Source organism: Natator depressus, chromosome 3, assembly GCF_965152275.1.
Source record: "Natator depressus isolate rNatDep1 chromosome 3, rNatDep2.hap1, whole genome shotgun sequence".
Classification (NCBI taxonomy): Eukaryota; Metazoa; Chordata; order Testudines; family Cheloniidae; genus Natator; species Natator depressus.
In genome coordinates, this window is record NC_134236.1 from 163485372 (window position 1) to 163590734 (window position 105363).

At 41.7% G+C, this 105363-nt stretch overlaps 1 long non-coding RNA gene across 1 annotated transcript; it reads right to left on the reverse strand.

Moving 5' to 3' along the window:
- Positions 1 to 19131: 19131 nt before the first annotated feature.
- Positions 19132 to 92155, reverse strand: LOC141984177 (uncharacterized). The gene is made up of 3 exons (XR_012638675.1): positions 92091 to 92155; positions 54642 to 54727; positions 19132 to 19252 (listed from the first exon to the last, which is right to left on the reverse strand). It is a non-coding gene; the product is annotated as an uncharacterized LOC141984177 (long non-coding RNA).
- Positions 92156 to 105363: the final 13208 nt, after the last annotated feature.

The window sequence follows — 105363 nt, forward strand, 5'->3', positions numbered from 1 at the left end:
CTCGGCAACCTCACACTGTTCCTTATTCATCGTGCAGTAGTCCCTGCAGTCAGTACTAGGCAATACTGCAGTAACCACAGCGATTGAGCTTAGGCAAAATTGGCCATGTTTTTAAAAGTCACCCCTATTCAATTTTTTTAATGTATTGGAGAGAATGGATTTAAATACTTTTTTTTGTTTGTAGTGTCTTTGTTAAGGCAGTGTGCTTTGGAGGACTGAGTGCAGGGCTGGACATCCGCAGGGCAACAGTTCTAATCCAGATTCCTCCGCTGACTCACTGTGTGGGGGTGATTATTGTTTCCATTTCCCCCTCTGCAAAATCGGAACAACAATATGGGGTGTTGCAAAGAAGAATGGATTAATCCCCAATTCAGCAAGGTACTTCAGCTTGTAGCTTACTTGAACTTCTGATGTCAGGGGGGCTATTCCCATGAGTGGGTGTCTTGCTGATTCGGGGCCTTGACATCTGACCAGTGCTTTGAACGTATCAAGCACTAAAAAAATGCTAGGTAGTGTTACTGCAACCTACAGCACTGCCAGCTATCACTGACAACAGCAAGCATGAGCAGCAGGCCACCTTTGGGAACTAGCTCTATTTCACACACACACACACACACACGTCCTATTAAGCAAAGCTGCCATCCTGAGTCCACCTCAGCATTCTTGCACTGTTATTTATGAGTTTGTTGTCGCTTTTTGATCATATAAAAAAGAAATTTAAAAAACTAGAAAAATTTAAAACATCTTATTTAAACTTGAGATGTGTGGTTCAGATAAGCCTGGCATGTAGCCATTACATTTCAAGGTTCTCAAATGGCATAATCTAATTAATTTTTTTTAAAGAACACAGAGGTCATAAACATACAGTAATTTGAAACACTTAGTGCTCTGCCAGCTGGCACGATCGCCTTTCCACTTCTCTGCCCTGTAATTTCACTTCCATTTGTGCAGCGCCTGAAATCTCCCCACTCTACCACTATGCCATATTATGTTACACTGTATTCAGCTGAGGTATTTTTTAATGAACTAATTACATGTTAGTTAATAATAGAACATTGCTTTAAGTAGTCAACTGCTGAATATAATTTTGTAGGATCTACTGTAGTCTGGGATCTTACAGGAATGGTTGGGAACAGGTTTCAGCTGAGAAAGCCTTATGATTAGCCTTTAATATGCTCTAAATAAATACAAAAGGGCTCAGCGAAACACCCTGACATTTTATCTTTTCACGGCTGGATCATGCGCTGGAAATTGATGTCTTCCCATCCTTGTTAAGCCCCTTATTTTTGAAAACCATTCAAAGAATAATAGAGAGTGTTTATTGAGACGTGCCACTTGAAAGGCATATTGGGTGCTCCATTTCACTGATGGCCAAGCTATTCGTGCCTCAGTGTTGCAGATCCAGACTGTGTGCTCATTTCCTGAGCAGTATTCTTGTGCCCAGTATACCCAGCTGCCCCAAGGATCAGGCCCTCTACACGGTTCTCCTGAACCAGGCTACATGATGTCATGCAAATGTTTCAAAATGCTTTCCTCCTTGCTACCCACCCAGGAACCATCTGGTTTGATGTGGTAGCCAACAACACAGATAGCTCAGCACATTTCCAGTTGTTGAGAGGCAATGCAGAAGAATCTTACAGCTTTAGAACTAAGCTTTGCCATTAAAAAATAGTATAATTTCCAAGGACACATTCCCTTAACAGTTAATGTAGATCTTATTTTAACCACTTAGCTTAGCTTTGAGTTAATGGGGAACAAGTGAGATAAATATAAATTTTCTTACGATATATTGATATTTTATTATGAGATTATATACCAACGGTCCACTCCTCAGCTGATGTAAATCAGCATAAGTCCATGGAGGACAAAGGTGATACGCTGATTAATACCAGTGGGGGATCTGGCCCTTTGTCTTTATAGCAGGATGTGTGTATATACACACTTGCCCCAGTATTCTCCCTTCCGTATACATGCTTAACGATCATTAACACTAATGAAAGGCACACATTAAGAGGTTTTGCTCTTGCATGTGCATTAGTGTATAAAGCTCGCCATCAAAGATTTTCTATGCTTGAAGACCGGGATACAGTTACAAAGCAATTCTCTGTCTGGTACTGCCAGCAGCACTGTAAATCACACATATACACCCCATGTCTAACATACTCAGATCCAGAGGATGTAAACAGCCATGCCAAGCAGTAAGAAGGAAGGGGAAAAGCCTGGCCAGAAGACAGACAACAGAGATGGAAAACAGAAAGCCAGAAGGAACCCCTTACAAACCAGGCACTGTTCTCCAAAGAAACCCAGAGCCTTAACCCTTAGTATACCAGAATCTGGATAATAAAAAACCCTAGCAATTTGTAATGAAAATATGCAAATGCCTCTTTTGAGCAAGGAGCATATTTTAATGCTGACACCCCCTTTTCAAAATGTTGCACACAAGAGAGAAATATATAGGGCATGATTCTGATCTCACATTGGTGTTAATCAGGAAGGACTTCAAAAGCAATTGAGTAATGCCAGTGTAAAAGTGATGCATAGTTAGTGGAATCAGGGCTAGGCCACAGTTTTTCTAGTCCTTAAGCCTGTAGAATTTATCTGAACTAAGTTTATCTAACTCCTTTGTAGTTGAAATTCTACTAGTTATAGAACTGCAACATACAGGTGACTGATAATGTGATGTAATGTCTAGGTGACATCTTCAAATTCAGCGTAGCGTGATAGTGATTAAATGTTGTGACCATCTGATGGCTGTTTCGTGGTTTAAGTGAAGTGAGTTAGTGAAATGAGCCAATTCCTTTTCTAGTGTGTCAATATTGAGAATGTTTAGTGGTTTCAGTCCAGTTCCTTATGGACTGATCTCCACATCAAAGCCCACCATCACACTTGGCACTTACTGATACCTTTAAAAAGCTGGGACTTTATCTAGGCGTTACTCTACTCAAAAAGGTGGAGAGCCCTCTCCACAGGGTCTCCATGAAAGAAATCACAAAGAAGTATTACTGAGTCTAACCAAGCAAGCAGAGTGTGGTTCCCATGTTTATGCAAATAAGCATATGAGAACACTCTGATCAAACCACTGTCCTCTAACTAATCTATCTCTTCAGAAAACTTATTTCTAATGTACCCATCAGTGTGGTATCTGATGGCTTGGTCCTGTTCCCATTGAAGTAAACAGCAAAAATCCCATTGACTTCAGTTGTGCAGGATCAAAACCTGAGAGCCCAATGCACAGCTCCCCACAAAAAGCACTACTCATTCAGTAGCAAACTTTTTTCAAATTTAAAGGGTTTTTTTTGTCCAAATGGCCATTTTTAAACTGAAATTTGTCATGAAAACTTGTCAGCATAACCCATAGTTTTTAGTTTTTTGCAAAAAAAATTATTATTTTTAATCAAAATGGTTGTTGAAATGGTTACCAGATTTTTTTATTTACTGAAAACTCAGTTGTTACAAAACAAACATTTTCAAAATAATCATCAAAATGGTTATAAAAATTGTTGGTTTTCCAAAAGCCCATCTTTAGGTAAATCAGAAATCCTTTTGATGATTGATTTAAACAATTATAAAAGTATCACCTCAAATAAATGCCAACAAATCCCCAGCATGGGTCCATTTTAAACCCTGCAACTTAGAAAGAAATTTTGAAATGATTCCAAACACGTATGGGGGGGTTTGCCCAGCTTTTGGAAACAGACTACAAAAGGTTACATTTTTGGGGTGTGTTCGCAGCCAGAATACCAGCAAATATTAACACTTATTTTTCCACCATACACAGCTGAGGATCATTAGACCTTTTTTCAGGGCTGAGAACAAATCTGGATCTATATAGTTTAATAGCACTGAACCTTTTAGGTAATCAAGCCCAGCACCTTACAAAAACACTGCTTTCTTTTCTTTTGTGCAGGTCTTCCTGCATGGAAAAATGAACATAAAAGCTCAGTGACCCTATGCCACTAACTGAGGGTGAAGGCGTGAGCAAGTTGTATGTTTTATCTCAAGACAAAAGATGCGCTCCTGTAAAAAACATTTCCATTTCAGAAACTAAAAGATATAATTAATGAACATTCTGATTTTCCAAATGCAAAAACACTTCCCCTCACTTACTTGGTCCTTTCTAGAGAAAGGCACTGTAGACAATAACATTTCTGCCTAGCTCGTAATAAGGACTGTGATTCTTATCCTGCCGGGCAACATTATACCACCAAGTGCTGGACACCGTGATGTTATTGGCTCTAATCTTTTCTTTTTTTTCCAGTTCTCCAGATTCCTTTGCCCTGTTCTCTGGTTCCCAGAGGTAGGCATTTCTGTAATTTCAATTCACTTCCAAATAGCTTTACAAAATGCAAAGGACTCTTGGCTTGGATTTCATACGCAATCTCATGCCCTAAACCTATTTGCATTTTTTTTCCTTTTATATCCTAATTCTAAACTTAGTTTTCCTTTTACATTCTACAGCACCAGGCAATCCTGGGGTGGGGGAAGGGGGAGAACAGCTATTCAGTGCAGATTTAACCCTGTGTGAAATTCATTGTGTGAACATTATAGCTGCCCACCATGTCTTTGCTGAACAAAATGGCTCTGTGGTGGGGGTCCCCCCCCCCGACATTATTAAAACAAAATTTATCTTTCTTACTTTTTTAAAAATGTCATACTCACATTGCCTAGCCTCTCTTACAGCCCCTAAGCCAGTCAGTAATCCCAGTGCATTTGAAATACCAAACATGCATATGGAATTTACATTTGATATATATTAGACCTATAAACACAGTTATTATTACCAGTTCAATTGTTAGGACATGCCTTCCACCTGTTGCTGCTTACAGCGTGCTCAAGTGTCATCAAGTGCAAAAGTTATGGTGCTATTTATATAGAGCCTTCTTAGAGATGCACAAGGTGCAAGATAAATTAACAAGGACCTTCTTTCATCTCTTTTGTTAGGCACTAGAGAGGTCTCGTCTCCTCTCTAGATGCACATGCAACTACAATTGATATTACTGGAAATAACACGGTCCTGGTTAAGAGGGACTAGATTCCAGAGAGAACAGTTCAGGAAGCCTTTTGACCCTTCAGTTTGAGGAAGGGAAAAGCAGAAACACTCTTATCAGCAACTTTGCTAGTTTTAACCTTTGCATTGAAGAGGCCTGCTGAATGCCAATGGGGAATGGACAAAGGGAATTATTCTAAAGTACCACATGAAATTATGTTAAGGGCATAACTGGAAGCCCGCTGCTGAAGTTAATGGAATAACTCTCATTGCCTTCAGTGAGCTGTGGATCAGACCCTTAACACAAGAAGTGTTTTCCAAGTATAAAATACATTTTAGGCAGGAATGAGCCCAAGGCATAATGGGTGAAATCCTGACCCCACTGAAACCATTGATGCTAGGATTTCACCCAAAGTTTATGAAGTCTGAGGATATTCAGATCCAGAGCTTTAGTTCAGGCCATAACTAAGACCACCTTAACAAGGCTAGATACAAGTACATTCTCTAAAGGACCATACAACCAGTTTTATAAATGAAAATGGCAATTTTTAAAATTGATCATTTGTCTCACAGTTATAAGACAAAGGAAATACAGTCTGTGGAAAAAGTTTGTCACTTAAATAAACATTTACAGAAAGCATTTTTAGGAACTGGCTTTTGTTAAATTAAATATTGCAAATTAAATATTGCATCCCTTTAGCTCAACAATGTAAATCAAGGTGTTTGTGGGTTGGTTTGTTTTTCTTTTCTTTTCCTTTTTGTTGTAGTTTTTAATAAAAGCATCTAGTGTTATTAATGTTTAAAGATAGTTAAAAGATCCATATTACTGATGTAGTGCTAAGTATGGAAATGGATACACTGCAGGTTATAATAGGACTCCGGAGCGTCTTTGGTTCATTGCTCATTCTGGAACCATAGGAGTGATTAAAAAAAATCATCGAAAAACATTACAACTTATTTGTAACCATCCTGTAGAGCATGTCAAATTTCAGCCCAAAGCAAACCTCTATGAGCATCTCACACCCCGCTGCTCCCATAAAATAGGAGCTATTATGAAGATGTGAACAGAATATTAACTATGCTGGAAAGGGTTGCTGTAACTCTCCACTGTAATAACTCATGGAGTACAAGTCTTGTCAATATGATCCTGAGTACCAATTTCCATGAAGCAGCAACAGGCCAGCTAGACCTGTTGGGCCAGAGCCTCAGTTGTCAGATTAAAATATCTATATATGCACCAAAAAAGGTGGGAGATTACATGTTTTAAGCCCTCTGTAGGCACCAATGCCTAATTGTTTTTCGGTAGTGATATATCATACCATTTAGTAGATAGATAAAATATTAAACATCAGTGCTCGGTTATGCCTGCAAACCAATACATAACTGCAGGTACTAATGGGTGCTTGGATATATAAGCATTAGATTAGGAGCTACTATAAGGTGAGTGCATAACTGGCTGGAAAACTTCCCACAGAGTAGTTATCAGTGGTTCACAGTTAAACTGGAAGGGCATAACAAGTGGGGTCCCGCAGGGATCAATTCTGGGTCCAGTTCTGTTCAATATCTTCATCAATGATTTACATAATGGTATAGAAAATACACTTATAAAGTTTGTCGATGATACCAAGCTGGGAGGGGTTGCAAGTGCTTTGGAGGATAGGATTAAAATTCAAAATGATCTAGACAAACTGGAGAAATGGTCTGAAGTAAATAGAATGAAATTAAATAAGGACAAATGCAAAGTACTTCACTTAGGAAGGAACAATCAGTTAAACACACAAAATGGGAAATGGCTGCTTAGGAAGGAGTACTGCAGAAAGGGATCTGGCTGGGGGTCATAGTGGATCAAAAGCTAAATATGAGTCAGCAGTGTAACATTGTTTTAAAAAAAAGCAAAGATTATTCTGGGATGTATTAGCAGGAGTGTTGTAAGCAAGACACAAGATGTAATTCTTCTGCTCTACTCCACACTAATTAGGCCTCAGCTGGAGTATTGTGTCCAGTTCTGGGTGCCACATTTCAGGAAAGATGTGGATAAATTGGAGAAAGTCCAAAGAAGAGCAACAAAAATGAGTAAAGGTCAAGAAAACATGGCCTATGAGTGAAGATTGAAAAAAATGGGTTTGTTCAGTGTGGAGAAGAGAAGACTGGGGGGGACATGATAATAGTTTTCAAGTACATAAAATGTTGTTACAAGGAGCAAGGAGAAAAATTGTTCTTCTTAACTTCTCAGGATAGAACAACAAACAATGAGCTGAAACTGCAGCAAGAGTGGTTGAGGCTGGACTTTAGGAAAAACTTCCTAACTGTCAGGGTGATTAAGCAGTGGAATAAATTGACTAGGGAGGTTGTAGAATCTTTGTAATTAGAGACTTTTAAGAGCAGGTTAGATATACACCTGTCAGGGATGGTCTAGATCAGTGGTTCCCAAACTTGTTCCACCGCTTGTGCAGGGAAAGCCCCTGGCGGGCCAGGCCAGTTTGGCCGAACCTGCGGACGCGGCAGGTAAACAATCGCGGCTCCCAGTGGGCGCGGTTCACTGCTCGGTCCACGCCACTTCCAGCAGCTCCCATTGGCCTGGAGCAGGGAACCGCGGCCACTGGGAGCCGCAATCGGCCGAACCTGTGGACGCGGCTGGTAAACAAACCGGCCCAGCCCGCCAGGGGCTTTCCATGCACAAGCGGCGGAACAAGTTTGGGAACCACTGGTCTAGATAATACTTAGTCCTGCCATGAGTGCAGGGGATTGGACTAGAAGACCTCTTGAGGTCCCTTCCAGTCCTATGATTCTATGGTTCTATGATTAGAGATACACATACAATTTTTGCACACATACAATTGCATGTTTGTGCATATTTTGTAGCTGTAACATAGGAACTAACTTTTAAAGATTCAATCTAGTCAAATTCAAATTTAATCTAGTCAGAATGGTGTGGGGTCGACTTGTGTTCATGGAGGGACGGACGAGGACAAGCTGGACAAAGGAATCTAGTCAAATAGTCATACTTGAATTTTCCGGGTTTTACCTTAATTTTCAAATGGACAGAATGAGACACGAGAACCATGCCTTACCCAATCCCAGGAACTTTCACTTCTTAACGTTGCTGCCTAAACCACACCTTTCATTATGCTTATCAAAGTTATGGCATCTGTCTGCTTATCTTTGTATATAGTCTGTGGTTATCATAGAGCCCTTGATCTAGCAGGGCACTTATGAACAAGCTTACCTTTAAGCAAGTGAATAGTCCCATTTGCTGGTTCAGTGCCATAATACCAATCATTATAGACGTAAGTACATACAATCTTCCAGGTGGGGCTGGTCAAAAATGTTCTATCTAACCTAGTTTTGGATGGAAAATTAGGTTTTCTGCTAAACAAAGTTTTCCACACAAGTGTCTGCATTCCATGAAAATATTCAAACTTTTTTTTGAAAAACCAAAAAGGTTTTAATAAAATTTTCTTCAGGGAAAAAAATCTGACCAGCACTATTTCCGTGGCAGAATAAACTCAGCTTGACAAGTTCTTTTTCATGCAGGGACATGTTTTTGGAGTCACAAGGAATTATAGACAGATGGGAGACACAGGTTGCTGCATGAAGATTGTTCAACTTGCTGAATAAAATCAGCACCACAAACTTATTTTTTTAAATGGCCCTGCTCTTTGAAGTGTGATGGGGGGAGCCTGTGTTATTTGCTGTCTTGTTTTCGTATTGAATTTTTAAAAACTGCAGGTCTACATGGGTGTTGACTCCATTTCCCCCCACAGTTTGTGACAGTAGTTATATTTAATTTGAAACACACTCACTGATCTTGCATTCCTCAGTGTAAACATGTCAGCGATGCAGGAACATACTGAAGACAAAGAACTTTGCAGCCGTGAAATGGAGGAAGGTGGCACCTGAGCACTAGTAAAGACATCTATGGATGATGGACCCACAACTTCCCTTTCACAGCTAAGGGTCACCTTATGACGATGGCCTCAATTGTCCTTTGAAGCACAGGTCCTTAACAGCCAGAAGCACATGTTAGGGTGAGGAAGAGGAGTAGCTTTATTCCACTCAGAAACACACAAAGGCTGAGCTCCATCAGACAGGGAAGTGAAATTATAGGGCTCCTCATCAGCAACTAACCTCCCTTCATCAATACACAGGGTAGGCTGCTGGCCTGGCTCCCCAGCCCAGGAAAGACCTAGTGCCAGGCCCACGTCTGTTTCAGCCCCTTTTCTTAATGCTTCAGCTTTATTAGTGGTACCACCAAGCCCCCAGATAAACAGTTCAACATGAATCCAAGAGCTAAACCACATCCTTTCCTCTGACCCAGAGGCTTCCCACCAGAGCCACCCTGCTCCAGGCCCTACCGCAGCTGCCAACATGCTTCCTACAGGTCCTCTCCCTATCTAAGCTCTTCCAGCCCTTATAGGAATCAGGAGCTCATCAGGCAATCATCTGACCTCTTGCAAACTATCGGGCCCCAACCTGTTCATAACAGGGCTCCACCTTAGAACAGCACTGTCTGGCCACAGTCCCTCTGGCTCTTAAAGGGGCAGATCAGCCTGTTACACTTGGCCTCCCTTAATACACTCTAGCTGGCAACCATGTCTGTAACAGCAGGTTCATTTTCTTCCTCGGTCATTTAAATCGTCTCCCCAGCCTACAGCACTAGCAGGGAGGTGCTTCATTGACTAAAGAAATACAACCACCCAGAAACACCAAAATATTTTTAGTATCTTCTGCTCACGTAAGAAATTATAAATTGTGAGTGCCCCGTCTCTGGTTTACCTCACCCTGGCTGCAGTTTGAAGGAATGCCATGCACGGAAACCACAAGAGGCTTACAGAGTGGAGTAATTGCTGCATCCACATTCTCGGAAATGTCTGATAAGAGAAGAGAGCGTTCCTACGGCTCGATGGCTGGCCGGAGTATGCTGTGAGAGCATGCAGTTTAAATGTGAGTCATGGGCCAGCATAGCATCCGCAGTGCTTGCACACTGACATCAAGGCCTAAGAACTCCAGGCCTCCCCTGAATGAGCTCAACTGCATTTAAGGAGATTCTGGCAATCAGGCTAAAAAAAGCACATTAGACATGTACAAGGAAGCAGCATACACAATTCCTCTGTTATCTCTGGCATCACCAAAACTATGGAGACGAGATGTACGTTCCCAGGGTGCCAATAAATGAAAGAAGTGGCCTATGAGATTTGTTAGATGCCCTTTGGTGAAATTAAAAGATTTTCTGGGTAAAGTCCATTTCTCCTATGTTATTTCAAAAGAGAATGTCTGACATTACAGTTAGACCTTGAATTAATGCCTATGAAAGGGTCACATTTTGGATTTGCTGGATAATACAATGACGTGACTTTGGAAAGGTTCGATTGAATTGCGATGATTTGTGGCTGTTGAGATTTTTCCTGGTACTGGACTTTTCACATGCCTGGAAGTGCACCCCAACACTCTGGAAGCCACTCATTTTGTCCCCAAAATATTTTCCAGACACTCCAGCCCACCAATGCCAAGTACCCGCCATCTCCATCCCATTCACTTACCTCTGATGGAAGTGAAGTCAACCTTCCCCAGAGACAAAACACGTCCATTTAAGTCTCAGCACAGCGGGCCTCCATCAGCAGGGTATTGAACTGAGTCACTCTCCAGACCCCACAGTGCATTCATTGTCACTCCTGGGCCAGCCATTTTAAAGCCCATGTGAACTAGTTTTTGATATCCAGTGCGAATGTTCCATATCCTCTTCAAACTCCTCTGATTTTCTTTTCCCCTCCCATTATTGTTAACCCAACAGCGTTACCATTTTGAATGCAGTTTGACGCATAAACAGTTTTGCTATATGATAACAATCTCACTACTTCATACTAATGCCTGGGAGATCTATGGCGAATTACTGAAATGTCTTGTAGTTAAGATGCTGGACTGGAACTCTGGTGATCTGCATTCAATTCTTGCCACAGAATCCCTCTGTAACCTTGGGCAAGCCTCTTAGACTCTCTGTGCCTCAGTTCCTCATAGGTAAAATACTTCTGTCCTCCCACTCTCTGTCTGGCGTGTCTGTTTACAAGGTAAATCATTTGGGAGCAGATACTGTTTCTTATTATGTGCTTGGATATAGTACCTAGAACAGTGGAGCCCTAATCATGGTTGGGGTCACTTATCACTAGTATAATAAATAATACTAAATAACTATCATTTGTGAACCAGCCAATGAACAAACAACAAAAAAGCAAAGATACTGTATCAGAACAATGTAGTCTGATAACATATTTAACAATTCTAGATTGGTTTTAATTGGTCATGACAACTCAGAATGTGCTCATAAATTACCATGGTATGGTATATATTCTAAGAACAATTACATCTCAGTGAGAAAAGACTTCCCTGAAGCATCCGCTAATAAACTTTTGCTGAAAAATGAGGAGAGATTAATTTGCAGATACACACATTTAAACATTGTGAAAATGACCATGGTTCTTAAAGGAACAGATTAAATGGATCCTTTATGTAACTGATGTGGGGGTAAAGAGGAGACACAATACTAAAAGAACCAGACTCCATAAGTTTTACTGAACAGCTGGTTAGGAGCACTCAGGAGCATTGCAGACTTAGGAACAGATGGGGGAATGTGAGGTTGAAAAAAATGGAAATTCCTTGTAAACATTTTGGACGATATTAGAATTATTATTTGTTGAGTGATGAAATACATTGTTTTAGTGCTAGATTTATGGTTTTCACCTGCTGTAGCATATTGGAAGCAACATGAAATACAACATTAGTACCATGATATTGTTCATATCAACAGCACAATGATCCAAGAATATATAAGCTTACGTTCCCTTTTTTATTCCCTTGCAATATAGGGGCTATTCCCCCCTTAATGTTTAAGCTGAGCACATGTAACTATTTTTAAAAAATATATTAGAACTGATTCAGATTAAAGAGGGAAAATCAAGTTTCTCCTCAATGGTGCAATTCCTAGAACAACAGATGCTATGCACTGATGCCATCTTTCTTCAGCAATTCTTTGGCCTGCAACTTCTGATTATTTGTAGGTTATCAAATGTCTCATTGTAACAGTACTATCACACTTCTCATCTATATATGAATATTTGTATGTTCCTAGCTAGTGACTTGTGAATCTCCCTCTTAGTGCTTGTCTACATGGCAAGTTGCTGTGTGGCAAGCCGGAGTGTGAATCTACAGCACCTCAGCTTGCTGTGCAAGGTCATCCCATGAGGGCACTGCTACAATACACTGAAAGTCCCAGAGTGAGTCTTGGCTTACTTTGCTTACAGTGTAAGACGATAACTGAAATAAACCTATATGAACAGTCAATTCTAGATTCAATATCTATCTAGGATGTAGCTGTTACTTTAGTACCTAAGCAAAATAAGCACAATTGAGTAAGCCACATTTCATATATGAACTCAATTTATCAAAATTTAGGGTGAGGGCTATAAAATTATTTTAATTTTTTTACTTTATTTCACCTGCATTATATTTCATATATAACATTTGGCAAGTTTATTCTTATTAGACTTCTTTTGTTTTGTTTTGCCTTCATCTGAGGAGCCCAATGTGCTTTATATCCATTGATGAATTAAACCTCGCAACAGTAAGTAATTATTATCGTCTCAATTTTACAAATAGTAAAAATGAAGCATTTAGAAGTTAAGGCCCTAAATCAGCAACGTGAAACGTGTGTAACTGTAAGCAGGTGAAGGAGTACTTGTGGCACCTTAGAGACTAACCAATTTATTTGAGCATAAGCTTTCGTGAGCTACAGCTCACTTCATTGGATGCTGTAGCTCACGAAAGCTTATGCTCAAATAAATTGGTTAGTCTCTAAGGTGCCACAAGTACTCCTTTTCTTTTTGCGAATACAAACTAACACGGCTGTTACTCTGAAACCTGTCTTTAAGCAGGTGAGTAATCCCAGTGAAGTCCATGGGAATACTCATGTAATTAAAGTATGCATATGCTCAAGTATCTTGCTGAATCTGGGCCTAAGTAACTTCCCACGGTCAGACAGAAAGCCTATGGTAGATCTGGGAAAAGATCTTTTGACACCCAGTCTTGTGCTGTTTCTACAAGACCATCCTATCTCTCCTTTATAGGTCGTTGCTTTATGTTAAATACTTATATCATAGCACTGTGTCGTTAAAATGGAATTCTGATACCCAATATGCAAGAGTTCCTTGAAAACGTTATATCCTGTACAATATTAAATGTCTGTATTTTGTTTGGTTCAGTTTCTCACACAAGTGTGAAAAGGAATTTGAAGTTATAAATCACTATCGGTCAGTCTTTACCGAAAGTGCTAACCACATTGCTGAATCAACAATATATTTTCCTTCCTTTCCACAGATGGGCTGACCCTGTAGACTTGCATTATTACACCTAGAATTTGCAGCCGTGTTCCCTGATTGCATCACTAACTGCTATTGACTGCGGAGCCTCAGAACAACTTCTCAGTTGACTTGCAGTCACACAGCTGGGAGGTTTTTACTCTTCTAATAGAGCCTGCTTTTAAGAAAAAAAATCCTGTTAATATAATCACAACAGTTAAGGTAAACTACTAAAACACTTTCTAATTATTTCCTTCCCGTTTCCTATGGCTTTGCTCTTAATAACATGGATTTTTATTATTGTTGCTTGGTTTCAGACTAATTTATTTTTGGTAATAGGTCTGCTCTATTTTCTTGAACTGTGATTATGGGTGACTTGCATGTTGTGAGTCGGTTGTTGACTTGTGACGATATGGACAGAAATAATACAGGCAAACAAATCTTTAAAATATCCCCTGTTCTTCTTTAATGATGCCACATATCCACATTAGTTCTGAAGGTGAATGTTTCTGCCATACGGATAATCAGTCTCCAGAGAAATGCCATTTAAAAAATTTGTAAATGAGTGCCTCAGAGGAATCAGGGCCAAATACTGACTCATCAGACTACTTCCTGCAGGTCCCAGGGGTTCCATATAAGTCTCCCAGACAAGCACTGGCTCTCCTGACCCCTAGATACAAGTATTGGGCTGTTTTGCATGTCAGATTTAATGGGATGATAGCAAAATGTGGTAAAGTAGTAGGAATTTCTCAGGGGAAAAGCTGTTTCATGGGAATGATGATGGTTCAGGAGCAGACTGGGGAATCTTAGGAGGAGAGCTCCTGCTTCCAGGTAGTGTGGCATAGACCATTAACATCTTACAGCTGGAGGATTCCTATAGTTAGGAATGTAGTGGGCCACCAGCAGCCTCCTCCCTGAGATTTCTGCTGCTATAATGGGGATTGGTCAATAATTGCCTTCCTCTGAGGTTCTCTGTCCCCAGAGTGCAGAGGTAGCAGGATGGATTACTAGTAGTAGCCATATCATATCCCTGCTACAACACCTCCTGTTATTACATCACTTCATATGTAGCCGGTTAATGCTTTTTCCTTCATGGTTTATTCTGTTGGACAGATCCACAGCTGGTGTAAATCTGTGTAGTTCCATTGACTTCAATAACCAATTAAATCCATCTCAAGATCTGGCTCTGTATGCCTGTTATTGTTTACCTGTTATAGTTCTGCCTGAATTCACTATTTACTCCTTGTTTCCTAATTTTAAGATGGTACCCATAGTTCTGGAATACTTTACCAGACAGGACTATGTATTTCTATTCTTTCTGTCTCTCCCTTTCTTAATATGGATCACTTTCAGTGAGTCTTCTCAAAGCTTCCTTTCCATTGAGAATGTGTCCTCCGTCCTTAACCGTTCCTTACATTCTATAGACCTGGTCTCATCTTTCCTCCCCTTTCCAAGGCAATAATATCCTTCCCGTAGCACAATGACCAGTGCGCTAGTTAGGGTGCAACAAACAGCTAATACAGAAATAGTATTGCCTTTGCCTTCTTTCCCTTAACTAATGCAACCTGGCATTTTGTTTGCCTTTCTTGTTTTGTTTTACTACAGCTGTGCTGCTGGATTCAATTATTTTCCCACAATAACTCCCAGGTCTTTTTCCAGAGCATTGTGCTGGATGACTATTTAATTTAGCACGTACAATATTCACTGCATCAGTTTCTTGCTTGCAGACAAATTACTTTTTATGTGCTCAGATTGAACTGTATTTACCACCTGCTGCCTCGGATCATCTGAAATGATCCAAATCCTCTTTGAGTTCAGTTGCATTGTTCCTCATATTTTGATTTGCTTCTACTGTTAGCATTATATTCAGCTCTAAAGATCTTGTTTTAAATACCCATCTGCCAATTTATTTATACATGTTAATCACCTTAAAAATCACCTCTTTTCCAATAGCCTTTCCCCACTGGACAAACTGAGGGCTTCCATATAGAGCACTGAAATGAACTCTACCATCACAAGACAAATTTTAAAATGAGGAGCCAGTCACCCACAGCCTCCTCCCCCTTTGAAAAATTAAAACAGAATGGGACAGATTTTCAAAAGTCATCAGCACCTGTAATTAGGGCTGGATTTTCAAATGCTCTCAGCTCCCATGAGGTCATTTAAATGCAGGGAGAACAATTAAGAACAATGGCAGCTGCTGGCTTATTGAGGTGCCTGTTAGGGAGCTTTGGGTGCTGAACTCTTTTGAAAACCTGGCCCAATGTTCCTGACACCCTTGACCTATAGTCCCTGAAGAGAATTGTTGTGTATGTTCACTATCATGTACAAAATGTATTTTAGACTAACAATGTAATAGTAATATAGTACCTATCCTCGTGAAGGAACCCAAAGTGCTTTGCCAACTATGTAGCTGGACAAATATTTCCATCCACCACTGACATACAGTTACCTGGGAGTCTGCAACTATTTAACACTGCACCTCGCCTGCCCACAACATTTCACAACTAAATGGTACCCTATCCGACTGAAGTTGTAGGGAGAATTTTCGGGGGTCAAAATGTTTCTTAAATGGAATTAGTCCAGGACGCAAGAATCAAGACTTCCAGTCCCCTTAGAACCTAAGGTGAGCAGGGTTCAACCCAAGCACAAGATGTTGGTTTTACCTCAAACCCAAAAGACAAATTCTATGGTATAAGACAACTAAAGCTTCTGAAGCAGGAGTGATAAGCATTTGAATTACAAATAGAACGTCTACATTACTTACATGGGAGAATTTTTTCATAATTAACTTAAAATCAAGTGGCCAATAAAATAATGGAACCATGGGCAAAGCTGAAGAAGAGTAATGAAGAAACAGAAAGCTGTGACTTTTAATATCCCAGTCCATGTTAGACCTTTTCTGACAATGCTGAAGAAAATGTTTTCTAAATATTTTCAGCCTTATTATGGAAAGGCAGACAGTGCTTGATCACATGGGTGAGTTTTCAACCAAATAAGAGTCAGAAATGTAAAAGAAAAATACCCTGGGAAAGTTTGCTCATATGTATGAGAGAATATAATGCATTCCCCTGTCCAGCCTATAATTAAGATGAAAGGCATATTTCCATATAATTTGCCATTTAGTGGCATGGTTTGCATTCCATGTAGACTGCATCATCTCAATTCTTCTATTGAAACAAAAAAAATCCATCTTAATAGTTTAATAGGATGAGTTATTTCAGTTTAGACTGTTTTAAACTCACATGAAACAAAACGTTTTTAATTACAGCTCCTTTGTAGGAATTAAAATATACAGGGCCAGGTTCTGCAAAGCAGTGTGGCCACTTCATTTCATATCCGCAGTGATATTTGGCCCTGGTTGGGGAGGGCTCCTATGCCACTTCCCCTCCCTACCACTGGCATTCTGGGGGGAAAAGGGGATAGCAGGGGAAAAGGGGCATATGCCTATCCTTGGCGACATTTTCTGTTCTCTGTGGCCATTTGTAGCTCAGCATCAGGGTATGCCTACAGTGCAATCTGATGTGTGATTGCAGCCTGGGTAGCACTAGCACAGCTAAAAATAGCAGGGTAGTGGCAGCCGTGTGGGCGGTACAAGCCCACTCAGAACACTGGATACATACATTGCTAGCCCGCACTGCAGTCAGTGCCGTCACATCTACACTGCTATTTTTAGCCGTGCTGGCATGAGAAAAGCTAGCAGAGGTACGTTTACCCATGCTGCAATCACACTTCAGATTACAGTGTAGACAGACCCTTAGAGTAGCCTAGAAAATGCTCTACTGTGGCCCAGTGGGAATAGCCCTGTGCAAAGGCTGCAGCAGGATTAGTGGAATGCCATGCTGCACTGTAAGCCATTGTTGCACATACGTGTGGTTAGCTGTACCTGGCTCAAAATCTCCAGACTGATCAAAGTGAGTATGAGTCAGTTCTTTGAGGTCATAAATATATTCAAAAGAGTGAATGACAAAGATTCAAAGGCTTGGTTGACATAACCACCTGAAAAGCTTAGAGGCCTGATTCTGATCTTATTTTTATCTGATGCATATTAGTGTAATTCCACTGACTTTGTAGAAGTAAGACCTAAACACTTAACCAAATCATAAGTGGTCTAGAAATCTCCTGTAAACAACCTTTTTCATGAGTACTTCCTAATTCCAGCAATGCCAAAAAACAAGAACAGTCATCTTCATGATAAAGCAGCACTTCCATATTTTGTCTATGTTGGAATGAAGAACTTCAGAGGATACACAAGCATAAACAATTTTAGTTTTTAAAAGTCGACAACTTTTTTAAACTCCAAAGAAGAACGAGTTTTAGTGCAGTTCAAGTTTTAGGCAAGGGTGTGTGCTGATTCTTGTCTTACACAAATCTGTTTGTCCATCCCTTTTGCAGTCACAAAGCTAAGGAGCTGCATGAATAAAATCAGATGTCTGGCCTTAGGTCTATGGGAAATGGAAATGTCAAGGCACATCTGGAAAAAAATACAGCCACTCCAACACAAGTACGTCTATGAAGCTATGACATTTTACACCAGGGACCTGGACCTGAACCGAACCCTGCTGAAGCCAATGGGAAGACTCCCATGGTCTTCAATGGACTTCAGTGGGCTTTGGATCAGGCTTCTGATGAGGAGTTAGCCTACTATCCTTTGCTGGGAAATGAAGCAGTATTGAGAGTGGGAGGTGGGGGAAGAAAAGAATCTCTTTCACAGAAGCAGAACACTCAGTGTGGATTTCTTTGCCTATATAAGCAGGTGTTCTGGAGCTTTAATGCTCAATTTTGGCTTGGGAATGTATCCCCAGCTGAAAAGATTCTCATACTTTAGCTCTTTACTTGATATTTCTCCATCATTTCCAGAACCTTTACACACTTTGCCATTCCTCCGTGTGCTGATGCCGCATTCTCAGAGTCGAGCTATCACCACAAGGGGAAAATGTCAATTCAGTATTGACAAAACAGAAATGTTTATTTAGGACTAGATCTTCAACTTACAATATGCCCTGAGTAAGGGAGTCACGTGGCGCTGCTCCGCTGTAAGAGCAGACTAGAAAATAAATTGTAGCGCAGTCATTGTTCCTCCCCTTTTCCTTTCTGGATGTGGAGAAGGATGAAGTTACTTCACACTTGTTCACGGAGCAGTTTGCTCCCTCTTGTGCACCCAGCCAGACATTCTAGTTAACAAGAACCTTCCTGCTCCTCACCTCTTTCCCCTCCCTCCATGCCTGCACTTGCTTGGAGTGATGAGTCTTAGGCAAGTAACCCCGGCTCTCTTCCCATGGCCAGAGTAACAATCTGAGCAGAATCAAGCAGGAGAGAAGTTGAAGGGAAGAAAACCTTTAATCCCTGTGTGGCCAAGTAGAGGCTGTGACAATCTACATGAAAAGGCATTGTCCCACATGATGTCACTCCAATACACCTTGTCACTCTGCCACACACAGGACCTGATTTTGATTGCACAACGGTTTCAGACCAGTGTAATTCTAGTGATCTCCTTGGCATTACTCTTGATTTTCAGTGATTTAAGTGAGCTTCAATCCAAGAGTCATTCTTCCATGGAAGCTGGTGTATCAGTTTGTTTTATTTAGATTTCACAGCACTTCAGTATCAGTGCCAGGCAAACCTCAAAAGTTTCAGCCTTCATACTCAGTTTAGTAAGTATCCAAAAGTTTGGATGTTTATCCGAACCACATCTGAACTATTCAAAGTAACCTCTTGAGTGTGCTCAGTTGCGCTGGAAATGTTGTGAGAACAGACTGTCTTGTGACATTTCCAGCCCTCCTGCTTCCTGTCATGGCAATCAAAACAGCTTTCCACATGGTATATCAACAATTCTTGTTTTAAATGGAAACCAGAAGTGGGGATAAAACACCTTAGATGGTTCAGAACTTTAGAACTCTTCTGCTTGAGATCAAGTCTAGAAAAGGTTAACAGTTTAGAGTTCAGAGGAGCTTATATTTTCCAAACCTGTACAACTAATAAGACAGAACAAGACAGACAATTGTAAAATAACGGTAAAAAGTAGATAAATTGAATGTTTCTAGCTACCCTTTCCTATAATGCACAATCTAGGAGACAATCAATGAAACAGAAAGGCAGCAAAATTAAAACAAATTAAAAGAAAACATTCTTTTTAACACATAATTAGCTCACGTAACTCGTGGCCATAAAACATCATTGAGGCCAAAAGAATTTAAGAAATGATTGGCCATTTACATAGACAATGTAACCATCCACAGTGACATTAGACAGGATTACATTAATAAATTTGGAAGGAATATAAACCTAACTGCCTCCTGACATAAACCAGCCTCTAACTGAATGGGGTTAGGAAGAAATTTCTTATAGACAGGTTATTCCAAAATTGCCCACTTTGAGATCATTGCACATTCATCTGAAACTTGTGGTACTAGCCAATGTTGGAGAAAGGCTTACTCAACTAGATAGACTACTGGATTTTTACAGGTCAGATTTCCTAATACTTAGCACTCTTATAAATGCTCAACAACTTGAGTACCTACCTGGGGGATACAAATTTGATAATTGAGGGCCCTTCAGTCTAGCAGACAAAGGTATAACACAATCCACTGGCTGGAAGCTGAAACTAGACAAATTTAGACTAGAAGTAAGGGGCACATTTTTCACAGTGAGGGTAATTAACTGTTGGAACAAGTTGCCCTGGGCTGAGGTGGATTCTCCATTACTGGAATTTTTTAAATCAAGCTTAGATATTTTTCTCAATGATATATTCTAGTTCGAACAGGAATTAATTCAGAGAAGTCTATGGCGTGTATTATGCAAGAAGTCAGATTAGATGATCACAGTGGTCCCTTCTGGCCTTAGAATATTTCACTCTTCAGAGAGTTTTCCAAACATTAACTGTTTAATCTTCGCAATGGTCCTGGGGCATAGGTATGTATTACTATGCCCATTTTATAGTTGGGAGAAATTAGATAAAACACTTAAGTGATTTATGCACACACAGTGAGAGCTTGTCTGTGCAGTGCATTAGTCCACACCAGAGAGGTGTAAATTCTAGTGCATACTAGCATGTCTTGCACCTAGTGGCCTGTGTGGACCCTGCTGATATGAACTAATACTTCCCTAGTGCTCATTAATGTAGTCCCATTTCCAGTGTTCATGTGCACTAGGGAACTTTTAGTGTGTGCTGGCTGGCTCCACAGACCAATTTGTGCAAGACACACTAGTGCACACTAGAACTTACCACCCCTAAGGTTCAGACTAATGCACCATGTAAACAAGCCCTAAGTCAATGAAAGGTCAGGCTTAGATTTCAAGAATGCCAGGCTCCCAGACCTATATGTGCTTCATTAGACCTTGCTGCCTCTTTTCTATGTTCATTTTGGGATAAATGTATATCAAAAATGGTTCTCAAAGGGTTAATCTGATGGAAAACTACAGCTGGTTGGAAAACAGAATTTACATTCCATGGGAAATGCCAACATTTCAAAATTTTGTTTTCATTCCAAATCAGGACAAAACTCCCAAATTTAGAAATTTCCTGCAGAATGAAAATTCCCAAAAAATTTTATTCAAAACCATTGAAACATTTTGTTTTTATAATGTCAAACCATTTCATTTCAATAATGTCAAAATGTTTCATTTCAATAAGGTAAAACTGTTTTGATAATATTAAATATTATGTCCTATATTTGTGGGCAGGGGATAATAATGGTAATAATACCGAGCTCTTATGGAATGGTTCCCATCATTAGATCTCAAAGCACTTTCCAAAGGAGATCAGGAGCATAAGAGAACAAATATAATGCAAAATGTTTCAACATTATCAAAGTGAAATGTTTCAACAGCATTATCAAAATGAAACAAGAAAGTCGAAACCATTCATTTTCACTTTTTTCCTGTCAAAAATTTAGTCAAATTCAATGTGCTCTCACAATATGTTTCTATTTCAATGAAAATGTATTTTCCGACAGAAAACTGTTCCATCAAAAAAAATGTGACCGGCTCCATTGAAAATTAAAATGTTCTTTAATATATGGTAGTATAATTAATACAATCCAATCATGGAAAATTACATTGCTGTTAGTACAGTAGTAGTAATAAAGCGGAGATTTTATCTAATGAAAGAAAAGAATTGAAAACTATCATTAAAAGTAGATTCAGGTTTTTCGGAGGAAAAACAACATGGTTGGCTTTAACCTAGAAATGGGAAGTGGCAGCTCATCAGCCCAGTCAAGTCAGGCCCAGACTAACCAAAAATTCCCCCAAACTACAAAATAAATTTTTCATGTTCTTTGTATTTAACTGATAAATATATACTGATTAAGGTACAAACTGTGATTTGATTTACATGTCACGGCTCGTTCTCTCCGGTAGGGAAATGCGACCCCAAAAAGTTTGAAAAATGTGGTGTGCGAGGCTCAAATCTTGACATAGCTAATAGTGCTCCATGAAGCTGCCTTGTTACCCTGGCAATTTACCACACCCTGGAGTCAAATTATAGGGCTGTTGCTGTGGTAACCACCGATTGGTGAGGCCACTGCAGTTAAGCCTAAACTGCAAAGGGTTTGCAGGGGGCAAGGATGGGCCTGCTCCCTGTGCCTTCCCAGTCCCCTCCCGCACAGGAGGAGCCCACACTGGTAGCCCCAGCTCTCAGGTCTGCCTGCTGCTTCTTCACTATAAATAACATATGCTTTTAATAGCTATTACATTTCATATTGGGCAGTGGTGGAAATAACTATTTTGTGATTTGTGCCTTGCCTGTCAAAAAAGTCAACAGCCACCGCAGGATATGGGTAAAGTTTTACGGAGTAAACCAAGGAATTGGACCAGCACATGGTATTGTCTGTTTCTTACTGGCAGTAAACCGGAAACATTCTCAGAAAATAGGATAATAGGAATTTGTATGGCAGCACTGCATGTAAAGATGCAAGATTAACAGCATAACAACCGACGCTCTAAGTGCCTTTCTTAGATAAGATTGAGATTCCAGGTTCCCTCTATTAATATGGAAAGAGTGTAAAGTGACTACACAAGAAAAATGCAAGTTGTAGAAAATTAGTTCAGAAAAATCTTATCGATGGTAGTGAACTATGGAAAGATAATGTGTCCTCCACTTTGATTATTCAAATGGACTACGAACAAGAGAATCTGCCACCCTTACTCAAGTTGAGTAGTGCTTAAATAAATGTTTTTAATAATAATAGTTGTTATAATAACAACTTATTTATTATATAGTAATAATCAAGAACCTGACAGGCCACTCATGTTTAGAGCTACTTTACTCCACTAATAGTCCCATTGACTATATGGTGCTATAGAGATGCCATAGATGCTGCCATCCCTACCTCCTCCAACTGCATTCTGTGGCACTGCATTGGAAGGCCTAGCATATGCCAGCTCCTTCTCTCCTCCCTATCCCCGCACCTGCTATTCTATCATGCTGCTGGAGAGAGAGGTGAAGAACAAGGCATGCCACAAAGGGAATATGCTTGTTTAAAGAAATAAAGGAGAGGTCATTTAATAGATGGGGTTTAGCCCCATTTGCCCCTCAAATGCCTCTTGAAAGGAAGGATGGTCCAGGGGTTTGGTCATTAACAGAGGACTTGAGAAACTTGAGTTCAATTTGCTGCTCTGCCACAGACTTCTTGTGTGACTATGGGGAAGTCACAGTCTCCCCGTGCCTCAGTTCCTCACAGGTAAAATTGGGATAATCATAGTACTTCCCTATTTCATGGGATTTTTGTGAGGTAAAATTGACAATTGTGAGGTGATCAGATGCTATTGTAATGGAAGGGCCATATACATATCTAAGATAGATAGTTCCTTCTCCTTGTGTATGGTCTTTGCTCAAGATACTATGTTTTGACACAGACAATCTGGCTAATTATTGACTAGTTTTGAAACTTCCCTTTTTGGATACAGTTTTGAGAAGGTTGCGGTTAGATAAATCTCACAATATCTAGACAACTGAGCTACAAATAGCAGAGGTGCTTGATCTGGAGGCCCCATGGTTTACAGGAGAATGAGCTTCTGACAGCTTTTGGCTCTTGCTTTTGAATTCATTCCCAATGTTGGTTCAAAGTTACCTGAATAAGTTCACTTTCAGGGCATGCTGAAAAGCTCAACTATTTTCTCCGGCATTTGTGGACGGTTAAGTGTTCCAAATAGATGAGATGTTTTGCGAGGGACATCCCTCTGAAGAGGATGAAATAGTCTTTGAGTTATTGGCTGGTTTATTGTTACGGGCCTGAGTTACTTGCTGAAGTCACATTTTCCTTGCATTTATTGATTGACTGGGCTTTTTAAGAAAAGGTTGGTATGGAACTATATAAAACAAAAAATAATATTAATATATAAATTACATTTAATAGCACTGCCATTACAGAGGCCATTTTACATACCCTTAACCAGGAGCTCTCTGTGGCTTCAAAAAAACTTAATTTCCTACTCATCCTGTCATAACTTCCTGCCATCTCTCAGTCCTTATTATCCTGTAACTTCAATTTTCCATTTCATTCTTCTCACTGGTGATGTGACTTGAAGAAGTCCTTCATTCCCCAGAATTTAAGTTTAAACCTTTTGCTTTCTGATAAACAACTGTGTCCACAGGATGACACTTAAACAGATTGATCAGAGAAATAAATGCCACTGCATGTTTTTGTATTTTACATCTCACAGTAAGACTAGTTGGTCTTTGAAAACAAACTCCAGGCTGGATAATCTCAGAAATTGATATATGAACCCCTGTGCTGAAGGACGTGCTGCTTTAGGTCTGCATTTATTTTTGAGGGTAGTTTGATGGAATTAAGTGATGTAATATCAATATCCACACAGGTAAATTTGCACTCTTTAAATCTACTGCTGTTTAGCATTAGTAAGGGGGAAAAAATTGGAATCAATGGAGTTATACCAGGAATGAATTTCTCACTGTATGTCTGTTGTGGTGATGGGAATCTTTGTTTAAATATTTCAGAATGATCAGTCTATAAATTAAAAGACGGTACAGTTGCTCCAATTCCAAAGTTTAAAGGGACTGGATGTTGTTCAAAGTTGATTTTATTACAAAGGCTCCACAGTTAAGGTTCAGTTGAGATTTGAAATTGAAGCAGGGACTAAATCTCTTTGCTGTGTCTGATAATATAGTATATCCACACCAAAATTACAGCACTTACTCTTTGAGTACTGAATGCATTTTTCTGAGAATTTACAAGTAAATCTGCTAATTAGTTATGAGTTATAAATATTTTCAAGGATCCCTTTTATGAAAGCATTTTAACATTTCTCACCTCTTTTCAGACCTCGCCATAAAACAGATTCCTGATTACCAAGCAATGAAAATAGGCTACTTTTTCCTGTAGGTTAAGTCACCAATTGGAAGTTAACAGAGAAAATATTCTTCATCAGTAGGACTGCTTTACAGCTCAGGCATTGAAGTGGTACTATGTAACTATATGGCACCGTAGAACTACATAGTACTCTGAGGCTAATTGGGATTACACAGCTACGTGTCACTATGTATCTTCCACTACTTGATGTCAAGTCAAAATGGTAAAGATCACAGAGTCAGTCGCCTAACTGAACTGACTTTATTACAATGAGGCAACACTGTGCTCCCTAAAGCTTCTCTTTCTCAATCTTTCTTTCTTTCTCTCTGCTTCGCTGTAAAATTTCCACCTACCATCTTCCCCAGCCTTTTCCTGCCAGATGTCATGTTACAGATATAAAGAAACAGTATATCTGTTGTCACACACAGCACTTTGAAATTTGATGGCATCATGCAACTATGGGGTGTCACGGGGAGAAAGGCCCCTTTAAGGGGAATCAGGGCCCAGTCTGCCCACAGCTGCCTTCTGAAGGCCCATCTGGAGGTAACTGACTGCCCCAGGTGGCTGCTTAATGGTAAATTAGTAAATGAGCACCTGGAGCTAGTAAAAAGGTTGGCCAAGATCCCTTAGAGAAGGCACTCACAAGGAAGCTCTGAAGGAGAGCTGACCAGAATGAGCAGGGGGTTGGACTAGATGACCTCCTGAGGTTCCTTCCAACCCTGATATTCTATGATTCTATGTATAGGGAGCTTGGAAGGTATGCTCCTGGAGCAGTGAGCCTAGAGCGTGTCCTCCAAGAGACAGGTAACCCTTTAGAAAGCCCACCAGAGCAGGGAGTCTAGGAGTTTCTCCTAGAGAGAGGAGATTTCTAATGGGAAAGCTGAAGAAGGCAACCATCCAGGAAGGCCTGGTCTCTGCAAAGGGATCTTCTGAACGATGGCAGGAAGCCCAGCATGTTAGGAATTATGTACCGCCCTGGGAATATGCTGCAGTTGACAGATCTCTTCAGAACCCTGGCTCCAAAGAAGTATTCTACTTCCAAGTATTGGAAAGAGACCTAACTCCAGGGGAAAGGACCTGATTTGAGAGAAACATTGCTGGTAAAGGGCCTGGACAGAGACAAACAGTGGACTCAGGAGGGACAGATAAACTAAGACTGGCTCTGTCTCCCAGCTAGGATGCTGGGATGAAGGTTTCCATTATATTTTGTGTTGCCCTTTTTTCTTTGGCACCTGAAGGTCTGTCTGGACTTGTTTATATGTGGGTGAGGGAAATCAAGGTAGGGCTCACCTGCAGTGCCACTCCTGACCAGAAAGGGGTGTTCCAGGACAGCCTTCCCTATAACACATGGTTTATGCAACTACTGTCAAAGAGGTACAATTGGGGACATAATTCAAAACTTCTAATATCAAATACTTACATCAAATAATAAAATGTTATATCCTAAAATGTGTGCATCATAGTGAAACTGGCATATCTCACAGTGCAATATGTAAATTACTAGTGCATGTGAGAACATATTGAATTTTTTCAATGAAAAAATTCAATATGTTCTCACATGCACTAGTAATTTACATATTGCACTGTGAGATATGTAAGTTCCATCGAAGCCAAAATGTTTCATGGTAACATATTGATTTTCATGACGTTTTCCCCTGTTTATCCTTAGTATTCGACTATGGCAAAGTCCACAATGTTGGCCAGATGCGTTTTCTTAAGCATTTACTAGGCAATGTTTTTGTTCTGCTTGCACAGATATATCATGTAGGCAGCAGCTCTGTACCTATGAAATTATTCAATATGAGACTCAAACCGGGGGGGCGGGAAAGGGAACGAAGTTTGTAATTCCACAGCGTCTAAGAAAGGCACCACAACTAAAAGTCAAAATTTATCCAAGATCTCACTGCTTATATGTTCAGTAAACTAGTCCTTATAGAGTGTCTGTAATATCATGATCTACTAATTCTCAAGAATATTAAACTAGGCTGAAATAAACCACTTTCCACCCAAAAGACAAAGTTTTGACAAAATTATAACCATCAAAAAATTCCTTTTTAGAAATTAAACACCAGTGCTACCTTAAGTATTGACTCTGGCCATAATTTTTCTAAACATTCATTTCAAGAAAATGCCAGCATTTAAAGAGTTAACTAACTTATTTTCGTTTAGAAGCACTGTGCCTTTCTACCCAAACCACATAGCTGCTCCTCATTCCAGATTCCCCCTCATCGGTTCATTCTAGATAATGGATATAGACTGGATATAAGCTTGTGCAACGGACGCTTTTCATAAGAGTGCTGAAGCAATGAACTGTGTCCTTTGCCTTTAAGGCTCTGTAACAAAGTTTGATTGAAATAACTGATTTCTTTATCTGAAACACTGATCTGAGCAAGTAGTGGCTATCTGTCCTCTAGCAGAACTCAGTAGTAAAAATAATATGCTGGTGTAAAGATAATGGGGCTCAGGAAAAGGAATGTGCAAACACAAGTTTGTAGTTTTATTGAGATTTCAGTGAGTCGAAGAGTATTTAGAAATCACAATCTGTTTTCAGTCATAAATGTCTTGTAAAAGTGGAACAAATGCATGTTAACCACATGCATATGCGGTTGATGATTCTCTGGTGGTGCTCTCTCCATGAAAGAATGGAAAACAAACCTGAAGAAGCTAAAATAAGAGATAGTGAAACATGTCACTGGGGGAAAAAATAGCACTACAGCATGCCTAGGCTTAATTTGTCAATTATGCCGAGCAGCTGCTTTTCAGTAGCTTTGTCTATCTGATTACATCTGAGAATTTTAAGGAGGATGGATATTTATTATGAAAACACATTTAAAAAGGTCTTCCTTGGGAATATAAAGCTTCATGTTACAAAAAATGTCTTCACTCTACTCTGTTTAGAATGTTGCTTTAACATGTGGGGTATCTTTTGAACTAAAAGTGCCCAGACCCCAAGAATGCTGATTACAGTAAATATTGTACAGCCTTGTTAGCAACATTCTCATACGAGTAACTCTGGCCTAATGTGATATTCACTGCAAAGCGCCATTTCATTTCTGCTGTTCATGCAGGAAATAAATAATAAGGTCCCTGATTCATACATGTGACACAAGGGGTAGAGAAAGTGAAAGGACACCTTGGGCCTGATGCAGTGCCCACTGAAGTCTATGGGAACTTTTCCAGTAACAGTAGTGAATCAAGCTCCTTGAGGGCCCCATGCAAGGGGATGGTAGGGCCTGTGCCACACACCCCGTGTGTACTGAGGAGCTTGGAGAGGGATTTTGTCATCTGGAAGCACAATCCATGCCCAAGCCTCCCCAAGGACTGTGCTAATCCACCACCTACTCAGAGCTGTGACTACATGACACAGTCTAGACCTAGTAATACAGGGCCAGAACTTCACCTGGTATAAATCGACATGGCTCCACTGAAAACAATGGAACTATGTCAATCTCCATTAGCTGAGGATCTGACTCGTAATTTATTTTTATGACACAGAAAGTCTAGAGGGTTCTGAGCAGTTAAAAAAAAAGGTTATGAACAAAATCAAAGAGACCTAAAACCAGAGAGCTGTCTGGAAAAATATTTCAATAGCTGTTTAACCACTGATCTCAGTTTTCAGAGTAACAGCCCTGTTAGTCTGTATTCGCAAAAAGAAAAGGAGTACTTGTGGCACCTTAGAGACTAACCAATTTATTGAGTGAGCTGTAGCTCACGAAAGCTTATGCTCAAATAAATTGGTTAGTCTCTAAGGTGCCACAAGTACTCCTTTTCTTTTTGATCTCAGTTTGTGTCTGTACAAAAAAAAATCTCCTGTCTTTCTGCCTACCCATCCATATAGTCATGCATCAGCAGTTCTAAAGAAAAGAACTGTATCTGAAATATCTAGACACTCAGCACTCCAGCTGAAGTTCAGTGGTGATAGTATAATGGCATTTTAATGAGCTCCTAAAATATTTGTAAAATATATAATTAAGCTAATTCATTTATGCATTTCTGTGCACATCCCTAGCACTTTCATTGAAGCCAATTGCAAAGCTCCTGTTAACTTTAAATGGTTCAGGATCTGGTGATCATGTTGCTAAGTGGATTAGGTCATATAGTACAAAGAGTGATTAGCAATCATTTTCACAATTGAATATGCAAGTTCTCAGAGCATTTCCTGAGCATTAAGTACTAGCTGGAAGGAGCTGATACCATAAACTGCAGCATAGTCTTCATCCATTTACCTCAAGAGGTCATAATACCCAGGAAATGCCCCATGCTGGGGTCATTATTGATAATATGAACTGAACACACATGTAAGTACAGATGAAAGTGTTTTGTTGATGTTGTTTATGTCATTGCTGTTGGTCTACAGAAGGATTTCAGGGGAGGGGGGAACACACTGTAGATATGCCAGCAAGTCTTCTTGGGTCATCTGGCAATAATTCATTTAGTTTCTATGTACAGTATTACAACGGGGGGAGGGAGGAGTGGATAGCAGATTTTAGAGCAGCTCAGAAAGGAAAAGCCAGCAGCAGCAACGCCTTGGTACCCTAAGCAACACAAACAACAACAATTGATGAAACTAAGCTAAGCAGGATTTGGATTGTCCAGTGCACTCTCCTGATGTTATTTTTGCAAAACAGACTTAAATACACAAGCAGCAGAAAGGTACTCAAGCAGCCTGGGGAAAAAGAGTAGTAACCACTGCTGGTAACCTAAGGGATATAGAGAATTCCTCCTCCCAGGGCGAGGGCTTCAGCTCACCACACCCAGCATCAAGTGTATTGAAACCAACAACAAAAGTCATAAACAACAAAAGAGAACAGTAATAATAAAATAAGAATAGTTTGGCAACTTTCACTTAGATTCTATACACCACATAACCATGTCAAGCAAACACAATTGTTAAAGTAACTAGTGACAAGAAGTGAGCAAATAACTCCCAACACAGCACTTACCAGATTAATGTAGCCCCTTTTTTCTGCTGGTGGCATTTCCAACGGCAGATCACAGCTTCACCAATTTTTTTTTAACTGTTTGAATTGTTTCTATTTTTGTATTATCATTATTCTAGGAATCAACATGCTTGCAATCCAAGCCATGTTGTTCGGCCATCACTGGGCAGATCAGACATGGGGTATATTTCAGTTTCCTAACTGTACTGATGCACAAGTACTTCCATTGCAGTTACTTGCACATGCAAATAATGGAAAGTTTGCCTGCCATGCATATTCACCCGTGCAACTTTGGAATATTCTTTTGTCAGTATTTGTGGCCATAAGGACTAGTTGCTTAGATATTCGAAGCAAACTATCACAAAAGAGATGCAAGGATTGATTGAAAAATTCAAGTGACTGTGGCCTCAGCTCAACAGAGTACTTAATTATGTGTTCAGCTTTAATCACATGCTTAAATATTTTGCTGAATAGGGCTGGGACTACTCATATTCTTAAAGTCAAGGACATGACTATGTGCCTGCTGAATTGAAGCCTATTTTCAAGAACATATTTTGCATTATTCACCCATATCTACTTATTACAGTTACAATTTCTGTATACTCAGATTTTTATTTTAATTTAATTTTATTTTTTGGTTTGGTGTAAAGTAAGTGACAGCCCATACAAGAGTTCTTTTGTTTAAAAAAGCTCTCAGCAGTTACTAGATTACAGTGTCCTGTTCATGATCAGGCAATGAGCATTTGTTCTGATGTGATGTGATGTTTGTGATCTCCTGTCCTGCTCTGGCACTTCAATGAGAGAAGGAATATTTTGGAACTAAGATGAACTGGAATTTTGCCTCACCTACTCATGCAATTTCAGGTCCAGTGAGTTGATTTAATCTCTCACTCTTAATAAAAACCAGTTGGTATTGTTCTGATTCTCCTCTGGATTTTTAGGCCACATCTACAGTGGTTTAACAATCAAGTTTTAAAAGCTATGCTAAAATACAGTTGAAAGTCCATCAGGGACAAGTGGGCTTCTAATGTTGTTTGGCCTGCAAAACATAAAAATAATTTTGAAATCTTATTTCTTATCTATTCAAGGCCTTATGTATTATTTCAGCATACAACATGCAACTACAAATATCTCACAATACAAATGCATTGTTTACTGAATAATCAGTACATTATATTAGAAGAGAGTTAGAAATATGTAACAGATTGCTCTTTCAAAACAGCAAATGCTAACAAAACAAATTGGCAACCGGCAGCACTCTAGAGGGTCTGGTTCTAGGGTGCCAGCTATAAAAGCCCCCCTTCAATATTAGCAAAACTTTTTTTAATGAATACTATAGTAAATTTTTAGTCACAGCAGCTGAAGCAAAAAAGATCAAGAGAGAATAAAATTAGTAGCAGCAGGCTTAGTGCCAGCACCTAGGCCAGACTGCATAAGATGGATGATGCAATGATGAAAGGCAAATCCTCATTCCATTTCTAAGCCTACAGGAGAAATGAGCAATGTCATCAATATCATCACTATATTCTCCCTCCACAACAGCTGCACTAGCCCCGCTGCTAATCACTGGATTGTACCAGGCTGGCTTAGGAGAGGTACACTATGAGAAAAGGGAGCCCTGTGGCTCTGAGCCTAGAGTCGCTTGCCAAAGCTCAAGCTGTTAATGTAGGGTTTCAATGCAATTACAAATACTTGTAATGCATTGTGGGGGCATATGATACTATTACTGCACCTGTCCCTGCATCAAATATTCTCTCTTTGGTATCTGTCCCTTTCTCACCCTCCTTGGTGTTTTTATAGGGCCGGTTTGTTTGTGGAATTTTTGCTTCTTTTGTTTGGTTTGTTTCTTCCCTAACCCTTGTAAACCTTATTAATGCTAATAATAAGAAGAAATAATGCTCTGAGACCAAGATGACTGTAGTCACGTTGAATAGTACCTCACACCACGAAAGCCCCAATGAGGTAAATGATAGTTGTGGAATAAGGCACTGCTCAACATGAGTCAGACAATCTGACGAGATAAAATAAAATTATTATTAATAATAATAATAATTAATATAAGATGTAGGTTGAATTAGTAAGTAATGTGATCATTATCCAACCTAGATTTTGGTGCACTAAACCCTCCCTATTTTGATACTACTCATGCCAGGACTGCCTGTGGAAATAAAATTACAGTATCAACCAACTGGCATTTTGTAAATCCCTGTTGTCACAGCTGACGGTTCTGGGAGTTTCCACTTGGCCCTTTACATCGGGATTCCAAGGCTCTTCCTGACCTTGTCTGTTACACCTTTACCCTCTCCTCTTTCAAATCTTTCCTGAAAACACATTTGTCTCCACCAGCCCCTTTAAACTTTTGCTCTCATCCCTTGACCAAATGTTGTTCATAATAGGAAGGAAATAGGGAAGAATACATCAATCTATCAAAAAATTGTGTATCTAACAGGACATACACTACTATGCACCACTGCTTTTTATTGTAGTCTGTCTTCTTTCTTTGTCTGCCTGTGCTCCATTCAGGCCATAGGTTCTACTGGGACCCTTTTTTCTTACTTCCTCTACAGCTCCTAGCATGCTTTGGGCACTACATAAATAATAATAATTGTACTATTATCATCATTATTATAACATTGCTATTATTGTACAGGACACTACTGAATCCAGGGGGTGACCTACTTGGTCCTTTTGTTGCTAACGTTTACAGTTTGCGCAACGGTAGTGAGCAGCCTTCCTCTTTGTGCATCTCTGTAGAGCTATCCACATGGAAAACAACCTATCATTCTACCTCTATTTTCAATAATCATATCAATAATCACGAATCAGGTAGTCAAATTCTCAACCAGTGGAACTCCACTGGCTTCAACAGAATGACGCTAAGTCGAGAATGACATCTATAACTTAAAGATTGCAACAATGTGATAATAAATTCTGGGGTAACCCTGCAAATGTAACTAACGGCAGCTAAAGATCCTAGTTTTAGTCTGGACATTTAAACTAGCTGTGTCCTTAATAACTGAATGATTTAAACATTTAAGTGAAGCATCAATTTTATATTAATATTATGAACAATTGTTTGCCTGCTTGTGTTACTCAAATTCTGTCTCAGCAATGCTTGAAGCAATCTAAATCAGTTGTTGGAGACTTGGCACCAAATAAGCTTTACCAATGAATACAGCATTAATCATAAACTATACATATCAAATTGTTTCCATAGCATTTTACAAAACCCTCAGGAGTAATCACAGCATACAGTTCTAGTCAGCCTATAGGAGGAAAGTCTTAAACACAAAGGTCCAGTAACAAGCAGCATACCTCTTTTTCATCCTTTTAATGAAGATTTAAAAGGCTTTTTATGTTATTGCTATAACAATTGCTAGAAAAACAATTTCAAGAACAGATGTACAGCTTTAACTTAACATACATCAATACTTCTAATATGGGTCAATTTAAAGTTTCTTTCTTGAAAAAAAATTAAATGCATTGATGAGTATAAAGCATATGCAGACTAGTGCTTGTTGTATGAGGTTATCTCACTAGGTGACTTTAATGTTGTTTTAGATGTACTGTGCAGTAAAATATTATAAAGAAAAAGAATTATAATAATTCAGTGCAGCCATTTCATTTTTTTAAATTTATCATCCGTGTCCCTTTTTTCCTTATGTCTCTCCTGCCAGTCTGCATGTCTTAAAAGTCCATTTGCTTCAGAACTTAACTGATAACAAAAAAGAATACCTATCTCTTAATCAGGTGTTGGAAATTCAGAACTACATATCCCTTGAGCCAGATACTGCCACCCATACCCAGGATCAGCAGTACCTTATTCCAGGACTAGTACCACTGATTTCAATGGAACAACTTGTGGAGTAAGATATTATTCAACCCCAGTACAGGTGGCAGAGTCTGGCCTTTATATAGCTACAATATATAATGTATATCACTTTTTCATATACACTTAGCTGCTAATGGAAAAGATTTTATCTTTCCCCCTATGGTTTGAAGGGCAGCCTAATATTTAAGTTTTTCATGAAAAAAACAATGAAATTGCAATTAAGGTCCTTTCTCCCTGAGCCTCAAGTTCAGCTTTACACTCTGAATAGTTAAATCATCCTTGGCAATAGGCTGAACTTGGCAAAGGTTCTATAATGAGAAATCCAGATTACTAGTATAATTTGTAATGTGAGTGCCCAGCACTTAATCTAGTACCGTTTGTTTTTGTATTGAATAGCAACGCCTTAAAAGCGGTCAGTAGGGATGCCTATGCTTTTACCTGCTTTGACACTAGATACTTTCCTAATCTTTAATTGCACCTTTTAATAATCTGTTCAGTTCAATAAACAAGCAATTACAGAGTCTTCCCACTTCAGTTCTGTTTGTTGTATTAATGGAAGGGATATAGTTAAACTGGCTTCTTATATTGGTCAGTAAAAATGCATGAGTTTTCCCGTAAGGCCCTAAAACACATTTCATTGAAGAAAACAGAAACACAAGAGCAAGGCCTCTCCCCTCTCATTCTCCTTCTCCTTTAGATTTGCAGTGGTTGCCTAATGCAGACATTCAAAAATACAAGTCAGATTCTGATACTCTTATTCTGGTTTAATAAAACCTTACTCTGCAAATAACTTTGGTGACCTCAATGGAACAAATTGTGGAGTAAGGTACTGTTGAACGTAAGGGCATCAGAATCTGGCACTACATCTTTGGGGCATCAGAATCTGGCACTACATCTGATTCTTACTTGCGGTTTTTCCCCTTGCTCCACCTGTCATCCCATTAAAATGAATGGACTCTAGCATGGTTTTTGTCCCAGCGCACAATAGATTCACAGATTCCAAGACCAGAAGGGACCATTGTGATCATCTAGTTTCACCTCCTGTATAACACAGTCCAGAGAACTTTCCCCAAATCGTTCCTAGAGTATATCTTTTAGAAAAATACTCAAACTTGATTTAAAAATTGCCAGTGATGGAGAAGCCACTGCAGCTCATGGCAAATTGATCCAATGGTTAATTACCCTCACTGTAAAAAATATACACCTTATATCCAGGCTAAATTTGTTTAGCTGCAACTTCCAACCATTGAATCCTTTTATACCTTTCTCTGCTAGATTGAAGAGCCTGTTATCAAATATTTGTTCCCCATCTGAGTACTTACAAACTGTAATCAAGTCACCCCTTAGCCTTCTCTTTGTTAAGCTAAATAGATGGAGCTCTTTATTTACCTCTGTGTTTGGCACCGGTACCACCACTGCTGGAATACTGTGCCCTAGTCTGGTGCCCACAATTCAAGAAGGATGCTGATAACTTGGAGAGGGCTCAGAGAAGAGCCATGGGGGTGATTAAAGGATTAGAAAACCTGTCTTCTAATCCTTTAATCAGCCCCATGGCTCTTCTCTGAACCCTCTCCAAGTTATCAACATCCTTCTTGAATTGTGGGCACCAGACTCGGACACAGTATTCCAGCAGTGATGGTACCAGTGCCAAATACAGAGGTAAAATAACCTCCCTACTCATACCTGAGATTGGCATTAACCCTTTTAGCCACAGCATCACAGTGGGAGCTCATGTTCAGCTGATTATCCACAACAACCCTCACATCTTTTTCAGAGTCACTGCTTGCCAGGTTAGAGTATCCTATGCTGTAAATGCCATATTAAAACACCTATTGTTTGCTTGTGCCCAGCTTACCAAGTGACCCAGATTGCTCTGAATCAGTGATTGGCAGGGGTGAAAGTGGGCCGGTATGATGTACTGGTAAGAAGCCCGTACGCAGCCCATGTTAAAGCGCCACCGTGGCGCTTTCATGTTGCTGCCCCTTCCCCTACCCTACCGGCAGGGCCGCTGACGGGGGAGGCAAAAGGGGCAATGACATTAAAGCGCTGCCGCAGCGCTTTAACATCATTGCCCCTTTTGCCGCCTTCTCTCCCAGGCCACCGACAGTGGGGGGCAAAAGGGGCAGCTGCCCGGGGGCTGGCGATTTAAAAGGGCCATAGGCTCCCGGCCACCGCCACCACTACCGGTGCAGTGGCCGGAGTACCAGACCCTTTTAAATCGCCACCAGAGCCCCGGGTGGTGGGGGCCAGGCAGCACGGATGGGCTGGCTGGGGTAAGCTGACCCCCCCAGCCCCGCCCCTTTGCCTGAAGCCCGGCCCCCGTACCAGTAAGAATTTAATATTACTTTCACCCCTGGTGACTGGTCCTCTTCGTTATTTACAACACCCCCAGTTTTAAGTGCTAGGGGCTGTGTGTTGGAGCAGTCCAAGAGGAAGAAGTATTCCAGTCTCCCTTCCAAGCCCCACACTACTCTGGGAAAGGAGAACGCTTCGCCAGGTCTATAACTGTCACACATGTCTCTATGAGGAAGCATAATTACAACACCAGGAATGTTGTTAGGGGCAAAGCCTTGGCTCTACCCGTTCCCTGCTCTTCTTACCAACCTGTGTGTGGACACAACAAAGCGGCTTTGCCAAGCCTATGCCACCTGTCATGCTGTGGTTAGCTGGTGCAGCGGTGTGCATAGGCGTGAGAACTAGGGGTGCGGGTGGTGCTGCAGCTCTCCCGGCCTGTGACCGGGGCTCCGCTCCTGGCCCCACACCCGGGATCCTGGCTGCTGTCCTCGTGCCCGGGGCTCTGCTCCCAGACCTGTGCCCAGGTGTGGCCCCAGCCTTGCCCCCCTTTCCCCTGTCCTTGTCCTCTCCTCCCAGAGCCACGGCTTTGGGGGGGGGAGGGGAGACAGGGACAGGGACGGGGGGGGCGCAAGTTTGGGGACCACTGGGGGTATGTGGGGCTGCCTGCTCCCTCTTCCAACACTGCATCACTGTGACGCCTAGGCCAAAAATCATCCCAAGGGGGGACTAGTCATGTAAAATACTATTTAGCATGAGAAGGAGGATGAGAGTTTGTTACATTAGAAGCACCACTCAGGTGAAATAACATAGAGCCAATCCTTGCAAGTCCTTCCCACCTCCTGCAAATCACTGAGGAGAGCTACATCTTCCAGAATGGAGCCCTTAATCTAGACAAGTCTCTGCTCTGCACAGTACTTTCCCATTGCCATTTGCTTACAATGGGTGACATGTCTATCTCATTAGATAGAAAACCTCTTGAAAGATCTGATGCTGCATCACCATGTGCTGTGGTGTCTGTGATTCACTTTTATATTAAATGTAAAAAATTGCTTTTAATGCTACATACTGTGGTTAGACAAGGGGAGGAAATGAAAAAGTGAAGGGTCACTTAGAACCATTAACTCACCCACATCACAGACAGATAATAGTTTGATGTATCTTGCTGTTATCTGTTTATCTTTATCTGGGTATCATGCACCACCGCCATATTGTTAGTGTTTAAAAGCTAAAATAATTATGTCTAATTAATATTTTGATAATAACAACAGACTAACATATGTCTAAAATGTGTAGCAGATGCATTTCCCTCTCATCTTTGTGCCTTGCACATTCTTAGCACACTACCAGAGACTAACAAGTGAATTCATGAGTAATGCACTGTTAAGTATTTGTCTCAAATGTGATGTCCCTGCAATGTGGATTCCCTAGGAATTGCATGTGCTTGTGGCTTAGTATAGAGCCACTACAGTAAAATCCTCCCTCCTGTGTGGCCTTGGGCATGTCACATCATCTCTCTGGGCCTCAGTTTCCTATCTGTAAAATGGGGATAATACTTCCTGTCTCCCATTCCATGTGAGTCTTGTCTCTTTAGATTGTAAGCTTTTCCGAACACATACCACCTCTTAGAATGTGTCTGTAGAATGTCTAGCACAATGGGGTCCCAATCCCAGTTTGGGCCTCTAGATATTACACTTACTAAATAACTTAATGATGGAGAGATATTGCCACTGCTAAAGCCCTTCAAGGACTCCAATGATTGTGGAGCAGAAAGTAATGTCCATGGGGCCAGAATATAAGGTGGAGCAGCCAATTCAGAGGACCCAGAGTGGTGGCCTTCAGACCCCACAGCTCATGCTGCTTACTGTACATTAAAGAAGAAATGGATCATGAGGACTATAAGCTAACAAGAGAGATAGAAAGGGCAGCATGCGCCCTGTATTTTAACGGTATGTCTACACTGCAACTAGACACCCATGGCTGGTCAGTGCCAGCTGACTCAGGCTCACAGGGCTTGCGCTGAGGGGCCATTTAGTTGTGGTGTAGACATTCAGGCTCAGGCTGGAGCCTGAGTTCTGGGACCCTCTCCCCTTGCAGGGTCCCAAAGCCCTGGCTCCAACACAAGCGCAAATGTCTATACTGCAGTTAAACAGCCCCACAGCCCAAGCATTGCGAGCCCGAGTCAGCTGGCACGGGCCAGCCCATGGGTTTTTAATTGCAGTGTAGACATACCCTAAGGCTTACTGCTGAATGACAGGGTGCATTAAGGTCACTGTGCCATCTATTCTAGGGAACAGTAAAAACACAACAGAACTGAGAAGGACTCGGTAGTAACAACACCACAGAATGAGAAGTGGAAAAGGAAAACATTTAAGACTTCAAGATTAGTGCTGAGAGAAATTTTTTTGACAGAATTTCTTTTTGTTGAAAAAGGCAGATTCAGGTTGACTGAAACATTTCACAAATTTGTGTCAAATTTACCAAATTCTTTCTGTCAAAAAAAAATCCAGAAAAAAAGAAAATGTGTAATTTTGATATTTTCTAAATGAAACATCTTGATGTTTTTTTATTCAAAATTATGTTTTGTTTCCAGTTTTACTTCCATTTTATTTTTTAGAACAAGAAAAAGAACTCAACATGAAACGTTACACTGTATTTTGGGTTAAAGGAAATGTTTTGTTCAACCGAAAATGAAATTATAATTTTTTTGAGTTTTGTTGGTTAGGTCACAAAACTGAATAATCAACTATTTGCACAGCTCTACACAAGCCATTAATGTTCTGTTCAACATGGCAATGAAGACAGTGAGCTAGGTTCTCTCCTGTGTCAGATATGGAGGCATCAGAGACCTGATCCTAAGGGCTGGTTTGTGTCAGTCCTGGTGATGCTTAGGACACTTGCTAGGCTGCTCTAAGTTGCACTCTTTCTGTAGTACTGGGCCATATGCCACTAACGAATTGGCATACATCTAGCTCCAGTCCTCCACATCCCCCCAGTTCTGCATGCTCCCTCCCTCCCCAGACACAACACACACCGCCTACACTGAAGTCAGGTGGGGTAGCGAGCAGTTAGAGCAGGACCCAGATCCAGCACATTTATACCAGCAAGGAGTTCCCCTACACCATGGGAATTTTCTGCTGGCCATCTGCAGCCAGCATCACAATAGAGAATCTGGCCCACTGTTTTCTAGCCTGATCCCAAACAAGATGCATTTGAAGCCTATAGTAAAGCCAATGTGGTTTTAGAAGTGATGACGCTATATATTCTTGATACCACAATTCTCTCCCTGAGACAGATGGTCCAAAAGTGCTGGGAGCATGTAAAAGATCTGTACATGTGTTTTATGGACCCTAAGCACACATACAACTAAGCGTAAAGAGATGGTGTTGGTGAGTTATTGACCTCTGTGGAGTAGCTAGAAAGGTAACCACACTGCGGAAGCAGATGTTCTATGCATGCAAGCCCACATTCAGGCTTGCTGAACTGTCACACTTCTCAAATTCTGTGACCACTTTCACTTTTTTCCCTAACTTGACTCTGCAGAAACATTTTATGGAAGTATTACTGAGCTTGCGCAGCTCAGGTGTTAGGAAGCTTTTTCATCCTGTAACAAAAGGTCTTTTATTGCTTAGAAACAAACACAATCTCTTTAAGTGCTCTGGGTTTAAAGTTTCAAAGTTCAACTGGTTTTGAGGTATCCCTGCAAACATATCCTGGGTAGAATATTTTTTACTATGGGAAAAATCTATTTTGTATTGTTTCATTCCATTGTAAATCTGAGATTGCTGAAAAGATTTTGTTCATATATTTTTTGAAAGATTTTACCTTTGGGTAGAGATCCAGGCTTCGGTCCTGTTACCCCAGATCAGCCTTCTGACTATCGTCTGTATAGGGCAGAGGAGGGTACAAGGCCATGGCCTCAGCCAGACGTATGACATACCCACTCTAGGGCAATGAGGACCAGAGCCCACCCCTTGAACTTCAGCAAATCAACCAGCCAAATTATAGCGGTCTCCTCTGCAGAACAGTTTGAGGGAAAGGAGGTCCCTTTCACCCCTTCTCCTCCTTGCCCACTGATTCTATATCAGCCACAAGTTGACTGGATATATTTTCTGAAAACCAAGACTGAAACTGAGATCACACAGTAATGTAGTCACACTTACATAGCCCCCTCCTAGAATGCTCCTGGTCACCCAGAGTGGTAGAGTCCACTAATTCCTCCCTCCAGGGCAACTCTGTGGCCCACCTTAAGACCTGTGGGTCCTGGGTTCTTTGCTCCTTGTCTCCTTGCCTCAGAGAACAACTGAGCAGCGGTATCTCTTTGTGGCTTTTCGGCAAGACTCTAAAATGTTTAATAATAGCTCACTATCTGAATAACCTGGCTCTGCACTGGGGATCTCTGTTAGGCTAAGTGGGGAAGGATCCTCCATTCTAAGCCACAGAGCTGTTTTGTTCCCACTACTCCTTTGGGGCAATTGCTACTGGATCTGCATCATTCCAGATCCACCAGCCATGTCCTTGCTCTGTCCAATCCCATGCCCCAAGGGATACAGGATGCCCCTGCAGAGCACCAAGGCACACGGTGGTGCGGGGTATCTCAGTATTCTGGCTCCTTTCTGCCCATGGAGTGGAACTGCCACTACTGTCAAGGGCCTCCATGGCTGTAGAAGGTGGAGGATGTGATTTGTCTTGAAAAATTCCTTCTTGTTAATGTCAAAAATTAACAAATTTACTTAAACCAAGTATTTCTACTTCCCTAATGTACCCTATGTTAGGGAGGTGCCCCAAGGGCCTCCTTCACGGACTATCCAAATCCCTGGTCACATGATGAGGAGAGCAGGGCTGCTACTCCCTCCCACATAGACAGGCAGGTGTAAGGAAGGGGCAAAATCTCAACTTCATTTCCAACATGCCCCATCTGGCAGAGCGGAGTCAGTCTGGAGGAAGAAATAATGTGCTGCTGGCCAAGGACTTTAGCAGATTACTTCCCTGTGGAGTAAGGGGGAACCACCAAATTAACTGTGACTCTAAGAGTGACAATTCACTGCTCATGCTGCCCCTCTCAGATCTTATTGAAAAGTGATATAATTGTTTCTTCTGGACAAGAAAAGTGATATAATTGTTTCTTCTGGACAAGAAAAGTGATATAATTGTTTCTTCTTTTTTTTTTTTTTTACCCAACTTCATCTACACCAGGAGGTCTTCATCTGTGAACTATGTCTTCAGAGAGATCTATCTCAGGGGCCACCTCCTGTCCCACTCCTGACTGTGTAGCCCACCTTCCCTCCACTTCATAATCATACAACAGCCCAATGTCAGCTATAACTGTTTATGTGGAAAAAGTAATCATAAGGAAATATTTCATAGGTTTTTAGCCTTCTTTTACTATGAATTACCAGCTGGCAATGGGAAAACCAGCATCACGTGACCAACCAGTTCTGTGCAGATCACTTGTGGTCCATGGTCCTCAGCTGGGAATTGCTGCTCTAAAATACCCTTAACCTACCCCCAATACCTACGCACTGTAATTTATGTCCTATGTTAGAGGGTCTCCCAGCACAACTGTAAAAATATTAATATAGGTTAAGGATACTAACAGAAATACTATTACACATATTTGGTGTGTCACGTCCAATATAGTACTGATATATACTAGTCCTTAAGAAGCTCCCTAATGGGGATTTTTGAAACTATCTATATGTGTTAGAAAATCATAAACACCAAATAGGGGAGGCATTATTAAGGGTAGTACAATGTAGTTATAACCAGGAGTGTGGGTACAAAATGGAACAAAGTAAAATGTAGGTTGGATATCAAGAAAAATTTTCAAACAGTAAGATCTACTAGAGCTGTGGAAAAGCCTCCCAACGGGAGTGGTGGAAGCCCCATTGCCTGAGTCATTTACAATTAGACTGGAGAAAACATTCGAGAATAATCCTGAATTGGCAGGGACCAATCCTACATTGGCAGGAAGGTGGAAAAGATGATCTAATAGGTCTTTTCCATCTCTAACTTCTATGATTCAACCAAGGTATATTGCTGAGTATCATGTATCGGGGCAAGCCCAGGCCATTAACTTCAAGTTCCACTTCAAAGGGCAACACTTGAAATTTCAGTTTGGCTGAGATTGACATTGTCATTTTAACAGACCGTGGAGGTTTTATGTTCCGAGAGTATTAGCTGGTTTTTAAGGCCTATAAGATGAAACTGCAATGGATTAACAATGAATTTAGAAAATGTTTTTTAAATGACAAGGTATTTTTCATGACTTGTTCCCTGCTACTTTGTCTTTTCCTATGTGGAGCTGAGGAAGAAAAAGAATTAGAACCTGTTCAAAATGCATCTATTTAGCTCCATATACTGTGCCCATGACTGTAGCATCTGACCATCTGGAGGACTATTTTCCCGACATTGCATTGTCTAGAACCTTAGTTAGTAGATCAGGCTTGAATCTTGCAATTGGATCAGTGTGGGTATGCATTGGAGTTCATGCCAAGCCACATTTACTTCAACTTAGACTACACCTAAAATCCTGCCAGTTTAATACACTCACGGTATGTCTATACTACCCACCGGATCAGCGGGCAGCCATCGATCCAGGGGCGGTCGATTTATCACGTCTAGTCTAGACACAATAAATCAACCCCTGAGCGCTCTCCCGTTGACTTCTGTACTTCACCAGTGCAAGGGGCGCAGGCGGAGTCGACGGGGGAGCGTCAGCAGTCAACTCACTGCACTGAAGACACAGTGGTGAGTAGATCTAAGTACGTTGACTTCAGCTATGTTATTCATGTAGCTGAAGTTGCGTAACTTAGATCGATCCCCTCTCCCCCTGTAGTGTAGACCAGGCCTCAGGGAACCAGATCCTAAGCTAGTGTAAATCACTGTAGTTCCACTGACTGAGCATCTGGCTCAACATGCTTACAGCATACTGTACTGCAAAACACATGGGCCTCTAGTCCGCTAAGTCCACTTTGCACTGCTGCTATAGCTCAGCATGAATGTACACTGGCCAGAATGGCCAGCAGAAATTTTCCCCTCTCTAGGGGAGCAGTCCACTGCAGAAAGCTGGAAGAGGCTGTATAGCTGCTTCCTGATGCCTCTGCTCCCCAACTCTCCAATGCATCCATGTGGGGAGGAGAATCTAATCAATTCATATTGTTTAATCTACTATGAACATTATGAGAAATGAGCTATTTGAAATATTTTTTTTAGGCCATGGGCCTAAGCCCAGTACCATGGATTGGAATGCCCCTGAACTTTAGGGGTAAGGGAAAACCATAAATGACACACTAATATTCCGCTAATAGAAACTTTTTGCAGAAATGTATCATTTTCATTTAAAATTTTCTTGGGAAAGAGAGAGAGAGACCGCCAGAATAGCCAACACCCAGCAAACACCTGGGAGATAGTACACTTACTCTCAAGTCCCTTCTTTGCCTGATTTGGAGTGCCCCAACCATCGGGCTATAGAGTCAGTCTCTCTCTCGGACCAATGAGTATGTACTTATTTATATAAAGTACCACAATTCACTCTCTCTCTCTCTCGCTCTCTCTCTCTCACACACACATATATGTTTTTCATGAAGTATTTTAAAAGGTTTGATTTTTGTTCCAATGCAGAATGAAAACAAATGTCAAAACCTCAAATTTTTTCACAAAACAGAATTCTTGTTTTCCAGCCAGCCCTATTCAATGGCTGGAAGTTGAAGCTAGGCAAATCAAGACTAGAAATAGGGCACATATTTTTAATAATGAGGGGAATTCACCACAACCCTGCGTTAATTGTTCCAGTGGTTGATTCTTCCTCACTGGCAATTTTTAAATCAAGACTGGATGCATTTCTAAAAGACATGCCCTAGTTTAGACAGGAATTAAGCCAGGGAAGTCCAGTGGCCGATCTTATACAGGAGGTCAGACTAGAGGATCATATTGGTCCCTTCTGGCCTTAGAATCTTTATGAAAGAAATGGGGGTGAGAGTGGAGGAAGGGACATTTGGTTCCTCTATTTCCAAGTCTCTGGCTGCAAAAGTGTTGTCCTGATGCTGGTCCCTTCAGCATAAACTATTGGTTTACATCAATTTACATTTTCAAGGCCACCTTTGCAAACAAAAGGGATAGAACTTACTTTGTGTTAACATGAAAGCTAAGATTCCTCTTTGTATTTTTAATTCCAAGTCACGGACACCAACTTCCTGGTCACAAAAGCTACCGCTGCTCTCTGTGAAACTGATTCTTTTCTGAGCCCCTATTTTCACAGGTTCCTAACTTTGAGAACCAGCACATTGCCTAGTTAATCAAGTTACTGGTAGGGATAGGTTCATTCCCCCACCCCGCACTTTCTACTGTGCACATCACTGATTTTTGGAATAAGTTTATGTATTTGAGGCAACCTCCCACTATTTAATTCTGATCAAATAGAATTCTGTCATCCTCTAAATCAGTGGTTCTCAACCAGGGGTCTGAGGCCCCTTGGGGAGTCGCGAGCAGGTTTCAGGAGGGCCGCCAAGCAGGGCCAGCATTATACTCACTGGGGCCCAGGGCAGAAAGCCAAAGCCCTGCCTCATGGGATTGAAGCCCGGGCCCTGAGGCCCACAGCCCAAGGCTGAAGCCAAAGCCTGGTCAGTGTAGCTCTGTGGGGGCTCCTGTGGCAATGAGGCCCCAGGCAATTGCCCTGCTTGCTACCCCCTAACGCCGGCTCCGGCTTTTATATGCAGAAAACCCGTTATTGTGACACAGGAGGGCCGTGGAGTTTTTATAGCATGTTGGGGGGTAAGGGGGCAGGGCCGGCTTCAGGCACCAGTAAACCAAGCAGGTGCCTGGGGTGGCAAACGTAAAGAGGAGGCAGGATGTCGGGCTCTGGGGTGGCAATCCACCCGCGGCGGCAGCAGGAGTTCGGCGGCTGCTCCATCACAGCGTGTTTCGCGCTCAGCGGCAATTCGGCAGCAGGGACACAACTCTTCTTTGGTCGCCGGCAGCAATTCGGCAGCTGCACCATCACTCCGCCTCCGTGTTCGGCAGCAAGGTTTTTTGTTTGGTTGGTTTTTTTGCCGCTTGGGGCGGCAAAAACGTTGGAGCCAGCCCTGTAAGGGGGGGCCTCGGAAAGAAAAAGGTTGAGAACCCCTGCTCTAAATCATGCAGCTCTTCAGAGTCACGTCTTCCACGTTTGTTAAATCACCTTATGAAACAGGGGCGTGGATTTGGCCAAAACTGGAAGGAGTTAGCACAATCCACAAACTGTCTGAAACAGGATTATCTGGATCAGATTTTTTGAGTGAAATTTATTCCACAGTCCATACCCTTGCTAGAATAATAGCGCCCGTGAAGACAGATAGTAACTAAGCAGTTGTCTGGCTCTGGTAACATGCTTTTATAAAAGCTTTTCAAAAAGTATATTTCATTGTCCACAAAAACTTTTGAAGAACACAAAAAATTTTCATTATCATCAATTTTTCCACAGACATTTTTACATTTGCATCAACAACAAAAAAGAACATCTGAATCGTTTAAATATTTTAATCCAAAACTGAAAATTGTTTCGGTTTTTGACAAACTTCAACAAAAACAGAAATTTTCTCACAAAACATCCACTGAACCAAAAAGCCATTTTTCATCCCCCCCCCAAAAAATTTTTGGATAGAAAACTAATGACCAGTTCTTTCTGCTAAGTCAAAGTGCCAGTGCAAAGTGGGACATTCAGGATGACCTGCAGATGTATATGACACTCTGAGTAGAACTCTGTGTCCATAAACTAATGAGTGGTCTCTAGCCACACAAGTCATTGTTTTCACTTGTGACAGACGTAAGATCTCATTTTTGTGGACCTGCGCCAGTCACCCCTGTACCCCATGTAGCAGTGGTTCCCAAGAGGGATTATAGGCGTACAAGAGCAGGCCTGGGAATGCCATGAAAGGCTAAATGAGATGTTTCATTCGAGATGGAGAGGGGGTTGGGCAGCTCAAAATACAGCACATTTCTGTGCATCTGTAGTTGGACAGCTGTTTACAAATTCATTAATGGCCTTTTACAGATCTTATTAATTTATTATTTATTAAGCATCAGCCACAGGCCCAGCATTGTACAAGGCACTGAATACAGACTATCCTTTACCTCCAAGAGCTAACAGTCTAAACAGTCTTTCTCCTGCTTGTTCTTGCAGAGTTCTGACATCTGGAATGTGACCCTGAGGTGGCTCCCAGACCACAGAACCAACCCTGGGTCATTTAATTGTAAACACAGCGACTGACTGGGTTAATGTTCAACGTTAACAGTTTATTGTTCAAATGGGGGACCGCTAGTTAATGCTGCCGACATTTATTAGGAAGGTTTTATTTATTTATTTATTTATCATTCCCAGGCTGTCCCAGTAGAGCAAAGAGTAGCCAAGTGATGCTGCGGCTGCTGTGGGGACCGCAAGAACTTGGGGAAGAGAAATGGGTGCAGAGAAGTTATTCTCGGAACAGAAGTAAGGTATCGTGGCATGCTTCTGGCAATAAGGCTGCCTGGTACTAAGGTAGCCCTACCACACTTTTTTCACATCTCTGGGCTGTGCATTCACACAGTCTGGGTCTGCAATCTTGGCCGCACTTTTGTCAGGCCTAAATTTCTACCTGCATCCCAGCCTCTCTGCGTGGCTGTTGAGACTAGGTATTACTCGGGGTAGCACAGGAAAATATGCACTTTACAAGTGCATTGCGTATGTGTAACTGGTTCTTCACATTTGTCCCATAAGCAGGTGAACTGCTCTTCCTTTAGGAAGCAATCCAAATATAATTTAGTTTGAAATATTTTTTCAATTATTAGCAGATAATCAATATGAACAGTTTGCAGATAACCCACATGCTGAAAAATGTTAGTCTGGACTATTTGGTGAAGACATACAAGGAATTAATATATTTGAAGAAATTCGGATTGCTTTGCGAACAATTCTCAAAAAACTGACAGGGCTAACAGGTGTGTGGGTGCGCCCGTGCACATACATATATGCACATGCATGGCTGTCATCTGGGTCTCCATATTCATGCTTTTTGCAAATATGGTCTTGAATATCTACATATGTGCTCATATATGGATGGGTCTGCATATGCTTTGTTCTGTTTGTCCAATCCAGAATTGGCTCCCTCATCATTTTGTTTCACTAAACATAACAAGCACCAGTTTAGCAACCATGATGGACAAATACTACAGAAAAAATTAAGTAAATATCAACTGAAAGTTCAGCTTAGCCAACATATCTCTGATATGCCCAATTCTGCCCTCACCTCTGTGGAACCAATGGGTTCTGTGGGGTTGCATGGGTGTGATGACAAAACGTAGTGAGCTTTCTAACTTGGTCTCCCTTTGTATTTTCCCTGCCCTTCTGCTTAACCAGTAACCCAAGCCTCAATACTCCCTTTGTCTCCTAAGCACAGAGATATCTCTGCACCTTCTTCCATGCTAACCCTTATTCTGTGGAACATCCTCACTGAATCTATCTACAAAGCCAACTCACTCATGACATTTAATGGCCTCCTAAAACATTTCTGCTGCTATTTCATGTAAGAGAAGTCAAGGGAGGGAAGGTCAGACCATAAAAAATAAAAAACAGAGTAACATAACCATCAATATATGGGAAAGCCTCACCCACTAACCACATGCTGGCAACCTCCATCACCCTCTCCCCTCTCTCCCCCCCCCCCCCTTTTTTAACCTCTCTATTCAGCTCAGTTGTTGAGTTATGTCAAACTAAGAATGCATGGTTTTTAGTACAGTGCTCTCTTTTAATTTGTTTTAAGGGTGTCTGGCACAACACAAGGCTCTCAATAAATGAAGTAGAGGAGGAAGATGGCGCTTTTTGCAGATAAAATGTACATTCCATATCTTGTACTTGAAGATCCCATAGGGCACCATGTGAAGTGTTAAGGCTTATAGGTAAAATTTAAGAAGTCAGCACAAGCTTTTCTAGAAAGCAACTGTAATGCTAGGGAAAGATTACCTCTCCCTCCCTCCCACCCCCACTCCCCAACAGATTTTATTAATTATTATTAAGGCAGGAAATTGCAAAAACTGTCAGCACTGGTATTGACACCAGTGGGAACAGTTAGGCCAGCACTCAACCCTAATGCAAATCTCACCCTAACTAACCAACCAGAAATATGACACGTAGTCTATCATCTGATACAATTCAACATAATTTTCAAATGGATCAAATTCAAGTCCAAAACTAGGAAATGTTAATCTGGAACACAGCATACTGTCAGATCACTCTTCGGTGCCAGGTCTTGGTTTGACTTTAGGCGCTGGGTCAAGAGTGCTAACACTATCACATCCAGTTTTTCCTCCTTTCTATAAAACAAAAGCTCCCCAAAGTATAAAATATCACCCTTCTGCTAGGCCTGAAGTTAGAAATTGTGGGTATCAATGTTAGAGTTCTAATGTATAGCTTCTGCATGCACTGGGATTAACACACTAGCACTTTGCCTGCAAACAATGCCGATTCTTCAGTGAACTGCATTCAGGGATGAAAGAAGAGTGTAAATAAATGAAATAACTCCTACATCTGGTGGATGGGGAGGGGAAGTCAAGTGTGCATGCATATGACCTGCATCTTTCCAACAATACCGCAACACATTCCAGGTGGTCTGATTCTGATCTTGCACCATTGTAGCTCCATGGACTACAATATAGTTATTCCTGATTTACGTTGGTGTAGAATCAGCCCCATAACATGCCTTCTGAAAAATGTTGATGGGAAGTCTTTGTTGCTCAGTGTGATTTTTATCTGAAGAATGAAATTATAAACGCACAGGGTTGGATCTCCTCATTTTTAATTCCGATGCTGCGTGTTAATTGAAAACTGAATGGTGGTTTTCATACCACTAATTTACAAGGGTAGAACCTTTATTCAAATAAAAATAATTCATTGTTCAACAAGTATGTAAAATAATTAATTGGCAACTTGGCAAACATTCAGTGTTTGTAGGATCTATTTTATAAAATATTTGATTGCTGAACATGTGTCTAAAGCCTTAGCAATGTGCTTGGCTTTGGTCTCTGGAAGCTGAGAAGCAAAAATCTTAAAGCCAGAAATGTCCCCAGAGCATGCAGAAAAGTACAAGTTTGCATCTATATTCCTGCTGTAGGTCTTTGGAGTTCTCCTTTTTCAGAGGAGTGGAAAAATGTTTCAGTGGCTGTTTTAGGATTCGTTGTGATTTGTATATGAGCAAATCTCACATTTCTACTGTCAGATATTCCCATGTTTTACCACATTTCACTTAAATGATTTTCAAGTTGCATTAACTCTTAGAGTGGACAAGAATAAATGCTATTACAATAAAGTTTTAAAGCTGAAATCATAGACATCACAGGCTATTACCTTTCTTTTGTGTTTACTAATGAGATGAAGCTGGGGGGAGGAGGGTAAGTAATACTTAAAGTGCATTTTAGGCACAGCTTTTGGAGAATGTCTGAAGATGTGCATACACTGTACTGTGTGTACTAGACCTTTTGGCTCAAACTATAGCCCCAACATGGCTTCCCAATAGGTACAGTTCCCATACAGTTGTGTCTGTGTAGGGCCTACATTCCAGCTGTGTACAGGGCCCAGACTTTAAAAAGCAAGCAGGCTTCCAGTGGCTAAGAATGGCTAGTGAAAGTAAGGCAGCTGGGAGACGAAGGGGGTTAGCCAGCTGGTGAGTATCTCTGGGGCACTTCTATCTTACTGATGTTGATTAACTCTGGGGGCGGGCAAAAGAGGAGCACTGTCTGTGCTATGCTGTGCTGTACTGGGAATGTGCCATTGAGTTTGGTAGGACTCTGGGCTGGCTGCTGTGGTTTGGACCAGACAAAGGAATGTGTTTACCCCACCAGGCAGTTACTTCAAAGTACTTTGAAAGACAATGAGAATGTATTTACATATTACGGAAACAGATCAATTGAGCTAACAAGGGGTGGAGGCAAACCTCACACTAACAAGACAACATGGCATTTACACCCAGCAGGAGAAAGAAGCTAGGTCTGAGTTTTACTTTTCAAAGAATACATTGCAAAAGGTTTACTGATCTGAAAAGACAGAGGATGGAACCTCAAGTGATAACCAATCGAATCAACTGATTATATACTACATTACTGAACTATCCAAGTATATAGAGCAGTGGTTCTCAACTGATTACTTGCGGCCCACAATGTGTTACCTGGGCTGCCAGGGCTAGGTGGCAGGGAAGCAGTAGCCCCAACCCCAGTCATCGCCATACAGGGCGGCTTCCCTGGACCCCAGATCTTGTGGGGCCTGGCGGCTGCCCCATACCCCACAGGGCCAGCCAGCTGCCCCGGACGCTGGAGGTCACGGGGCCGGCTGGGTGCCCCGACCCCGCGGGGCCCACCAGCAGCCCGGACCCCTGACCCTGTGGGGCCCATCAGCAGCCCCAACCCTGGACCCCTCCACGCCAGGCAGCTGGGAACCCGGGGGACCCCCGGCATGCGGGCCAGCCTTTAGCACATAGCTGAACTGGGCTGCAGCTGTGTGCTAATTGGGCTACATGCAGGCCACAGGTTGAGAACCACTGATATAGAGTGAGGTCTTTTCCGAAAGCTAATGACACAGTGGTGATTAATATCATTGTGAATTGTACATACTAACACTGAGTGAGGAAATATGGATACTTAATGATATTATGTTTAAGTCAAGACAGGATAGAAGGCAGCTATTTATGTGTCTCCTATATAAATTAAGCCTGGTGGAATCAAAGCAATGGAAACACCATTTACATACAGGGGGATGGGAAGCTCACGGGAAGGTAAGAACAGCATGAAACAAAGTCATTGAGCTTTAGAAGATATAAGCAAAGAGAGAAATACAAAAGAATAGCACAAGCATGTAGGAACAAAATCAGAAAGGCACGAAATGAATTATGCATAGCAAGGGGCATAAAAGGCAATAACAAGAGGTTCTTTAAATACATTAGGAGCAAGAGAAAGATGAAGGAAAGTGTAAGTCCTCTACTTAGTGGAGAAGGAAAACTAATAACTGATGACAAGAAAGCTTAGGTGTTTAATGCCTATTTTCCGTAAGCCTTCACTAAAAAGGTTAATGGCAACAAGATATGCAACACAATATTAACAGCAAAGGGGAAGGAATGCAAGCCAAAATAGGAAAAGAACAGGTTAAAGAATATTTAGGTAAGTTAGATGTATGCAAGTTAGCTGGCCCTGATGAAATTCATCCTAAGGTACTTAAGGAACTAGCTGAGACAATCTCAGAACTGTTAGCAATTTTCTTTGAGAACTCCAAGAGGATGGGTGAGGTCCAGAAGACTGGAGAAGGGCAAACATACACCTATCTTTAAAAGGGGGAACAAAGAGGACCCCGGATATTATAGACCAGTCAGACTAACTTTGATACCTGAAAAGATACAAGAAACATTTATTCCATAATCAATTTTCAAGTACTTGGAGGATAATAGGGTTATAAGGAATAGTCCTCAAGGATCTGTCAAGAAGAAATCATGCCAAACCAACCTAATTTCCTTCTTTGACAGGGTTACTGACTTAGTCAATAGGGAGGAAGATATAGATCTGATATAGCTTCATTTTAGTCAGGTTTGGATACAGTTCCATGTAACAGTCTCATAAGTGAAGTAGGGCAATGTGGTCTAGCTGAAATTACTATAAGGTGGGTGCACAAGCATTTGAAAGACTGTATTCAAAGAGTTATTATCAACGGTTTGCTGTCAAACTGGGAGGATGTATCTTGTGGGGTCTCACAGGGGTCCTCAGAGAGCTTGGTTTGTTTAGCCTAACCAAAAGAAGGCTGAGGGGAGATATGATTGCTCTCTATAAATATATCAGAGGGATAAATACCATGGAAAGGGAAGAATTATTTAAGCTCAGTATCAATGTGGACACAAGAACAAATGGACATAAACTGGCCATCAGGAAGTTTAGACTTGAAATTAGACAAAGGTTTCTAACCACCAGAGGAGTGAAGTTCTGGAACAGCCTTCCAAGGGAAGCAGTGGGGGCAAAAGACATATCTGGCTTCAAGACTAAGCTTGATAAGTTTATGGAAGGGGTGATATGATGGGATTGCCTAATTTTGGCAATTAATTGATCTTCAACTAGTAGCGGTAGATATGCCCAATGGCCTGTGATGGGATGTTAGATGGGATGGGATCTGAGTTACTACAGAGAATTCTTCCCTGGGTGTCTGGCTGGTGAGTCTTGCCCACATGCTCAGGGTTTAGCTGATTGCCATATTTGGGGTTGGGAAGGAATTTTCCTTCAGGACAGATTGGCAGAGGCCCTGGGGGTTTTTCGCCTTCCTCTGCAGCGTGGGGCATGGATCACTTACTGGAGGATTCTCTGCACCTTGAAGTCTTTAAACCACAATTTGAGGACTTCAACAGCTCAGACATAGGTTAGAGGTTTGTTACAGGAGTGGGTGGGTGAGATTCTGTGGTCTGCATTGTGCAGGAGGTCAGACTAGACAGTCATAATGGTTCCTTCTGACCGTAAAGTCTATGATTCTATGACTCTTGCGTTCAGTACTATTCAATATTTTCATTAATTATTTGGATAATGGAATGGAGCGTATGCTTATAACATTTACAGATGACACCAAACTGGGAGGGGTTGCAAGCACTTCGGATGACAGGATATGAATTCAAAACCACCTTGACAAATTAGAGAAATTGGTCCAATTCAACAAGATGAAATTCAATAGAGACCAGTGCAAAACACTTTACTTAAGAAGGAAAAATTAAATGCACAACTACAAAATGAGGAATAACTGGCTAGGTGGCAGTACTGCTGGAATGGATCTGAGGGTGATAGTGGATCACAAATTGCATATGAGTCAACAGTGTGATGCAGTTGCTAAAAAGGCTAATAATCATTCCCAGATGTATTAACAAGGGTTGTGTATGTAAGAAATGGGAGATAATTGTCCTGCTTTACTTGGCACTGGTGAGGCATCAGCTGGAGTACTCTGTCCAATCCTGGGCACCACATCAGACTGTAGAAAAGATGTGGACAATTTGGAGAGAGACCAAAGGAAAGCAACAAAAATGATAAAAGTTTAGAAAACCTGACCTATGAAGAAAGATTTAAAAACTGGGGAATATTTAGTCTTGAGAAAAGAAGACTGAGGAAGAGCTGATAACAGTCTTCAAATATGTTAAGGGCTGTCAGAAAAAGGACAGTGATCAATTGCTCTCGGTGTCCATTGAAGGTAGGACAAGAAGTAATGGATTTAATCTGCAGCAAGGAAGATTTAGGTTAGATATTAGGGGAAAAATTCAAACTATAAGAGTAGTTAAGCTCTGGAATAGACTTTCAAGGGAGATTGCAGAATCCCCCATCACTTGAAGTTTTTAAAAACAGGTTGTACAAATACCTGTCAGGGATGGTCTAGGTTCACTTGGTCCTGCCACACCCTGGGGGGTTGGACTTGATGAATTCTCAAGGTCCCTTCCAGCCCTACATTGCTATGATTCTATGAGATAATGTCTATTAGACTCAAGTTTCAGAAACACAGTGGAGATACTGATGATTGGTATGAAGATTTGCTGGAACTATTTATTTTTAACTTACTGTGTCCAAATAACTCAGCTTCTAAAATGAAACCAAGATATTCTCATATCTTAATTTTAATATTGGTACCTAGCACTTTCTTAGGTGCTGTTAAACAATATAATAATCATGCATAATAATTAATGCACATACAGTTCCTACAGTGGTCTCATGTTAAAAGTTTTTTCCCCTTAGAAAGATCCCAGTGTTTGAGACATCTTACACTGGGGAACATCTGTAGAACTGGTAAAAATCTTCATCTTAAACAAAGTGTTTCAAGTACACCCCCTGTTTTAGAAAGTCAAAATAGAGACATAGGGCTCAAAGTTCTGGAGTGGCAGCATACTCTAGTGGGTAGTTCGCTGGAAGCCAGGAGACATATTGTTTATTATTTGTATTGCTGTAGTGCCGAGGAAACCCAGTAATGGATCGAGATCTCATTGTGCTAGGTGCTATGTAGACAAGACCTGGTTCTATTCCCAGCTTTGTCTCTGCCCTATTGTGTTATGTTGGGCAGGTCACTTCACCTCTGTTTCCCCTTCCACCATTTGTCTACCTAATCTATTTAGACTGTAGGCTTGGTGTGAGAAGGGCTGTCTCTCATTATACAGAGCCTAACACAATGGGGTCCCAGTGTCAGTGGATGATTCTGGCTGCTACTATAATACAAGTAACTAAAGCTCATCAAAAATTTTTGTTGAAACATTTTTTGATAAAAAGATGGCTCCAAAATTAAAATGTAATATTGTAAAATTTTTCCATTTTTCAAATAAAAACCAAATATATGTCAATACATTTAGGTTTCAATTTTGTTTTCAGTTTCAGATTTTTTGAATGCTTGGAGGTAGCCATATTGCTTACATTCATAGATTCCAAGACCAGAAGGGACCATTGTGATCATTCTGTATAACACAGGTCATACAATTTCCCCAAAATAATTCCTAGAGAATATCCAAGGGGTATTCCTGTAAACTTGCAATTTGTAATCGCATCAGAAAAAGTTCATTTGACAGATTCTATTTTCCATAAACCCACATTGATTGGCATTAATGATTTCAGGATCTCCTTTAATCTCTCTCATGCCCACACCAAACAACCACACCAGGGTAACAAAGGTGTGATGACAACCTCCTTGAGAGGAGATGTTAATGAAGTCTCTATAATTAACAAACAAACATCTAGCTAATAACATATGTGCCTATCATCACCCTTAGTGCTCTACTTCTGTGTTTCATCCTTTTCCCTTTCTACTTTTTTCTGTCTCTCTTGTGCTGGATGGCAAGCTATCTGGGACAAGGTCTCTGTCTTCCTCTGTGCTTAGAAAGGACCTAGCACATTTTGGGCACTCCCATAATATAAATAATTAATCATTCTTTTCAGACGCACCTTGGATTTATGGACCACAAGTAGAGAAGTAGCAGATTTTGTGTGCTGGGGTTGTTGGCATCCTGCAACAGATGTTCTTGCAGCAGCTGAGAAGAAACAAGTAACAAAACAAAGAGACATTATAGTTTTGCACCACACGTTCTCAGACAATAGAGGCCGGAGGCTTCACGTCTCCAGATACTGACATGCAGTTAAGCAAAACATTCCAAAGGATGCATTACATACAACTGCATGTCAGGCAGGATGATGATACTCAACAGAAAACTTTCCTTCCCTCAAAGCTGAAATAATTAGCTCTCTGTTGTTCATGACAATGAAACTCTTGAGGTGTGAAATGGCAGGTGGGTGGGTATCACCATTTCACATTTCACACCTCACAATGCATTAGAACTCTATTTGGATTAGAAAAAAAGGTCCTAGAAAAAAAACTTGGGTCTGTGCTAATGTCTTCTGCGCAGGCTTATGGCTATCACTTGTAATAATGGATTATGTGTGATACCAGATGCCCCTTTCTCTTCCTGTGGTAGCTAGGGCATAGGTTTCCCAGTGGTGGAGTTTGAGTGGGCACAAGTTGTCCTCTATTTGTGCTACAAATAGAAAACCAAGTAGAGGAGATTACCCTTTACAGCCTGTTGAAGATACTCCGATGAAGTTCCTTAATAGCTCATGAAGTACATTTCACAGGGAAAGCATTCCTTAAGCTCTTTGGGACAGGGATTGTCTCTTTACTACATGTTTGTACAGCATCTAGCACAATGAGGCTTTGGCCCCTGATTGGGATCCCTATGTACTACAATAGTTTAGACATGCTTGCGGAGCTGGTATTGACTGACAGTAGTTTCTTAAGGTTTTGGACCTAACAGAGTTAGAAAATCTTCTGTCCTCTTCCTTGAAATGTTGCAAATTCCAGGATAGGGCCCTTGACCTTACAAAGCCCATGAAAATGTAGAGAGTACCATGACAAGCCTAGATTCCTAGAAGCAGATTGTTCAAGCTGTTCTTTGGTGTCAAGTAAATTGCTGAAAATGAGTCTATGCTTTATTGTCATGGGGCAGCAGAAGCAGAAGCTGGAACTGTGGAAGATAGAGCAGCAAAGGGACTGGCAATTTGACACCCCAGAGAACCAGGAGTGGACTTCATTGGGGTCAAACATATGTCATTGTCAGGTGTGATTTCACGCTTCATAGAATCATAGAATCTTAGAATATCAGTGTTGGAAGGGACCTCAGGAGGTCATCTAGTCCAACCCCCTGCTCAGAGCAGGACCAATCCCCAACTAAATCATCCCAGCCAGGGCTTTGTCAAGCCTGACCTTAAAAACCTCTAAGGAAGGAGATTCCACCACCTCCCTAGCTTGGAGGAGTCTATGTACCTGCAAACAACTGCCAAACACCATCAGACTTTTCTCTATTTTTTCCAAATCAGCTACCAAGAAACACTCCCTGCCAGATGGGAAAAGTAAATCCTAGGCTGAGATAGGAGAGTTGTGTTAGCTTCCACTAGCTTGAGTAACTCCTTCCATATCTGAGGTCCCTTCACTCAGTTACCCTGTTGGTAGGGACACACAGAGAAGGTAATGAAGCAAATGAACAAATAAATACTCACTGTATATGGCCTCGGTCTGGGAGGTAGTTATGAATTTGATAGCAAGGGTGATGCACTAGCAGAAGAGGCATAACTACAGGGCACTGATGACTGTGCATTCTGTTGTTTCCTGTAAGGGCAAGGACAGCCTTTGCAGCTGTTTGTCATGCTAGTGAACTGCCCCTAATTTTTGTATGGAAAAATGGCCAAAGAGATATATCCTGTGTCCCCTTGGCACACTTCAGACCTATATAGAATAAAGTTAGGCCAGCTGGATGTAAGCCCTATGACCCAAACTCTGTAAGTGCCTGTAAGTCTGTAGCAAAGGCAGGCATATGCTCAAATCCTGCATTTCTCATTAAGGCTGGTCTCCTTTTCTGATGCTATCAGGCAACAGCCTCTGAGCAAACTCTCTCTTCTTGTGTCCTTTTTCTCTCAGAATGTGATCAGTTTCACCAATCTGGGAATCCTCATAAATACCTACAGTACGGTCATGGGCAAAGGAGTGGATTGTAGTTTTGCAGAAGGCAGAGTGGTATTGACAAAGTCTGGAAATTCTGTGCTTTGGACCAGTGCTGGGACATTTTCTGTTGCTTCCTGAATGAGAATTTGGCTCTGTAGGAGCCCAGCTGTGGAAGTGGGCATCAGTGCAGAGCCTTTTGCAAATCACAGGAATCTGATTATATTATAAGCGGGTCCCTGACACAGCAGTAGTCCTATCCTTTTTAAACACAAAATCATAAATTCAGGCTGCAAGCCATTCCCCAAAAAGGACATTTTGTTAAGAAAAGAACCCCTGTAATATAAATCATATATAAAGGCACATACTGGGTCATATCTGATTTAATATTTCTTTACAAATACTGCTAATATAATTAAATATATTTTTACTACATCCATGTATCTAAGAGTCCAGTTTGCTTTAAGCATAAATCCCTTTTAAGAGAAGGAAGAGCTTCCCCGACAGTAAAACTTTGAGCTGATTAGATACCCCCATGATTATGGACTTGAAAAATTCACAGACAGATGAGTTCTGAAGGAAATCTTATCCAGGCTCATGGCTGGAATGATGGTTACTATCACATTATGCCTTCAAGCTGTAGGAGGGGGAGAAGTTAAAACAGAGGAAATGAGAAGATCCTCTCTGTCAAAACGGTGAAGGATACCCACTAGCCCCAGAGGGAAATAGTATTTAAATAGTTAAACATTTCTGGTTAAGTTAAGAAAGCATTCTGCCTTTCTTCCATCATGCATATTTCAGTAATCATGAATCATAATATTGTGGAACTATAAATCTGGCATTCCTTCTCTAGGTACCGAGTGCCCGTATATGTGTGTTTACATGGCACTCCCAACTTGTCAAAGGTTCTCAAATGTTTTCCTACACTTCAGCTCAGTGACAGCACAATTGGTGAATTAAAAAGCAGACTATAACTAGCAATGGCATGTGTAATATTTTTTTGTGATTGCCCGCTATTAAAATAGGATCTTAAGAAAGCACGACAACACTAACAATCGTAATTACCAATTTGGTTAGACACACTACAAATGTTGGACTGGAAAGAGAGATCATTTCCAGGTGCAAAAGGGAATTGCTTGTCTCACTTCATCGGATTGTCAGGCAACTCGGGTGAAGAAAATTGAGATTACACGTGCTTCAAAAATGCTGCAACCAAAACGAGAGGCCAGGAGAGGATTTGTAAAATAATATTAAGTCCAAATGCCCCTGCAAATCTACATTTTCTAACTGTTGTGAGAAGATGGCAATGGCAAGCACTCATGGCTATGTTGAGTCTTTTGCTCTTTACACAACCAGAGTAACAGGAAGGAACCCCGGGGGCACAATGGGGTCTAAATACCATGGTTACTAACATGCAAGGCCCAGCTACATATACACGCTGCTGTTCTGGCAGGGCTAACGTGGCTTCTGAAACACAACACAGTGAGGGCCACTAGAGGGCTCACAAACTATTTAAAGGGATACTACTCAACTTGGATACTCTGTAGGCTATTACAAGACTTGTGCATGGGACTATTATTTTACCATGGCAGTTCCTAGGGAAAGAGTGGAGATGGTGAAAAATGCAAAAGCCAGGGGAATATAAAAACATAATTAAAGGGACACAAGGATGTAGTAACAGAGTGAAAGTTCTCCGTATTATTATTAATATTATTATTATTCATAATGCCATTTATTTAGATTTATAGACTAATACAAATGTACGTAAGTGCCTATAACAACTCTCACTGTCCTAATGCTCTTTCAGATTCAAGATACCTCATAATTCTAGGAAGTAGAATTTTCCTCCCAGTTGCTTTAAGTTAATTTCTTACCATGATTAGGTGCTGCGTAGTGATTCCTTCACAGTTGTTTAGGGACATGTTTGCCTAAACAAAAGAGGTAGCGTGGTCTATTGGATAGGGCTCTGGACTAGGTGTCAGGAGATCTGGATTCTATTCACTGACTCACTGGGCACATCATTTCTTTTCTTTGTGCCTCTGCTTCCTCTGCTACCCTTTGTCTTGTCTCTTTTGAATGTATACTCTTTGGGACAAGGAATGTCTCATGTTATGTGTTTGTACAGTTCCAAGTTCAGTGAGACCCCTTGACACTACTATGATTAGGGCCCCCGCCAAATTCATGCTGTGAAAAACATGTCACGGATTGTGAAATCTAAATAGTGGAGGAAATGGAGAGGGGCAGAGCTGGGGGCATCCCAGCCAGGGGATCCTACCATACACGAGGCTCTGCCATAAGCGCCGACTCTGTGGATGTTCCAGCACTGGAGCACTCACAGAGAAAAATTAGCAGGTGCTTAGCACCCACCGGCAGCTGAGCTCACCCCTCTTCCCCCACCCCTCTCAGATCCTCTCCCCTGCTGGCGGCCCTGCTGATCACTCCCCCCCCCCCCAGCACCTCCTGCCCGCCGCGAACAGCTGTTTCACAGCATGCAGTTCGGCTCCAGGAGGGAGGGGAGGAGTGGGGACGGGGCGAGATCGAGTGAGGGGGTGGAAAGAGGTGGGGAAGAGGTGGGGCGGGGGTTTGGGGGAAGGGGGTGGAGTGGGGGCGGGGTGGGAGCGGAGCAGGGTTGGGAAGAGGCGGGGTGGGGTGTGGGGAAGGGGTGGAGTGGGAGTGGGAGTAGGGGTGGGGCAAGCACCCCCCATCCCTGGTTAGAGAGGAAGTCAGCGCCTATGAGCTCTGCAGCTGCTGCCTTCAGAGCCCAGCTCTGGGTGGCAATCCCTCGACCCCCATAGAACAGCTTTGCGACTCCCCATGACCCCCTTTTGGGTCGGGACCCCCACAGTTACAACACCATGAAACACCGTGTAAACATCTGAAACCATGACATTGACTAATTAAAAAACCCTAGGGCCATGAAATTGACCAAAATGGACCGTGAATTTGGTAGGACCCTAACCATAATACAAGCAAAAAAATTATAATAAACCTGTGAGGCTCATAGCTCCCTCTAAAAGTAGAAAGAGATGAGCTTAGCCTGAACTAGAGAATCACATGTAATAATCATGGCTCACTCACTGACCTCCTGTGATTGTCACAAGTTGAAACGGAGTTCCATCAACTAAAGATTTCTTATTAAGCTTAGCAGATGTAGTCGGGAGTAAGCCATTGAGATAACTGGGACTTTACCTATTCAGGGCTTTGTAGATGAGGAAGAAGACTCTTGAAATGGATCCTGACTTCAGCTGGCAGACAATGTGGAGTGTGGAACCCACTTGTAAGTGCTGAGTTCCTGCCACTCGGCTCTGCTTAGCTTCTTATTTTAAGGCAAAGTTGATCGGTGTCTGTGTATTTTATACATTAATACAATACAAAAACAACCTGTGGCAAGTTCCAGTACCTCAAACAGCTGAAAGATTATCATGCTGTCAGATAATTGGATAATTATCATTTTATTACTTAAGGCATCATGGTTTATGTAATGCAGTAAATCATATACAAACAAGATAAGTAAAATTAGACATCTACTGACAAACATACTTGGCACGAATTTCATTTTTAACTTATGGTGTTAGCTTTAATTTACAGTCATAAAGCCTAGGTTTCTTAGCCAGTATTTATACTTTGTCCAAAGTAAGTTACTTACTCTGTTGACAGAATAGATGGATATGCAAAAATATTCAGGACAGACTACAGAATTTGTGCCCTATATTGTTGCAAGAATGTCTTAATCCCCTTTCAACCCCTATTTCTTTAAACATCTGTCATACAAAAATCCCAAGCCAAAATTCCACACAATGTTGGAAATTCTTTGATTGAAACACACTGAAAAATATGCCAGTTCCCGCTGAAAATCATTCTAGACTTAGGAGCTTTTAAGTGAATTTGCCTACATGTAATCAGTGCCTGGCCTAAGTCTATTTCTAATGAAAATAAGTTGTGATATGAAGATTAGCTGACTTTCAGAAACCCCTTTCAGAGGGTTTCTAATGAAGAACCTACAGTGGAGTTTTATGTTCAGAAAACTGTGTCCTGGATCCAAATTAAATCCATTATCTTCAAACTCCTTGTAAAGATTTTCTGAATATGTATGGAAATATAACTATGTATACATATACAAATATACGTATGTTTGGATGTATTTTCATCAGAAGTCATCATAATATTGTAATGAGATGAGTGATGTGTTTGTGCACCACTTTCCTCTACTGCATACAATTAGAATGGCTCCCCTTTGTGTCATAAGACCCATACTGCTAACAGCAAATGGAGACTTTCCTTCAATTCCAGTACTAGAGGCCTTAGTTTTTGGAGCAGGATCATCTGAATTCTTTCCCATGTGTAGCTGTGAAGTTGTTATGGTGGATAGCACAATGGCGACTGTGAAATTCCTGGGTACTCAGCGAGGACACTGTACCCTTACTCCTATGAAAAGAGTCATGATATGCTTAATCAACATTACTGATCAGGACCTAGGTTTTACATCTCATCCCCAGCACCTCTCGCAGTATAGTGGCCCCTAATGCCATGCTGGCACTCATTCAACATTGACTCAGAGAGACAAGTGCCACTTCATGAATCACCAACCAACAACTTCCTGCAGTACCTCCCTATAGGTCTCTCAGCCAAGTACTGAACCACAATGATCCACCTTGGGTAACTAGCAACTATGGCTGCAAGCCACATCATTCTGAACACTGTAGTTGCTACCAGCTTATTTTACGTAAGACAGCTGACATTCATCTACTGCTTTTGAATATGGACTTTTAATACCTTAAATAATTTAATGACATGTAGAATAATATGAGGCAATCGGCTCTTATAACAAAATGCATATACGACCCAATTAGTAGGAAAAGTATGTAATTATTATTTTATTAACCACTAAGCTACTCAACCATTTTAAAAACTACTTTATAACTCATCAAGAAAGGGTTAATAGTGCAAAGCAATTCTTTATTAAATGTTATTTGGCTATTTTCCCCCTCATCTTTAGCTAGAATGCCAATCCCTTCAATTGTCTGGCAGATTCTAGACATAGGTCTCTGTGTATATTGTTTTGCACTCTTTAAATATTATAAATTAGCTGTTATGTGCTTAGGCCTTGCAAAAGAATCTATTTGAAAGACAGCCTGGCAACATGAAATGTGATTTGTGAAAAAAAGTTATGAATATTATGATTTTAAACCAGAGACTTCTGGCTTTTCTTTAAAGTCAGATAATCATAACTGACCTGATTGGAAGGATAAATACCATTTGCACTGTTAGTTTGTATGCAACATGCCACCCACTGAAATCAAAGAATGCTATTATACAAATTTATAAGCACAAATCTGAAGTTACATTACAGATTTAGGGTCCAATCTTTAAACTGTTACTTATGTGCAATCTATGCTTGTCTGAGAACCCCATTGGCTTAAATAGGACCAGTTGCATGAGTAAGTGTTGTTGGACAAGACCCGAATAAAACAGCCAAAGCATAGCAGTCTTGGACTGTCGTGAATATTGAGCAATCTTCTCTTTACTGATTTCTGAGTGTTGTTCATGGACAATACACTATAACAACGTATTATGTTGTGCCTTTCATACGCATCCTAGGGCAGACTGATTGTGCCATCATATTGGAGGATCTCAAAGCCCATAACAAACTTTATGCATATGTACAGATCACATCACCCACCACTGAAATGCAACTGGAAATAGAGATGTTAAAAAATGGGATGAAAATTTGCAATGGGATCTTGTAATAATCACAAAAAGGTCAAGATCTTAATTTTACATCTCATCCAAGAGATACATTTCCCCTATTTATGCCATTTTGTTGCATGCTTTCAGTATACTCTTTCTGTGAGCACGTTATAGGAGATGAAGTGCTTATTGTATGATTCATGAAACAAAGTGATTTGTGAGTACACAAAGCGGAGACAAGATGGTGTCCTAAAGTCTGGAACTCTGGTGAATGAAAGAAAAATGGAATCCCCCTCTACCTACCGTATGGATTCCTGCAGTTCCCTCAAGCTGTCCCACTGGCTAAAGATTAAAGATAACTACACGGAGGCTGTCTTTGCAGAGCTCATCTCAAATGTTGCTTACCTCTGGCTGCCAGAGATATAGCCATATCAGACATGGAGACAACAGTGTCCAGTTCACTGGCACCCACAGAATTTCATATAATTCAGAGGTGTATACCTCTACATATCATTCTTTGTCTTGGAGGCACTGTGTGGCCTGTGAAGGCAGCAGGGAGTGTGCATATATCTCTATATTTTTATAACATTATTACCAAAAACAAAACTGTTTCTGGACAGTGTAAAAAGTTTCACTTGAAAACCAAAAGTCACTGAATCTAGGCTTTTGGGCTCCAGTTCCAAACACAAGGCGAAAAGGCTCCACTGTTGCTCATGCATTTTAACTAATGATGAGAAAACCTCCACAGGGTCAGTGTTCAGATCAGATGGGATAAAAGCTGCAAAGTTCACATGCTTATTCCAACTTTATCCAGCAGATTTACTGATATACGCTTGATTTGCAAAACTGGGGTGGAAATCTCATAAGAACAGTGTTTCTTTTAGAATTTCTGGTACTTCCCAATAGCTGCAAAATAAATACTACTAAACTTCTCATCGTGTTTTGGTACTTCTTCATTTAGGAAAAGATTTGACTTCGATGGTGGTGGGAACAGGCCCTTCAGTAATCATTGAGTTGCACAAAATGAAAAATAATTTCAGAAAAATTATTCACTCAACTTTTTTTGAACCACAAATCATTTCAAGGTAGGGGTAAGACTTGAGCATATTAGCATGATGGGCAAATGACCTTTCTTGTCTTCCATAACATCTCCATTCCAAGGCAGACTATAATCCCCCAATAGATGAGCTAGTTGGTTTTCATTTTATGAATATGAGTTCACCCATCCCTAATTTTAACTTTCTTTCACATTAGATGAAAGACACTTTTTGCCAGCACTGTGTGTCATATGGGAGAACAGAGCAGTATTAGACTTAAACCAGGGCCGATGGTGGCTTTAATTCTGGTAGTTCCAGAAGGAGCACATGGGAGAGCAGGGCTAGGTAAATGTGGCTCCTTCACCTTCATCCCGGTTATAGAAACTGAACGTCAGCCTTGAGGAGGGTGAAGATCAAACCACTACTAACTATGTATTTTATGAATAAGGAACCAATCCCTTTGGTATATAAACATCATTGTTTTCTTCCCAACTCAAAGGTACTCTGATTATTAGCACTTCCCTTCTTCTCAGTTGTGCTGTTCTTGCAGTGTATGGTCAGCCATCTCTGCAGCACGCCTGTAAAACATTTTCAATCACCAGCTTTTATAGCTCCCTGACATCCTTTGACTGGGCCAAGCATGAAGAGTCATTCCCCCAAACGACAAGTGATTGCGCAACTCATATTGACTAACCATTATCTGCCTTGCTACTATCCTGAGATGGTTTTTACAGTGACCAAGTCACTACAAACCGCCAGCTGTTGTCCTGCTTTTCTTCATCCCTTCTGCTGGCTGCCAGATAGTAAGAGTGATCCATCAACAACCAGTTCAAATAATGGCTTTAGTTTAGTTCCAGCACAGCTAGCTGCTTCCCCAAGTGGCTCTTAGGTTTCTTCACTTGAAGAGCAAGCCCAAAGCCAAACCAGTCTTTCTCGCTCACTGTGATGAGAGATACACCGTATGAGGGAGTGAGAAAGGAAAAAATAGATTCTCCTCATGGAGACAGGCTTTTTGTATTGCTGCACAGTTCTCTTGCCAAGTGGGGAACAGCTCTGTGGCACTGGTTCAGCTTTCTCCTGAGGCACAAATCTCTCCAGGTGCTTCCCTGGGGCTCAGAACAAATCCCATGCAGCGGCCTATGCAAATGCCACAAGCTAGCTCTTTGTTGGCCAAGTGACTACTTCCCTCAGGTCACAGTTCTTTTAATGATTGGATCAAAATCAGCCACAGGGTAAGGGATACGATACTGGGGGGAGAGGGGGTGCTACATACATTCATTAAAATATATACAAATATGTTAATTAGGCTGAAGAATAGTGAACATTATAGTGATTCAGGGAGCAACAGGGGCCCAGATTTTCAATAATTTGTAGAAATACATTTGTGAGTATGCACATACATGTTTGCTTGGGTTGTGCACTAACAAGCATGAGTGATGTGAGCACGGATGTGCATGTGTACAAATCCCAGTTTGTGCATATGCCCATAGATATATAGACAGACATATAAGTACTCCTATTAGCATGCAAATATGTGCCTTACCTCTCAGGATATGTCTACGCAGCAGCTGGGAGGGTGCTTCTCAGGGCAGGTAGACAGACATGGGCTCAAGTTACCACACTAAAAATAGCAGCGTGACTATAGCTGCAAGGACAGCAACTCAGACTAGCTCTCCAGGTTGGGTGTGTTTGTACTTGGGTGACTAGCCTGGGCCACTGCCCATGCTGCCCCTGCCATGTGGTTATTTTTAGTTCACTATCTTCAGCAGAGCTGGCTCTTGTCTGTCTAGATGGGCTGGGAAGCCCCCTCGTCAGCTGCTGTGTAGACATATCCCGAGACATAAGGCATGTATTAGACAGACACAAGCATGCAAGCTATGGGCACATGCACAAACTGGGATTTGCACACAAGCACATCTGGCACATGAAATCCTTGCCTTAAATCTTACTGAAAGCCAATCCTTTAATGAACAGACAAACATGCTGTACTTGCAAGACAGGGCCTATTAATAGTTTGTGAGGTATTAAATAAGGGGAATAATGGGTTAGTAACAGACCAGCCTCTAGATTTTTAAAGATGTACTGTATGATCATTATGAAATTTTAGCCACAACTATTTTCTTTTTGGATACCAACAGAGAGCTAGTGACTGAGCTACTTTTATTCTCTGTTTGTCAGTTCATATAACCGAGCAAAGAGGAAAACATCAATGCTCCTTTCACTCTGGTTCTAAACAAAGATGAATTGCAACTGTTTGTTTGTCCTGACTGGGACAACTTGGTGCAATGTAATACCTCGAAGGAGATATCTGATACTATCTCTGTATCCAAATAATGTTCTCTACTGTCTGCATCCCAGGCTCAATCCTGCAAGGAACTGAACGCTCCTGGGAAGTGCTGAGTGTCCTAAGTTAGCCCTGACGTTAGTGGCGGTTGATGGTATGTAGAGCCTCACAGGTAAAGCTGCGAGTCTTTCACAGAGGTCGCGGAAATCACGGATTCCCTGACTTTCCGGGACCTCCGTGACTTCTGCAGGGGCTGGTGCACCTGACCCCAGGGCCGCTCAAGCAGCTGGGGGCGGCCTCGGGGCCAGCCACACCAGCCGCTGCTCGGGTAGCCCCAGGCAGCTGGTCCCGGCGCAGTCTGGGAGCAGCAGCAGCACCCCGGGCCGTACCCCACTCCGGCAGTGGTGGCAGGGCCCCGAGCCACTAGCCCCTGCCCAGAGCAGCAGCAGCAGGGCCCAGAGTGCCCGCCCCCCACCCCCATGATCAGTAGCATCCCTGGAAGCCCCACCCCACCCCCCAGCACCTAAGATTTAGTCACGGGTATTTTTAGTAAAAGTCATGGACAGGTCACCGGCAATAACCAAAAAATCAGGGGCTGGTGACCTGTCCATGACTTTTACTAAAAATACCCGTGACTAAATCATAGCCTTAATTATAGGATACTGTACATATAAAGCTGCTGAGGGGGAGGTTGTAATATAATACAGGATAAAAGGTTCACGGACATTCCAGTGTTTGTATAGTAGGAACAGACCAAACTCTTCTATGTGTTATCTTTTTGTAAGCTTTTTGGCTAGGATTAGAGGTGGTATAGGCTAAGAGTAGATATGTCCTCCCTCCTGCATTTCCTTAAGTCCTACTAGATACATTTTTCCATCTCTGACCCTATAATCCTATAGAGGAAACTGCATTGGAGTTAAGGTTGAAATCAGTGTGTTTGTCAGGTTAGTAATGAAGAGTGGACAAGCCAGGCACGAGCAGCCACATCAGCCTCTTCTTACTCTTCCGTCTCCTAGTAAAATCTATCTTATTTGAAAAGGAAATAAGTTTGGTACTGCAGTCAGGGTAGTTTCTCTTTGGAAACAGCCAAGGGGGGAAATCAGCAAGACTGGCTCTGTCGTGAAACCATGTGCATTGCTAAGTCTCCTTCTGTTCCCTGCTCCTCTCTTCCCAGAGCAGATGCATGGTAGAAGACCCAATTACCTCTTCATGCCTAGACCCGTGATCTGGGTGCTCTTACAAGTGGTGTGTAAGTGGCATCCCTACTCTCTCTTCGTCCATTGTGTAGCCATGTAGGCAGAGGGTAGGTCTATGCTTCAATTACAAAGCTGCAGCTGGACTGTGCCAACTGACTTGGGGTAAGGGCGGGGTTAAATGCAACGTAGATGTTCAGGCTCAGCCTGGAGCCTAGGGTCTGGGACCCTGGGAGGTGGGAGGGACACCACAATCAAACAGCCCCTTACCCTGATGCCCACAAGCCCGAGCCAGTTGGCGTGGGCCAGCAACAGGTGTCTACGTGCAGTGTAGACATCCCCTGAGTCATAATCTAGCCCTCCGAGTTGCTTTATGTGAAAACTGAAGATTAAAAAATAAATACATTCAAATAAATTCTGAAAAAGGACAGGTATTTCCCTTGGTGTGAATGTGATTCCCTCTGTTGCTGGACAAACAAAAAAACCAAATTCCAAAACATAAATATAAGCAAAAACTACTCCACATGATCTTGCACACAGAAGAATCCAAACCTCTCAATAATCCAACATGCAAGCAAATCCCGATAAACAGAACTGGGAGCTAGGATTCCACCATCCATGAGCATTAAAGCCAAAGCACTTGATTCTTTCGTGCTGAGCTCCGTGATGAGATAACTGACATCATATTCTTTGTGTCTTCACAGTTGTTGTAACCTCATTATTCTTTGAATTATCTTGGCTGTTAGTCATTTTTTAGGTTTAGTTGGTGCCATCTCGTCTATAAAGCTCTGCCGTCAAAATTACAAAGCAGAGAAAGGTCACACCACAAAAAATAAGTCAGTCTCCATCTTCTAGCACTAGTAGAACTCCTTTTGTTTCCTGAATTATTCATTATTTCTTCTTGTTTTCAGTTCTTGGTAATTGTCTGATATCATCCTGCTCATGCAACTCAGCAATAATATTCTATGAATGATAGAAAAGTTTATTTTCTTCTCCTTTCATGCCAATTGCTTTTACCCGTTCCATTGGAATTCTATAATTGGGGTGAGATAACATGCCAGCACAGTACAAAACAGCTAATCTCTGCAAGCATAATACCCAAGAAGCCTAGTATCATTGCTAGAAGTCAATATTCAGCACAAAACTGTGTCAGAGGATTTAACTAAGTGATCTCCCTCTTCCTCTCATCCCTTAGAAAAGAAATGCCTGGTTCATACAAAAATAATATTAATAAAACAATTTGTGCTGCATTGTTTAAAAAGGTCTGCTTGTTCTTCTGAAATAATTTTGCTTTCTCCTGCCTGGACTCTCACTGTTCCGTTTGACGTACTCTAGAAGTTAGCCAAAAATATAGGATTGTATTTGTCAAAATGCAGATGCTAAAATTACACAACTGCTCAGTCTCTAACAGGCCCTAAAGCTACTGTGAAAGTTAGGAAGTCGGAATAACCTTCTCTTGACAAAAGGTTTCCAATGACAGGAATCATTTCCATATTTATGCTGCTCGGCATTAAATGTCATCATTCGCTGGCAATAATTGTACAGTGGTATGAGAGTAATCAGAGCTTCCCACTCTACTTAGAATAAAAAATAGTGACACCGATGTCATAAATATCAACAACTACTGACCACTGCATGACCATCTAGAGCTACATCGTACCTTCGCTCGGTGTCCTTTGGAATGGGCTGTGCGTAGCTGCACTGCGACTGGACGAGTCCCCGGAAAGAGCTGTGTCTTGGAAAGGCAATTTCAGCCCTGCTACCCCTTTGTTTCCAAATTTTGATCCTTTGTTAGATAGAAATAATAATACCCATCTCTCAGGGGTGGTAATTCATTAATATTTGTGACGTATTTTCAGACCATCAGGTGGAAGGAACTATAAAAGTGTAAAGTAAGTCACTGACTGAGGGTGAGATTCAGGAAAGCACATATGCATGTGCTTGGATTTAAGCATATGCTTAAAGCTAATTGATTTTAATGGGGCTCATGCTTAAGCACTCTTTCTGAATAGAGATGTGTGAGAGAGTGCTGAGAGCCAGTAGCTGACCCAGCACTCTGATCACTTAAGCATTAATTTGTTCTCCCAGAAAAGGCCTGATGGAGAAGTGGAGTATTTAATTACCTAATCGGACTAGGGGAGGGGAGCTGATGAGCTAAGGCCAGGTCTACACAGACTTATATTGGTATAACTACATCATTCAGGGGTGTGAAAAATCCACACCCAGAGCAATGGAGTTATTCCGACCTAACCCCCAGTGTAGACAGCACTATGCCGATGGGAGAACGCACAGACCTGCCCGAATTATTCCATTTGCTGAGAGTGTAACTAAAAAGCACTGGAAGGACGTGCAAGGGGGAAGGCTAGCAGGCTAGAGGAAATAAGAGCTCAGGATGGTGAGATCTCTCCCTGGAGAAAAGGCTGAGAACTAGGGATGAGTTTGCAATGCTGCATGGGATTGTGATGGTGGTCTGGGGGAGGTAACATAAATAAAACTCACAAAGGTGCTAACTAACAAAAAGCATCCAAGACTGTTTATGTGGGATCTCAGGACAGGAGAGGAGCCTGCCCTGTTACAGGACGGTTTCCTGAATTGAGGCCTTAACTGCTCATCTTGCAGAATAGAATTTAATTGACATAGTGTAGTCTAAACCATTTTACATACCTTGTAAAGCTCTTTTTGAACAGATTACTTGAATTCCCTTTTGTATCTACTACTCTGGATTATATTTAATCTCTTTTCATAGGCTCTGTGGTCAAGTTTAGCCCCGGAGTAAATGGGTGCAACTCTGCTGACTTCAAGGCAATTCTGAAATTGACCATTTTTTCCAGCACGTAAGTTATCATATTTCCTGTTATTTTATGACACTGATATTTCACTGACACATTTTCTCCTGTGCCCATAACATTTTCCATCTGGGGTACTTTTCTAATCCTTTTGTGAGCCCCTGGATTTAAACGTCAATCTGCAGTGCTCGTTCTTGGAGACATAAGATCTTAAGTTTACATCTTGGTAAAGAAACCTATGGTATATGACTTGCTAGAAAACCACATACATCACTGTAGGATGGGGAGGGTTCTACTGCTAAAGTTACCTTCTTATGAAATCATAATCAAATCACTGAACTCCTTACAGCAGAAATCCTTGAAAATTAAGATAGTGATTTTTCCATGTAAAAGATGAAAGAGCAGCTATGACTGGGGCTCTCTTTTGGGGTTAAGAACAGGAATCAGATATGCCCTGTGAAGGGGAAGGAGGAAAACCAGTGTAGACATATTTTTTAACAGCTGAAAAAGTACAAAGCTTATGTTTTTTGTCTCTTCTCCCAAAGGAACCGTGAAGTCTATCCAGCCAGAGTCCATGAAAGAACAACAAAGGCCGAGGCATCATGTGGATAAAGTTACAGACTGATTATAATTCATGTGATGATATTTTATTACTGATGGAACAAAATGGGAATAATTTCTTTGTGTGGACATTATTTCCTGTGGCTTTATGATACTGGGGTTATTTTCCCCTGAAACAACATGGTAGTTTAATTTGCTTCAATAGGAATCTCTATTTGAAATGTCCTTTAAAATAAGTTATTTATCCTTCTGGGTTAATTTTCTTCTTTTTCTTCTCAGTTAGAATATTCCAGTTATTTTGCCATTAAGCTGCAGGACTTTTATGTCATCCCAGGAAAGTTTATTTGGAAAAATATCTTAGGGGTGGTAGATTTATTGGCCAGATATGTTTTAGGGAATTCAGCTAAAGATGAGCCAAGCCAGTTCTTTCTCAAGGATTCAGGTCCTTCTGATTGAGTGAGGCAGTGGAGAGTGAAGGCAGAGAGGCCCAAGGTTAGGGAGGATATTTTGTGCTTGAAAGTACAACTTACTGCCACTGTGTAATGCCCTGTTATCCCAGAGAGCTGCAGTGTTGGGAACACCTACTGCCACTGTAGTCATATAAATAACAATATGCTGTACTTACATGGGGCCTTTCACCCTGAAAGGTTCCTCTACACATTCTGGAAACTCTGGGCCTGATTCTCCTCAGATCAGATTCTGACTGAGATTCTGCACACCAGTTTTACAATACTAACTCCATTGCCCTCAGTAAATTAATTCCTAATATACACCAATGAACAAGAGAGGAGAATAGATCCCCAGCCTGCACGTCGCTCTCTACCTCTCTCATAGCCAACACTAAGGGACATCTTAAGGCCCCAGTTCTGTAAAGCACTTACCCATATGCTTTACGGCATTTGACCCCCAGAATGTAACTTCTATCCCTCAACTGCTTTGAAGTAACAATATGATATCCAGTGCAATTATGTTCAACCTGGAACTAAGACTATGTCTATTGGGTAACCAGGTTTCTCTAGTCACTTGCGTAATCACTTAATATGTGCAGACAGATGTTCACACAGAGGAATCACGTCCCCCACTACTGAGATGATACCACCTCTGGGGTAGAAGTCAGCAGCTGTCGTTTACGGTGACTAAACTGACACTTCCTGGTGCCATACCAGAATGGGCAAATCTTTCATTGAAGCCAGTTGAGTTGTGCCCATTTACACCAGCAGATAATTTGTCCCACTGAGTGCCTATTTGTAGCCAAGGTCTCCAAAGGGAATGGAGCCTTACGAGGTGTGTGGCAACCCTATAAACTTGCTTAACTTTACAAATCTCATATTACCACAAAGTCTCAGATATTGCTGACTCAGCAGGAATGGTGGTGTGGCTGGAGAGGGGGCATGGGGAATAACAGGAGAGTCAGAGGTCTAGGAACAGGATGGATATTTTGCAATTTAAAGTGGTACTCAAAGACAGTATGAGGTATCTCGTTTTTCTGAGCAGTCCTTAAAGTAGCTACTTGGGGCAGGGTTTAGCTCTTTTTAATGTTCGTACAGTGCCTAGCACACTGGGTGCTGTCAGAAACAAATAATAATCATTGTTAATTTTCTCTTAAAACTATTAGCAATGGTCACAGAACCAGTTCAGCTGAGAAATGAAAAGGCCTCCTGAAGCTGCAGCAACAAGTCTAAATTCAGGAAATTTTCCCAAATTCTGTCTTTTATTGCAGGACAGTAGAAATATATATTTTTTCCTCTGAGACTTTAAATTGTCTCCTGAAGACTATTGCTAACAGAAGGAAAGCATCTGGTGAATGACTTACAGTAAAGCAGCATAATTTGGCTTGTACCATACGCTAAAAGATTTTCTGAGGTTTTCAATGGAGTGGGAATAGAAATATATTAAAATTGTAATCATGATTTATAAATTAGCAAAAACTGTCATCACACTTTTTTTCTAGCTAATCTAAATGGCAGCCACAGTGGAGTCTCTTTGTCTCATGTTCTCCCTCTCAGTAAAATGAGGCACAGACACTTTGTTGGATATCCAGGGTACTTTTATCTTTGCCGACGGAGACCCCCGAGGAATGAAAACATGTGGCAAGGGGATTTGTATCCCTGACCTATTGGAAGGACCCGACTTCGGAGCGCTCCCTTCAAGCGTGGCATTTTAGCTAGTTCTTTTTTCTGTTTAATAGGACATTAGAGGAGGAAAAAAGCTTTAATGTGGCCCAAATCCTAACCCCAAACAGCAGCAGAATGATTTTTACATCTCTTCCAGCCATGGCCAGAGATTAATTTTTCTAACCATACAATGAAGGATGGGAGTCCAAGAATGGATCTCTGCTATGATTATCTTCAATTGCTTTAAAAAAAGTGAAAGATTAGAAAGGACAAACCTCCGTCTAAACAAATGAATGGATAGGAATGGCAATAAATGTTTGTAGAATCGAGCGCTAAATCATTACTATAGCCACTTCCTCAGACTTGCTGTCCAAAATGCTTGTGATGACATCTGGGGTGAAGAAGATGTTGCGAGGGGGAGGTATCATCAAAAGTCCAGGCCTAATGAGTGGATGCTTTTAAAAATGTAGGCCTAGCCTTTTGCCTAGTGGTGGGCAACCTGCAGCCCGCTGACATTGACCGTCCGCAGGCACGGCCCCCCGCAGCTCCCAGTGGCTGCGGTTTGCTGTTCTCAGCCAATGGGAGCTGCAGGAAACAGTGGCCACTGATTCACGTAGTTTGAGCATCTGTATGAATGTGCTCACACTTTGAGATTCAGTTGAGATAAATTGGCAGCTTGACAGGAATCCAAAGAGTGCATTCAAGTTTGCATAACATACTCATAATGATATATAACACTTATGCAGTGCTTTTCATCTGGCCCATCACCTCCCACAGCTCCCCGTGGCCACAGTTTGCTGTTCTGGGGCAATGGGAGCTGCGGGAGGCCATGCCTGCGGACGGTCAACGTCAGCAAAATGTCTCACGGCCTGCAATCAGATTACCCTGATGGGCCGCATGCCCACGGGCCACAGGTTGCCCACCACTGCTTTTGCCCCGCCCCAGTGACTGTGCTACCTTGGTATCTGCTTAGATAGCAAGCTGTTTGAGGCAGGGACTGTCCTTTTGTTCTGTGTTTGTACAGCACCTGGCATAGTAGGGTCCTGGTCCATGACTAGGCTGCAAGGCATGATGGTAATACAAATGATGAATAATAATGTTCTGAGGTGATTCTGCAGGTACATGGAGTTAGTAAATATTGAGTTTTTAAATGGGGACCACTATAAGTTGTTATATCTTGAACAAACAAGTGTGTTGTCTGAGCCCAAGTTCCCCTTTTACATTACTTAATCCTCTCCTCATTCTGGGAAGGCTCAGATTGAAATCCACAGGATGAAACAGGCAGATCAAAGGGATGGATAGGATGAGCATATATGCACCCATCTGTTGTGCTCATGACTGCAAGCAACTCCAGAAGGCTGGTTGACTTGTGTTTGTTTTCAGCAGTTCACTCAGCTAAGGAGCAAAGCTTCATTTTTGGAAGAAAGATGCCAGATTTCACTCCTACCGTCCCCAAAATCAATGAGATTCAAAACACTGTCATCTTCAGATAAAAGTGAGGACCTATTAGCATTGTCAGTATCTCTTTCAGTCAAGATATGCTCAATGGTTGCAGTCTGGTTGTAGGCATGTTGGTCCCAGGGTATTAGAGACAAGGTGGGTAAGGTAATATTTTTTATTGGACCAACTCCTGGTGGTGGAAGACAAACTTTTGAGCTTGCACAGGAAGTTGGTCCAATAAAAGATATTACCTCTCCCATCTTGTGTCTTTAAGATATGCCCAAGGCATTTTTAAATGTATGCCTAGCTATACCATATTAACAAACATGTCTTGAAATATCATAGAAAGAAAGACACCACATTGTTTCATCTTACCCCTAGTAGGAGCTACAGCTCTTGGAATCAGCTATTTTCTATGCCATGATCTAACTATGACACAACTGAAGATGGTTAAAGTGTCCCACAGATCTGTACTTTGTCCATACCCTCTTCCCACATTGTAACAATTTGTTACAGGAGTGTAAATCTGATACTGCTGGCTTGCAAACAAAGTGTTAGACAATCTGCAAACATAAGCTCATCACTCCAGGCAAGGTGAAAAGGGTCTCTGATGTGGTATCCTCATTGCTGGCCCCCAGATATGAGTCAAAACCCCAAAAGGAAACCAGTTTTTACTGTGGTGTCTGTTTTCATTTTGTTATTCTTTGTTCCATCTCTGACTCTTTCACACTTTGATATCTAGCCACTCTTTCTTTTCTTTTCTTTTTTTCTTTTTTTTTGGTTATGATTCAGTCTTCAAGCATTTATTGTTAAACAGCTGTGTCTCACAACAATGCTGTCCCTGTGCTAAATTTCTTAGGGGAGTAATTTCATTCCCTTATTCCCTGTACGCCATCTCCACCTTCTTTAGCCCTGGTAGTTTTGCTGTAAAAGATTAAAACAAACCAACCAAACAAACAAAACAGCCCACCACACCAACCCACAAACAAAATAAACCCATTTTTATGGCTGCTGTGAACAGACAAATGAGGACAGATTAGAGCACATGCAGGCCCTCCTATCCAGTGCTCCTGTGCAGAAGGCAGCTATATCTTGGCTGTTTGCCCTTTCAGGGAGTAGGGGAAAAGAAGGGTGATCTCTTCTGAACACCTCAAAAGCATGTGTCTGGACAGGCTGGGAGAAGCTACCCCTGGAGTACAGCACTGGTGGAGGTGTGGTAATGGTTCTAGCCACTCTAGTGGTAGGTAGGTTTCAGAGTAACAGCCGTGTTAGTCTGTATTCGCAAAAAGAAAAGGAGTACTTGTGGCACCTTAGAGACTAACCAATTTATTTGAGCATAAGCTTTCGTGAGCTACAGTTCACTTCATCGGATGCATACTGTGGAAAGTGTAGAAGATCTTTTTATACACACAAAGCATGAAAAAATGGGTGTTTACCACTACAAAAGGTTTTCTCTCCCCCCACCCCACTCTCCTGCTGGTAACAGCTTATCTAAAGTGATCATTCTCCTTACAATGTGACAACCCCTCAGACAGAGACAAACACCTACAAGATCTCTATCAAGCATTCTTACAACTACAATACCCACCTGCGGCAGTGAAGAAACAGATTGATAAAGGCAGAAGAGTTCCCAGAAGTCACCTACTACAGGACAGGCCTAACAAAGAAAATAACAGAACGCCACTAGCTGTCACCTTCAGCCCCCAAATAAAACCCCTCCAACACATTATCAAGGATCTACAACCTATCCTGAAGGATGACCCAACACTCTCACAAATCTTGGGAGACAGGTCAGTCCTTGCCTACAGACAGCCCCCCAACCTGAAGCGAATACTCACCAGCAACCACATACCACACAACAGAACCACTAACCCAGGAACCTATCCTTGCAACAAAGCCCGTTGCCAGCTGTGTCCACATATCTATTCAGGGGACACCATCACAGGGCCTAATAACATCAGCCACACTATCAGAGGCTCGTTCACCTGCACATCCACCAATGTGATATATGCCATCATGTGCCAGCAATGCCCCTCTGCCATGTACATTGGTCAAACTGGACAGTCTCTACATAAAAGAATAAATGGATACAAATCAGATGTCAAGAATTATAACATTCATAAACCAGTTGGAGAACACTTCGATCTCTCTGGTCACGCGATTACAGACATGAAAGTTGCGATATTACAACAAAAAAACTTCAAAACCAGACTCCAGCGAGAGACTGTTGAATTGGAATTCATTTGCAAATAGGATACAATTAACTTAGGCTTGAATAGAGACTGGGAGTGGCTAAGTCATTATGCAAGGTAACCTATTTCCCCTTTTTTTTCCTACCCCACTCCCCAGACGTTCTTGTTAAACCCTGGATTTGTGCTGGAAATGGCCCACCTTGATTATCATACACATTGTAAGGAGAGTGATCACTTTAGACAAGCTATTACCAGCAGGAGAGTGGGGTGGGGGGAGAGAAAACCTTTTGTAGTGGTAAACACCCATTTTTTCATGCTTTGTGTGTATAAAAAGATCTTCTACACTTTCCACAGTATGCATCAGATGAAGTGAGCTGTAGCTCACGAAAGCTTATGCTCAAATAAATTGGTTAGTCTCTAAGGTGCCACAAGTACTCCTTTTCTTTTAGTGGTAGGTAGTTTACCTATTGCTTGGTAGGCATAATGCTGCAAGCCACCAAGCAGGTGGCGTCCCTACACTTCCCTTCTTAACAGGTCTCAGGCTCCTTGAGTCATAAAGGAGCCCTCAGTATTCTAACTAAACAGAAAACATCATTTGACATCATACTTTTGCACCATGTATTTTAGCCTAGAATGCTATCAATAACCACGACATCCCTGTGTCATTGTAGGAATAGACCAACTACCTCCTATAAGTGAACAAACTCACTAGGAGCTGTGCAAATCTTGTGGATTCTGTTAATGAGGCTTCTTGCAAACCTTTGGCCCAATTTTGCTCTCGACCTTTGCTTTGTATTTCAGATAATGCAAGGTGAAATGCAGCCCAAACCTCTGTAGTATTCATCCAAAACTGTAAATCCATCCATTCTTCCTTAAAGCTCAGTGCAGATGGGGAGAGAGGTTCACAAAAACGCAGTGATTCCCAAGGTGGGTTTGGGGTTTCTAATGAAACCCTCAATCTAGCTAGCTAGCAAGCAAGCAAGCACACACACAAAAACAACTTAATCTCACTTGGGGTTTTGATCTCAAAAATTTCAATAAGCTCTAGAATTGACCTGAGCCTTCAAGCAAAATTTGAACTGAACTTCAGTTGAGATTTGAAAATAAACATTCGTTTTAAATCTAAACTAGTTGGAGTCCTTTTCCTTTGCCTTTGCAATTCCTGGTTCCAGACTCGTCTGGAAACAGAGGCACCAAAATACTACAAGAAAGTTTGTTCTCGCAGTATTTCCAGCACAGATAGAAGGAGACAGACAGTACAGTCTGTATTAACCAAACCCTGGGTGAGCAATAGTCCTCGCTATCTGAAGATTGGTTACATTCACTGGGGATTACACTGGATCCTCTTCACTGCAACCACGGTTTGCCAAGTCTAGAGTGCAGCCACAGCTGGCTGGATGTAGGGAAGCCAGCTGGCAAGATAGCTGCTTCACTGTGCTCCAGGTTCTTCATACTCACAATGGACCATCACCACGATGGCAAGCTGGAACAGAGGAGCACACCAATGTCATTGAAGTTCAGCTCCTGCAATGAATGACACAGGGAGCTCAGGTTATCTGCATTTTAACTTGTCTGAATTTTAGCAAGGTTTCAAATGTCCTGCACCTTTGGATAATCAGAGTTGCATGGTGCCAGAAATACTACAAGAAATACCTTGTAAGGATGAGATCTTCAGGCCAGTTGTTAGAGCCAAAAGACTTGGATAGCAGACCTACAGTGGTCACCATCATAAAGTCACCATTTATCAACAGTTAGAAAACAGTGGTATCTTATATGCAAACACTGATTCCCTATACTTGGAATAGCAAAGAGCTATGGTAACTCTATGGTACCTGTTGACTTTTGAAGGGTGCTGCAACATTAGTAAGTGACATTGCAACAGGCTGGTCTGTCCCCCTTAAGGGCAGTGAGACCCCAGAGTCAGTCAAACCCGGATCATTCCTTCTTGGAAGAATAAGTGGGTCAAGGTGGGATGGGGGGAGGCATCAGGTACCTGAGCCCTGTGACTAGCTGCTGAGGATTATAAAGGAGTGCTCTTAGCTCAGTCAAGGGGGAACCTTGAATCAGGAGAGACCTGCAGGGTGGGACTCGTGGGGCAGAATAAGGATAACAGTGGGCTGAGGCAGTCTGCCAGGACTGGAGCAAAGCCCCAAAAAAGAAGGCTCTGGAGACCCTGCCCCAAGGGAAGAAGGAATTTGAGCCCAGGGACCAGGCTAGGAGAAGACCAGGTCTCACCAGAGAGACTGGAATGAGACCAGCAGAGAAGAAACTGGGGTAGCTGAGAGAGAAATGGAACCCAAAGCTCTGAAACAAGGATTAATTGGAAGCCCTGAGAAAAGAGGGGGTTTGACCCTGGAAAGGCTAGATGAATTGTATTTGTTTTGTGAGAATTTCATAAATTAGACCCCAAGAGAGGAAATGTTATTTCAAAACTCCTGTGATGTATGAACAGATTTGGGAATGAAGAAGAAGTGTCTACAGTTCCATGCCATGGGGTGGTGTGTTCTGGGATGCCACCCTGCAACAGCCATTGAACAAACACAGTTTGAACAAAATTATTCGGATAATAAGAAATTTCTAGTATCTCCACTAGCAAATAAAACAACATTAACTAAAGTGTCAGGGCAGTTCACAGGGTTTTTTTTTGTCTTGCAGTCCACTGGCCTCAAACAAGAACCAATTTTTACAACCCACCACATATCCAAGTGCAGAATATCCTCTAAGTGAATCACCTCAGCTGTGACTTTCACACTTGCGGTCTCCTTGACTGAAAACTTAATGCTTATGCCCTTGGGAAGTGTCTTATTTTATATCAGTACTTCTTATGCTTTCAATTCCCTACTTTGGGCTGTTTTTCACATTTCAGTCTGTCATCTTTCTAGCCCTCTTTAGAGCCTGACATTGTATACCTCCTCCTCCAGTCACTTTTTTTAGTTCTGATCTCATGTAGCATCTGAACATAAACATATATAAACACTTGCTGTGTCTCTAGTCTATATGGTCCTTTTCCTCTTTTTTTTTTTTTTAATTTAGTTCAATTTCAACCAAAATTTGATCTAAAATTTTAGGAAACTTATTTTTCCCGCTCGTTTTCCATCTCATTTCAGACCTGAGTGGTGATCCTTATTAATGAGGTGCCTTTTTATAGCACAAATATTTTTTCAGTGTATCATTCAAAACAAAGTCAAGAATAACTTCCAGCGCTGGCCTGGTTGCAGAGGAACAGGACAGTATGTCTGTCAGTCATGTTAGGGATCCAAGCTCTGGTTCAGAGGGACTTTGCTCACCAGGGGCCCACTCCTATAAGGCAATTGTTCTCAACCAGGGGTATGTATACTCCTGGAGGTATGCATAGTTCTTCCAGGGGGCACATCAGCTCATCTCAATATTTGCCAAGTTTTACAACAGGCTACATAAAAAGCACTGGTGAAGTCAGCACAAACTAAAAGTTCATACAGACAATGACTTGTTTATCCTGCTCTATATATGATACATTTAAATATAAGTATAATATTAAATTCCAATTGATTTATTTTATAATTACACAGTAAAAATGAGAAAGTAAGCAATGTTTCAGTCATAGCGTGCTGTGACATTTTTGTATTTTTATGTCTGATTTTGCAAGCAAGTAGTTTTTACATGAGGTGAAACTTGGGATCCGCAAGACAGATTCCTGAAAGGGGTACAGTAGTCTGGAAAGGTTCTGCTATAAGGGACTAAACAGGAGCTGGGGGTGCTCGGCAGCACATCATAGGTTCAGGATCCAGGTTATTACAGGTCTAGGAGTACTACAAAGGCAGCATACTCAGCCCCTGATGGTATCTTATTGGTCTCAGTTCAGATCACAGTAGAGAAGTGACCACATCACAAAAACCAAAACTTTACAACTATGGCAGCACAGCAGCTAAGCAATGAATAGGCCTTGAAGTGAACAACTCTCTGACCCCTGAGGTGCGGACTCAGGTTTCAGCACATTGGTAGGTCATTGTAAAGTAGTTTGCTGTCTGTGTTTGATAGAAAAAAGAGAGAGGAGAGACAGCTCTAGAGCTCTAAGTTCACACACAAAAGATTTTTCAAAATGATATAAACAGAAATACTTTTCATTTGTTTAAACATCTCATTTTTCTTTTTAACAGCCTCTTAGGGATTTGTGAAAATGTTTAGATGAAATATTGGGCGACAATTACTAGGTGGAGTAACCATCAAGTAGGAACAGGCAGCGGCTATTACAGCATCTCTCTGCAACCCTAACTCATGTTGAATAATACTTACTCTCATGAGAGTCAGTCTCTTTGAAGCCAATGTGAATCCAAAGTACACTGAATATACTGAGGGCCAAGACGACGTGTTGTGTATAAGCATTGTGGAATCAGCACCCAGCACATGCACTCAAATGTACCTTCAATTTAAAGCCCCAAACAAATATAATTGGTTCACTTTAAACATCATTTGTGATGTTTGCAGACTTTGTTTGCCCGTCCTTTCTTAATGCACAGAAATTTTAAACATTTTCATAGCTTTCAGGGGTGCTAATTAAAGCATTTAGCAACTTTACTGTTTGGGCAGTGTAAATCTGATGTAAAAGAAAATTAGAGCATTCACATACACAGATGCATGCTTGTTCATTGTAGCTATAAAATATAGCTGCAGGGACTGGCAAGACCACCAGCCTCTTACTCTTCAATACAAGCTATTCAGCAAAAAAATTAGACAACGAATTCTAGTTTGGAAGGCTTTTTAATGGGGTTCATTTGTTTTCTCCTTCCAACACCACATTCGGCTACCTTTTCCCTGGTTTGTGATACTGGTCATTCAAAGGAGCTGCTGAAATGGATTAAAAGCTGATTTGAAACAAAATCTTTTTCTCAGTCTCCCTGGGTCACAGTCCACACACATTGCCTCCCCCCCCCCCCCATATCAGCACCTGTTGTGTGGTGAGCCAGGGTCTCTCTGTTACAGAATGAATCCATTTAAATATCAGTGACAAGGCTGTGGCCAGAAAGGAGATGGCATGTGGGGGTATTTTATTTTCCAGCGTGGGCTGGTGTTCCAGTCTGGGATTTTAAAGAATACATAGTGGCTTATTATTTTTACTCCAGAGAAAGGAGCTTTTTGATCAGGGGAAGCTGAGTCACCCCTTGTTTAGTTTTATCATTTTGCTGGCAGTGAATGTTGACTCTTGATCTTTTACTGTCCTCTTATTTTGATTTTCTATCGAGGCCCATCCCAATGTATTTCCTTTAATCATGTCTCTTTGATATGCAGGGGAACTGAATACTTCTTCATTTGGCTTTACATGACGACATAGGCAAAAAGCAATACGAATCCCACGAGGTTCCCCTCCATTTGAAGTGGTTCACTTAGAGGATGCGAGTCAGTCCTAGAGCTTTTTCCAGGTTCTGAGTTAATTTTCAAGTTTTTTTTTCCCACAGCCATCATAAGACAAATAGACCATGGGGTCAGGTAATGTAAGCAGCAGACGACAAAACTGTTGCCAAAAAAATGTAACCACCCAATAGGCTCGAAAGGAAAAAATTCATTAAAGTGACACTTGTTAATAGTATTGAATTCAAAACACTTGTTTTGACATCCAGATGTTGGAAAGCGCCATATCCTGATTAACAAAAATATTCTCTGGTCTTTCAGTTCTTCCTTCCTTATTTTGATTACAAGTCAAGTTTTGGAGAAATTCTTTCCCACTACTGTCCACTGATCACATCCCCAAAGTATTTCAAAATTTTAACTTGGTTCCTATAAGGAAAAAATGGAAAGCAGAACCACAAATATTTATGTTAATGTCACTGTTTATTATTGGAAGCTTAGTTCAGTGCTACAGCAGCATACCAGCAGATATGCAATCCAATTCCTCAAGGCATTCAACAACACATACACACACACACAACTGTTATAACATGGAAATAAAGTGACAGTGTGCCAAACATAAAAAAATCTTCAAATACAATTTGTTTAAATGGAGAGTTTTGAAAAAGAATATAAATATTACAGTCTGAAAGAAAAAAAAAAGTCAGACATGCATCCAGTTCAGCCTTGTAGGTCAACCATTCATTGGGAAAACAAGTTAAAAAATGAAACCTGCAAGTTCTTAACAATGAAGCCTCAAAATGCCCCTATACAGTAGAAACATATTCTTCTTATTCCTCTTTTACAACTGGGTAATTATTTGTAACATGGGGGATAATCGCACTGATTTCCCTTGTAAAGCACTTTGAGATCAGCAGATGAAAGACACTACATGAGAACTAGCTATTAAAACAGCATCAGTAATAAGTAAATATAGCCATTATGTGCCTTATCCAAGGTCACACAGGAAATTTGTGGCAGTGTCAAGAATAGAACTCAAATCTCTTGAGTCCAGTTTTGTGCCTTAACCACTTCCCTATTTAATAGATGGTTACAGTATACATATCCTGTATCACCAAAGCTGCTCAGTTTGCCAGCATCTGAATGTTTATTGCCTACTTCTGTGTCTTATTTTGTTCAATGGGAAACAGATCTAATCAACCATATTACAAATACTGGGCAAAATTATGCCCTGACCTAACTTAGCTGTCCAGTGTGAGAGGAGGAAGCAATGACTTTCCCCTGCCCTGCAAACCAATATAAAGGCAGAAAGAATCACGGTCTCTTCACTTGAAGGAGCACAGGGGCAGCTCTTCAGAGGGGAGACAGCAGGAGCTGAGAGTAGGCAGGGCTCTGGCTCTACCCCATCCTGGGCTCCATTCAGCAGAGGAGGACACTATTTAAAAGGAAGTAGTAAATTCCTCCCCAATCTTTCCCCCAGCAGGCACTGTGCCTCTGAAGGGTGCCTCAGTGGCAGAATGCCTGCTGGTCCCCTTCCTGGGATGGGATGCATCTGCTGTGCCCCCAACACAGAGCAGTGTATAAAATGCCTAGCTTAGTCCATCTGGAAAAGGGAACCGTTTTCCTGCGTGGGAAGGAAGACAGAGCCCTTCTACTAGGATGGAGTTTCAAAACATAACAAAAATAAAATATAACATTGTTCCAGAACTTCTAGATTCTCATTCTAAAGACTGGTTATAAAAATTCTTCCTGATCGGAACCTCTGCTCTGGTTACAGCTCACATCCCTTTTAAGACGTCTTGCTCTGCCATGAACTATTTGTATAAGAAAGCTTATGTTTGAACTGAATTGGCACAAATACTCACCCATTGGATATTCCTTTTCTGCAGTAATCTGATCTCTTTCAGTGCTTCACAAATCACACTATCCACTGAGGACAGAAGCCTGTGTTTTCTTATTCTCCAAAGAGAATAAAAAATCGTCAATAACCCTGACAGCTTCCTGTAGTGCGGCTCTCACAGCTTATTCCAGATGAGCTGAGCAGTAAATTTGCCATAAAAATGTTATGATGTATGTATCTCCCACAGTATTCAGAGATTAGTTAGTGAGTTATATACCTTCATCACTACCAGTCTGCAATTAGCTCACAGTCAGCTGGCCTACACCACTTTGAGACGTGATAATGGTAAAGGTAAACTGAAGAAATCAGACCAATAGTAGCAAAGCCCATGAAAATTTCTGCGTGAATGGCTATTTTGTAGTATCTTTCCAAAATAATCTTTAGGATCACATGACCTTGCACCTTTCTCTACCTAACTGAGCATGTCATGACTTATACTGGCACCCGTTTACACGGTTTCAGCCAGTTCCACATTGAAACTGAATTTAGCTGGTGGAAAGGTGGGGGGGAAGGGGTCATTGAGTGGTTATAACAGGAGGCTGGAAGCCTCAGTTCTATTCCTAGCTATGCTACTATGTGACCTTAAGTACTCAATTAACCCCTCTACACCACCCCTGCTTCCTCATCCTGGAAAATGGACACTAATCCTCTGTCCACACCACCCCAATTACAATAATGGAATAATTATTGAAATGTACCATTATTATTGACCAGGGGGCTGCTGCTCCCTAGCTGTTGTAAATAGTCCTAAATCTATTGATTTGGGCAGTTGACACCAGCTGAAGTTCTTCTCACTGAGTAGCTGCTGCTGGGGGGTTTTTTGTGGGTTTTTTTTTTTTTTTAGTCTATTATGTCATTGCTAGTTCTTAGACCTAGGGAAAAGAGAATTCTCAAGAGTTCTGGAATTTCTCAAAAAATGGATGTTTCTCAACCCTCCCTCTCCTTCCCCTTCTGAAAAGGTTTTAGAAATGTGGAATGTTGTGGGAAATTACTCAAAATGTAATAAAAATGTACATGAAAAAAACCCTTCTCTAACTTACAATTTCCTTGGCTAGAGTGATGTCCCAGGGTTGGATCCAGCTCAGCAATGCTCTTTGGCCTTTCTCTAGCTTTCTCTTTCCAGGACCACGTCTCTCATTCATTCTTTGCTTCCAGGATCCTATCTTTCACCCACACACAGCACATAAATATACAGACACATTCAGTACACACACACCCTTTCGGTGGAGCAGGATGAACCCAAAGCCTCTCTTTTCCTTCTCTGTTTCAAAAGGCCCAGGCTGCCCTTAATCACAGCACCTTCATTCTCCCATCTTTGTTCTTCAGACAAGTATTGATAGATCAACACACAGTTTATTTGCTGGATCTGGCGCTCTTTTCCCTGGCATCCCTATCCTATGAATAGCAAGAAGGACACTGCCTGAAAGGAACTGTTGTTACAGTTGTGTGGTATTTTACAAAGCTGCTTTGGAGTGAGTTCCCCCCTACCTCCCACACTATTAGAGCTGATCACCATTTTTTAAACTGAAACATTTTCTTTGAAAAAATGGCCATTTTTGTCCAAAACTTGCCCTTTTTTTTTTTTTGCAAAAAAAACAAAACAACCCTTGCCTTTTTCAAAGTATGTCATTTTTCATAAATTTGTTGGCAACTTTATTTATCAAAATGTTCATTGAAAACATCATCATCACCACTGCTTCTCTTTTTTGTTTGTTTGCTTGATTACCAAAATCATTTTTCAGCAAACATTTACTGGAAATCCACTTTTTCCACAAGTGAAAAATGTCGGTAATCACTTTGAAAGTGGTCTTGATCATGTTTTCGATAAACATTTCTACTAAATAATATTGTGAATATATTCCAAGAAAAATAAAATATGCATCTGTTTCAAATCCCTTTGTAAGGAAAACAACTGCCACATTTCAAACTCTAGCCACTATCTAATCAAGGAGTCTCAAATGTACAGCGCTAGATTTAGCTACATCAGAGAGCAACTCTCTCTCCACTTTTCCCATCTCTCCCTCCCATTATCCCCTTTTGACACTGAATTATTATTTTCTCTTGCCTTCTCCACAGACAAAAGGAATCATTAGGAATTAACAGGCAAAGTGCAATGATTAATAAGAGCAGGATCGGGGTAGAACACTCGCGTGTACTAGAAATAAAGTCAGTAGCATAACTCACACTGAGTTCAATGTACAGGCCTTTCAAGAGTATGTACACAAGCATCAGCTCAGCAGAGCATTTAAGCATTTACTCAGCTTTAAGGATGTAAGTAGTTTCACTGAAGCTGATTAGACTACTTGCATGCTTAAAGTGCTTTGGTGGGCTAAGCCATAAATCAGGATACCTTAGGTAGTTACATACATTAAAAGAAAACACTGTGTACACCGAAAATAACTTTCCAAGCTTTCAAAATACTTGTTTCAGTTGCTCCCGAGCCAAATGGTGCACCCCTCACTGGGTGAAAGTCACCCTGCCTATAAGAATTATGCACCACTGAAGATCCTGCTGAACCCTAGTTTTGACAGTTTATGTGGGACTTAAGTAATGCACTGGTCCCATGCTGGCCTTTTGCACAGGAATGAATTTCACCCAGGGAGAGCTTCCGCTTTGCCAATACAGTGTTTCAAAGCGCAAATTCCACTCTGATGTTGTCTGAGTCCCAGGAAACAGAGCTCACTATCTGAGAAAGGCAAAAGGCACTCGAATGATAAGATATGGTACGTTCTATTGTTTATATTGATTAGCATTTTGGAAGATTGAAACACTGTGTCAATGAGCACAATCATTGCTAGAACCCCTCACAATGACTTTGAAAATCTCCAGCCTTCGTGAGAACAGAAAGGCGGCCCTAACAGCTCAGAACTAGAATAGTTTTTTCCAGGTTGACAGCCAGCGCTGACCTATCCTGTTTTCCAGGACAGTTGTTCTTTAGATGAACGGCAGTGCCCCAGTGACAGTGGGGAGGATACAAGCAGCAGCACGGAGAGCGGGCTGTAGTATGTCTATTCTCATCATCCATATCATGGCTCGGATGTATTTATAAAGGTATAACACTACAGTTTAAGAGCAAGACCAAAACACAACCAATCACACTGCTAGGCTGGAGCAAGCTGTCGCCAGACAAGCGGGAGCCAGTGAGAGCTTAGCTGAACATGGTGTGGGGAGAAAGCCCAGTTCTCAATACAGGGGATCTGGCTAGAGTTCAGACAATTGGGTATAGCGTGCAGGCTTTGAGGGTCAAGGGTCACTTCCTCTGCTGCCTCCAGTATTCTTTGCAATGTTTTTAAATGGATGAATCCATCATAAAGGGACATGTGAATGGGGAAAAGCCATCCATCAGCACATAGTGTACAGTCAACAGCTTCTACAAGGGTTTATTTTTCACATGAAATGTGACAAAGAGACCAGGAAGAGACTGTATTCAGAGCTCATCAATATTGGGGGGGGTTGTTTTGTTTTTTCCCCCTCCTACTCTAAATCTATGTGGAAATGCCCCACTGAATTAAATGTTCAGTGGGACAGGGGTAGACTCCTAGATGGAGACTCACAGGAGGTATATTTTTCACTCTGGGACTGGATTGTCAATATAAGGGCCTGCCCCTAGGAGGCACTGAGTGCCCTCCATTCACACTAGACAAAAGTGTTCTCTCATTTACACTGGAGTAAACCCAGGGTAACTACATTAGCCAAGACGATTGGCTATGGCTTAGGAACATTTGGCATAGCCGAGCCATGAAGGCGCCCTTTGCACTCCCCAATCCCAGGGCTTCTCTACATTAGCCTAATTCCTGGGCACAGGTTACAACAGCTGGGGATCAGTGCAGTGTAGGGGAAGCCCTTACTGTGGCAGCTTCATATCCAACGCTCTTCCTGTACAAGGAAGATCCAGTCAGGGCCAGATTCACCTGGTTTAGGGCCACTGTGGCCTGGTGCCAAGGTGCAAAGCAACTGGAGTGTAGTTCAGGAGCATATGCATTGACTTCAGGGGAGTTAGTCCAGATTTACATGTGTAATTGAGACCAGAAGTTAGCCCATGGACTTCAGAAGGCATGGTAGGCGCTTGGACCCTGGCGGTAAACAGCACCTTATAAGGTCAGAACCCAAAAGCCCTGTGTCTACCTGTAACAGAATGAGGCTGGGATTTTGAAATAAGCTTAAGGCATCCAAGTCCTATCACTTTCCAGCGGTTGCTGGAAGCCCTAAGGCACCTTTGAAATCCCAGCCTAGAGGAACATATGCAGACATTGTGGTGCAGTTCAACAGGTTGTCCTCAGAGTATGGAAATGAAACAAGACTGCTGCTTGGTGTCATGCTACCATTGCTATGTTACGTTGCTTCTTATGTGCTGTGGTGCTCACATATTGGGCAAACACCACTTCTCAGAAATCCCTGGTTGGTAGCTCATGGGACTAAAATGCTTTTTTAAAATTCTTGTTGAGGTGAGGGGGCATCTATGAGATTTTTTTTCTCCTTAGCTTCACTACAGCTCAGGCTACATGACCAAGGGTTTGCTGGTTTACTCTGACCCTGCCTTGGGTGTGATGAAGGTTCATCAAAGCCAAGGTATTACCACAGAACATTTCAGGTTTGACAAATCTTTTCTGTCAAAACTCTCTTTTATTGGAAGATTCCCAACCAACTCTAGTCAATAGGATATTTTCCTATGGGTCAAATCCCTGAAGCCCTAGAAAGGGCTGATGAATGTCCTGAATGCAGTCGTTCTAGCATGCATGCGAAGCAACAGGATTTGGGAAGGTCACACAGGGAGTGTGCAGCCCCTCCATGTCACAAAGCACTGTTCTTTAAGGACTTCCTGCATCTCAGAGTGCAGCAGGAAGGTTTGGGAGGCAATGGCTACATGAATCCACTGGACATTTCCCCACTGTGGAAGGGGAAAAGAATACATGCAGCAGCCAAAGGGGTCACTCCAGTTCTAAATGTGCAGCAGTGGCTGTGGGGTTGCTCCATGGCTGGAGGAGGATTCTATTCCCTCCTTCGCCAGAGACCCATGGCCAGTTTATCTGGACTTGCCACTGGAGACGGCCTTAGAGAATAGTTTGGTGGAGCTAAGCTGCTCATTGTTGACTGTGCTACCATGATGCTAATAATAAATAATAAGCACAGAAGCCCCAGTCAGGGATCAGGGCTCGATTGTGCTAGGTGCTGTACATACATATAAAACAAACAAACAATCCCTGTCCCAAAGCCTTGGCAATCTAAGGATGGATTGGAAAGCATATTTACATTGACATGCTTTCATGTTTGTGTAAACAGATGGCTGCCCAGGAAGGTGTGATGCTTGCGCAAAGCTCCAAACCCTTTGCCCATGGAAGAACTGATCACATCCGATAATCTAATCACAGTTGAAATGTATGCAGGATCCTGATAAGTTGAACATGATCTGACATTGTAGTATGGGACAAGACACAAAGATATACTCAGAAATACTCCTGTACCCTGTACACAAGGATGGCAACTCTCAAATGCTTGGCAAATCTAAAAAGATAGGTAAACATATCTGATTATACAGGCATATTTTGGAAAAAGCAACTAACGGAATTGCTAAAATAGTCTGAGTGCCAATATTTAAAGTATACCCAGATTATTTTGCTTTCAACATTAATGACATTGGAGAAGCCAGCAACACCAATTAGCATTCATACCATAGCCTGACCAATCAGTGAACACTTTCTCTGCATGAAAAACAATGTTCTGTATGCAATAAAATTACTTTTAAAGTAAATGTAGGCAAAAATTACATTCATCTATTTGCATGTTCAAGATACTTGCTCCACGTGACACAACCAACTTAACAGTACAAGTTATTAGTACACTGGCACTTGAATTTTACAGAGGTTAGCAGGCAATCCCAAGAATAATTAACCAAAGACCTATTCTTCCACTCAGCTTTAAATTGTGACTATATTCCAAAGCTGAAAGTGTGGAAAAGCATTTAGATACGATTTGCAGAAAGAATTACAAGAAATCTCACTGCACACATAAGGAATATGTTGACAAGGAAGAATAGCTGACCATTAGTCTGAGTAAACTATTACATAACAGCTAAGCTATAATAAAACCCTGATTCCAAATCAAATAAGTCTCCCAGACTGCTTAAAAATGAGTCACCAACACCTTTATAAACATACAAAATACTTGACAAGGAAGTCTCTGATAATTTTTTAGTAATTATGTCTGTGAATTGTTCTCTGTTGACATCACTATTAGAAATAGTTTCCCATAAGTTTGCATTGCCTGTTAACATCTGCTCATTAATCACTAAATCTTTGAATATTTCCTTCATTACAAATTTATTAGAGAGTTTACATGATTCTGAAACTGGCTGTTCAAAGATTTTTAATTAGCACAAACAATGGTACAGGACAATATTTAGTATTTTCATGTTCTTTAGAGTGGGATGGGGTTTTTTGAGTAGATTCTACATGGTTTGAATAGCTTCATATCAGAACATGATTTCATAAAACAAACAAAGATGACAACTTCTGTTTGTCTCAGATATATGTAGGGAACAAAAAGCTATTGGATTTTTACTTTTTTTTTGTTGAAAAACATTTTAAAGCCATGTGTATAATTTATCTGTGTCTTGGATGAGATTTTCAAAGTTTTGCCCTAGTGCATGATTCAGAAGGAAATCCAGAGCCAAACTTGAACGTCGAACAGTGGTTTCTTAATATGGTCTGGCCAAACTGATGAAACTGATAAAGAAGTAAAATGAGCCAGACAATGAGTGCAATAAAGAGAATAATCAGGGCCTGAGAAAATCTCCTCATCATGGGAGATGTGGATTTGAGAAACGTGTGGCCTGTTACAGCACAAAGTCTGGGAAGCAGGAAGGTCCTGCGTTCAAATGAAGACTCAAGTATCACCTCAGGCAAGTCACTTGACCTTTTTGTGCCTCAGTCAGTCCAGCTGTAAGACTGGATTCCATTGAAAACCAGATGTTGCCTCTGAATTGAGCTATGCTGAATAAATAAGTCACAAGAAAAACAGTGTATTTGAAAAATGTTTTAGCCAGGGATTACCATAGGCTGCTACTAGCAACAGACCAATCAGGGTGGTTAGAGGCTGTGGTGGTTGTAGATATTTCAGCCACAGATGAAATATGTAAATTATTTTGCTTCCTATGTAAATATTAGAAGGGAAATAAATAATGAATTGCATGGTAATTTGAAGTAAAAAAAAAAAAGATATATTGAAAAGATGCAAAGTAACACATGATGCAAGGTAGAAATAGAACATGCCTTTAAATTAAGAAATTATTACAGTGACACTAGTGAGTTGCATTGACTAAGAGCTCTTCCAATACATAAGTAAATGAAACACTGTACAGTCTGTCCACAATATGCAGGACTAGAGTGACTCATTAACAATATAAAGAAATTTTTTCAACAAACACCCACTGAAGACTCACACTGCACTGAACTGTCTGTAAAGAGGCAGATGCCAGCCTGTTCAGAAAGATCAAAAGGAATCACTGGAAAGAATCTGTGAGGAGCCATATGCAAAACAATACTAACCGTGCCAAGAGCTAGGACCACACCCTGGTGTGCCTTAATGCAATTAGAGTACATTGAAATCTCTGTAAAAGGCAGCTTGTGTTAAATGCTGATATTCCACTTGGCTTTGCATTTCATTGTCCAACTTCAGAGTTCACCTTAAAAGTTATGGGATGACAGCAGCCATTTTATGACTTTTTCTGCAGCGAAATGCAATAGGAGAATTTTGCTTTCCTGCAGGTAGGACTTTGGGTCTTTACACTGCAGTTTATGTTCTTTCTTTCTGTACAATCTGCTCAATCTCCCTGAGATTCTAAACTCCACTGGTGGTATCATGGCGGAGTCATGGCCGTCCTCATTACCACAATTCAGTTTGGCACTGAAATAGACACTCAAAATGATGCAGCAGCTACAAGTCAGTAACAAACTCTTGTAGAAAGATTTCAATCCATGACTTTATAGGTAAACTATTTAGATGAACAAATTGTACTATGAAGAGCCAGAGAGAATACCAAATATGTAACCATCAGGGTTTTAAAATAATGAGTGAAATCCTGGCCCTATAAAATCAAGGGCAAAACTACCATCGGCTTCAATAGGGCTAGAATTTTACCCCGATGTGTTGTGTTGGCTACATAGTGCTCTGCTATAATGCAGCCTCATTGCTGGGGGGGGGGGCAGGGACAAGGACCTCCCTCCCTTTCCCCAACAAACTCCTTAGATAGACATGCTAGGAACACAGTACCAGGTTGGGGTAGGAGAAAGGATAGGGAAGGGGAAGGGTCACCTGACTGGTGCTCCTTCTGGGGAGCAATTTTGCAGGAAGGGATGGGAGTAGATAGTACTGGCTGGCTGCAAGGTGGAGGGGGCATGCTGTGCCCTTTAAATAGCTATAGAAGTTTATGCCCACCCTCTCCAGAGCAAGAGGCGATCTCCTGGAGAACTGAACCTCAGAAGAGTGGCTGTGAGGCACAGTAGGTGCCTGGCGCAGGGATGCTTATGCACCATCTTTTGCTGAGGGCTATGCCTCAGGGCTCAATCTTGCCCTGTGGATGGAACTCAGATAGAACACTTCCAGAAGGGACAAACTGCAGGGAGAAGAAAAAGCACTTAATGCCTGCTTCCGCTCCCCCTGAATTCAATGGGAGTTTTGTCACAAAGCAAAGGGGAACAGAATTGTACTTTTCAAGCACTGGCATTTACTCAAGACGAGATTCTGCCTCCCGAGCTCATGCTGAATAATACCTTATCCTTAGAGTAGCCCCTCTGAGGGCCCTTTATTCTCAGTCAGCTACTGCTTAATGTGAATCTGGCCTATACAGTTTTCACCTTTCTTCCCCCCACCCCCACTTCACCTCTCCTTACTTTCAGAGTAGTTTTGGCACAGTGAGCAAAATAGCTGTGGCTCCATCCAGGATAGGTTGCTACCCCTTGGCTTAGGACTGACTCTACTCTTTGCACCTCTATTACACAAGCAGGTTTGGTTTGAAAGCCTTCTGTCAAAATGAAGAGGGAGGTTTGCCCCTTTTTATTTCCTGCAAAATGCTAGGAATGTTTGAAAGCTACAGTAACCAACGAAACAGAATAGGAAATGAGAGACATTCATCCCCTTAGAAACAGCTTTATTCCCCTCAGATTTCCAAAGGAGCAGAGACATATTCTGTCTGTTTCGGCACCAAAAGATATTAAAACAACTTCTTCAAACATCAGGATTTTTTTCTGCCTTTTATAAGGGTTGCACACACTGGACATCAGAGCAAGAACACAGAGTTCAGCTTTAAAGACTCCAGCTATCAGCAGGAAACTAACACATGTAAAGTTCTCTCAGAATACACAGATTAATCAGAAAGACTATAAAGCCACATCTCCCTCCAAAACCTATTCTCTCAGAGGTAAAAAAAAACAAAAAACAAAAAAAACACAAAGTCCACAATTCATAATAGCCTGTCTCCTAATAGCCACCTTCAAAGCTGTTGAAAACTACAGAGGAGCTCTAAGATGAGCATAAAGGCCACCTGTGCTCCCTTTTGTCAGGGATATTTACTTTTCAGCTTTGGAAAACAGAACTTTCATTATGACAGTGGTTTAGCAGAGTAATAAAACCAGTCACTAGGAGTCTGGTTCAAAGCCCTCTGAGGTCAATGGGCTTTGGATAAGGCCTAGCTCAGGGATAGTCAATAGGCAGACTGGGGGTCAAAGCCAGACCACCAGATGCTTTTGAACAGATTGCAAAATCTAGGAGCTGTATCTGGGGATTAGCTCTCAACCAGTCTGATGCCCCCTCCTTCAGTTGCTTGCCTGTCTCTCTCCCTTTAGACTTGACTGCTCCCTCTCCAAGGCTAAGTCCTCCAGCCAAGTCATGGTAGTGCCCCCTTCTAGAGAAGCAAAGTCCCACTGAATGAACTGTTTCAGGCAGCCCTCTGATCCACTGCCCAGACTGCACTGTTTCCCCAGTGGAAGATAGGGGAACCCAGACCCACCTTCTACTCCAGGTTCCAGCCCAGGGACCCTATACCTCAGCAATCAGTCTACCCAATCTTAGACCCTGCCACTGTTTCCCTAAATTCTTTCCTACCCTCCTTTCTCTGTCTTCTGGCCAAGCCCTGTAACTGCCTCTGTTCCCTGTAGTTACTTCATTCTTTCTCAGCTTCTTGCTATTCCAAGGTAACATCCCAGAATTTACTTCCCCACCTCCTAACACCTCTTTGTCCCTCCCCTCTAGACCTTTCTTCTGTGACACTTCATGGTTTTATACCAGCTCAGCCTGCCCCTGGCCCAGCTGGGCTTCATCTTCAGTTAGAGCTTATCAGCCCTGATTCTCCTCCAGGTGTAGCCTGTCATGGGGCTAATTGGCTCTTTCTACCTACTCAGGCTTTGCGTAGGGGTGGACACCTTATCACAGGGATGGATAACCTTGTGAGCAGCAGTAACAACTGTAATTACAATTTAGGCCCAAAACCTGTGTAAAATTAAGCCCAAGTTTTTGCAGCATCAGAGTTTTAGATTACAAACTCCTTGGGACAGGAACATGTATGTATAATTATCTGTAAAGCATCATGCACATGGTGCTAGAGAAATATAATAAAGATATTGTGTTAATGCTCTCAGCCAGGGGTTCTCAAACTTCATTGCACCGTGACCCCTTTCTGACAACAAAACTTACTTCACAACCCCAGGAAGGGAGACCGAAGCCTGAGCCTGCCCAAACCCCACTGCCCTGGGTGGGAGAGACCAAAGCCCAAGCCCCACCGCTCTGGGAAGAGGGGCTAAATCAGAAGCTCAAGGGCTTGAGCCCCAGGCAAGGGGCCTGCAACCTGAGCCCTGCCACCCAGGGCTGCAGCCCTCAGGCTTTGGTTTCGGCCCTTAGCAGTGGGGCTCAGGCTTCAGCCCTGGGCTCCAGCAAGTCTAAGCCAGCCCTGGCAACCGCATTCAAAGGGGGTCGTGATCCACTTTGGAGTCCTGACCCACAGTTTGAGAATTGCTGCTCTCAGCAAAAGTTAAAGCCCCAAAAGAGAGTGGCAGTGGTCGACACCATTTGCCAGCATCAGGGTGAATCCCTCTCCTAGGGCATGGGGGGTTTCAGCTAGTGAAAAAAGATGTAATTTACCCCCCCCCCCCGGCACTTTTTCTTAATTTAGCGCAATGTGGAGAATTTAGAACCAGTACTCAAGGTGAACAAAGCACAGTACTATCATCTGAGGTTGGAGGTTTAATGCAGTTTCACTTCTTTATATGTCAAAGAAGGTGGGCAACCATTTCCTCTACCTTGTGGAATGTGGAGAGATGGGATGAGGGTTTCTGTACAGAAGTGTGATGCAATACAAACTGGGACCGAATCCATAGCCCGCTGAAGCTGATGGAAAGACTCCCAATGAGTTTTGGATCTGGTCCTTGATGACTTGTAACTGAGCTCCCTGGAGAAGAAAGAACCTATCTGCAGCAGCCGAAAATGTAAAATAGTCTTGAGGTAAGTGCTGGCCTAAACAATGCTGAGACTTTGTTATTATTATTATTATTTATTATTATTGAAAGGGCCATTTTCACAGCAGCTAAGGCCAGCTACAAGTGATGACTCACTTGCACCACTGATCTACACAAATAGCATGTGCTAAGATTACCATCTGGTATAACAATCTACATCACAAGGCTCCACATTTCCTGTTACCCAGGGTAAGTAAATTTCAAGCGTGAGGGAAAATTTTAGCAAGTACTGTACCTTTGCAGAGAGAATAATGTGTCTTACACAGAGGGGGGGAAAGAAAGGGAAATTATGAGGTAAATGTTATTCCCCTCCTTCTGCCCCCTCACCGCATAAGAAGAAAAACATATTAAGTTTGCAGTTCTCATTTCTATCGTATTTAAAAAGTCAAATCTATGTAATGAATACCTGCCTGGAGGAATTCCAACAGGATGCTGACAGGCTTTCTGGACACTGTTTGAAATGGATGATGAACATTTCATTCTCCCTTTTTTAACAGTGGGATTGTATCATATACAACAATGATATAAGGAGCTTTAGACCCTGAAAAAATGTAATTATGTTCTACTCTCGCTCACGAGGCTAGACGATGCCTTTCAGGCACAGCCTGCCCCCAGGGTGCTGAGGAGCCCCTCTGTAGCTGGGCCATCCTTTAAATGGGTGCAGCGTCTACTCCTTGCACCACCCAAACACCTTGCACATCCTCAGTCTGACTCTGTATGTACATATCGGACGGCAACTCTAGATGTGGGTGATAGACAGAGAGTTCTAAGTACATAGGTGTAGCTATAGATGATACAGATAGGACATAATTCAGCATACCTCCATTCTCTTTAATAGCTCTGCGCTGATTAATAGTAGCAGAGGACCTGGGCCTATCTAGACCTGTGTCGCCAATATTACACACATCCAAGTAAACCGGTGCAGCTATAGATATAAAAGGCATTGTTTATAATTAAAGCCAACATGCAGGGCACTTTTGGGGTCACCCTGAATTCTGGCAAAGCGTGTCAATGTCCCACAAAACTGTCCTTTTGTTTCCTTCTGTGATACATTCCCCACTACCTCCCCTTTTGGGGTACAGAATCAGGGGCCACCAGTGGATGGAGAGCTTTGAGTAGGCAGCTTTATGGGCTGCCTAGAAGTTACACCATTAAACCTCTCCCCACTCTCACCAAGGAACACTTCTGCATGTTAGGGCCAGCACTTGCCACCTCTAGCAGGAGCACCCGTGGTATCTGGCCAGCTTCTTTCAGCTAAAAGACAGGAACCAGCTCCTCACCTAATCAAACCAGTGTTTTCTACTGGAACAGTGCTTTGACATTTGGCAGGAGCTGGAGAGAAGACCTGGATTTGTGAAGAGAAGCAGAGAAAAGCCTCCCAGACAAAAGAGAGGTAAATAATAAAAATAAAAAAGAACAAGTTACTGAGTGCCAGACAAGGGACTCGTTGGTCTCAGGAGGTCAATGACATATTCCACTGTGTTGCAACAAGGGAGATAGCACAGCTCAATATAGACAAGCCTCTGCTGAGACCATAGAGGCTTCATCCTCCATTCACACCTTACCCAGGATCTGATGTTAAAAGAGAACTGTTGTTTGTTGGTCTAAGGGCTTCCATGGCTGCTTCTGAAGTCTGGTGTGCATGATGGAAACATCAGAATGAGGCCAGCAGCTGTGAGAAAGCAGCATTTCATCACAATCAGAGGTCTCTCATCTTAGCGCATTCTTCCGCGCTGTCCTTGGTATCTGAAACTGCACTTCGTCCTCGAGTGCTAGTTGCCTAGATGCTCCTCCTTCAAATTCCTCCTCCTCCAAACTCATTTCTGCATGCAGTCCCAAACCATTAGCCCGCCTCAGCAAAAATGCTGGCACCCAACCATGTTGTAAAGAGAGAAAATGAATGTATATAGGCAGATCCGCAGTTGGTGTAAATTGTCATAGCTCCATTGAAGTTTCAATACTCCAAGGCGATTTCATTCCTGAAGTCAGTGGACAGTTTGCACCAGCCGACATCTGCCCATTCCCAAGTTAGAAACTTGCTCTTGGTTTCCTCATGCAGTTTATTCTGTCCATCTATTTTGAAGTGAAAACTTCTTAAGGCGAGGAGCCTATCTTCCTCTGTGCTTTGTATAGTGCCAAGTACTTTGTCAATGCTTAGCAAATAATAAATAACTAATAGCCTCAGTGTGCCTCATGGGCTGATATTTAGAAGGTCATGGAATTGAAATCCTGTCTAACCTACCTGCTGACCACTTTAATCAACTCTGTTGTAGAGTGCGTCTAACAATGTTAAGATCAGTCTGAAAATGTTATATATACATACACAGAGACAAACACAGCTGCTCTGTAACACTGGGGAGAGATTTCTCTCACTACCTACTACCTCACTACTCTCACTTCCCAGCTACTCAGGCCAGATGCTAGGTGCAAGATGTGGGCCTTAAAGAAAATAGTAAATCAGTGAGTGAATGTGGAAAAAGAATAGGCTAGTTCACTGATGGGCAACCTGCAGCCCATGGGCAGCACACAGCCCGTCAGGGTAGTCCGCTGGCGGGCCGCAAGACAGTTTGTTTACATTGACCATCCGCAGGCACGGCCGCCCCCAGCTCCCAGCGGCTGCAGTTCACCGTTCCCGGCCACTGGAAGCTGTGGGCAGCTATGCCTGCGGATAGTCAATGTAAACAAACTGTCTTGCAGCCTGTCAGTGGATTACCTTGATGGGCCGCAGGTTGCCCACCACTGGGCTAGATTGTAGAGGGCCAAACTATTTCCACCCTCTGAGTTAAGACAATTTTTAAGAAGATTTAAATGGGCTAGACCCAAGTACAGTAATCCCAGGAGGCAGCAAGATATGCAGAACGTTACACTGTTTTCCTGTGATATTTATAAGCTACTAACTTTATGCTGAAATACGAGAACAAGAGTATTGACCCAGAAGTTAACGTGGCCTGAGGCTAAGCCAAGGTCATTCTTATTTCTTGTGCTGCCTCAGTAAGGCCTAAATCAGCATTCATTTGGGGGATGGTGCAAATCAAGAGTTACTCCTTTGACATCACTGGAGTTACACTGGTTTAACTGGTGGAGAAGCAGGCCCAAATCCTAGTCCACAAAACATTTTGACATATCTTGTCCATTTTGAAAGTTCTTTACTTTTTGAGCTTTTGCTTTAAGTCACCGATACCCAAACTTTTATTTTTCAAGCATAACTTTAAAGGATGAGTCATTGGATGTGACAGCTTCCAAGAAGTTCATATTGTGTTTACCTATAGGGATACTACCAATGTTAGGCCCACATTTTGATCTTCTTTTGTCTTATATCTTTGTAACAGCCACATAATTCATTGTATGTGTTTCTTATTTCATAACAGTTTCCCTGCTGATTTTTCCTAAATTCTCCTCAGAACACAAGAACCATCTGAATGCCAGGATCCCAGCACTTCTTAGCAGCCCTACAATAACAACACACCCTGCCTGAGCTCAACGTTCGTAAGTCACTCTACAACAAACCCGCCATAGTGCAGAGCCCAAGAACCCATGAGCAACCTGATGACAAACCACCAGTGATAGAATGAAAAAACCCCCACTGAGTTAAACAAAATTCAGTTTCAAACTTCTAAGCAATTATTTTATATTTAAAAACCAGGGTGTGGGGGGGAAGGGAATGCTCTGAAATTCTGTACATAAGTTCTGAAATATAATATTTCCCTGGCACATTTTTTATTATTTCTCAGCAAAATAAATAAATAAAATGAAATATACAACCGCCCCCAACTGTCTCACCATCTTCCAGGCTATGGCAAGACAAAGTATGACCAGACTCTCAGCACTGCTCCCAACTTCTATATATCACCAGTACATCAAGCACTTTTTTATTGTATATGTTCATGTAATATTTCAGTCAAGAGCCTTTGGGGTGGCGGGGGCAAAGATCGTGTTCTTCTTTATTTTTGCTAAGCTATCTTTCTGACTTGATTCATCCAGGTTTAGGGCCACAAAATTATTACTGTAGGGTCTGATCCTGTACCATGGGAGTTCACAGGAGTCTTACCACTCCCATTAGTAGGAGCATACCCATGGACCAAGATTTTCAAAGGTGACCAGTGATTTTGGGTGCCTCAGTTTTGGGAATTAAGTGTCTGCCGTTTCAAAGGCACCTGATTTTCAGAAAATGTCGACCTTCTCCCCCCAAAAAATCAGGCTTTTTGAAAGTGTTTCAAGTTGGGTGCCCCAGAATCATGCATCAGTTTTGGAAATGTGAGCTTTAGGTCTTCAGGTCTTGCTAGACACTCTGACAGGTATGCTGGGAACCTCTAGATATTGAGCTGGTAAAAAGCAGCATCACCAACACAGCTTTAGCCTTTAAAATGCTTGTATAGACTGAATAAATATGCTACTGCTATCAATGTCATTTTGAATGAGAAAGAGCAGGAGATTTTTCACATACAAATATACATTCCTAGATGGGAAAAATGTTAAAGCTCTCAAGTTGGCTTGTGAATAACCAGAATTATCCACAAATGCACTCGACTAAAAAACAAACGAAGGAACAGAATCCTACAATTCTGCCAGTTATCTTATTCCTTTATGGTCACCAGTCCTATCTGTGATTCCAGACCCCTCTGTTTTCCGAGGTTTCTTGAAAAACACATCAGTCGCGATATGAAATCTTTGATTCCCACAGAGAATTACATTTCAGAATGGTGCTCCATGCTAGTAATTTTTTTCCTGGCCTTCCACATATGGCAATATTTATCTTCAAAGTTTTCCTCTTTGGCTCGTAGGCTGGTTTGTAAACCAGATGATCTTGTGTGGCCTAATTGTAAAATGATTTGTTGTGTGATTCAGTAGCATTGTTTATTTGTACAGTGGTTTGATGGAATTTGTAAACTGCATAATATTGTTTTACAGTGTTTTCTGTTATGAAGGAGTCACATTTTGCTCTAGCATTTGCAGAGGCAATTATAATTAGATGTAGTTCTCAAGATATTTTGATCTCTTTTCTCTTCCTGTATAAAATAGAGAGATTAAAGCAGAAAAGTTCTCATTTAAGCAGGGCACTGATACTGAGTTTGAAGACTGAGTGACAATAATACACCAGGTTTTATATTACAAAAATATTTATTATCAGACAAATAAGATGTAAAGTGGAATGGTAGAAATTTGATGAGTGTTCAGCATTCCTAACAGTCTCCATGTTTTACTATGTTTTGGAATAGAATTTTAGCTCCCCTTTCCACAAATATCTTTTGTATTATGACTTCAGAGATGTGTTATTTGCCATTCAGGGCAATGGTAGCTTTGTTCTATTTGTCCATTGAATATTGTTTTGTTATGAGTATAGCTGCCAGGCCTATAAAATGTTCTAAGGGCTTTCTGACCTTCCCACTTAGTTTCTGTCGTTAAAGACGCCTTCAGGAGTCTGTTTGGTGTTCTAATGGGCAGATTTCTGAAGGGGTGTCATGAATGTAAATCCAGCAGAAACTTTGAAAAACTTGGATTCCAAAGCCTTGCTCAGGAGATTTGGTAATGGGCCTTTCACTTCTAGGCCACTGATTTGAATCCAATCCACTCCACTCAAAGTCATTGGATCTTATGGCTGTTTGCTGGTCTGTGTGAAGAAGTGGTGGTCTCAGTCCAATTCCTTGTGGACAAACGTCCACATCAAACACAAAATTCCCATCATTACAATTGGTAAGCTTGTGGACAATCGCAGCATATCAGCCATCAATTGAATAGACATAAGGTCTGGGTTACCCTCTTAGCCTTTGAAGTGTTTCTCCCTGACGAGGGTTCAGCCACATCGACAAAGTGTTGCATATGGGAGCTGGCTCTGCTGCTGACCACATGGTATGATTTCATTGGATAAAAGAGTGACATCTGTTTCCAGGACTGTTGGCTTTTTTGCTTTCACCCTCACTTCATTTTTCATATGAAAAAGGTAAAGCACTGTTAGCCACCGGACCCCACCAGCAGTATGTGGGATCCAGGGAATTCTCCACTGAAGATTAGTGTTGATCACAGAGCACAGTGTCCCCTTTGAAATGTTATCCTTCTTGTGTATTCCTTTGCTGTGAAGTGTTTGTGGCGAGAGAAGGGTAGTGATAAAGGGCCAGATTAAGTGTACAGATGGGGAATTGCCAGTGTGTGTGATACATGAACCTCCAGTGTCTGATGAGTGTATTATAACATAATTGGGTACAAGCAGTAGAATCACTGTCTCCCAGATTCATTCACTGATGATTCCAGCAGGAAATACAGATGTACTAGTGATTCATACAGAAAGGCTGCTAAAGAGTTTGGCTGACCTTTCATTTTTATTTAGACATTAGCTGTTTTTTATCTCAGTGTACAAGCAGGTACTGTGAGAGATTATCTCTGGCAGAGTTTCAAAGGGATATATCAAGACGAAGAGACAGGAGTGCATTGTAACAGAGGAGAGTGTAACCCAAATTCATACTGTAGTTTTACCCAGACTATGCAATTAAGTTATTTCTCCACAACTCTCTGCCAGGTTATCTTAGCAGAAACAGGTCTTGTCATCCTTTACTGCCTTGACAAAAATATTTCTTGTTCTACATTTCTCTACAAATATGTTGTTTTAAAACATGGCATTTTTTTTCTTGGCAATCTTTATAATGAAACTCATTTCATTAACAACAATCTGGCCCGATTTGGGATTCAAGAGACCTTGGTTCTATTCCTAGCTCTGCCACTCACCTACTGTGTGGAAGCGACTCTTCTCTGTGTCTCAGTTACCCCATCTGTAAAAGGGGGGAAGTAATGACCTTTGCAAAGCACTTTCAGAGCTAGAGATGAGAAAATGCTCCATAAGAGCTACTTATTGTTATTAGGAGCGGTCAGAAAGATGGGCCCAAGCCACAGAGTTTGGGTCCAGAATTAGATCCAAACTTTCCTAAAGTTCAAGGTCTGTTCGATTCTGAGGTTTTGATCTGGTGCAGGAGTGTTGTAAAACACTGGGCTTTATTTCCTGGCCTCACTCACGTGACATGGGTCAGAGTTAAAGTGCTTGCTCCTGTCACCGGCAGAAGCCAATGTCCACTGTTCTTTTTTTTTTTTTTTTAAATCACATGCAGATAAAACAGTAACACATCCCAATCCCCACAAACTAATACAGCCAGTGACTAAAACATGCCAATAGAGAAGTCTAGGATGCAGGTCAGGGTAGATGCCCAGGACCCTCCTGACAGATGAGAGGATTATGCTTCCTGGTGTGGCTCAGCTAGTGGCAATGATCATCTCTGAGCCCCCAGAGCTTCTGATCACATGGCAGCTTCTCGGAGCTATGCACACAAATGAAATGCACTAAGGAAATCAATGTCACTCCACTCCCGCAAAGCGTACCGACTAAAACCCATTGTTAAGGAAAAGGTGATCATCTCCATGCGAGAGCTGAGCCCGAGCCAGAACGTTTCCCGAGAATTCGGGGTGCTCCCATCTGGAGTCTGAGTTTGCCCACTAAGGAGTTATGGATCAACTGCTAAATTCACTTCCCCAACGTTTGAGTCTGGGGGAGTCCCCACCCCACATGGCGGCAGCAGCAGTGCGGTAAAGAGGCTGGCCCTACCCCCTGAGCCTTATTTGGGTTGGGGGGGAAGACAGAAGGAAGGAGCTGGCCTCTGCGCATCCCCGAGCCCTGATCAGTTGCCAGCCCATCTGCTGTTGGGTGATGGGGATGCTACTGCAGAGGAGGAGCTCAGCCTTGCACAAGAGAGCACAGGTCACTGGCCACCTGATCGGCTCTGGGCCTGATGCTGCTGAAAAGGGGCTTGCAGGGCAGGGCTGGGAGGAGACTGCATATTATGGCTTGCAGGCAGTGGGATACGCGGCTGCTGTGACAGTCTGAGCTCTTGGCAGAGCTAAGCCCAGAGAACAGCCTACACCAGGCCCACCCCAGTAGGTCTGGCTGCCTAAGAACAAATGGAGCCCATAGGTCAGGGTAATTAGGAGAAAGTACTATAATCTGGCCTGACACTGAAGGAGCCCTAGGGTGACTATATTTCCTAAAGGGAAAGCAGGATACCATGTGGGACTAACCCGAACCTTCCTCCCACCCCTGCGCAAGGTTGGTCTAAGCCACTCGCCCAAGCCCACCACCACCACCTACCACGCAGGGCTGGCATCGCTGCTCCCCTCCCCCCCGCCATGTTCCGCCACACCCCACTTTTTGACCAAAATGGGCATTTGTCCCGTTTGCTCTTGCTAACTGATCAAGATGGCAAGAGCAAATGGGACAAGTGCCCACTTTGGCCAAAAAAGTCAGGACGGCCGGGACAGGGCTTAAAAAAGAGACCGTCCCAGCCAAAACAGGACGTATGGTCATATTAAGCCCAGACAGGATGAGCGCAGTTAGCTGGCAGCCAACACAGCTGCAGGGGTAATGCAGTGCAGCCAGCAGGGATGGGGTGATCGCAGGCAAGGGAAGCCTGTGTGTGAATGGGGAGCCAAAGACAATGGCATCACAACCAGTTCAGCCAATCGGGCTGAGATATCCAGCTCCCAGGAGGAAGCTCTGACCAGCATGTGGACTAAAAGGATAGGCCCCTGAACATGATGTGGAGACCAGGACCTGGCCTCTGTATACTTGTGCCAAATGCAAGTGTAACCCACTCATCAGTGTGTGTTACAAGTCCCCCTCTGTGCCCAGTCTGCAGAGGATATGAATCTGCTACAGCACCACTTAGAGAGCCCTGGCTGACCTGCTGAAGCTGTAGTAACTCATGCTTTTAGGTCTGAAGGTCCACAGGCCAATTCCCAGTGTGTTTGCCAAGCTGGCAGTACCATATAACCATTATCTGCTACCCCAAAGAGAAGGAGGTGCTCCTAATCTGGGGCTAAAAGAGACTGAGGCTGGAAGAGAAATTTAGTTGCTGGCGAAGCTCCTTTGTTACCTGTCTGGGATTTTGTGCTTAGTATATAGTGTATAATTGCTGTGGTTAATTAACCACATGTGAGTCTTGTTAATTGTTCCTTTTAATTACCCTCGGATTCTGTCCATGCACTAAGTGGCTGATAAAGATGTTGGAATATATCTATGATTGCAGTTATTGCTAGGTAAATTCCTAGCTGCTGAAAGGTTTCTCTATGCCAATACAAAGGAGTAGGAATTTAGGAATAGTAGGAACCAGTTGCAAGTTTGATAAATACTATAACAAAGACCCAAAGCAAAAACAAATACAATTTACTTGTGTCTCTGTTCATCTTACAGTGCTTTATGTTCACACAATCCATCCTGTATCTACATACTCCTTGCACACATTCAGTGCTCTTGATTTATGTGCACCTGTCTCCTCATACGTGAATTGGCTTTAGTTCAGACCAGACATCTGCAATGATTAATCTCGTACATTGCACATATAGTAGTTTGGGTTTGTTAAAAAATGCTCATTTATTACATTTTGAAAACTTATTTAACTTTTCTCACCAAACTGAGGGAAGCACCATATTTTATAACATATCTGTACACAGATACACAGATTTAAGAAGATTTGGGAGCTGAGTTACAGCTCCCAAATCTTCTTAAATTGATCCAGACCACCTCTAAGATAGCAGGTTACACACTGCAAATGGAATGTATAACTTAACCGTGAACTGCTGCATATTTTGTACTTCATATTTACATTTTTCCAAATGGGTGGGGGGGTGGCGGGAGCCATTGTCTTCCAGATAAAGATACTTTCTGCTTTTGCTGCATGAGATAAATCTGTATATCCTTGGACTCTCTGCTGAGATTGCCAACAAGTTTACACCAGGCCACCAATTCATGTCACACAGGTTCCATCAGCTGGCAATAACATCGTCAGATCAGTACCATACTGCTGGAATTTTAGTCACTAGGTGACACAGAGTTCCCTGGGGGCCATCTTGATTTGTAGAGATACAGTCCTGTAACTACTATTTTAGCAAATGGCAATTCAGATGATTAGATCCCTAAGTGAGATTTGGAGCTGGAGTGCTGGCAGTTATGAAAGCATTAAGAACTCATGGCACTATGGCCAAAGAGTCTAGGGGCTAAATTCACTCACTTAAGTGAGTGCGTAGGCCTTGGGTGAGTGTGAACCCTCTGCACAGGGGAAAATTTCACCCTGCTAATGTAAGTGGGTTCAACTAAAGTCTATGGAGCTGTCCTTGCATACTCCAGCAGTGAATTTGGCCATAAAAACTCTCGTTATAGATCAGCCTCAGAACCAAATTCCCCAAACTTTGGTAAGGTGTGGATCCAGATTTGAACATTATAGCTCAGCTCTAGGTCCCTGACCTCAGAATCTGAAAAAATTTGGACCCTCATCTGAACTTTCTGGCCTGCACCCTCCTCCAATTAGCTGCATGAAAATAGTATATAAGAACTATCTTCTGAATCCCACAGTGTGTTTCAAAACATAAAAAGCACAAAGTCCTATTTGCCTCTTGCATGTAGTTCCCTTTCTTATGACTAAACAATCCATCCAACTCACACCTAAAAAGTTTTATTGGGCTCAGCCTATAGCATGTGCAAACATTACAGAAACCCAGTGATCACTGACCCCTTCCCCACTCCTGCCAACATTTTGGTTTGGATTAAAACAACAAAAAAGGCAATGTTAGTTTCTTGGACCACCACAATATGTTTTAAGAAGGCTTTATGCCCATGGGGCTCAGT